The sequence below is a fragment of the Pinus tabuliformis genome, chromosome 9 (genome assembly GCF_031772625.1).
Source record: "Pinus tabuliformis cultivar Carrire ecotype Pingquan chromosome 9, CPIR1, whole genome shotgun sequence".
Classification (NCBI taxonomy): domain Eukaryota; kingdom Viridiplantae; phylum Streptophyta; class Pinopsida; order Pinales; family Pinaceae; genus Pinus; species Pinus tabuliformis.
In genome coordinates, this window is record NC_142307.1 from 1,397,537,569 (window position 1) to 1,397,681,747 (window position 144,179).

Sequence of the window (144,179 nt, forward strand, 5' to 3'; positions counted from 1 at the left end):
GCATCTTGAATGGGCGTTGCATGCAACCTCATCGCGATTTCCAGGGCTTCTGCCTGAGTTCCTATCTTCTGTTGCGACAGAGCAATCCTCAGGTGGGGCAGAAGCGAAGCTATAAACCATTCATGATGTTGATCATATGTGAGCTGCATGTTAGCTTCTTGAATCACACATTTCAACCTTTGATCTAATTCCCAAGGCGTCTCATTAACCCTCATCGTGATTTCCTTAAATCCAACTACTGACTGCGAGTCAGACTTAGGCTTACTAAACTCTTTGTTTAAAGTAGCCTTAGTCTCTACTAGTGTTGCTAGAGGATTATCATAACAATACTTAATATACCAAGTTAGCGCGCGATCCTGCAGAGCAGTAACCAATTGTGCCTTCTTTATATTGTCATCAGTAATTTGTTGTGCTGTCCACACAACATTCACAACAAACCAAAACTGCTCTATATCTTCACTCCCTATGCCCTTGAAAATCAACAACTTCATTGTGTTTGACATGTTGAATGGTGGTGGTGGTGGTGGAGGTGTGGGCGAAGGTGTATGCGGTGGAGGTGGAGGTGGAGTGGATGGATGATGTTTCCATGGAAAACCCTATGTTATCAGCTGAACAACACTCCGTAGTGAGGCCTGTACCACTCCCTCGTCATCGCTCGAAGGAGGTCCAATCAATGGGCTATATTCAGGACCTGATCTCTCTCGATCTCTAAATATTTTCCCACTTCATGTTGATCCAAACATCAAGGTAATGGAATAAGCCATTTTTCACATAACAACATTTTTAATGCAGGTATTCAAAGATCTTAGATACTTACCTCGCGGTCCTTTGAAAAATCGACACTCTGCTTCATTGTAGCTGATCGAGGTATCAACTGCGAATTCTGTAACGAATCCTCCAATAATTCGATCGAGCCAGTGATCAACAACCAGCGTGATCTTGTCTTCATAGACTTCTAATTGCCGTACCAGTTGTGGAGTCCACACTATTGGACTGACAATCTTCCACCTCCCTTGACCGTCTACCAACTTAGCTAACCACTCGTATAATTCGATTGTGAAGGTGCAGAAGAAAATTTCGTGTATCTTTGTATACAAATATCTATCCAACCATTGTTCCTTTGACAGGCCCAGATTCCTATTTTCCCGCGTTACGAATTCGTGAATTTTATGATCCAACCACTTTTCAATTTCTTTCTTGGTTGGATTCTAGTGATGCGACATCACACATCTCTTTCAAGTAGATCCCAGTCCCTGAAATGGAACCATTTGTTGTCTTAGGGGGTCCTGACCCAAGTTTAGAGTTAGTTGCACCAACCGAAAAATCCCTACACTACTGGCCCTTTTGGAAAAAACTCACGTAGCGCAGGCTGCAGTCTCACCGAAGCAGTATGGGGGGGTGCAAGAACCAAGTTTCTGCATCCAGAGACGAGTGTGATGTCTGTTAGCGCCTCAGATCTACCTTCACCTAGATCGATAATCCCTTAGGGCTCGATACTGCAGCTCCACTGAATCGGTCTTCAGACTTCGCACAGGTCTACGACCAGCCTTTGCAGACCCTTAACAGTTGATTTACCCACTTACGTGCATTAGAGGACAATCCTAAATTAGTGTTCACGTAGATCTAATTAAGTTATCTAGTAAACATAACAAAGTTCATCACAATCTTCACGAAAGTACTTAACATGCGTTGTGTACATCTATTAAGAGTTATTCAAGAGATTCGCGCATCAGTAGATTGATATTTCATAAGAACATTATTCATCCACAACATCATAAACAGAATTAAATAGAGATAAACATATATACACAATATTTCTTCGGTAGTCTTCTTTATTTATCTTTGATTCAGCTTTATAGACTCAAACTACCCTACGCACTCAGCTGCAGACTCTACCTAGGCCTCTGCGCACTTAGTTGTAGAGCCTTTCTCTCCTATCTGACCCACTTCTCTGTGCTATCCCTTCTAAGAATCCATTTGTCATTCACATATACATGCCTTAGACTCTCTAAGGCACACCTATTTATAGCCTCTTTCATACAATCCCATGGTCCGCAGACCATGGGTGGATCTCAAAATCGACTCAAATTTTACATAAACAAGGAGCTAAAACCCCTTTAACTCCTAATCATCTACGTGCTCCGCATCCACAAATCGCGGAGACTTTACATCATTTACAAAAAAAAAAAAAAAAAATCATCAAAACTTGGGTTATTTTAACCCCAAAACTGACCCAAGGGACCCCATCCCAACAATCTCCAAGATATTCATTTGTCAAGGGTCTTCTCTGTTTTTTAGACTTTTCCAAGGTCTTTATATATCTCCCATGGAGATATAATAGTCAATTCTCTTAGTCATAGGATGCTGATTGTCATCTCCATAGTTGCATCTTTCACGATCTCTTATTTTCTATTTCTTCACATATTACTTCCGAGGAACTCCCAATCATAGTTCCATCATTTTTGTCAACCACCTCATATTCCATATGAGGACATATTATGTTGATTTCATCTAGTTAATATGTGACCCATGCCTTTATACATCCTTTTAATGAAAGAGGTCATTTTCTCTTGATCATGCTCATGAGGTAGAGCATGCATCCTTACTATCTGCAACTATATAATGACATGGCTTGACCCATTGAACATATGCATACATACCTCTTTTCTTATTTGGTCATCTAGGCTTCCTTTAGAAACTTATTGTCCTTGATTGAGAGTGCTTCATTCATATTTGACTTGTTGCATTCCTTTGTTATCATACCATCATTCTTATAAACAATGAACCCCATCTAAGATGGTATTATTAGTGAGGTACTTGCTTCTCCCAAGGGATGAACCTTCTAATGAAGATTCCTATAAAGGATATTGAATATACTTGTCCTACAAATTCTCCTTTATAATGATGTATGATGAGATCTATACTAGATGACTTCCTTCTTCCATAAGTGCTACTTATGCTTCTAATGAGGTTACCAAGAGCTACTATTTCCTATGATGACTGCTACAAGTATGTAGACTTTTACTTCAGTTATGACATGAGCTCTTGTATGATTACTATGATGCCTTCTTAATATGCAACATATCATACTTCAACCATGGCAGATGTCTTTCATCTTCTATATCCATCTACATCATGAATAATGTCTAAGGGTCCATATAGTTCCCTTCTTCCATCATGTTTCTCAAAGGATCAACCCATCCATATTTATTTCTTGTACCTGCAATATAACTTAACAAGTACCCCAAGCAAAGAATATGATACCAAAACATGATGTCAAGTTATCCTTCTAGGGTTTCTATGCAACCAAGAGGTCATCCTAGGGTTTCTTAGGTACAAACCCTAAATCATATTATGTCACACTAGGGTTTCTCCCATGCCCTAACATCCTAACAAAACTTAGAAGTATAGTTATAGGGAATACGTACCTTAAGATTAGGGATTTTAAATACTAGGGTTTCTTATGAGCCATCTATAGTTCAAGATACAAACCCTAGAGCCATAACTTCAACCCTACAACATCTTATGATGGACCCTTAAAAATAAAAAAATATTATACATACCTTATGAGTACTTACCTGTGATGCCATGATTTCTTCACAAAGGTATCTTTGTTGTCCTTTTTTCTATATTTCTTACTTTCTTTTACTACTCTTTTAATGGGACCAGCTTCTCCACGAGCTCTTTTCTGTTATATTTGACAGCTTCAAGACTTCTTTGTTGCAGATCTTCACAGTAGGGAATATTCTTGTTGTATTTGTCTATTGTCTGGAGATGCTTATTTGCACTCTCTTTTAGAATGTATTTAAATGATTGTCAAGGCACTTCCACTGGAAGGTTAGCCTTTCTTGAATGATTGATCGTTCCACGAAGAACAAGTATATGTGAATTGTTGATGTTTGCACTCTTACTGCCATAGATGTTTGACTCACTCCAAGCCCTAGGGTTCGAGGAATAGAGGGCAAAGTGCCACAAGTAGATTTGTGGGCTTGGAACCCAAGCTTGGGGTTTTTCACCCATCGGGATTTGGACCAAAACCATGAGCACATTTCGACATGTGATGGATGACGATGATAGCTCTTAGTGAGACGAATCTAACGCAATGGGAATCATCCGATTCTGAGTTGTAGAAATGGAGATATGAATTTTTGAAGTTATGATTGGGTTTTGCACATGTGTGTCTAGGTCAACTTGAAGTTAATAAGCCAAGTGACAATTGTTCAAGTCCCATTGTGATGTTTTGGAGGAGCCCTTGAATGTGTAAAAATGCAAGCTGTTGTGGAGGCATTTGATCATCCATTTATGCATCACACACAAGAGAAAAGGAGCTTGGTGGAGGAGAGAAGGAGCCTTGGACTTGGCTGCAACTAGGAGGATGAAACAACAAGACAGAGGGACTGTTTTAGGGCTGGTTCAAGGGTCCAAATTCTGGAGAGGAGGCTGAGGTTTCTTGCTGGAAGGCTGAGACCTTGAGGAGTTGAACGCAGGCATGTTTGAGGTGTGTCTTGGGTGGAGAATCCTTGGGAGAGGTAGCAAAGGTTATTGTGGGTAGGCCGCAGGCCCTACCAATTGTTTAAAGGGTAGCGTTGGGGTATTTAGGGGTTGTCTATGCCCATAACAACAGTCAAGGAAGTTAGCACCTCTCCAGGGGTAGGCCGTAGTCAAGAAGGGTTGTTTGGGTGACTATTTGGGGGTTGTTACAATAGTCCAAGATGCCCTAACCAATCACAACAATAGTGGAGCATACTTGTAACAACATATTGACATGTGTTGGATCCTAGTTTAGGGTCAGATTTGGATTAGTCTACATTGCAGTTTGTTGGGAGCCATTTATTAGAGTTGCCTTTGGTATGAAGGAACTCCAACTATGAGCAGATCCCTTTATGGAGTGATGTAGGTGTCCTAGTGTGGATAGAGTTATTGCAGCCTGTGGAAGCTAAGGAGGTAGGGTTGATGTGGCATGTTAGAAGCCCTAAGCAATGGGAAGTTTCATAGTGAAGTTTGGAGCCTAGATTTGTGCAATAACTCCTCTATTGTAGAGCAAAGGGCGGATGTGGAGAAGTTTGTGGGCAGTCATGTGTAAGGGTCTCCTAAGTGTGAGGATGTCGTAACTAGGTTAAGATGCTACAACATGGACATTGTCACTTGTGGTATGTTGGAGGGTAGCGTGAGAGTGGACGAAGTGTGGACATGATTGGGCACTTATGGTCTGCTAGAGGACAACATGGTAGTGTCCAAGTTGGAGCCCGATGTGCAACACCTTGATGGAAAAAGGTAGTTGCTAGAGTGGCAGTTATTGAGCTAAAGGGTTTGATCAACCAGGAGTAGTTTTTGGAGCTCGAGACTTGTGTATGGAGAAGGGCTTATATAGTAGATGTTGGGTAATCTTCCTAGCCTGTGTTCATTGTGGGAGATGGACATCTTGCAGCGATAGGTGGCAGACCTCCTGTGCCCTATGTTGGTCTTCATCGATGTAACACAGGAAGACCATAGTGGGTTGAAGTCCTTGAGTAGATGAGGAGCAAAAATGGGCAATTGAGAGTTGTTCACACGTGGAGCTGTGAACAAATCGACAAGAGTCTCGATGTGTTGATGAACGAACGATCAACTAGCGAGCAGATTGGATAACCTAGATTCAATGGCCAGATGGACTTGGAGCATTGATAGAGGCAGGAGTTGCAGATCGGGAGCCGAAGGACCAGGCAAGTACATGGTATGACCGAGGGGAGCTGAGAGAGTCGACTTCATCAGCCAGATGGTCAGAGTATCTTTTTGAGGGAAGATTGGTTGTCGATGGACCGACACGAAGCCCCGGTTTGTATCTTGTACTAGTGGATGTATGAGGGCCATTATCCCTGGTACAGGAGCCCTACACTGTTGTATTATATGTTGTTTAATATACCGAAGTTGGGTTTAACATTGTATAAATTTGTCCATATTTTGCGCATGTGTGATTTACGGTTGTTTATATTCCGTTTTGCAAAGTAGTATTGTTGAGATTCTTGGTTTGGTAGCGTCAGAGATTTTAAGATTCTATCCTAGACCCAAGGTCGTGGAAAATCAACATCGTATCATAACGTATCTGAGCTGCTTTGAGGGACAATGAATCAGAGTGTGCACAATGAAGGAACTCAGAGGGAGTTGTGGGTGTCTAGATCATGGAGCAGAGGGTTCAACTGAAGACATGGAGATGTGGTCTTGACTGGCTTGGTAGTGAGATTCGCTGGGAGTTATGGTGGATTGGTGGTGAGCCTGATGAACAACAATTTGTCGTAGGGAATATTGCTAATCATGGACTTCCGTTAATTTGTCATGGATGGTTGGGACAACTCGAAGATTGCTTTGGCATGGATGAGATCAGGTTGATCGAGATGGATTCATGTGGTGGACTACAAGTTATAAGGCTAGAGTCTTCATCGGATCGCGATGTTGCATATCCAAGATTGGAGGGATTTGCATGAGTGGTATTTGATCTAGGAGGATGAGTGCTTGCAAGACTGATCCAGTGGAGATCATGTAGGCTCAGAGGGAGCATCCCTATGGAGGTTCGAGATCTTCAGGTTTATATGTGATGAGGTAGAGGTACTACTAAGATTACTAAATTCATTTTATAAGGTATGCTGTAGTGATGAATTCCAGATGGACTATTGTCGCTGGATGATGATGGTTACTTCCAAGTCTTGGAAGTACCTTCCTCGCTAAGAGGGATTGTTGATTTTTGTGTAGCTTGGGAAGTACTCCAAGCCCCAAGGTTTGGGGATTGGAGGGCAAAGTGCCACAAGTAGGCTTGTGGGCTTGGAACCCAAGCTTGGGGTTTTGCACCCATCGAGATTTAGGCCAAAACCATGAGCACATTTCAACATGTGATGGATGAGGATGATAACTCTGGGTGAGACGAATCTAATGCAATGAGAATAATCTGATTCCGAGCTATAGAAATGAAGATATGAATTTTTGAAGTTATGAAAGGGTTTTGCATGTGTGTGTCTAGGTTGGCTTGAAGTTAATAGGCCAAGAGATAGTTGTTCAAGCCCCATTGTGACGTTTTGGAGGAGCCCTTGTATGTGTATAAATACAAGGTGTTGTGGAGGCATTTGATCATCCATTTGTGCATCACACACAAGAGAAAAGGAGCTTGGGTGGAGGAGAGAAGGAGCCTTGGACTTGGCCACAACTAGGAGGACGAAACAACAAGGCAAAGGGACTATTTTAGGGCTGGTTCAGGGGTTCGAATGCTGGAGAGGAGGTCGAGACCTTGAGGAGCTGAAAACAATCCTGTTTGAGGTGTGTTTTGGGTGCAAAATCCTTGGGAGAGGCAGCGAAGGTTGTTATAGGTAGGCCAAAGGCCTACCAGCTATTTCAAGAGCAACATTGGGGTATTTAGGGGTTGTTTATGCCCATAACAACAATCAAGGAAGTTAGCACCTCTCCAAGGGTAGGCCGCAATCAAGAAGGGTTGTCTGAGTGACTGTTTGGGGGCTGTTACAACAGTGCAAGATGCCCTAACCAATCACAGTCACAATAACAATGGAGTAGACTTGTAACAACATATTGATGTGTGTTGGATACTAGTTTAGGGTCAGATTTGGATTAGTCTACATTGCTGTTTGTTGGGAGCCATTTGTTGGAGTTGCCTTGGGCATGAAGGAACTCCAACTAGGAGTAGATCCCGCTATGGAGTGATGTAGGTGTCCTAGTGTGGACAAAGTTGTTGCAACCTGTGGAAGACAAGGAGGTAGGGCTGATGTGGCATGTTAGAAGCCTAGATTTGTGCAATAGCTCCTCTATTGTAGAGCAAAGGGTGGATGTGCAGAAGTCTGTGGGCAACCGTGTGTAAGGGTCTCCTAGGTGTGAGGATGCCCTAACTTGGTGCAAATACTGCAACGTGGACTTGGTCACTCATGGTCTGTTAGAGGGCAGCCTGAGAGTGGACCAATTGTGGACGTGATTGGGCACTTATGGTTTGCTGGAGGACAACGTGACAGTGTGCAACACCTTGATGGACAAAGATAATTGCTAGAGTGGTAGTTGTTGAGATCAAGGGTCTGATCAACCAAGAGTAGTTGTGGAGCCCGAGACTTGTGTGTGAAGAAGGGCTTCTATAGTAGATGTTGGGCAATCCTCCTAGCCCATGTTCATTATGGGAGATGGACATTTGGCAGTGATAGGTGGCATCACTCCATGCCCTATGTTGGTCTTCATTGGTGCAACACAAGCAGACCATAGTGGGCTGAAGTCCTTGAGTCGTTGAGGAGCGACAATGGACAATTGAGAGTTATTCACAAATGGAGCTGAGAATAACTTGGCAAGAGTCTCAATGTGTTAATGAGTTGATGGACAAACGATCAACTAGTGAGAAAATTGGATAGTCGAGATTTAGTGGCCAGATGGACTTGGAGCATTGATAGAGGTAGAAGCTGCAGATTGGGAGCAGAAGGACTGGTAGGTACAAGGTACGACCGAGGGGAGCTGAGAGAGCCGACTTCATCAACCAGATGGTCAAAGTATCTTGTTGAGGGCAGATTGGTTGTATATGGACCGACACGAAGCCCCAGTTTGTATCTTGTACTATTGGATGTATGAGGGCCATTGTCCCTGGTACGGGAGCCCTAGATTGTTGTATTATATGTTGTTTAATATAACGAAGTTGGGTTGAAAATTGTAAAAAGTTGTCCATATTCTGTGCATGTGTGATTAATGTTGTTTATATTCCGCTATGCAAAGTAGTATCGTTGAGATTCTTGGTTTGGTAGCGTCAGAGATTTTAAGATTCTATCCTAGACCCCAGGTCGTGGAAAATCAACAAAAGGACCCCATCACTTATCTACCTTATGTGAAGCTCTTGATTAGCTAGATAAAGAGATGAAAGCAGAAGAGTATAAGATGGAATAAACTCCTTTTTAATCTAGTGAAAGGAATTTTATAGGTTGGGTTATGGCTCTTCAAAATCCTATTTAATATGCTTCAAATGCTAGAATGTTTGGCCTTTTGTATTCTCTAACTTTTAGCGGTTTGTCATCTTTCACCAAATCGAATTTCTTAAAGTGGCTCAAATTGCAACAAACTTAGTGAAGGATAGTTACCATCATAGATTTCTTAGTAAATATGTCATTCACTTGCACTAGTGTGAGCTACTATTTGTTGTTACTACCAAATGAGATTGTTATTCAAATTCCAAGAAAATCATCTTTTAAAAACTTTTGGAGTATACAATTTATGTCTCAATCATTGATGTTTATGGTTGTATCTATGCATGTTATAATTGTTTCAAATCTACACATTCCATGGGACAAATTAGACATTTTTCGGTGTTGCTTTCTCCATAGTGAATAAAATGTATCACAATATACCTTAAATGAGAAAAAAAGTGTAAAAGAAAAATAAATCGAAAATGAACTATTTTGGTAGCAACTTCACTTGTAATTTAAGTGGTATCTTCATTAAACACCATTAAATTTCATTCAACTTTTGTAAACTGGAGCTCTTGAACTAGTAAATGAGAAAAGAATCCATTATCATTATTTCTTAATTATTTAGTGACATCATCATCACTATTACATAAAGCAAGATCCTTAAATCTTTCAAAGCTAATCAATAAATTTATAACACCTAACACATCTTCTTCTTATTGTCTTTTAAATAATTGTGTAGATATAATCTATTACTTTCTCTTTAGTTTTTTACTCTTATTACTAAAGTAGTTATATTATTATCAAAATTATCAAAGATTTAAACTTCAATCTTAATAACCATATGCACATTTTTAACTTTATGATATTCTTTTCAATTAAAAGCTTTTCTTATATTTAGAATAAGTAAACATATTAACACAATTCTTAGAAACATAATAACAAACCGATCTTTGTATTACACCCCTTATAAACATAATAAAAAAAAGTGGATTATGGAGTAAATATAAAAAAATGTTTTATTTATTTATCATAGCTCTGGTTTATTTACATTTTTATTTATTTACCATACCTCTTTTATAAACATGGTATTTGGCCCATGATATTTGGTCCATGGTATTAAAATTGTATTTGGCCCATAGGCTTCACCTAAATAAAACCTCTTTTTTGAGTCTTCTTAAATATAAAGAGGTTTATGGAGTAAATATAAAAAGAGGTTTTATTTATTTATCATACTTCTACTTCATTTATATTTTTATTTATTTACCATACCTCCAATTTATTTAAATTTTTATTTATTTACCATACCTATTTTTTTGAGTATTCATAAACCTCTTTATATTTTAATTTTATATTGTATTTATACATAATAATAATTAAATTTATTTTTAAATAAAGTGGACATCAGATCAAAAATGTTAAATATTAAACATTACATGTTAAAAGTTTACATTTACGTTTATATTTATGCTTACATATTTACATAAAATCTACCCTATTTTGTGTTATAGTTTACATGAGATCTACCCATACATTTACTTTTACATTTACATTTACATGTTTACATAAAATCTACTATATATTATGTTGTAGTTTACATGAGATCTACCCATACTCAACTGTAAAACGCCAACAAAATAATAACAAACCTTTGTGTAAGGAGTACTACCACCAACATCATTTCCCCTTCTTCTCATATCATCCATATGAACCTTCTGTCCAACATCTCCCATGATATATCTACTATATACAGGCCTACCTCTTTTAGATTTTACATTACCTATACCGATCCATCACATCCTGAACAAAACCAAATCCCCGAGAGGCACACTCAATACAAGCCGTAACGTTAGAAGGGGGTGTCATAAATAGTTAATATCTTAACAAACTACTTAAAAATTAAATTAAAATAAAATAATGAGCACGTAAATAAAATGGAATTGGAATTCTATTCACTCCCGCCTTGTTTAACCCTCAGTCTCATTAATTTCCACTCGCTGATTTTCGTTTTATTTTACCTTAAGCCCCACGAAACAAACAGAAGCTTTACTTGCATGAGCTCTGCCACACCCCGTAGAAATTCTGGCTATCTCATCACATCAAACTTTTAAGATATAAATCTGGGGATGAATGGACGTCTGCCGGTCTGAATCGCAGTTGAAGCGGTCCTGCTACAGAGGTCACGGTTTCGAGGCGCATGCACACCACATTCAGCTCTCGGCTCCAACAGCAATGGATCAGCTCTTAGAAACCCTGCTACAGAACTCTGACTCCCAGGTTTTAGCTGAGTCCTTGGAGCGCCTCCTGGATAAACAGGCCAGCGACAGAGATAAGAATATATTTTTGGAGAAATCGCTGGATTTCGGGTGTCATCTTCAAGAAGCGGCTAACAAATTGACGAGACAACGTGCTACACATCACAACTATATTGTTTGGCCGCTTACGTATGACCTCACGGTCAAGGTACAGGGCTTAGGGTTTCATCTTAGGCAACTGGCTATTTTCCATTACAGAACTTTTTAAATTTAAACTATATATAATAAGACGGATTAAAATACCAATTTATTTCTGCCAAATCTTTCATGGTATTGATTGTGCTTAAATTAGATATGGAAGAGAGCCAATTTGCACATACCTATTTTGTTTATTAGATTTATATGATACACGTTCAAAACGAATTAATTATCCCCATTCCTAGGTTAGTAAAAGGAGAGCGTTTGCCACTTTAATGAAAACATAGAAAGCATAGATGTTCCCGTATTTTTACTTTGTACTATCAAAATAAGTCACTCTGTGGAATTCTGTACGAAAGTTAATCTTACGAGCTGTAGGAATTTGCCTTGAGATGGGCAATTATCACAAGTCTTAGTGACGGGAAGTTGCCTCGAGAATGTAGTTTCAGAGAAACTTCTACTGATTTTAAGAGCAGTGGGAAGTGACTCCTGTGGCGCTTTAGATCGAATCATGTTTCTTTTTTCCTTTATAAATTTCTGTCTTGATTTTCATTTTGAGTTTCTGCAAGTTGAGTTTTGAAGATCGACACGGTGCCCTAGTTATCTCACTAAAAAATTGCAAAAACACTGTTTGTGTTTTTGCCTAACTTGCAACAGTCATAGTTACATTATATAGTATATAATATTACTAACTATAATAAAAATTAAAATAGTATTGGTAATTTAGTTTTAAATTCACAGCTAGACACCAACCAAATTGATATATGAGACACCCTTTAGTGTTGATTATGTAGATTGTAGGATAAAATTTGGACGCAAAGTAACGTCATAATGGCTGAATCATTGGCGCTGAACTTACCTTTCTATCTCAGAGTGGATTGTTTAAGAGAGTATTCTCTCATGCGAGAGCAATAACTGCGAGAATCACAAGAAGCATAGAGGGGTAAAGTCATAAATATGGGTTTATTGATTTCAGGATCGAGGAAGAAGCTGAAAACTGCTGTCAAATGTTTCCAAAGTACATATTTGGAAACATGTAAATTGTGCTATGACGTGCATTGCATCAGCCCTTAACCCTACTTGACAAATATTCTAGGAGAGCACTTTTGATTGTGGATCCGAAAGCTTACCAAAGAAGAATAGGTTTCTACTAGCGGATTTTCAAGGTATGTTGGAAGCCCGTGTGGAACATGCCCAAGGCTTAACGCAAGATGACCTTCTCCTTTGAGTCTCAATAATGGATTCTAAAGACAAGTTCACTTAGTGTCAAACTTTCTGATATACTTTTGTCCAATGTAAAACATCACGCCTGTTTATTTTGCAAGGTGCTATTTAACAGATTTATGCCACCACTATATTCTTCCTGCCAGGTTACATATCACCCTAGTTTCATTTCTAGTAGCTAAAACCCTTTTGTATTCTTATTCTCTCAGATTTTATGGACAAATTTATGGAAATAAGCTTTGCTGGTATGCTCTTGAAAAGGCTGCACGTTCCTGAAAACATGGAGAAAGAATAGTAAAAATCTATAGAAAACATTACAAGCAGTACAAATATTTATAAAATCCTAACAGTAACAAAGGAAGAGGTACAGAGCTTGATTCTACCTCAAGAATGATCTAGGAGCAGAGAAATTGATTAAGACGCTGTGAAATTTTAAAACCCCTGTTTTATAGTGCTGAAACAGTTTGTCTAGATGGCTTTCTGCTGCATGAACTGTGATTGTGAAGTCCTTGTTGCTGCTGGAACTGTGATTTTGAAGCCCTTATTGTTGCTGTTGTGCCAAAACCTGTCTTGTTTGCATTGAAAACCATTGGTGTGGATGCCCTAGATGTCCCAATTCATCTTTGTTTTAGGGATGAAGGAGAGATGAAGAGGAAGAATCTCTGGTGAAAATGAGCCAAAAATGGATCTTTTTTGGACACTCATAACATGCTCAATGAGTTTTTCAGCGGGTCAATGAGCTAAACTCATTGAGCCACCAAAGACTAACCCACGAATGACCTATCACTGCTTGTTAGGCCCTGGTTTGACATGCAACTAGGTGCTAAACACGAGTCTATTGAGTTTGACATATAGGAGTGTCAAAGTAGCATGGGAATGGTGCTGAGTCGGGTTTTACGAAAGAGTCTAGGTCAGCCTTGATGCATGTGGTAGCTATGATGCACATACTCATAGGTTGAACTTGAAAAACGACTTTGACTCATCAATGCATTGAAATTATTTGATAAGGGGGTCATGGCAAGTTTGACTTGCAAATTTGGATCAAATCGACGAGTCTACTAATTATGACTCATGAACATGCATGCAGAGATATACACACACATGGTTTTCATTATCCCCTTCCTAAAGTTGAGAAAGTCATATATGTTTCTGAATTCAATATGACATTACACTGATTTATTCTTTCATTTTTAACTCTGAGATTTATTATGCAGGGCCTATATAACTAGACACCTTGCCATATTTCGAACCAATCATGCCAATCTTGGATTTTGTATAGGAGAGAGTTGTAAAGATGGTGGGCCTTAATGGTAAGTGGTTGAGGAGCATCTAGTTTTTTTCTTTTCTATTTTTTTTTTGGTACTTGGAGGAATCCAGCAGCCCGCCTGACACTAACTACTAGTAAACCTTTGGGGGTTTACACCTTGTCCTCCTTGATGTAAACCAGGCTCACTATAGGGGGGATTTAAACTTGGGTCTGCCTTGTTTCAACGATTTCACAAACTTCGAATTAACCAATTGAGCTGCCCCCTTGGGATTTCCTTTCTAATTTTGTGTCGGTCAGACTTGTGTTATAAAAGTAACTTTGTAGTTAGGATCCTAAAACTTCGTGCTCATTAGTTGCAAAATTTTCTCAAAGACATGCATGGCTAAAATTTAATTTTGATGAATTATAGGATAGGTAAGATAATTTATAAATGTCATATGAATGACAACAATATGTTTGTCAATGGGAACAATGAAGTATATCTAGTGTAGATACATAGCAAGAGTGTGAAAGAAGCTTCTATAGTGATGTTATTGAAAGTAGATAAAGATCTTAGTATCTAGCTAAAAGAGAAGTGCAAGGTACATGAAAAATGGCTAGAAACCCCAAACAATGCACAATACATAAAAGAGAAAGTCAAGGTATGTTGGAACTAGATACTGAAGTTGAGGGGACAAAGAATCAAGCTTCTCAATAGAGTCATCAATCATTGTGAAAGGGGTCAATTTATGGTTGGATGATGTCGTCTAGAGAGTGTCCAGGGTCAAGGATGCTCAGTTGCAAGCTCCTGGGAGGCGTACTAGAATGAGCGGGTCCATTTTTCTTAGCATCCAAGCTATGGGGAATAAACTCTAGATGGAGGACTCATTGCTCGACATAGCATGGAGAGTCTCTTGGAGTTGATTTGTTTGTTGGATTAGTGGTGTTTATCATGGGGTTCAGAGCTACATCTTTCAAGGGTTTCGATTAGGTCGATCGACTCATCAAGGAGGGGGGAGAGGAAACTTGAGGTCTCACTATTACGAATATAATTCATAACAAGTAAAATAAATAAAATTAATGTAAATATTAAATAATCAAATATTTGTTATGTTAAATAGTCATTAAGTTAAGTGAAAAGGCATGTCTAAAAGACATGCCCAGTCACGAAAGGACACTGCTTAGGTATATATATGCGGGTCCTCATTGTAACATTCATCACTTATACATTTTTATATATAATAAATTATTATTACAAAATACCTCTTGTGTATTTTTACATTCAAGTCTACAAGCTATCAGTTTTTATGTTTCAGTGGTATTAGAGCCATGGCGCAAAATAAAATCATGTGGGTCTTTGAATGTTGTTCGCCACACAATGTGCCATTACATTCACATCCTGAATGCGTTGAGCAATTTAGTAAAATTCAAGAAGCATTTCAGCGTTTAGAAAAATCATATGCAGAAGTTAAAGCATGTCGAAAGGAAATCGATAATAAGGAAGATGATGATTCCGATGAAGCTGATATAGATCAAGATAATGATTCCGATGAAGCTGGTCTTGATATGGGTGAGAATAATATAGATCAAGATAATGATCCAAATGAAGATGATGTGGATGAGGACTATCTTGAAAAACAAGAAGATGAACACTATCATAACAATGAGGAAGATGTTAAAGAAGACATTGATGATGATGAAGAAGAAAAAAATCATGTTAGGGTGCAGAGAGATATTTTGGAGGGTCTCATGGCTCAAGGCTCAAAGAATACAACGCATTTAAAGGAAGTGCTGGAGGAAGTGTCACCTCCGACCATCCTTGAAGCTTCAGGTGAGAGTGGCAAGGGCTACGAACTAATATGACAAATGAGACAACAACAATTGTTGCAGGAAATTCCGTGACTGTTTCAACTTCATCTTCAATCACGAGAGCACAGTCTATTGTTTGCAAAGATACTAATTCAGGAGCACAAGAATCACATGGCAAGAATGAACCCCAAGCAATGGGTAAAGCCATCAAAGTGTGTGATGATGCTGCAGAAAATGACCTGGCAGTATCATCCTTGTCTGTAGTTCCTCCTTTAGATGCAATAGAATCACATGGTAGGTCCAGACCTCAAACAATTGATAATACCATATTTGTGCTTAATGCTGCTACAGGAAATCTTGTAAAGTTGGCAACCTCCTCTACACAGGAAGTGAAGTCCAGTGCTAGTGAAGATTGCACCTTAGAGGTACTGGAACCACATAGTGGATATGTACCTCAAAACATTAGTAAGACAACATCAATATTTTAAACTACTGCAGAGAAACCTGTATCATTGTCATCTCTCTCGATCAAGAGAGCACAAGCTATTTTGAAAGAAGATTCTTATTTGGAAGACTTGGAATTGAATGGAGGGCCTAAGTCTCAAATTGTTAATGATGCTACTGCAGATGCTGAGGCACATTTCTTGCATCTATTAAGACCACCCAGAGCAGTGATGGTGTATCTCCATTAGATTTTGTCAATGCTCTCATGCGAGAATACAATGATGAGTCACATCGAAATATATCCTTAGAGAGAGATGATAATCAGACCCAAATTTCTTGGGGAACTTTGGGACTTTAAGCATCTACTATTTTTCGTGATGTTGCAGGGATTTCCACTATGCTTGGAGGAACAGATAGCGAAATAAAGCAGAGAAAGATTTCCATTTCAAGAAAACAAGGGAAGCCTACGTAGAGTACTTGCCCTGTAGTGATGGCAGATTTTGGTAGTAAGAATGCTTCAGAAACAGACAAGAATATAGCAACAATGTTCAACATTTTGAGAAAGCATAAGCATTCTGGGTTGGAGGCTTTGGTTCTAAATAGTCGGTTGTTTTCCCAGACAGTGGAAAATATCTTTCCACTGTCATTTTTGGTGAAAGATGGCCGTGTTGAGTTAAATTTGGATAACAATAAGAACCATATTGTTGTTCCCAGAAATGCTCTCACAGCTAGCGGAATGGCTTCTGGAGAAGGTTCTTACAGTTAATTCATTTTCCGATTTGATTACAACGACTCCATTAGAGAATTCGTGCAACAGGATGACATGATGGACTGGCAACAAAATAATGTGGAACCTGAAGTTATGTATGGTCGCTTCTTTAAAAGGGATACTTCCCATTACTCAGTCAACGAAAAACTTATGTATAGATGTGCTGTCATTATAGAGGATTTTTGGGCTGGTGAAGTTTTACCTCTCCCAAGGCATTTGAGTACGCACTTTATTATATTGCTGGCAAAGACTGGCCGGAAGCTCCGTCCACTCCAAGAATACTGTTGTCTGTGTCAATGGAATCAAAATGACAATTGGGTGCTTACTGCATCAAAGGACCAATTGTTCACGAGAATCAAAGGAGGGAAACTGTTTAAATTGGCAACTAGGGCCAAACTCCATGTGGGTCATCTTATTTATGGCAGCTGATATTTTTCTTGGATCCCTCTCATCGAGAGGTGTAGGATTGATCTAAAGATCATCCGATTCCGACAAGTATTAATGGAGTTATGAATTTATTTGTGTTATAAGACAATTTGTCAAGGTCGGCTAGCAACCAAATAAACCCCACATGTGCTCAACGTTTTAGTATAAAAGGAGATGACTGGAGAGTCATTTCTCACACACACTTCTATCTTGATTTCTCTCCACTTGTCTTGGGTTTTAGTGGAAGAGAAATCTGGGAATGGAAGCCCTAGACGTTGGAGGAAAGAAGATTAAGGGAGCTGCCCTAGAGGAGATGCCTTAGCCCTAGACGCTGTCAAAGAAGAAGTCTAAAACGTTGTCAAGGAAGCATGCCCTAGCCGCAGTCTTGGAGGAATCTTATCAAAGCTAAGAGAGGCCCTAACACTGTCCAAAAGGCAGCCCTAAACGCAGTCTAAGGGCAGCCCTAAACGCAGTCCAAAAGGTAGCCCTAAACGCAGTCTAATGGCAGCCCTAAACGCAGTCCAAAAGGCAACCCTAAACGCAGTCTAAGGGCAGCCCTAAACGCAATCCAAAAGGCAGCGCAGTCTAATGGCAGCCCTAAACGCAGTCCAAAAGGCAACCCTAAACGCAGTCTAAGGGCAACCCTAAATGTTGTCTAAAGGCAACCCTAAACACAGTCTAAAGGGAGCCCTAATGATAACCTACGGTGCCCTAGATGCAGACCTAATATGACTGAAAAGGTGGGCTGTAGGTGACCCTCAAAACAGGGGCAGCATGAGAGTTTGAGGACTCAAACATGCCCAGGACAACAATGCTAATAAATGGGACAGTTGGGCTACATGGTGCTGTTAAGACACATGGGACAGCAGCAAGGGATGGCAAGGCAAAGGGGACATCAACAAGGGGACAACAACAAGGTATAGTATCACTGTTAGGGACAACAACTACAACATATATCTAGGCAGCAGTGGCAAGGGACAACTGCATAATAAATGGGACAGCAAGATATGCTAAGATAAATGGGACAACTAGGCATGATGCTTGGTGCAACAAACAGTGGGACAACAAGCACTCATAGGAGCAGCAATGGACGGCTAGCATGGTACAACAAGGTTGCAAATGGGACATCAGCCAAGTATGGTGCTGCAAACTCATTAGACAACAACAAGGTACAATGTGCTAGTAAATGGGACAGCAAAGGGATGCTAAAGCAAAGTGGGACAACAACTGTGACATGACAACAACAAGCATAGACAACAGCAAGGTACAGTGTGCTAGTAAATGGGACAACAAAGGGATGCTAAAGCAAAGTGGGACAGCGGCTGTGACATGACAGTAGCAAGCATGGCAAGCGCGGACAACATGGATAACAGTGGCAAGCATGGTGATGCAAGCACATGAGACATGCTGTATGACAACATGGTTCAACAATGGCACATGGGACAACAGTGCAACATAAGGGGCAGTCGTCATGAGGTCTAGCATTGTGATGATGGGTGCAGCACAGTGAGGTGCAACATGATGACGAGATGCAACACAATGATAGGTGAAGGAGTCACCTTGGAGAATTAGTTGAAGCAGCATGTCTTCAATTGATCTCATGTATCATCTTCTTAGAGATGATCTATGCTCTTATCTAGATAAGTCAAAGTGTTGTCTTCTGTTGTAAATGTACTGTCTCTCTCTCTCTCTCTCTCTCCTGAACTATTGAAGAACATATAAGAAAAAATGATCAAGGGTTTCCCCACATTGGGGTTTGTCCCTGGCTAGCACCACATCTTGTGTCCTCTTGTCTTGGCTTGTCTTCTGCGATTTATGTTTATGTTCTCTCATGTATCATCTTCTTAGAGATGATCTATGCTCTTATCTAGATAAGTCAAAGTGTTGTATTCTGTTGTAAATGTACTATCTCTCTCTCTCTCCTGAACTATTGAAGAACATGTAAGAAAAAATGATCAAGGGTTTCCCCACATTGGGGTTTGTCCCTGGCTAGCGCCACATCTTGTGTCCTCTTGTCTTGGCTTGTCTTCTGCGATTTATGTTTATGTTCTATTTGCAGTTTACTTTAATGCTGATGTGATTGCTAATCTGGAAAAGATATTGAGCTAACTGTGAAAGTTGAAATAAATTGCTTTAAGCATAGAACATACCTAAAATTAACATGATATTAGAGCTGAGGTGAAGACAAAGCCCAAGCAAGAGTGAAAGAGCAATCACCGAAGATAGTTGGGAAAGAACAAAAGGATTAGTGGATTCCTCATCCCTCTTCAAATTCACCGAGGGTGAAGTCAAAGCAGAGAATATTATTAGAATGGCGCAGCGGAAGTTTTTGATGGCCTACCTAAAGATCACTTAAATGGAAAGTCTGGATCTAAGGGTGGAAGGAAAGGCAGATGCCTTGGTTGCAATAAGTTCGACCATTATGCGGAGGAGTGTTCGAATGGCAGGGACATATCACTTGATGATGATAACAATCATTCCAGGGACATCTTCAATGATGAGAGGAATGGCAGGTAATGCAGGTCGTCAAGGTAACGATTGACTCTTCAAAGAAAGTAAGGAACCCCAGGTAAGAAGAATCAAATGGTGTTTCTGATAAGATAAAGAAGCGTTATCTTGTATTGGCCGTCTCCTTCAGATTCTTTGGGAATCTGGATTATTGATTGTAGTGCTCCAAAGCACTTCAACGGATAGAAGGGTGCTCTCTCTAATTTGGTAGAGATGGAAACATTCATGGGATTATACTTGGAGCCGATGCCACCTATCTCGGAAAGGGTGTAGGAAATGTTACCCCTCAATTAAATGAGGGTAACTCGATTCATCTACATAATCTCTTTTATGTACTTGATCGCAAGAAGAACCTGGTGTCCATTTCGGTAATGGAAGTCAAAGGTTACAGGGTGGCATTCATTGATGTAAAGGTACGTGTTTGAAAATGAAATTTTCAAAGATGCTTTTACTCATGGGTTCAGGGTTGGCAATTTGTATCAAGTTGCAGGATGGTCCATTGGGGACCATGTCAATTGACATATCTCATCTATAGCACCAGAGGTCTACTTATTATAGGACCCTACACGATGTGAGTCAGATGGTGACTAGGATGCCTGAATTCAAGAAGAGCATGAAGGTACATGTCTGAGATGTACTGAAGGAAAATCTTACAAGGGGACCATTCCCCTCATGTAGCAGGTCCACAGGTTTGGAACAACCCGAGGGGTTTGAGATTCATGATCAGGAATCTCATGTATGCAGGTGGAAGAAAGCCCTTTATGGCTTGAAGCAAAACACCCCGGGCATAGTATGAGAGGATTGATAGCTGTCAGATGAAGCTGAGATTCACTAGGAGTGAAGCCGATCCAAACCATTGCTTGAAGGTTGTGGATGATAGACCTCTCATACGGCACATTCTGAGGACGACCTATTTCTAACAGGTGCAGACCCTCTCATTTGCAGAAGTAAGAGGGAGTTGGATTCCGGATGTGGAAAGGTAAACTGCAAGCCTGCGACTACCTCGAGGATCTTAACTTTCAGAAGTTATATGGTAGTGATGTCGGACCAGATTTGGGAAATGCCTCTGAGTTTCATAAATTCATTTGTGTTGATGTTCTTGGTGAACTTCTGTCCAGACATATGTTTTGCAGTTAGTATGATGAACTCATATATGGTTGAGCCTCACTGGATTGGTGTCAAGAATCTTCTTAGATATCTTCAGGGCACAATCTCTCATGAATTGAGATACATTGTTGGAAATGTGAAGCTGCTTGATTATTTGAATGCTGACTAGGTAGGCAGTGTGGAGGATCGCAAGAGCACTTCTGAGTGCTAGTTCTCTTTGGGTTCTTCTTCGATATCCAGGATAAGAAGGAAGCAGAAGACAGTTGCTTTGAGCACTGTTGAAACCGAATATATAGCTACGAGTATGATCTCGTGTGAAGCTGCTTAGTTGTGGAAGCTCTTTAGCGAGTTGTTTGTACACATGGTGGATACCACTGTGATCCTCTGTATCAACCAGGGGGGGATTCAATTGTTGAGGAATCCCGTATTCTATGATTGCTCCAGCAGATAGACATCAGATACTACCTTATCAAGGATATGGTACGTCGATGAGCGAGGAGGCTCCATCACATTGAGACTGATGTACAGGTCATAGACATTTTGTCAAAGCCCCGGGGAAAGGTCAAATTTGTGACTTTCCTGAACGACTTGGTGTCGTTGAGAGACCCTCTTATGAGGGTCCTGCATGTTGCATGAATTGAGCTCTTGGGAGCTCCAGGGGGCTTGGGGTACTTATTGGAGCAATACACAACCATAGGGCGACTCACCCTCCCCTAACGGTGCACTGTGTACAGGGTGAATGGCTCAGCCTTCCCTTGTGATACCCCAAGGCGACTTAGGGACATGATGAATGGTTCTCCTGTCGAGGCATCCTACCCATGCAGTCTGGGACTCATGGGAAGTACCTCTCATCTGGCCAATGAGTAGGGAAATGGGGTTAGGGACCATAATAGTACTATCGATGGACACATCATTGTATGCTAGGATGACCTCCATTGATTTGGGATCAATAAAATTGACTTTGGGTTAGTAGAGAATGGTATGAGACATTCTCGATCAATTCTTCGTCTTCATGGTTCAGCAGAGCAGAGCACAATAGAGCATAATAGAGCAGAGCTTAGTAGAACAGAGCAGAACTCAGCAGAGCAGAGCAATGTAGGGCACTGATGGGAGAGATAGTACAGTCGGACATATGGATAAGCGAATGGAGTTCTCCCTAGTTGAGAGGGAGTGTTAAAATTGGCAACTAGGGCCAAACTCCATGTGGGTCATCTTATTTATGGCAACTGATATTTTTCTTGGATCCCCCTCCCATTGAGAGGTGTAGGATTGATCTAAAGATCATCTGATTCTGACAAGTATTCATGGAGTTATGAATTTATTTGTGTTATAAGACAATTTGTCAAGGTCGGCCAACAACCAAATAAACCCCACATGTGCCCAATGTTTTAGTACAAAAGGAGATGACTGGAGAGTCATTTCTCACACACACTTCTATCTTGATTTCTCACCACTTGTTTTGGGTTTTAGTGGAAGCGGAATCTAGGAGTGGAAGCCTTAGACGTTGGAGGAAAGAAGACTAAGGGAGCTGCCCTAGCCCTAGACGCTGTCAAAGAAGAAGTCTAAAACACTGTCAAGGAAGCATGCCCTAGCCGTAGTCTTGGAAGAATCTTATCAAAGCTAAGAGAGGCCCTAACGTTGTCCAAAAGGTAGCCCTAAACGCAGTCTAAGGGCGGCCCTAAACACTGTCCAAAAGGCAACCCTAAACGTAGTCTAATGGTAGTCCTAAACGCTGTCCAAAAGACAGCTTTAAACGCAATCTAGGCAGCAGTGGCAAGGGACAACTGCATAATAAATGGGACAACAAGATATGCTAAGAGAAATGGGACAACTAGGCATGATGCTTGGTGCAACAAGCAGTGGGACAACTAGGCATGATGCTTGGTGCAACAAACAGTGGGACAACAAGCACTCATAGGAGCAGCGATGGACGGCTAGCATTGGTACTACAAGGTTGCAAATGGGACAACAACCAAGTATGGTGCTGCAAACTCATTAGACAACAGCAAGGTACATTGTGCTAGTAAATGGGACAACAAAGGGATGCTAAAGCAAAGTGGGACAACAACTGTGACATGACAACAACAATCATAGACAACAGCAAGGTACAGTGTGCTAGTAAATGGGACATCAAAGGGATGCTAAAGCAAAGTGGGACAGCAGCTGTGACATGACAGCAGCAAGCATGGCAAGCGCGGACATCATGAATAGAAATGGCAAGCATGGTGATGCAAGCACATGAGACATGCTGTATGCCAACATGGTTCAACAATGGCGCATGGGACAACTGTGCAGCATAAGGTGCAACAGTCATGAGGTCTAACATTGTGATGATGGGTGTAGCACGATGAGGTGTAGCATGATGACGAGATGCAGCACAATGATAGGTGAAGGAGTCACCTTGGAGAATCAGTTGAAGCAACATGTCTTCAACTAATCTCATGTATCATCTTCTTAAAGATGATCTATGCTCTTATCTAGATATGTCAAAGTGTTGACTTCTGTTGTAAATGTACTATCTCTCTCTCTTTGATAACCATTGAAGAACATATAAGAAGAATTGATCAAAGGTTTCCCCAAATTGGGGTTTGTCCCTGGCTAGCGCAACATCTTGTGTCCTCTTGTCTTGGCTTGTCTTCTGCAATTTATGTTTATGTTCTATTTGCAGTTTACTTTAATGCTGATGTGATTGCTAATCTGGAAAAGATATTGAGCTAACTGTGAAAATTGAAATAAATTGCTCTAAGCATAGAACATACCTAAAATTAACAGAAACGATTGCATAGACAACCCTGCTCTGCCCAAGAACCATGGACCAGAGTCATAAATCAACTTCCTGTCTTCAACTTTATGAAAGATTGCCATAAAGAAACCTCTAGCCAGAGGGTATATATTCAAATCATCATAGATTAAAGGTTTCCAAAGCTCAGTGATACAAGAGTGAACATCAACTAGCTTCGGCCACAGGCTGTTGAACTTGTAGATTAGACCAACTTAGAGAAAAATTTCGCCTCTTGCAAAGCTTCAGACTCCAGAGGAATCTCATTCGAAGGGGGTTCATGGACTGATAGCCTAGAGGAGGGACCAAAGTCGTTTTTCACTATATCACGAAAAGAGAGGGGCCACAACCTAAGAAATTCCCTTCGAGGCATATCTAGAACCATTGACCAACTTCAAGGGCATCGCTAAAGGAGCATGGGGCGGAATCAGCGTGGAAGCATCACACATCAAAACTCGATGACCATAAACAAGGGACAAATTCGAACCAACCGCCAATAGGGGGGAATGAGAAGATCTGATGGTAGAAGACACGTTCTTGAGACCATCCGCCATGGCGAAAGGAAGGCCAACCATAGAGGATGAACCAAGAAAACTTAAGCAATCCACAACCACAGACAACAGGAAGTTCGAAGAGAGAACTCGATCAACAATAGTTGAAGAGGAGGGGGCCGAAGGAGCCATGAGAGAGGGAACCTCCATTAGAAAAGTTGTGAAGCAGGAGGAGAGATGATAGGTTAGGGCCGAACCCTAGTCGTTGAAACGAAACCACCGTGCATAGGAGCCATTTTTCATATCCCATCGCACATTATTAATAGACCTTTTCAAGAGTAATAATTAGGAAAATATAGAGCACAAGTTTAATCATCCCATTACACATTATTAATAGACCTTTTTAAATATTAAAATCTGAGCGACAATTTCTCTCGTTGCACAATTTATTAGATATTGCTTTCAACTTTATTATATTGTCCACACATGTATTTTCCAATTATATTGTCAATTTTTCCTTTTTACTTGAACAAAATTGGATTAAAGTATATTACTACAAGCTGATCCAATGTAATGAATTGGATGGTTCATAAACACATATTTCGCACACAAAGTGAAGAATGAAGGCACACAAAGCACATAAAGGAAGTACATATTTGATATTGAATTATTTGGTGATCAATACAATTACAATGGTGTATAACTATAAATACACACAAAGGTGATAAGTTGTGCCCTCTAGCAAACAGATGACTCATCATAATTAGGGTATTCAGAGCATGGGTTTTGGCAGCACTCCTGCTCTAGAACTATGCTCCCAAGTGATTCCAATACAGGGGTATGGGATTAGCATTTAATCAAGAGCACTGAGCCCTCTATGTACCCTGTTGTTGGTGGCGGTGTTGTTGTTGAACTCAATTGCCATGACATTAGTAAAAATGTACCCTTTACTCAAGCCAAAACCATTGATTAGGCATGTTAAGCTTTCCACCTTATTTTAACACATGGTTCACCAATTTCATCAAACTTGAAGGTTGTTGACTTGAGAAGCAACTAGTTGGATGTACTTGTATCCACTAGTATCACCAAGCCCTAGTGTTGATGCCCTTGTTGGATTGAGGCAAAGGCGATAGGAGGAAATAGATGATGCTACTGATAATGAGGATCTCAATACAGGGGATGATTTTGGAGGCCATTTAGAACCTTAATGCTAATGTATTTTGTTTCAAATATTTAAGGCACCTATCAAATGTTGTGCTCTCTTTTGCTTAGTTTTCCGTTATCTCTCTAAAGGACATGTTCTTGGATTCACTCTCTCTATAAGGTTGCACTTCTCTTGGCTGTTTTTTTTTTCAAATGTTGCGCTGCCCTAATGCTTGTTTGTTTTTCTGTTTATTGCTGAATTTTGGTTTTGTGATGCTTTTGTTCAATTCTGTGAGTATTTCTTGTGAATCTCAATGAGAAGTAGGGATTAAGTGTTGTGTTCAGGACCACTTTTACTTGTCTAGGTGAAAGAGATATGCAGTTTAGACTGGCTGAAATTGACATTCCCAGGACAAGGTTCCTTTTGGCCTTGCTGCATAGTCTGTTATACATTAGTGCCCTTTTGTTTCAATTTGGAAATAGCCTATGATGGGAATACACATCCTTTTTTGCCAGACAGTGCTTTGGAGATCACATGACAGATGTGAATATATTCTCTTTCTTGTTGGCTCTTCTTTTATGCCATAGACTGTTTTGGAGATCATTTGACACACATGTAAATAAGTATTTTTATTCTTGACTTGTATTTTCCTTTGTTTGATACCTCTTCAAAATGTCTTGTTTGTCTCCGATATTTGTCCAGATGGTTTCTGTTAAATATACTCGAAATATATAGCTAGCTTTATCTCTTTATCTGCGTTCATTTATTTATTAGAAACACAATTGTTACTCTTGAAAATTTCATATTTGGATAAACTTAGATGAGAGATAAAACTACATATTTATTTTTGTGTGAGGGCTATTCATTACGAGGTTGACAATTGGGTATGTTATTGGTTATATCATTGCCATTTCACATTTTCCTTTGTTTATGGTCAAATGTTGCAGAATTGTGTTGGTTGTTTTTAGTTTCAGTTGGATTTGTGACTATAAATACTTAGAAGAAGACTTATCAAATTAATCATTATTTCCAATATGGAATTGTTCTTTCATTTTAGTTTCTTGCCCTGTGTGCTTGATTATAAAAGGGATTCAGTTAACATTGTCTATGTATTTTGTGAATGAAGGTTTTCTCGTTATTAGGGACACAGAGCCTTTGTTATGCTGCTGCTACTTGTACAATGTTTTACAAGCTTTCTGTCGACCCTGCATGCTATGCGGATGTAGATTTGACAACAAGAGGTGTCAGTAATATGACTGTTTTAAAGATGGTACAGCGTGCTGGTCAGTGCTTTAGGTTAGTTTCTCCTGCTGAAGCTAGTTGGTGACATTAATTAGTTGTTAAAGTTTGATTTTGATAGATTGGGTCTTTTTTTGATATTATTGCATCTGTTGTTAATGACACAATAATTTCTCAATTTTTAGGTTTTTCCTGGTAAGTTCTTAAATATTAGTTATATTCAGTTATTAGTCACATGTTTTTTCTTGTTCGTAAGTCTTGGTGGTGTTTATAAGGAAATAAATTTGTAACACTTGCATTTTCTTATAATGCATATTTTGAGTCTTTATGTTTTCAGTTGTATCTCGGAAAATGCTTAGGCCTATAAAACACCTAACTGGATTGATTTGTAGCATCATTACTTCCTAGAGGATCAGAGATCTCATTCAATTGGATCATTAGCATGATAGAAGTGCGTGTTTCATTTTGAATTTTAAAGCACATTGAAGAAACTTCTTGATTTTAATTCACAATTATTTTTATGGTACATCTAAAGGAGGTTACAATCTTGATAAAAATAAAATCTTCAAATTTTATCACTCGTGCAATATTATGAAAGTCCAAAGCTTTAGAAGAAGCAAGTATTTTGTCTATTTATGTTTGGAAAACTTCACTGTTCTTGCTGTCTAATGGTCAGTTGTTTTAGGAACCTGAAATGTGGTAGAATAGGAAAAGACAAAATAGTGTGCCAAACACAAGTTGGGAGATTTCTGTTAAAAGGAAACATGGAAGAAATATTTCTCGTAAGTAATATGAAAAATATACATAAACAGAATAAGACATGCACATTATTATTTATATATGTTAACATGTTGACAAGGGGAAAATGTCCTAGCAACAGTTGGGTATTCTCTAGTATGAGGTCCCAACTAGACCTCACACTGTTTGGGATGAGAGACCCTTTCGGATTCTGGCCCGGTAACCATTCTCGGTTTTGGAAATGCTGCGAGATGTCGACAATCATCACAGCAGGGGTATGTGGATCCTAACCTAAAGCTATCTAATGCACTGAGATGGAAAAAAGTGTATGGTAGCTAGCAGTGAAAGATAGAAGAGATCAGGACAAGGAAACAGTTAACTGTAATCTAGGACAACAATAGTTGTTCAAATTTCTAGGACAAATGAAGAATAAACAGCATTTAAATCTAACAAGTGCTCATAAATGAAAGTACAAAAACTGAAATAGCAAACATGTGAGAAATACCATCTAACTTGCAGAATAGTCCATAACGTAGCAGCACATATCCCACAAATCACACACATACATGAACTGTTAATGAAGAGTCAAAAACATGGATGAGATGCATGTGATCATACAGTTCCAGCAATGGCTTTTTAGGCTTCTGAATATTACATTTACAACTGTAAACATAGAAGTACCCAGCCTCCTAGCTCTGGTCTCCATTGAAATCAATCAAAGACCCAAAACTCCTTTAAAACTGATGGTTTTACAATTTTATAGGTGGAGTTTAGTAACTGCCATATGTGACTATTGAGCTTCTAAGTAGGTCAGTTACAACTCTTCAACTTACCCTAATTTACAAACTATATAAAGGAAAATAATTTTATAACTCTGAGGAACAGGCTGACAGTTGTTATGATCCAAATGGATCTCCATTGAGAACCTCATGCTGTCTTCAAGACATGCCATATAGACTCATAGGATGATGGAATCACATGACCCTGTCAAGTGGCAATATTCCCTTGCTGCCATGATCTTCAGCTGTGTCCTGGGAAAGCATAATTCTGTCCTTCTCCAGTGAAAACAAGAATGGGTTCATGGTAATGTGCATCTCACAATGTTCCATTGGCTAATCCATATCCTTCTCCAATTTCTCCTGTACCTCCAAAGTGTGGCTGAAAGTATGGGAGGCATGGGCATCTTACTATGCTACCTTTGGAGGCTTCCATTACTGCTAATCTACAACATGCAATGCTCCTTACAGCTAGGTGCTTTGCCCTCTAACAGGTACACTAATGAAGACATTGAAGGGTAGCTCACTCACATCCAACAACTTTTCCAATTCTACGCTCCTTCACTGGGATTGACCCTCTCCTGATCTTCAATTGATCAAGGTTGCTCATTTTGTTGATGTGTGCCACTGTTCCAATTGATTTGCAATGTACAATATTTCTTGTAGCTGAGAGCTTTCCTCATTGGTTTTCCTCCAAAAATGATAGTCTTCAGATTGAAATTCCTTGCTAAATCACTGAAAACAACATATACTTATTATAGATATTGGCCTAACATCTAAGGTGCACAGGATTGGGGATTTAGTTTTCAAGGTTTCGTTATGTCTATGTACAAGTATCAGGTTTTCAGTGGTCAGGAGGCCAAGATATTGATAAATTTAACGCTAGGAATTTCCTCACCATCATAGTTACATTTCCAAAATTCTGACCAAGATGGTTGTGCATTTCCCCATGGAGGACCCTCTCTATGCTTCTGGGAAGAAAATCAGGGTTTTGGGGAAGGAAAGCACTTGTTTTGATGCCCAATATTGAAGACAAATGATTGTTTAAAACTCAATCCAAAAAGATAGAGAATTGGTAATGAGGTGTTCCTGAAACATGGAACTCAAGGGTCCTGGTGACAGAAACCTTGGGCAGTCAAGAGAGGACAACATTGGGAAGTTTTGGAACCATAATAGAAGGGTTTTAATGAACTTTAGGGTACTTTAACAATTAGTGCTTTTACCTTGGTTTTCTCCTTCAATTCAGGCCAATTCTGCTCAAGAAAGGCTTAGGAGAAAGCCCCTAAAGTGATGGAAAGAGTTGAGGGAAACATCTTGGCTCAATACTGGAGCTTGAGAAAACTCGGTGTCACTAGCTTAAAGATTTGTGTAGTAATAGGTGGTTTGGGAGGCCATAAACTGAGCTGAAAAAATGAATTTTGGGCCCCAGAACATGAAACCTTAGGGGTTCTAATGAGGGGACAGCCTGGGAAACTCAAGGGAAAAGTATCTTGACTCTTGAGGCTATTGAGGATATAATAAGGGAGTTTCCATGAGTCTTCAACCACTTAATCAACCTTGCCTTGTACCTTGAAATTCACCTCCAAATCGGGTCATTTTTACACTATGACAACCTGGGAAAAGACATTATAGTTGAGGGAAAATTTTGAGAAACTCATCTTAACTCAAGCTGGAAGCTAAAGGGAGTTGTGTAGTGCTGGAATGATGCTTAACACAGCACTATGTCGCTGGCAGTGGTTTGTGCTGCACTACAGTGAAGGAGGAGGCCATACAATTGAGTTTTTGAGTGAATTTTGACCCTATAACTCTGTGAGGCCTAGTTAGCCCTGTATTTCCGTGCAGATGGTCGAGGGAGCGCTATATCACATCATTAAGGCTCAAGGGGGAACTATGGTGCTGATATGAAGCTTAGTGATGTGATTTGGAGGCTTAGGCAGGCAAAACTTGAGGGAAAATACACCAAATTTTGGGCAAAAATGACCCTCTAGCATAGAGAAGATGGACAATGCGGTGCTATGGAGATGGTGGAAAGGTGAAGGGGTCCCTGTAGCACATTCTTATGTATCATTGTTGCATTATAACACTGGCTTGATGATCATTTATGCGTTATAAAGGCTCAAGAAGAGGCCAAAATTTGAGAAAAAAACACCAAATTTTGACTAAGTACGGACATGGGAGACCTTGTAGCATTGGGATGACGAGAAAGAGAGTGCTATAGGGCTGAGGAGAAGGTCAAGAAGACTCTATATTGCAATCTCAAGGCTCAATGTTGTGCTACAGGACTGAACAAAGGGAAAATTTTGAGGAAAAGTGACAAAAATATGACAAAAGGTGACAAAATGAAGCCGTAGTGCTGCACTAATGATTAGTAGAGCACTATAGCACTGGGTAAAGGCTTAGTGCTGCGCTGTAGGAAGGATAAAAACTAAAAAAATTGCAATAGGGCTCAAGTTAAGGCCTTCCCCAAGAATTACCTTATTTCACTAGGAGAATGAGGGTGACTTTGTGTTGATGGATTGTCTGATAAACCCTAGTTGATCTCATAAGTTTTCCTCCATTTTGTCAAGTTATTATAGGCTTGACATCGCTCCCATACCCTAGGTAGGCTTGGTAGGATGAGCTTTGCACTTGGTGAAAAGGTGGGGCCCCTCAATCCCCTCCAAGCACATGACACTGAGAGTAATTGTGTGGGGTTGTTGTTGGAGCCACAACAAAACATTAGTTAAGTTATATAAATTATATTTGTAGATTGGAATTTATCATTTCATATTATGATTCATCTTAAAAACTTGGTGGAAATCTCATAAATTGGGGGAATGGAAAAGGATGGGGAATGTGTACATCATTCTTGAAAACACATCAACAAAATATTGTTGGATGTGTGCAACATTGGCAACATTGGTGAAATAATAGAGAAACCACAAAAGTCCTTCAAAAATACAAAATATTTTTTTGGTTTTATAAACCGACAACAATGTCAAGTAAGCACATAAATATTTAAAACATCAATATATATGATGTAGTGGATGCCCATTGCCAAATGCTAAATCAAAGTTCAAACATCAACTCTTAACACTGAACCTTGATCGTTGTCCATTCAAGAAAAATAATACGAATTATCTAAAAATTATATCACATCATCACGAGTCATCTAGAATGATTAATCTAGAAGCTAGCTACAAATCCCTATACCCCTTTTATGGATAACAAAATGGCTCATTCTCTCATAGAAGAAACCTTATGGCTGGAGACATATGACCATTGGTGGGTGTTTCACTTTGAGTGTGTGCAGAAAGAGGTGTTGAGGTTGGCTATCAACGTCCTTACTCTGTGTCCTCCTCCACCTTGCCCCTGCTCCTCATGTAACCATTTAGGTTTGTTGAGAATTATAGCTTGGATCAGAACTTTCGCACAGGTTCAGTGTGAATGCGTGATAAGTAGTTTGAGATTTTTTTGTAAAAGTGATTTTCAAATAGTAATACTAATTCTAGAAAAGTAAATCTATTTTGGAATTCACTTTAGTTAAAAGTGAAAGTTTTATTTGCAGTCAAGTCTAAAAAGTGTATCTCATGCATGCGTTAGACTAGGAATAATTTTAAAATTAGATTCTCTGGAAAAAGTATAAAGACATGGCAAGGTAGAGGCTTCGAAACACATGCGCTATTGAGTAGGTCGAGTGACAAAGATGGAGAGAGAGCATCGACAACTAGGAAAGAGACATTTTCGGGCAGTGCATAGTCTAGTACTATTAATGTGAGTAGCATCAGAAGGTCTTCTACAATTGCTTGGTGTCTTAGCATGTGGAAGACATTATTTGCCTCTTCTAGTGATTTATGTCTTCTTTCCTAAGTTTAACTTAGGAAAAGTACAATAATTAAAGTCAATTAATTATTGTGGACTATTGGGTTATTTTCTAAGGATAAATAATTTAATTATTTAAGTGACTTAGAAATAATCTCAACCATTGATCTTCAAGATGTTTCTAGAAGGAAGATTCAAGATGTTTCTAGAGGGGAGATTGGGGTTAGAGATTTGGACTCAATGAAGATTATAAATGGAGGCTAGTGATGGAGGTGAAGACACAACAAAGAGCACAAGTGTGTGAGCGAGTCATCATGAGAGAGATAGAGAGTGCTTTTCTTTGAAGTGTGAGTGACTAGTGCATAGAGAAGTGCGAGTGAGTTTGAGCAAATCTAGGAGGGCAGAGTTCAAGGGGATTGCAAGGTTGAGTTGTCGGAAGGAGATTGAGTTTGTCTGGAGGAGGTTGATTTGTTGGGGTTTTTCTAGTGCGCATTAGTGGCAGGGTGCAAATTGAGTTGCTGGAGGGTGCTGATTTGATTGCTGGAGGCTGATTTCTTTAGAGCGATTTCATCTGGAGGCAGATTTCCTTGAGGCCTATTTACCTGGGCTGAATTCATTCTGAGGGAGCTGAGTTGTAGGTTCCAGATTGTATTTCTCCTTGTATCTCTGTGGATCAGAAAACCAATATTTTCCAGATAATTAAATGATGAAGAATTGTTAGTGGGTTAATTAATTTTTGTAATGTGTGATTGATGTCTCTGGTTTATTTTCGTTGCATATTTTTAATTCTAGAAGTTAAATATATCAATGATTTTGTTTTTCTTTGATTTAGTTATTTTTTTCCCCTAGGAAAAAATCGTAATTTTATTCATAATTGAAAAAATTACATTTTGTAGATGCTTTGATTTAGTTATTATTTGGGTAAATAAATAATAAAGTCGGGATAAATCAAATTGTTGTGAGAAAATAAATCTCGCTGGTATTAGAAATTTAACATGGTATCAAAGCTATCTAGAAGATTCTGAAAGAGAGATCTGAGATCACGAGGGTTTGCATCAACAAAATTATTTCTAACAATTTTGCAACTGGGTTTTGTGCTGTGGTTGATTTGCGAAGATGACATCATTAAACAATTTGAGATATGAAGTCAGGTTGTATAGGGTATCAAATTTCAGCCCTTGGAAGGAGCGAAATACTTGGATTTTGAAGATGAATGATCACTAGGATTTAGTAAGCAGAGATGTGCAGGTTCCTTCAAATTCACTACAAGCAACAGAACATAGAACCAAGGATATGAAAGCAAGCTGCATAATTTTGGATGGTGTGAGGGATCATATAATTCCTCACATATTAGGGAAGGATATCAGTAGACAATGCTATGATTGGTCTTTATCAGAGTACAAACGAGAACAAAAAAATGGTGTTGTGGGAAAAATTAAATAGCATAAAAATGTGCATATTTGAGATCGTGATTTCCTATCTCATGAGGGTCCTATAGGTTCATGATGAGCTTGTAGCTTTGTGGGAAATTGTGCATGATTTAGAGCTGGTCAAAATTGCTTTGAAGGGGTGTGTGAAGTAGTGGTCTAATTTTGTGGACATGATTCTTTCTCGTAAACAACTTCCTAATTGGAGTTGGCTATGGGACGATTTCACGTAGAAGGAGATTTGTGAAAATTCATTGATTGGAGGATAGTGAGGAGAAGGATGAAGTTGCTCTTGCTTCACAAGTGAAAAGGGGCAAGGTGAAGGCCAAGCAAAACTGGATTGGATAAGCATCTTCACAGAGCAAGAAGGAAAAGGACATGAGCAAAGTGAAATGCTTTGGAAGTCATAAGTTCGGGCATTTATCCAGTTAGTGTCCTAACAAAAAGAAGGGCAATGGTAATAACGCTACGTCAACTACTGCATAGATGGAGGAGATGGCAAATAAGTTTGATAAAAATATCGCCCTTGTTAGGTCCCTATAATACTAGTGTAGCCTCTATATTATTATTGTTGTTCCCCATAGAAGCCCACTATTTTTATTGTTGTGCCTTTACATGATTATTGTTCCATAGGCCCTAATTATAGTTTTACCCTTTAGACTCATTTATATATCAAAGAGGTCTTGTCATTTGAATCATCCAAGAATTGTTCCTTTACGTAATGTAAAAGGAAGTTCCCCCTTTGAAGTGGATTATTATCAAGTTGTTGATCTATCTTTTTTTTTTTTTGGTTCTTTTTATTATGTTTTTGTGTTATCTTGATTTGGATACAAAACGTCTGGTATTAGAGCTCTTGATCCTAGGGTTTTGTTGCTTCAAATTGGTCAGAGTGGCATTCTCGCTATAACTTTTTTTTTTGTGAAGTTTCCAAGTGCAATTATTTTCGCTCTTAGAAAAAATAGAAATCACAGAGAGTTTAACATAGCAGAACACTGCACTTTTATTAATTCAGGCCTAAGTCTGCTTACACTTGCTCACTGCAAATACATCACAATGTATCCCATTATATAACTATGGGATCACTAGACTCGATGGACATAACAACATGGAAGATACACACTCTGACTCAACTACAACTCAGTTACATTGGAAAATAGTTACTTCTAGAACAACACCTCGTAACTCACATAGATCTAGATCATTTCCTGACAACTAAGAAGACAACTCAACAAACCTATCACATTTCCAGACTCTTCCATTTCTACATTATTCTAACATCCCCCCTTAATGGAGAAATGGATTTGCTATAACATAACAATGCCTGCTGGTCTAAGTCTCAGCTAGGCTTATAACTATGACTCAAATATTTCACCTTGACTTTTTTTGCTTCAACATATTGATGAAATTTCTTCTTAGACTTGCTTCTCCAAACTGTGACGCTTTCAACCTATTTAGTCTTCTTCCTACTCCAGATCATGAAGTTTAGATATTGCTTCTTATTGTAACTAGGATGATGCCAGTCCATTTCAACTCTTTTTTCAACAAGTACATTTTCATCATCAATAGTTTCCTGTTTACTTGACTGTTGCCTCATCAGTTCATAATAATATCTGATTTCCTCTAGGCTCCAATGCATCAAAATACCATGAACCTCTTCAAATATATCCACCACTGTTTCCATTTCTATGTCATCTAAATTATTTATTGATTCACAATTTTTTTCATTTTCAAGAGCCTTCACGATTAAGCATGTAACGCCAGTTGCTTCTTTTAGACCTTCATCAATTTGTTCAAAAGAATTTTGAAGCCATTCTTCAATAAGCTTTATCTGGGCATCGTAATCAATTTTGGCATCTTCAACCTTTCTTGTTCCCTTACTTGCTACTATGGATTTGTCTTCATGTTCTTCTGTCTCTGCTATTGTGATAAGATTGTCATTATGATTTTCTGTTGCTTCTACCATGATGGGTAGAGCATTAACCTCTTGGTCATCTGAAGCAAACAATAGTTTATCAATCAAATTCTTTTCAAATATAACCTGCAATTCATTTTCATAAAACAAATATCCATCATCAAATTTTGCAAATTTCTCTTTCTTCAATTCATTAGTTGTTGTTGAGTCCTCCATAACTTTTTCCTTAACAATCTTTGCACCAAGTTGTAGATTTGCTACTAAAGAAGTGCATTCCATTTCGCGCTGATTCAAATCTATATTTAGCATTTCATATTCCACCTCAGCCCCATGATACTTTCTCCTAAACTGTTTAAATTCTCTTCGGAATTGTTTTATTTTACTTTTCCTACCCATAATTTCCTTCTCCTTTCAATAATGCACCAGATGAATAGGTGGAACAATCATAAAACTGGACTAACCTGGTAAAAGTCAGCTCTCTATAATAACGAAAGCACAAGGCCTTCCACATCCAACAACTACGCCTCACAAGAAGCACCTCAATCACAATTGAGCAATAAGCAACCACATCAAGTCACATGACTTCACTTTGCAGTCGGCAGAAAACACCACCAGGAAAGTGCTTACAACGGACAAGCTCGTTATTACACAACCTCACAGCAGATACTACATGCTCCTATGGTCGACCTCTCTGTGACTTTTCACATGCAACAAGCACAAGTCACAACTTCAACTTACTTCGTTGCATTCAATAAGTGCTCAAAAGTATGAGCCAACTGCGTTACCTCCTATACAAGTTACCAACTTAATGGAGGTCAATCTCTGAGACTCCTTAATGCACCAAAAACACACCACACCATGCTTCCACTAAGGTCGTGAGTTTGAGCCTCTTCCACAGTTGTACATGCAGTCTCAGTAATGCCTCACAGACAAGCAACATAGAAAGAATCGAGCTCTCCTTGGCACGATGGATGGTAGATCTCCTTCACAACAACTCGACGCTGACTCCTTTAGCTGCAATTCACCTTCACTTGCCATAGATTGACTCCAACACTTGCGTTGATAGATCGGAATTCTCCAACTCTTATGATAGATCGACAGACGGGTTACCTCGGCAAATGGGCCCTCCACATGACGCCAACAGGTCTCCACTGGTATCACAAATTAACAACTTCCCGAACCTGAAATTACTTAAACAAATGAATTTTGCAGTTTCAAAGAAGCCTGCGAAACTCGCGGCTCCTGCTCCTAAAGCCAAAAAATAATAGCCACCACCTTTATCGTCCAAACCTGCAGCTCACAAAGAGGCGTGCACCAACAGAACCCGGTAGAAATCATTGCCGGTTTAACTAGCAAAACAAATTCTCTAATTTAAAGAACTTCCAAACACTGTTGATAAATAACCATAGATCCATGTGAGATTTAATTTCGAAAAAAATTTCAATGGTTAAACTTATAACTTGAAGACCTCTCAAACCTGCATGACCTTTGATATTAAAAGTATTCAACCCCTTATTCTCAATGATTGGAAATTGTGGAACGACATTCCACTTGATACAACCACTACAATTCTCAATTGATGGAGGTGTCTTCAGAATTGATGGGTTTACACCGATGACAAGGGTCGATGCAAGCACGAATTCCTACCAAACACCTTCACTAAATTCTTGCCAAGGGAAAACATGTAGATGGCTTAACACTGCTATAATGTCACCACGAAACCTTAGAAACTTCCTCAATTACAATTACATGTGCGTCCGTTCCAACCCACGGACAATCAACCTCTTTAAATTCTTGTATCAGGCGGAAGAGATCCCTTGCAGCGACCTTCAATTCCTTTGGTGTCCTTTGCTTCTTACTTTTTCTGATCCACGTCAAAACGATGAACGCCACCATCAATTTGATCCATGCAATAGGAAAGACAAAGATCTAGGGGGCGATAACTGGTTGCTTACCCAAATCTCTAAAGGTATTGACAAGGCGACTACGAGCAACAACTTTCTCATTGACTTTGATACCTCTACAAGACTTGCACTTCCCTGCCAGCAAATGTGCACATTTATGTAGCAAAACCGAAGATTTTATTAATTAATGCTCACATCCAGATCTGCAACAGCTACACCCAAATATGCAAGAGTCACGGGCAGGTCTAAGCACTACAATAGTCACACACAAAATTCTTTTGCAGATCTGAGTGATCTCTGTCACAGATGTCACAATGATTTGATGAGGTTCCACTCCCGGCCCCCAAACACAAACTTCCCTCAAAAATCCTCTGTACCGAGTAAAAGGATCTCAGATCCAGATCCATGCACCCAACTTGGATCACTCGCTCAACCCACAACAATGATAACAACCAAATCTTTCAGTTCTTGGCCACACATAAACAAAAAAATCCACTTGCAGATACAAACAATAATTCAACCTTCCAGCCAAGAAGCACAAACAGATCTTAGCCCTTATGGCTCTGATACCAAAATAGAAGTCACAGAGAGTTTAACACAGCGGAACACTCCACTTTTATTAATTCAGGCCTAAGCTGGCTTACACTTGCTCGTTGCAAATACATCACAATGTATCCCATTATATAACCATTGGATCACTAGAGTCGATGGACATAACAACATGGAAGAAACACACTCTGACTCAGCTACAACTCAGTTACATTGGAAAACAATTACTTCTAGAACAATGCCTCGTAAATCACATAGATCCATTTCCCGACAACTAAGAAGATAACTCAATGAACGTATCACATGTCCAGACTCTTCCATTTCTACATTATTATAACAATAAAGAGCAAAAATGAATTGGAAGCGATCATGAATGATAAGATGGATGGTTAAAAGCAAAATAAAAGGGGACATGGAAGGTTTGAAGGATGGTTTAAAAGCAAAAATAGAAAGGGATATGGAAGGTTTGAAGGTTTGACAAAGTTACTACAAGAAATGCTTCCTAGTTGTGATAAGGTATTCCATGAAATTCATGATGAGAATAAAAGGAATGTGAATCATGATTTTAGAGGCTCCAACATTAGGTTGAAGACCAACCACATTCCAAAGATCGATATGAGGAAGTTTGACGACAAGGATTCAGTGACATGGATACTACAGATGGAGCAATTCTTTGATCTACATGATGTGCAACACACACAAAAGGTATGCGTAACATCTTTATATTTAGGACCCAATCAATTTGTGTAGTATTGATGGCTTTGTTTTCATAAATCACTTATCACTTGGACAATTTTTACAGAGGAATTGATAACACAACATGAGGACACAAAGAGCAATACCTTCTTTAGCCAATTGATAAATTTGAAACAAAGGGGTTCAATTGCTGAGCACATTGAGAACTTCCAAAGATTGAATATCAAGGTAACTGATATTCTAGTGGAGCATCTGATTGATGTCTTCATAGGGGCTTTAAGGGATAACATCCAATTTGAGGTTCACCTTTGGGAATCTAAGTCATTGGAGAATGCGTTTAGGGTGGTGAGAAATGTTGAAAGCAGAACTGGCAACAAGGAGGTCTACCACTCACAACTATAAAGATGTAAGTGTTGCCGCTCATAGCCTCCCACAACCTATAAGGTTGACACCACAACAACTGGAAGAAAAAAAAAACAAAAGGGCTTTGTTACAGTTGTAAAAAAAAATATAGTAAAGGTCATAAGTGCGCTGAGAAGAAATTATTTTACATAGATTGTGAAGAGGAGGAAGAAAAGGAACAAGAAACATCAAAAGAAGAAGATCTTAACTAGGATCCAGCTCTAGAGGTTGAAGAAATCCATCTGACCATATCTTGCGATGCATTGGCTGGAATCACCACTCCTCAAACTCTCAACATAGAAGGATATATCAAGAAGAAAAAGGTAATAGTGTTGATTGATTCGGGTAGTACCGATAATTTTATTCATTGTAAGATAACCAAGGATTTCAATTGCTTTCTATATTGAGCACGTGGCAGATGAAGGAACTTTAAATTGCTCATGGAAGTGCCATAATATCAATCTAACCAAGGATTTGAATTGCTTTCTATATTGAGCACTAGAGTTTCAAGTAATGGTGGCAGATGGAGGAACTATAAATTGCTCAGGGAAGTGCCATAATATCAATCTAACCATGGGGGAATATGTATTGAATAGTGCAATGATTGCCATTCCAATAGGTGGTGCTGATGTTGTACTAGGAGTCCAATGGTTACAATCTTTGGGGATGATAACTTTTAATTTTCAAGAACTTTTCTTACATTTTTTCTAGGAAGGAAAGAAAATCGAATTAAGTGTTATTGCAGGGAGTCTTGGTAAGATAATTAGCTCTAATGGCATGACAAAGCTTTTGAAGAAGGAACAACGAGGTGCAATTGCACAATTATGCTCACTAGATGTTCAAACATCTAAGTCATCCATTTCTCCAAATCTCCAAAGAGTCCTTGACAATCATTTCAAGGTAGTCGAGACTCTCAAAGGTGTCCTACCTATTCGCGATCATGGTCATGCCATTCACTTAATTCTAGGAAGTGTTCTTCCAAACATCAATCCTTACAAATATTCATATGCCCAAAAGAGTGAAATTGAACGCATGGTTGCAAAAATGCTAGAGGCTGGTATAATTCAACCTAGCCAAAGTTCTTTCTCTTCTCTAGTAGTTTTGGTGCACAAGAAGGATGCATCGTGGCATATGTGTCTTGATTATAGAGAGATCAACAAGCTCACTATTGAAGATGAATTTCCCATTTCTGTCATTGATCAATTGTTGTATGGATTATATGAGCAATTTACTTCACCAAGCTTGATCTTCGTTCAAAATATCATCAAATTAGAATGAAGGCTGAAGACATTCTGAAAACATGATTCAAAACTCTTGAAGGTCATTATGAATTTTTGGTTATGCCTTTTGGCCTTACTAATGCCCCTTTTCCACATTTCAAGGTTTGATGAATTCCACTTTCAAACCCTTCCTTAGAAAATCTGTGTTATTATATTTTGATGATATACCAATCTACAACAAGTCTTGGAAAGATCATGTTCAACATGTTGACGGGGTGTTGGAACTATTGGAGGAGAAACAATAGTATGCAAAACCCTCCAAATGTTTCTTTGGGGTGTAGGAGGTGGAATATTTGGGTCATATTTTATCTCATGAGGGTGTTCAGGTAGACCCTAACAAACTTAAAGCCATCAAGGAATGGAAAATCCCCACAACCTTAAGGCATCTTCGAGGATTTCTTGAGTTGATAGGGCATTATTGCACATTTGTTAAGAAGTGTGGGAAGATAACAACACCTTTTAACAACATTACTAAAGAAATATGCATTTTTTGGACTTCGAAAGCAACTATGGCCTTTGAACATCTTAAAGAGGCAATTTGCCGAGCTCCAGTCTTAGCTACACCTGACTTCACAAAAACCTTTATTGTGGAATGTGATGCTTTAGGAAATCACATTGGTGTTGTTTTAATGCAAGAAGGAAGAACCATTGCCTTTGAAATTCATGCAATCAAGGGAAATAATTTACACACACCTATTTATGAGAAGGAAATGTTGGCAATACTACATGCCCTAAAGAAATGACGCCCTTACCTAATGGGAAGACACTTCAAGGTAAAAAGAAATCATGATAGTCTTAAATACTTCTTGGAACAAAGATTATCTTCAGAAGAGCAGCCAAAATGGTTCACAAAGATGTTGGGTTATGACTTTGAAATCACTTACAAAAAAGGAAATCAAAATGTTGTTGCAGATGCACTCTCAAGAAATGACGAGTATGTGGTGGCATTGCTCTGTGCCATTTCTATTATCCAACTTGATTAGATAACTGAAGCAAGGGATGAATGGAAGAATGACGAAGAGGTGTGGACACTCATTCAAAAGTTGCAACAAGATCCTAGTGAATTTGATACATTTATTTGGAAAAATGATTCACTTTGGTACAAAGATTGCTTATATCTATGTAGGAACTCCCAACTCAAACAAAAGGTACTTTTGGAATTGCACACTTGTCCTATAGGGGAGGGCACTTAGGATTTTTAAAAACTTGCCACAGGGTGTACCCAAGTATGAAGGAAAGAGTGTCATCACGGTGATAGTTGATAAAATTACCAAGTATGCACACTTTTGTGCACTATCTCATCCTTTCAAAGCCAATACAGTCGCTACTGCATTCATGGGGACAATGCAAAAGCTACGTGGAAACCCAAAGATTATTGTAAGTGACAAAGATCCCATTTTCACTAGAAAATTTTGGACATAATTATTTTCTTGTCTCGATACTCACTTGGCTCATAACCTATCTTATCATCCTCAATTTGATGGGAAAATTGAGTTAAAGAATAAATGTTTGGAAAATTATCTTCGTTGTTTTGTATCTAATAAACAAACAAAATGGGTCAAGTGGTTACCCCTAGCAAAATGGTGGTATAACACTTCCATACTGCAACAAAAATGACCACATTTATGGCACTTTATGGATATTGTCCACTATCCATCATATCATCTCTAAGAGACAAATTTAAGATTCAAGCAGTGGAAGATCACATCGAGCATCAATAACACGTTCTCCAACTCTTAAAGGATAACCCGACTTTGGCGCAAAATCAAATGAAACAACAAGCAAATCAACATCACAGTGAAAGAAATTTTGACATGGGCAATTGGGTATTTTTATGGCTACAACCATACAAACAAATGCCCCTCAAGTAAGATAAGAAGGATAATAAATTATCACCCAAGTACTATGGCCCTTATAAGGTGTTGCAAAAGATTGGTAATATGGCATACAAATTGGAGCTGTTTGCATCTTCGCAAGTACACTCAGTTTTCCATGTTTCATGCTTAAAGAAGGTTATAGGTGACAAGCTCCCAGTTCAAACTATATTGCCAGAAATTGATGAGGAAGGAAAGATCATATTGGATTCTGAAGCAATCACTGAAACAAGAATTCCACAGCTACGAAATCGATCAATTTCACAGTATCTCATTAAGTGGAAGAGCTTGTTTATTTTTTGGGTAGTTGCGAGAGGTATTCCCTAGCTACACAAGTTAAAAGAAAGAAAAAATAAATTTTAAATTAAAAGAAAGAAAATTAAATTTAATTTGCAAAGAGATGTGTCTCTTTGGGCACCCTAATATCACTAAAAAAGACACTTGAATTTCTCATTTACTCATTCACTCATCACTCACAACTTTCTCTCTCTCACACATGGGAATTAATTTGAGGAAGAGGCCGAAGTTTCTAAGGAGTCAAATTTCTAAGACAGTCAATGTTTGACCAGTTGAATTTTCTGAGTGTAATTACTTAATGATGTTCTGGAGTGTGTTAAAGTAATATCATATATCATTGGAAGTAATTATCAATTGCAGAAAATTGTGCTTGTCTAATTAGCACTAGAAAATCAACATGGTATTAGAGCATAAATTATGGTGGGCAGTGTAAATTTTTGGGGTTGTTACAATCTTTATGTACAACATATTTACTTTTACTCCTACCTAAATTTATGCAAAGAATTGCATAAATTATGGTGGGCAGTAATTCCTGGTAAATATGTTTAATTACTGAAATATAAAGAATGTACTGCATATTTATTTTTTACTTCTACCTAAATTTATGCAAAGAATCACATAAATTATGGAGGAATAATTTAACAAAGTCAAACACTATGTGGGTGGATTATAGCCTAATTCCAATGGAGTAAAATACAAATTTTAATATGAGGAGAGATTTAACCTCATAGCACCAATGAGTAAATGGTTAGAGAATATGTGTGGGGTGAATAGCGACATAGATCCACTAGTGTTCATAAGAAATTAACCTAGGAGATTTAAAGGGCATCTTAGAGGATTCTCCCAAGATCGAGCATAAACTCAGCAAGAGTGATTTGTGTTCGAGAGGGAGAAATTGTACAAACATCTAGAACCGTGCCAGATGACTGAAAGAGCTTCTAGTTCAAAAGGGAGTAGTAATGAGGCTCCAATGCATTTCTACGAACGAGCAGGGTGTTGACATTTTCATAAAACCTGTCCCAGATGAAGCTTGTATACTTCAGGGACAAACTTGGAGTGGTTGAGAATGTCTCCCTCGTTGAGAGGGAGTGTTGATGTTGTAGCATCAGGGCATACATTCTCCCTAGGTCAAGGTATTGTCTGGGTGCCATTTAATGTGGCTAGGGAGAATGGCCTAGATAACATCATGGCCTAGAGTGCTCCCCTGGTCAGAAGGTTTTGACCATATTGCCAAGGGTTACTTGGCTAGTGGGTAGAGTGAGTGCCTCAAAGCATTGGGCAAGCATTTTTACCATTTAAGTTCCATGTGATGACATGGGGGAATGGTAAATGGGCCCAGGGTTTCACCATTGGTAAGGGAAAATTGACCTGGTTCTAAGTGATGACTTGGTTAGTAGGTGACCCAGGACATAGTTTTTGTTTTCATCTTGGTCAGGGGGTACCTAACTAACCATATCGCCAAAGGGTATTTGACTAGTGGGTGACTAGATCCTTTGCAATATGCTTTTATGTATGATGCTTTCCACATGGTTCTAGAATGGAACATGAAGTGGATGGATACATTAACATAGCAGGCTCATTCAATCTTTTCTTGGGATGGAGAAATTTTTCAGCTAAGTGGACATCTTGAGGAAATCAAGGTGAATACCTCCCTAGCTAAGAGGAAGTGTTGATTTTTTGGGTAGCTGCGAGAGGTATTCCCTAGTTACACAAGTTAAAAATAAGAAAAAATAAATTTGAAATTAAAAGAAAGAAAATTAAATTTAATTTGCAAAGAGATGTGCCTTTTTGGGCACTCTAATATAACTATAAAAAGACACTTGAACTTATCATTCACCCATTCATTCATCACTCACATTTCTCTCTCTCTTTCACACGTGACAAGTAATCTAAGGAAGAGGCTGAAGTTTCTAAGGAGTCAAATTTCTAAGACAATCATTGTTTGACCAGTTGATTTTTTTGAGTGTAATTACTTAATGATGTTCTTGAGTGTGTTAAAGTAATATCATATATCATTGGAAGTAATTATCACTTGCAGAAAATTGTGCTTGTTTAATGAGCACAAGAAAATCAACATAACTTACCTGTTGAAGATTCCACATGGGAAGATGAATATTTTATACAAAAGCATCCATAACTACTCAAGCGTTGAGGACAACACTTTTTTGAAGGAGAGGGGCATGTTAGGTCTCTATAATACTAGTGTAGCCCCGATATTGTTATTGTTGTGCCTCATAGAAGCCCACTATTGTTATTGTTGTGCCCTTACTTTCCTCAACACCTTTTTGAAGGAGAGGGGCATGTTGGGTCTATATAATACTAGTGTAGCCCCTATATTGTTATTGTTGTGCCACATAGAATCCCAGTGTCCCACTATTGTTATTGTTGTGCCGTTACTTTCCTCAACACTTTTTTGAAGGGGAGGGGCATGTTAGGTCTCTATAATACTAGTGTAGCCCCACTATTGTTATTGTTGTGCCCTTACTTTATTATTGTTATGTAGGCCCTAATTATAGTTTTACCCTTTAGACTCCTATATATACCAAGGAGGTCTTATCATTTGTATCATCAAACAATTGTTCATTTATGTAATGTAAAAGGAGTTTGCCCCCTAGAAGTGGCTTATTATCAAGTCGTTGATCTATCTTTTTTTATGTCCATGAGAGTGACAACCAGAGCGAGATTTGACATAGGAGGATGGGGCACCTACACTACAAAGCTCTTCCGATGGTGTAGAGGATGGTTATTGGTTTTCCAAAGATCCGGGTGGAGTGGTATGGAGTGTGTAAAAGGTTTGTGCTTGGCAAGCAGGCCAAAAATGCTTATCCTCATAGTGAGACCAAGTCAAAGGGCGTGCTAGACTTGGTGCATTTTGATATTTGTGGTCTTATGTTTGTGACGTTGATCACAAGTTCTTTATATTTTGCAACGTTCATAAATGATTATTCCAGGAAGACTTGGATCTACTTCCTAAAGACCAAGGATGAGGTCTTCGATCGGTTTTAGGAGTTCAATGCTCTTGTGGAGAACCAGACAGGAAGGAAGATCAAGGTGCCCAGATCAAATAATGGGGGCGAGTACACCTCCAACGAGTTCTTGGACTTTTGCAGGAAGGCAGGAATCGAGAATGAGCTCATAGTCCCTTACAACCCTCAACAGAATAGGGTTGCTGAGAGGAAAATAGGACCTTCGTGGAGGCAACGAGGGCAATGATCTATGATCAGGAGTTGACTATGTACTTGTGGGTGGAGGCCTGCACTACAATTGTGTAAGTGTAGAACAGGAGTCCTCTCAAGGTGTTGGAGGATGTGACTACTGACGAGCTATTTACAAGAGTGAGATTGGATGTGAGTCATTTGCACATATTCGGTAGTCTAGTTTATGTCCATGTGCCTACAGAGAAGAGGACTAAGCTGGAGCCCTTATCTGAGAGGGGCATGTTTGTTGGCTACAGTGAGGTCTTGAAGGCCTATCGAGTCTACATTCCAGAACAAAGAAAGGTGATCTTGAGTTGGGATGTCAGATTTGATGAGGACAAGATCCTCAAGAAATCTCATGAGTGAGAGCCAATAGTGGTAGAGGAGAAAGAGCAAGAGGCTCCTAAGGCTGAGCAGGGACCATCAACACCAACAGGGACACAACCAACAGATTCAGAGGATGGGCTAGATATTCCTTCGAGTTCTAACAGAGGAGGCCGAAATGGGTCGAACAAACATTGAGGGCTGCTGAGGAGCATGTGCAAGCTCCTAGTAGCACTTTCAGGCAGAGAAAACCACAAAACAAATATTCCAGTTATTTGGCACTATCGAGCAACATTTGCGAGTCAGAGCCATCACTTTTGAGGAGGCTATAGGCGAGCAGGGTTGGAGGGATGCGATGATAGAGGAGTATAGCTCCATCATGAGCAAATGATGTTTGGGATATAGTGTCGATATTGGAGGGGAAGTCTGTGGTCACTTCTCGATGGATCTACAAGATCAAACATGCAGATGGCAGTTTCGAGAAGTATAAAGTGAGGTTCGTGGCAAGAGGGTTTTCTCAAAAGTAGGGAGTGGATTACGAGGAGACATTCACACTTGTCGCCAGATATGCATCTATTAGAGCAGTTATGTCCATTGCTTTAGAGATGGACCGAAGGATACATTAGATGGATGTGAAGACTGCTTTCCACAGCAAAGTAATTGAGGAGGAGGTGTATATTGAGTAGCCTTAGGGTTTTGAGGTGCATGGGAGAGATTTCCATGTATGCAGGCTGAAGAAGGCCCTTTATAGGCTAAAGTAGGCTTTGCGGGTGTGGTATGCCAGGATCGATGGATATCTTCTTGGTTTGGGCTTCACCAAGAGTGAGGCAGATCCTAACTTGTACTATGTACTCGTTGAGGGTGAACCACTCATCTTGGTATTATATGTGGATGATCTCTTCTTGACAGGATTAGAGAAGCTCATAGGGATGTGCAAGGAGGATCTTGCTTCGGAATTCAATATGAATCACGTCGGCTTGATGCATTACATTTTGGGTTGGAGGTGTGGCAACAACCAATAGAGATTTTCCTTGGGCATGGTATGTATGTTGTGGAGATCTTGAGGACATTCAGGATGGAGGATTGTAGGCCTGTGTCTACACGTATGATCACTAACTTGAAGAAGCTGAGTGCTTCTGAAGGTGAACTAGTGGATCCCACACTATATAGGCAGTTGATAGGTTCCTTGATGTATTTGGTCATCACCAGGCTGAATATATGTTTTGCTGTGAACACACTCAGCCGATTCATGGTCGAGTTGAGACAAGTTCATTAGGTGGCAATAAAGCTTGAGTTGAGATACCTATGTGGGACAATAGGCTTTGGATTGAGGTATGTTTGAGCTAGAGGAGTGGAGTTGTAGGGGTACACAAATCTTGATTAGGCAGGGAGTGTGGTGGACAGAAAGTCCACATTTGGATGTTGTTTCAGCGTGGGATCATCCATGATCTCATGGTTTAGCAGGAAGCAACAATAAATGTCACTCAGTTCAACACAGGCAAAGTACATAGAAACGAGTATGTCAAGTTGTGAGGCAGTGTGGCTTCGCAAGATGCTTGCAGGATTATTTGATCTGCAGATGGGGCTAGCGATGATACACTGTGAAAATCAAAGTTGCATTAAGTTCTTTGAGAATCTTGTGCTTCATGATTGGTCCAAGCATATCGAGATCAGATATCAATTCATTAGAGCTAGGGTCTAGAGAGGTGCTGTTAGATTGTAGTACATTTCTACAGAGGAGTAGGTGGCAAACGTTCTCACAAGCCTCTCGTGAAGGGAAAGTTTGTGAAGTACTGGGATAAGCTGGGGGTGGTAGAGAACCCCTTACTTGTTGGGGGGAGTGTTGATGTGAGTACCATCGGAAGGTCTTCTGCAATTGCTTAGTGTCGTAGCATGTGGAAGACATCATTTGCCTCTTCTAGTGATTTATGTCTTCTTTCCTAAGTTTAACTTAGGAAAATAACAATAATTAAAGTCAATTAATTATTGTGGACTATTGGGTTATTTTCTAAGGGTAAATAATTTAATTGTTTAAGTGGCTTAGAAATAATCCCATTCGTTGAAATTCAAGATGTTTTTAGAAGGAAGATTCAAGATGTTTCTAGAGGGGAGATTGGGGTTAGAGATTTGGACTCAATGGAGATTATAAATGGAGGCAAGTGATGGAGGTGGAGACACAATGAAGAGCACAAGCGTGTGAGTGAGTCATCACAAGAGAGAGCGATTTTCTCTAAAGTGCGAGTGGCTCAGTGACCAGTGCGCAGAGGAGGAGTAGTGTGAGCAGTTTTGAGCTAATCCAGGAGGGCAGAGTTGGAGGACATTGCAGGGCCGAGTTACCGGAAGGAGATCACGTTAGTTTGGAGGAGGCCAAGTTGCCAAAAGGAGATCAAGTTTGTCTGGAGGAGGCTGAGTTGCTAGAGTGTTGAGGTTTTTCCAATGCACATTAGTGGTTGCAAATTTGATTGCTGGAGGTCGATTTATTCAGAGTGATTTCATTTGGAGGCAGATTTCCTTGAGGTTGATTTACCTGGGTTGAATTCATTTTGAGGGAGTCGAGTTGCAGGTTCCAAATTGTATTTCTCCTTTTACATCTATGGGTCAAAAACCCAGATTTTCCAGATAATTAAATGACAGAGAATTGTTTGTGGGTTAATTAATTTTTGCAATGTGTGATTGATCTCTCTGGTTTATTTCCGCTGCATATTTTTAATTCTAGATACCAATGATTTTATTTTTTGGTGATTCAATTATTATTTGGGTAAATAAATAATAAACTTGGGATAAATTAAATTGCCATGAGAAATAAATCTGGCTGGTATTAGAAATTTAAAAAGTACAATGTACGAAGCAATTCCATGCAATTGTACAGATGGATTTGTAGTCATATATACATACCATACATGCATCTATACATCGCATAGACAATCTGTACTATTCAACAATGGTTCTACTCAAGGTTGGGGTGTTTTTTGATATCTGTGCGGTGCTGTTTTTTGGGTTAGTGTGTGATGGTTTGCTTGTAAGTCTTTCAAAGGAATGAAAAGATGGTTTGAAGGAGTACTTGTGCATGCGTGGAATTAATTTTTATGCTTTTGCTATTTAATTTCTAGCTATTGTGTGGTTGATGCTATGGTTTGTAATTAAATTAAGTAATTTACTTATTTCATTGAGATACAAGGACATTAGTCACTGAGGGCTTGAAATTTTCACAAGGTTCCTTTTTCATAACAAGTCTCTTGGTCTACACCCTCCACCATATATATATATATATATATAGACACATACATACATGCACACATCGATATAACTCCAAATCACTAGACACCAAATATGCAAAGTTTGCTCGTGTATATGGTTTTTGAGGGTGATTATAGCAAAATGGCACGAAGTGTTTTGGAACAAATTCATTAACATTAAGGCTCTAAATGGTCTTTGAAGTTCAAAAAACATCATGCTACGACAAATAACTACACCATCAAAATCATCCCCTATATTGGAATGCTCATCATTAGTAGCAACATTTGTTTCCTCCTTTGGTTTCTGCCTTCATCCTCTAGGGACATTAGTACTAGGGCTTGGTGTGAGCAGTGGATACAAGTCCATCTACTGAAGTGTTTCTCAAGTCAATAACCTCTAGTTTTGATGAAATTGGCTGACCATGTGTTAAAATGAGGCACAAATCTTAACATGCCAAATCAGTGGTTTTGGCTTGAGTAGGAAGTACATAGAGGGTTTGGTGCCATTGACTAAAGACCAATCCCATACACTTGTGTTGGAATCACTTGGGAATGCAGTTATGTAGCGGGATCATGCCCCAAAACCCATGCTCTTGATACACTATTATGATAAGTCACCCTATTACCAAAAGGTACCACTAATCATATTTTTTGTGAATTTATACACACTTCATTGTAATGTATCAATCTTCAATCAATTCAATATCAAATATCTATGTCATAGATATCTTTGTATGCCTTGTAGGCCTTCCTTCTACACTACGTGTGAAATATGGATTAATATACCATCCAGTGCATAAGATTGGTTCAACTTGTAATAATATAATTTTAATATCATTTGGTTCATGTAAAATAGAGAAATTGAGAATGTGCTTGGAAATTAAATTTATGGATGATATAATAGTGTTTAAAGCAACATCCAATCATGAGAGTAGGGGTTTGTGGGGGAGCGCCCTCGCCCCCCCTCCCGAATTCGCTCTCGAATTTTGTTTTTTCTTTATCCTTGCCTTTATTTGCAATTTTTTTTCTTTTCTTTTCGCAAAGATGTTCCAAACACATTTTTTCCAAAGAAACAAGAGTTTTTGAGTAGGACAACCTAATATTCAAGCCTATGGCCCTAATATTGATATGCAATTCATGGTAATGCTCAATTTTTAAAATAAATGTGAGAAAGTGAGAGTGGTTCTGACCTTATTGGATTTCATATGGAGAAAGTAGAATTTTAGATCTCACTCAAAATCCAATAGACTTATTAGTTTCTCAGGATTGGGGGGATTACAATGTTTCCATTGGATTTTGTCATGTACTAGCGTATGTAACACATTTAATCAAGAGCACCAAGCCCTCTATGTACCTTGATATTAGTGACATTGGTTGTCAAACTCCTCTTTCATGACCCTACTAAAAAGGTACCCATCACTCAAACAAAATCTTGACTTGACATACTACATTTTTTCTATCTTATGTTAATGCTTAGAGGGTGATAATAATGACAAAGATTCCAAGATAGGTAATGATTTTGATGATATGCAGGTATTTGTTGTAGCATGATTTTTTTGGATGCTAGAGGCCATATAGAGCCTATTTGTTGATGTATTTTCAGTTTAGAGATGGATTGCACTCGATGCTATTTTGGTTATGTGCACCCTTACATGCTATATAAATGAGAACTTGTAATTTGTGGACCTGTGGTTGATGAATATTATAACTACTAGATGAATGATGTTATATGGTTTAATCCATGTTTTTATGTTTATTTTATCACTAATTCATCATTCTACATGCTTTTGTTGACATATATGCATCAAAATATATGCAAATATATATTATATAAAATTCACTCTCAAAATTGCTCCCGACCTGGGAGCTTTTGAAAATGTCGCTCCCCATTCCCTCTTTCGCTCCCGTTTTAGCTCCCGCTCCCAAGCAACCATGCATGAGAGATTGTTGCTTAGATTTTTCATATTTAGGAAAGTTTATTACTAATGTTTAATGGGATGATAAAATTGGCTTTCTATATTTTCCAATTATTACTCTTGTATCAGCTAATGATGTCAATGTTTTCTCATAGACAATTATTGTAAATTTTACTGCATTATTCTAATATCCTTTGACACCAAATTTTAAGCACAATGACAGTCTTAGCAAACCCCAATATCACAACGATGATTTTCTTAAACCAAGTTTATGATTTTTATGAAGTTGTAAACAGATAATGAAATATTTACATGTCTAAATTTTAGGATCCTATCTTAACATCCTTCATAAACATGCATCTCTATATGGTTGTTGGAAATACTGAGAGGGGGGTGAATTGTTTTTTTTTTTTTACAGAAACGGATAGAGTGATATATTAATTTCTGGCCAAAATGCCTCAAAATTGATTACAAAATGCTAACCAAAGTCCAGAAAACTCCTTGGCCAGGACCGATGTGTCTTTTTCTTTGCTACGCCAGAGATTTTTACAAGCTATTTTTCGGGCAACCGCCTCTATCTTTCCCACTTTAAAAATGCAGACAAACTGCTCCAATAAAAGACAGTAAAACATATTCACCAGACAGTTAAGGAATGGGATCCCAACCTTCTTCTCCATCTCTGAGGATGACTCCGAGAGGGAGGAGAACAACTTTATTAGCTTCAGCGTCAGCATCTTTGTTGTTGTCTCTCTTGACATGATAGAAATTCAAGCTCTGAAAGGAATTTGACAGGGTTCTTATTCTGTTGATCAATCTGGACAATCTTAGATCTGAAGGGGAAGAGCTGTCTACAATGATTTTTATGATAGACTGAGAGTCGCCCATCACAATTGCATCGTTGATACCGAGAGATTTAAGTTGCTTCAGACCTTGGAGAAGGGCCAGGGCTTCAGCTTGGATGCTGGTATTGAAGCCCACTCCCCAGGCATATCTAAGAACAGTTCTGCCATCAGCTTTTTTAACAACTCCACCAGCTCCGGAACTGCCCGGATTGCCTTTAGCTGCCCCATCAAAGAAGAGAATGTTATGCACCTGCTTTGTGCAAAGAGCCAAGAAATCTGAAGCATTAAGTCTAATTTGCCATTCTTTGAGAGGAACGGGAGGCCTGGCAATTTCAATGAATCGGAGGTCCAGGATATCGCTCCAAGCAGCATCATGGTCTCTCAGGCCTGCCCCGTCCAGCTGATCTCCGACACATTCCTTTAACTGGCTTTTGATTTTAACCCAGACAATCTTGTGGTCTCTCTTCTTATCTCTGAAAATCCTCTGATTTCTTTCCAACCAGGTGTGCCAACAAATTAGTTTAGGAAGAATGCACCAGGCAGCTTTGATATGTACATTCTGTGGAGAGCCTCCAGGATACGAACTCAACCAGTTCGAAAACAGATCGGGAATGCTATTGGGGAGGATGAAATCCAAACTCCATGGGCCTAAGGCCTCATTCCAAAGATCTGCCACGAATTTACATTTGAGCATCAGGTGTGCAGCAGTTTCTGCGTTTTCTCCACACAACGAGCAACGAGAGGGGCCTAGATAGCCTCTTTTCTGTAATCTATCATCAGTCAAGATTCTCTGATGACATAGGAGCCAGCAGAAGTAGTCGATTTTAGGAAGCGAAGACTGGGACCAAATCCCTTTCCATGGTTTCGGATCTGGAGGAACGTGGGGATGTGATAAGATCTGCCTGTAACCCTGAGAGACTGAATAACGCCCAGGGGTCGGACCCCAGCCACGGGTATCCAATTTCCTGCTGTTCAAAGGAGCCTTGCCATTTAAGAAGTCTAAGAAGATTGCAAACTCGTTGGACAGAATCTGGGGCACCTCAATGTTAATCCAGCTATGCCAGTCTCCATTCTCCCAATTAGAAATATCCCACAGAGTAATGTAACCTGCTCTGTACATCCAGTCTTTCAACAAAGTCAGGGAACGATCATCAGCCAGAGGATCGCAGCCCATTATACGATCCTCCCATATTCTAATTTGCTTGCCATTACCAGGGATCCAATGAGCATGTTGGCTAATTAAGAAGGAAGATTTTGCACAGAGCTTTTGAATTAGCGAGCCAGAGTTTGCTATGGGATGGTCCAGACACCTTTTTCTCTGCCCACGAAAGAATTTTTTCCACAAGGCGAGCTGAGCCCACCCCGGATTTGGGGCAATTATCCTCCAGATCAGCTTTGCTCCCAATGCAATGTTCTGCGTGCAAATATTCTTAAAATTCAATCCGCCTTCCAATCTGGGCATGGAGATTTTAGCCCAGCTTATTAAAGGGATTTTCTTTTCGTTTGCTTTCCCGCCTTTCCAAAAGAATTTTCTTATATGATCCTCCATTTTCTTCATAATTCCAACTGGAGCCAGCATCACAGCAAACTGATAGATGGGGAGGCTGTTTAGGACTGCTTTTATAAGCACTGACTTGCCTGCCAGATTAAGCCAGTTAAATCCCCAGGAGTGGATCTTAGATTCAAACTTTTCCAACAGGGGCAACCAGTCTCTGCTGACAGCACGTTTTTGGAAAATAGGGAGACCCAAATACTTGAAGGAAGACCATGACGAGGAGGCCGTGAAACCAAAGCAACAGGAGATGGCTTGCAGCGTGATGGCAGGGGTATTCCAGCAGTAGATATGGCATTTACCTTTATTGAGGCTGCTTCCTGAGTCTTCACAATAGTCATCAACCACATCTTTAAATCTTTTAGCTGAGGACACAGAGGCAGCACCCAGCAAGAGGGAATCATCCGCGAATAACGCATGATTTATATTATTAACTCCTCTCGCAATGTTCAGGCCCATTAATTCTTGATCCTGTTGCTTTTTGTTCAAAAGGAAGCTGAGGACAGAAGCTTGAAGGACAAAGAGCAGAGGGGATAGAGGACACCCTTGCCTCAATCCACGAGAAGCTTTGAAGAAATCAGTGGCCCTCCCATTCACCAGAGGGGCTATCCATGGCTCGCTGATACAAGCCTTAATCCAGTTGATAAATTTGGATCCAAACCCAAATTTGCGCAGGACATCCATCAGAAAACTATGTCTCACTCTGTCAAAGGCGTTTTCAAGATCTAACTTGACAACCATTCCTTTCTCTTTGCGAACCAAACTAGAGTGAATCGCCTCTTGGACCAGGATAAAGTTATCCACAATCTGTCTTCCCTGAATAAAACCTCCCTGGTTCGCAGGAATGATGTCTGGGAGAATGATTTTTAATCTGTTGGCAATAACTTTCGTAATCAGCTTATAGCCTATATTACAAAGGGAGATAGGACGAAACCTGCTGAAGGTGTTGGCGCCTTTCTCCTTGGGAATGAGGGCCAGGAAGGCCGAATTAGTGCTTCCCCCAATTTTCTGACACTCTTGAGATTTCCGAATCATTCTGCATAAGTCTTTCTCCACAATCTGCCAACAGGACTGCAGGAATCTGGCAGTAAAACCGTCAGGACCCGGGGCCTTATCCGGTTCCATAGCGAAGAGGGTGTTTTTTATTTCATTGTTAGAGATCTCAGCTTCCAGGAATTGATTCTTTCTGGCGGTAATCAGGGAGGGCACCTCATTCACAAGGATAGAAACATGTCCCAAGGCCTCTTCTTCACTATAGAGGTTTTTGAAATGAGTGAAGGCAACGTTCTTTATGCTTCGGATTTCTCTATGCGTGGTGGTCTCTACTTTAATTTCTGAGATGGAGTTGAGGCATTTTCGGGCCTGAGCTTGCTTATGGAAGAAGGAAGAGTTTCTATCTCCCGCCTTGAGCCAGAGACTGCGGGATTTCAGTCTCCAATACTCTTCCTCTGCCAAGCTAGCCTTAAGGAGCATGTGCTGAAGGTTAGCCTCCTTCTCAAGAATTTCTTTTGTGATCTCAAACTGAATCATTTTCCTTTCCACAGCAGGATTTGGTAAGGTTTTTACCCAAGTTTTTAGAGCAGCTTTAACTCTCCTAAGTTTCTCCTCCCAAACAAAGAAGGCAGAGCCTTTGACTGGGAGCTTCCAGCTTTCTTTTATCAGAGGCAAGAATGACTGTTCCTTGACCCAATGAGAGCTGAATTTAAATGGAATGGGACCTTGGTCCAAATGTGCCAGCAGGTCAAGTTTAATGGGGCGATGATCGGAAACACTACAAGGGAGAATATGCATTCTAGACTCTAGACCAAGAAGAAGAAAAGAACTTTGAACAAGGAATCTGTCTAACCTTGCAGCGATATGTCCCGGGCCGATTCTTTTGTTTGTCCAAGTGTACTTCCCGGACGTAGGCTTAATATCTATCATGTCCCAGTCTTGAAGCAAATCCTCAACCCATTCCCGCGCCGGGTCCCTAACAGTGCTTCCTCCACATTTTTCTGACAATGATAAGGTGAGATTTAGATCCCCTGCTATTATTATATTAGCCAAATCTTCAGAATCTGCCAGACTTCTAATGGAGTCCCAGCAGTGCTTTTTCTCTCCTGCGCTGACAGGAGCATACACGTTAAAGAGGGAGAGAGTCATATCTGTTTCTACGTGCTGTATCTTTGAGAACAACCAATGGGTGTTTTTGACTTCTTTGATCTTTATGAATTTGTTAGCATTCCAAATAGTGCCCAGTCCACCTGAAGCACCTCGAGCTGAGACTGCTTGTCCTTCGCTTTTCTTCCACAATTTCTTACCGATCTGGAGGAAGGCATAGTCCTCCATTTTAGTCTCCTGGATAAGGAGTAGATCGGGAGATTCTGATCTTATCAAACTTCTTATGGCTTCTTCTTTTATTCTGCTCCCCATACCCCTACAATTCCAGGAGACGATCTTCATCACTTGCTTTTTGGATGGTGAGCTCCCCTAGAGCTCTGGGACTGATTTCTGTTCTTCTTCGGAGTATTTGCCAAGAGTTTCTCGAGGGTTGGTTGACTTCCCTGAAGTTTGTCTTTGTAAGTCTCTTGCTCTCTTTTTTCCCGAGCAGATTTTCGGCCTCTCAATGATCTTCTGGCCGAGGTTTGCGAAGCCCCTATTTCGCCTTCTTCTTCTGATTCCTCCGAACCTTGCACTTCCTCTGTCTCTTCAATGAGGATCTCTTTTGATCTGTCTTCATTACTTTCCACATGCTTTGATCCCGAGGGGGACTCCTTGTGGGTCGATCCTTCCTTCTGCATCTCTGGTTCTTGGGTGCCTTCTATTGCTGAGCTTAACTGAGCAAATTTGTTTCCTTGCTCTTCCATGATAGGGGTTTGGTTTCTAGGGGCTGCCTGAGGGCCATTGCCATTTGTATTACCAGTTCGAATGGCTTTATGGGCATTTTTGGATCTTTTAACCTGAGTCCAACCTTCATCCTTGCCTTTCTCCACTTCACTATTCTTTGGACAGCTTCGAGCAAAATGGCCATAGACATGGCATTTCCTGCACTTGAACGGAAGCTGCTCATAATCCAGCTTTTGAACATGAGTCCAACTTCCAACCCTGATCTTTACTGCCTCGGGCAAACCAACCTCCAGGTCAACTTCAACGCAGATTCTAGCACAGTCGTATTGGTCTTTGTTGTTTGCTCGGTCGATGAATTTGCCCAAGGTGTTACCGATATGCTTTAGGGACTCCCAATTCCAACAATGCACTGGCAGATTGGGCAGCCTAACCCACACAGGAACGGCTGTGGGAACGTCAACTGCTGGGTCAAAATCGGGCGTCCACTTGTTGAGATACAACCCCTGAGGACCCATGAAATAGGGACCGTTCCGGAATATCAGATCCTTATCATCCTTGTCAGAGAATTCAAACATAAAGAATCCCTTCCCTAGAAAATACGAGGTGACACCATTTTTAATCAGCGGAGCCCAGTTTCTAGCAACCCAGCTCTCCGTGGTTTTGGGGGAGGGCCAGAGGCCAGTGAACTATCCAACCAAAGCTCTCTCAGCCAGAGAAAGGGCGACCTGGATCGGACCCTCAGGGGGGAGCGAAATCTCAGGGATGTCATCCAATCGTTTCACGAACTTCGCAGCCTCCGAAACTTTCTTCTTCGGCAGGGATTCCAGGAGTTTGAGAAAAGCTTCAGCATCAGAGGGGGGAGGCGGAGGGGGCGGCTCCATTATTGCAGCGACCACAGATCCCAACGATCAAGACCGATCCCCTCAAGCCATCGCAGAAGAGAACGAGCAGTGAGGAATAAAGAGCCCCAACAAATCCAAGACCAGAAGCAGAGGCTCAAAGCGCCGCGCAGAGAGGCCAGTGCGCCGCACAGGGGCCAAGCGCCGCGCACAACCAAAACGAACACTGGGGGGCCGACTCAACGCGTCGCGCCAACCCAATGCGCCGCGACACCCAATCAAATCGCCGCGCAGGAGTAGGACCGGAACAGGAAACACTGCCCACAGGAGGTCAGCGGAGCCCACCGAAGCAGCCAGAGGGCCGAGCCAATGGCATCAGGCGCAGAGGAGTTGCAGAGCGGCGGCTAGGTTTTTTTGGGGGGGTGAATTGTTATTTCATTACTTTTGACAAAATTTCACTTAGTTAATCTTGAAACTGAATTCAAATAACACAATCAATCATCCACAATGTATGAACACATAGATTAAAGTGCAAATCAAAATTTAAAGAAGAAATACTTGAAAATAATCTTTAATATATTACAATCTCTTTGTGAGGACGCCAATCCTCTGTAAATACCAACTTACAAAAATTTCAAGCTCCAATTTGTGAAGAAGATGAGGACACCAATCCTCAGTAAGTACCAAGTTACAGTTATTACAGGCTACAACTTGAACTTAGCCTTTAATACACTAGAACTTTGACTTCAAATCAGACCTAAACATGGCCTTCAAGAAATCGAGAATTTTCCTTTAAACTAGGCTTGAACTAGATCTTCAAATAACATAACTTAGCCTTGAAACTTGGCCTTCAAACAACAAAACTCATCCCTAGAAACTTAGCCTTCAAATAGTACTCAGCCCTGAAACTCGACCTTCACAGGGACAAAACTCAACCCTCAAATCAGAATTTAGAACTACAACTCGACCTTAAGACATGCCTGAAACTTGGCCTTTATAGGGACAAAATTCAGCCGTGAAGACAGTCCTGAAGCTCAACCTTCTCACTAGAACTCATCCTACTCAGCCTCCGAAGGTCAACACTCAAAAACAAACCTCAAACAAACCAGAAACCCTTCCTAGTAATAATGCCAAAGATCCTTCAAAAGATGTGCCAAAACCCTTACACAGAAAGCTGCTTCAACTCAACTTCACTACACTTCTTGGTTCATGAGGCATGAACTTCAGACTTGCTCCTTTTGCTCTCCTAAACACATAATTGAATGCTTGAGTTAAGTGGTTAGAAATGCTCCTTCTCACGCCTATTTATAGTGCATTTGGACTTTGGGTTAGGGCTGACTTGTCCACTGGTTGGGTCGACTAATGCAACTTGCAGAATGTATAGTGAATATTCAAAAAGTCATTTCTCCTCAACCATATGAGGAGTTAGAAGTTGTGCCATATCATTGGATTCTTGGAAATATTGAGAGGGGGGTGAATCAGTATTTCATAAATTTCAACAATTTAAGTATCAAAATGATTAACCAATAACATCACATCAAATGAACACAATATATATATATATATATATATATATATATACAATATTTTTATATTACAAAGGAAGCTACAACTTTTGGTTTACCAACTACAACTGGAAGGGCTACAACCCCAAGATTTACTAGCTCCCATTGGAAGGAGGCGACAACCTCCTGAAGGAAGCTACAAATTCCTTCCCTAGCACCACCCTGCCACCCTATAGAATAAAAGATAAAACAAATCTTCTTGGGCTCATGTACTAGGGATAATGGCCCAATTACAACAATATCCAAATACTGCAATAGTAAGCCTCAACTTTAGATCTGCCCCTTGTCATGTCAAAGTGTAATCTGTAGACAATTCAACAATACATTGCGTACTTTAGATCATCAAAACCACAAATGCTCTTACATCAACCAACTTCAAGATTCCTACTTCAGAAACAAAAGTTTGCTACAAATCACATATCAAGGTCCGCTTCAAATTAAGAATTAGAGTTTGCTTCAAGATCTTCAAGTATTACTTCATGATCTGATCCAAAGTCTACTTCAAAAATGTATCTTCAATTTTGCTCTACAGTGTCTCCAAGTTTGCTTCAAAAAGGTGTCTTCAAGTCTACTTCAAAAAGGTGTCTTCAAGTCTGCTTCAAAAAGGTGTCTTCAAGTCTGCTTCAAAAGGTCGCCAAGATCTATCCAAAATGCCTTCAAGTCTACTCCAAAAATCATCAAGAGTGCTTCAAAAAGGGCTGCTTCAAACTGCTTCAAAAACACTTCAAAGAATGCCTTCAAGACAATTCAAAGAGATTTGCAAGATTGCTTAAAAAATCACTTTATATCTGCTTCAAAGATTCATCAAAGTTTGCTCTTGAATATTCTTCAAGGGCAACTCTAGAATATCTCCAAGGGATGGCCGAAATCTGCTCCTTAAGTCCACTGTTATGAGAAACGGCTGGCTCGAAACTGACTCGGCCGAGTTGGTCTGAGTCATGCCCCCATTGGGTCGACTCGGCCTTCGAACTGGTTTCGCTAGCTGGGTTATTACCGTGCCGGCCGAGTTGTCTAACGACTCGGCCGACTTAGTAATAACTCGGTCGGCTCGGTAATAACCCAGCCAGATTGGCCGACTTAGTGAGAGCGGCCCGTAAACATTAGAACACGTTTTTTTTTTTGGACTTAGGTTTTTGGGCACCCCAAACCCATTTCTAATTTGCATTTAGGTTCTTTGGGGTCCATTCCCTCCTCATAAACCCTATAAAACCCACCCAACCCCTCTCATTTCCTCACAACCATCTCATTGCATTTGAGTGAGAGTTTGTGAGGAGTTGTGGAGTTTGTTTTTGGAGCAGCAGTGAGGAGCCTTGGGCAAGCATTGTAGCAGGAGTGAGGAACTTCTTGGGCAGCCATTTGGAGCAGCATTGAGGAGTTGGTTTGTTGGAGCAACCTTGAGGAGGCATTTTGTGCCTAGAGGTATTTTTTTCACTTGTAAAAATCTGTTTTTGCTTATTAATTTTTATGTGCAAATCTGGAAATTGAAAAGAGTGTTTTTTGTGAAAGAAATGAACATTGAAGCGATGCTATTTTTTTGTTTTCATTTTCAGATGTTTTGCTTTCATTTCCAAGTCAAAGAATGGCACCTAGAGTGAAAGATGCTTCTTGGGCATATGTTGAAATGGTTGATAGTCAAATGCATTGCAAATTTTGCCATAGAAAAATTAAGGTCCTGGGGGCATTAATACGCTGAAAGAACACTTGGCGAGGATTAGAGGCCAAATTACATATTACTCCATGTGAATCAAATGAAATTGGGGAGATTAGGGAGGAATTGTTAGCCAACTTTGAGAAGTTTAAAGAAGAAAAGGCTAGGCAAAAAGAGTTAGAGGATGAAATTGGGAGGAAGAGGAGTATACGAAAAATGCTGGCTACCAACCCCCATTTTGATTTTGAGGGTTCTTCCTCTATCCCTTGTATTGATGCATCCAACCCCTTTCGATATGTTCCTCCCTCTCTAGAGTCTATTCAAGAAAAGGGTAAGGGTAAAATGAAAAAGAAGGGTGATATGAATATCAAAAGTTATTTCACTGTCACACCCTCCTCTCCATCAGATGTACATGGTCCTCAAGCTAGTAGAAATTTGCGGCCCACTTTAGATGACCATTAGAAGAAAGAATTGAGGGAGACTGCTTGTGATTACATATGTAGATGGTGGTATGATGCTGATATCCCCTTCAATGCTTCCCGTTCACCATATTATGAGCCTATGTTTGATGCCATACATGCTGCTGGAAAGGCTTCAAAGGCCCTACTATGCATGAGATAAGGGGGTATCGTTTGCAGAAAGAAATTGCCTCCATTAATGAGTATTTGAAAGATTTCAAGGACTCATGGGCAAGAACAGGATGTACCATCATGTCAGATGGATGGACTGATCAAAAGAACTGTACCATCATAAACTTTCTTATCTTCTGCCCACAGGGAACCATGTTTCTAAAATTAGTGGATGCATCTGAGAAGGTAAAATATGGACAATTGTTGTTTTAGCTATTGGATGAGGTTGTTGAGGAGATGGGGGTGGCTAGTGTTGTTCAAGTCATCACAGATAATGCCTCTAACTATGTTCTTGCTAGTAAACTGTTAGAGGAAAAACACAAAACCATCTTTTGGACTCCATGTGCTGCATATTGCATAGACCTCATGCTTGAGGATATTGGCAAATTAGATTGGGTCAAAAACACTGTAGATCATGCCAAAAGCGTAACAAAATTTATCTACAATCATTCACGGATTTTGAGCCTTATGAGGAGACACATAGGGGGCAGGGATATTGTTAGGCCTGCCATCACTAGATTTGCTACTATTTTTTTGACATTACAATCTATGATTTCACAACATAGAAACTTGCAAAATATATTTTCCAGTGAAGAATGGAATCAAAGCCAGTGGTCTCACAAACAGGTAGGCAAAGAATTGAAAAAGAAAGTTAATGAAGAAATATTTTAGAGAAAGGCAACAGAGATTGTGAAGCTTGCTGAGCCACTGGTTAAGGTGTTGCGGTTGATGGATGGGGAAAGATTGGCTATGGGCTTTATTTATGAGGCTATGGATCAAGCAAAGGAGCAAATAAAGAGGGCATACAAGGATAAAGTGGCTAAGTATGGGCCCATTTGGGAAATCATTGATGAAAGATGGAACAATCAACTCCATCGCCCTATACATGCAATTGGGTATTTTTCGAATCCATGGTATCATTATAAAGCTAAGGCGACAGGAGCTTTGAAGGGGGAGGTTAGAGATGGATTGATTGACTGCGTTGATCGCATGATGCCATTGGAGTGTGATCGGTTGGAGATACACTGACAGGTCACAACCTTCAGCAATGCCTCAAGTATCTTTGGGAAGAACCTAACAAAGATTGCAAGGGAAGCAGATGAGCCAGGTAAACAAAAATTTCAATTTTCAAATTCTTAATACTTATTTTGTTAAATCATTTATAATTTGAAAGTTGGATATAATTTGTAATTTTGTTGAAACTTGAGCTAACTCATTACACTCCTATGTTTTTTGTAGCACAATTGTGGGAGGCTTTTGGTAGCCATTGTCTTGAATTGCAGAAGTTTGCAATTCGTATTTTGAGTCAAACTTGTAGTGCTACTGGGTGTGAGCGCAATTGGTCTGTCTTTGATAGGATTCACTTGAAGAAGAGAAACTGTTTGGATAAAAAATGGTTAAATGATCTAGTCTATGTCCAATACAACCTCCGCCTCAGACGCAACTAATTGCTGAACAAAAGACCTGATTCAGATCCCATTGTGTTGGAAGACATTGATCCAACATCAGATTGGGTAGTGGAGAGTCATCCAGCAGAGTTTCATTCTGATGAGGATATTGATTATGATTATGAGACGATAGCATCACTCGAACATAATGTTCAGTTGAATGCAGATCCTGATCCACTTGTACCAACGTCAAGGCCAACAAGTCCTCCAGTTGCAGGCGCTTCCTCTGCTCAGCCACGATAGAAGCGCATATCTCGTCTATCTCAACTTGCAACTGCTGCATAGCTTGCTAGTGCTACCACTTCTACAGTTGCAGTTGGAGATGATGATGAGGAGGGCCATGGGCTGGATTGTTTGACTCTGATCCAGAGGTTGAGGCAGATGATCTTGGCTCCTCTAGCAATAGCCAATAGTACTGGTCACAATTTACTTTTGTTGTAGAGGCCATTTTTAGCCTCCTTGGTTATGTGTTTTTGTTTTGATCTCTATATCATCGTCATGTATGTATTGGACAGTGAACTGGGTGCCATTTTGATATAATGGATATATTTATGAGCCTACTTTGATCATATGTTGTCTTCTATCTATATAATAATGCTGTGTGTTTGGAAACATGAATGAAAATCTTTAAAATTATGTTTTTTTATAAAATAAATAAATATTTAATGTATTTTTTACAACAACCGAGTCATTGAAATTGAGCCGGCTGAGTCGATACTGAGTCGGAGTCGGAGTCGGAGTCGACCCTCGGCCGAGTCGGACTCGGAGTTTTAAAACATTGCTTAAGTCTGTTCACAAGAGCTCGAAATGCAGGCCCTGCAATAGTCAACAGAAGGCCGAGTTCAATTCTTAAACTCAGGGTCAAGACCATCCATGACGGGGGGTCGAAATGTTAAATTTCTATGAAACTCTGGAACTACTTAGATGAATAATTGAAAATTGAAACTAGTTTACTTTCACCAAGATACAAAGTTTCTTAATAATTCATATGTAGCATAATAAAAACACAAAGTTAAAAACACATGCACAAATTGGCACACTTTTCTCAGGAACCCAATAGGGAAAACCTTCTTGTTTGATGTGGCTATTTTATTGATTGTCCTTTGAAACAAATTTTATGAAGGAACAAAATGAAATATAGATTCAAACCAAAACACAGAGATACAACGAAACAAAACTTCCATTAATAAATAACAACTGCTGAGAACTGTTTACATACATAAGAGAAACAAACTAGCTCGGGCGATGGTGGCTTATCTTTGAGAAGAGATGTGACGACTACATGCCTTATGAATTGTGTTACAATGAGGCTCGAAGGTCTTTTTATTATTGAGAAACAATGGAAAACCCTAAACTTCCAAAAACCTAACCCTAGGAGATAAAGCGCCAATAGTTTGTGGGCCTGATGGGATTAGTAGGAATGCCAACTTCCTAGGGTCGTAACTTGGGCATATGATCTCCGTTTGGTGCGCACGATACCTCATTAGAAAGATGTATACGAAGCCAACAAATTTTATCATCAACCCCCTGCTATTGGCTACAGGGTTAGCGCTTTTTCCAAAAAAATGTCGTTTAGGGCCTCAAAATGGCTCCAAAAGTTCAAGACCCGAAAAATTGCGAAAAGTAAGAAGATGTGGTAGAATTAAGGAAACTGAAAGGAAATAATGTTGGAGGTCCAAGTGGAATAGGTTGGTGGCCACCATTATCCACTTGAATCAATCCTCCCCCCTTAGGAAGCAATGGTCCCCATTGTGTTGAATGCCTCCATGAGATGGGGAAACTTCCACTGAACTTGGTCCTCGGTGTGCCACTTGCCTTGGTGCAGGAGTTGGGCAGCTTTGACAACTCGATAAAGTTGGATCTGTTGAAAATAGTAGCATTGGAAGTCATTCTCTAGTGAGAGGCCTTAAATGGCCACCCTGAGGCTAGCTAGAGAAGATTTGGAGAATCAGCAAATCCTGTGAGTCACTGCAAAAGTCAAGGTGAAGGTAGAAGCCTTGTGAGCTTTGACAAGAGCCAGGATGAAGGAGTTGCTAGTGGATGCTTGGTGAGCCATTTGCAAAATCCAGGGCAATGTCTTGTGAGCTGTTTGAGCAACAGTCAAGACTCAGTCTAGCAAGAGTCAAGACGAATGAAGAAGTCCCGTGAGCTAGTACTGACATGTGTGATGGACTCCTTGGCTTGTTGTGATGTGACTACCTAGGACCTGGCCCCTCCTAGGCTTGCTCCAACAAGTGTCCAAGTTGTAGTACTAAATGATCACATGGAAAAGACCTTCTTCTTATTGTTATCTTGAACATGAGTACTTAAATGTAATTGCAGGTGAATGGACCACGCTGGTTGAGAGAGTTATAAAATGTCTATGTAAAAGCCTTGAGTCATGTAAAAGTGTTTGTCATGTAAACTTCTAGTCCTAGTAACTAGTTGAGATGTTATAATGTAATGTTATGATGTAAAGGCTAAAAGCCTAAGTTTGCCTAAATTTATAAAGGCATTATTATAGAGGTAGGCGAGTTGGTAATCACAATGCGGTGAAGTTTGTTAGAAAGGCGGGCTCCGTGCTGAAGGTCACGAGTTCAAATCCCCATGTCACGGAGAATAGAGCTTTTATGTACCAAATGGTTCAATCTTCTAATACACAGCTCCTGTCAGATGGAACGTCTACCAATTGTGAATGAGCGGATCGGGCTTGCTTGGAATGGTGAACAGGACCTGACTGGAAGTGCCGAAAGAACCACTACAAGAGGGGAGCCGACTTTCACACCCATGCTATGACCCCAGACTTACCCTGGAGCTGTATAGAGGGGTGGGCGCAGCTCCCAGTGGTTATAGAGGTAGCGGTCAGAATCGACCCCGTGTAACGCGAGTCGCGAGGCTGCCCTTGTTGTCGATTCCACTGTAATAAAAAAAGAAAAGAAAAAAAAGAAAAAAAGAAAAGAAAAAGATGTCAATGTAAAATTAGAAGGGGGGGCGCACTTGTGTCTATGGAGAACAACTTAAGTTGTTAACCCCTCTCATGGAGTCTTCTAGAAGGATCATGAAGCTTATCCAATGTCAATCCAAGATTAGATCTGGGTGCTCCATTCTAGCCAAGAGAAATGATAAAAGGACCAAGAGAAAGCAATTCGCTACACAAGTTCTTTTTTGTAGTTTTTCATCAGCACACAGGTTTTCTGGGGCGAATTACAAAAGTGAGCATAACTTGAGCTACAAAGGTCCAATCAAGGTGATTCCAGTTGGATCTGGAAGCTAAGACAAGGGCGTTCCTAGATCCATAGAATGCTCAGTCAGATTCAGGCTTTAAGGCAGGCATCTACACTGCTAAAGTGACATGACCTGATTCTGTCAAATTTCTGCAGAATTTCTGAAACAGGACGTGTGGAAAAGGGTTTGATTTACAGGGTTTCTGCTCCAAATCTTGGTGAGTGCTAAGTGGATCTTGGATCTACTCTCCAAGGCACTCCTATCCCTCTTGAGTGCTCATGGTTTCAAGTTCTCAACTGTTAGAAGTATTCAAAGTTCAACAACCATTTCGCCCAAATCTGGTCTATTTTTCTGTAGTGTGCCCAAGTAATCATTAGATCTACTTCATACAACCTCAAATCTAGTCTGGGTTGCTTCAGATTTGACATCTTTGGGTCAAGGCGAGTTGATCTAAGTCATTTGTACCTGCATGCAAGAAGTTTCAAGTCATTAAGGCTTCATTTGTTTCCAGTCGTCCTCTCTCCTAGCGAACTGTACTGAACCGTGCTCAAGAAGGGTTTTATACCTGCAAATTTGTTCAAGAGCAATTAAGTAAGAAGGACTTTATTGGGGTTTTCTCCCTTATTGGGTTTCCCCAGGGTAAATCTTGTGTACTGGTGTGTTTGAGTACTTTTACAATTTATTTCAGTTACTTATGCATGTTGATATTCAGATCTAAAGGTTGAAAAAGAATTTAAAGTACTCGCATTCATATATGCATTAAAAAATAAAAAAATAAAAAAATAAATAACATGGTATTAGAGCAGGTTGTGTAGAGCTCTGACTTGTAGCATTCAGACTCCACATAAATCAAAGGCTTATTTTTGTAGATCTACACAAGGTTTATTTGCAGGCTGAGTTATGGCTTCCTCCTCCACTGTTGTTCAGAAGGAAGACTGATTGGAAGGGTCCTCCAACTTCCATGTTTGGAAGATGAGGATCACTAACATCCTTCAAGAGCAAGAATTGCTCCACTTTATCGATTCTGAACCAGAGCGCCCTACCTCCATTGCTGGGGGTGCTGCTTTTGGTAGAAACCAGGCAAAAACAAGGAGAATTATATTTGATTCTGTGAAGGATAATGTCTTGGGGGTAATGACAGTTGCAATGACTCCAAAACAATGCATGGATTCACTTTCCAGTCTGTATGAGAAGTTTGCAACAAGTCAGAAGAGATACTTGAAACATAAACTAAAGTTCCTAAAGCTAGAAAAGGGAGAGATTGTTGCAGATTTCTACTCAAAGATAAAGCATATACGAGATTAGCTTATAGTAGCTGGAGTCAAGTGGAAGATGATGATTTGGTGCAGGACATTTATGATGGCCTTCCTCCTTGGGGAACTTTCCTTTCAAGCGTAAGTGGAAGAGCTGAACAACCTACTTTTGAGAGACTTTGGCATGATTGTGTCGAAGAAGAAAGCAAAGTAATGATCAGAGAAGGAACCTCCAAGGAAGAGGTTCATGCACTTGCCACCAGAACAAGGAAAAGAGGAAGGAGACCATCCTTCCAAAGGACTTCCACTCCCAAGAATGATCAAAAGGAGAAAGGTAAAGCGCCCTATAAAGGTAAACACTTTGATATTTCAAAGATTAAATGTTATAATTGCAACAAATTGGGACACATGGCTAAAGGCCGCAAGTTCAGGAAGAGAGGTAATTATAACAAAGGCAAGCAATATGCTTCTACTGCTGAAGAAGATAATCCAAGAAGAAGAACTAGGAGTTCTTTCCATGAACAAGAAAGTGAAGTCAGGAATGAATTCTTGGGAATTTCAGCTCTCTTTGGTTTGGTGTCTTCCAAGCGAGACACATGGTTGATTGCTAGTGGCGCCTCCATCCACATGATAAGTTACAAAGAGATCATTACAAACTACAAGAAGAAATCATTTGGTGTTCAGGTGGAATTAGGAGATGACTCCAATCATGAGATTACTGGAGTTGGGTCCATATCTTTACAGCTAGATTCAAGATCTATTTTTCATCTTAATGATGATCTACATGTATCAGACATGAAGAAGAACCTTATTTCAATAATCTACCTTGGAAAAGGAAGACGTCAAATTTGCCTTTTTAGATGAGCAAGCATATCTATGGCCAAAAGAAAAAGGCATCCAAGAAGTTGAAGCAATTGGAATTTGCGAAGGTGGACTTTACAAGCTCACTGGCTATCTCATTCAAGCTCTTATTCAAAATACTGTCAACAACAACGAGCTTTGACATAGGAGGCTCGACCATCTCTTCCACAAGGCACTTCCAAATCTACAACACATGGTAAGACGCTTGCCCCATATTTCACTTTCAGAAAATGAAGTTTGCAAAGGATGTTTGCTTGGGAAAAATACAAAGAAATCATTTAATAGTAGTGATAGAAGATCTAAAGATATCCTAGAGCTAATTCATTTAGATATATGTGGTCCTATGACTTGTCCTTCTTTGAGTGGCTATTTGTACTATGTATCTTTTATTGATGACTTCCTTAGAAAATGCTAGGTGTATTTCATGAAAAACAAGAATGAGACCTTTTAGAAATTCAAAGAATTTAAAGCCCTAGTGGAAAATCAAATTGATAAGAAGATTAAAACTCTTAGGTATGATAATGGGGGGGGAGTATGAATACCATCCTTTTGTGGATTCTGTAAGAACATGACATAAGAAAACAATTAACTGCCCCTTATAATTCTCAGCAAAATGTAGTAGCTGAGAGGAAAAATAGAACCTTTGTTGAACCCTCCAAAGCAATGATGTTTGACCAAGACCTTCCGATCTCTCTTTGAGCTGAAGCTACTAGGACAACTGTCTACATTCAAAATCGTAGCCCCCATTCCATTCTCAAGGATAAAACACCTGAAGAAACCTTCATTGGAATCAAGCCTGATGTAAGCCACTTTAGAGTCTTTGGTTGCTCAGTTTACATTCATGCTCCCAAGGACTAGAGGTCCAAACTAGAACCCTTAGGGATAAAAGGCATATTTGTGGGATATAGTGAGTCACCCAAAGCCTGCTGAGTTTATATATCTGGTCAAAGAAAAATTGAGGTGAGTCAGGATGTCACCTTCCATGAACAAGCAACCTTTAGAAAATCAAAAGAACTTCAACTTGAAACCAAAAGTGAGCCTACCTCTCCATCTGCTGAAAGTTCAGGTTCAAGGAGATGGAGAGAAACCAAGATGATCCCATGGATCATGACTTGTCTCTTGAGCCTGTTGAAGTCCTAGAAAAATCACCTGAAGAAGCTCCAGTTAAAAGAAAACCATCTTGGGCTAGGGAAATTCTACAAGAAGCAGAGAAGATAGCTGCTCCCAAAGGCACATTCAGGGAAAGCAAAAAATGCCACAAGTATGGTGGTTATATAGCCCTTGTTAGCAACTTAAGTGAATCTGAACCTTCTACTTTTGATGAAGCAAATAAATTACAAGTCTGGAAAGATGCAATGATCGAAGAATATAAATCTATAATGAAGAATAATGTATGGGATATTGTTCCAAGGCCTACTGATAAATCAGTGGTTTCATGTAAGTGGATATACAAGATTAAACATGCTGCAAATGGTAGCATTGAAAAGTTTAAGGCAAGGTTTGTTGCTCGTGGTTTCACCCAAAAGGAAGGCACTAATTATGACGAGACATTTGCACCAGTGGCAAGGTGTACTTCTATTTGTATAGTCATTTCTTTAGCCTCTATATTTGGTTGGAAGTTACATCAAGTAGATGTCAAAAGTTAAAACTGCTTTTCTAGATGTAAATGTGGAGCAAGAAGTTTATATTGAACAACCAAAAGGATTTATTTTGCATGACAGAGACTCACATGTATGTAGGTTAAGGAAGGCTTTGTACAACTTTAAACAAGCTCCTCGGGTATGGTATGAAACCATGGACAATTTTCTTAAAGATTTGGGCTTTCAAAGCAGTGATGCTGATTCTAACTTGTATCTCAGGATGATCAAGAATCAACCTCTATTTGTAATGCTATATGTTGATGATCTCTTTTTGACAGGAGAAGACCATTAATTGAGTGGTGTAAAAAGGAATTCACAGAAAGATTTCAAATGAAGGATCTTGGCCTTATGCATTACTTCTTGGTCGGATGTGCCATTTTTGTAGCAACTCCTGGATTTGTGACTTGATTTCATTATTTTCCAAAAGAAAGTGGTGGTACATCAGCCCATTGGGTATAGGTGCTCCGGGAGTTAGATTGATCGAATGCTTGCCCTGACAGTGCAAAGGTACCCTTGTGGGTGAGGAGATGTCCTTGTATTCTTCCATGACCTTATCCACCTGCTTCTGCTGTGTGGAGGAACCCTTCCCGTGGGCCATGGATGTGGCCATGATCTTCCCTTTACTTTGAGAACGAATTAGAAAGAAAACAAATTTTCCGGTTTGGGAGATGATCTTATTGCATTGCTTAGCAGAGATCAAAGAATTGGCGGTAGGCAGGGCTACCTCCGGTATCCTGTATAGCTTATTGCCCAAAGTAATAATAACAGTGCAAGGCCTGGACTCATACACAACATGACGCTTCGACAAGTATGGTTGGCCTTATAATATATCACAAGCTTCAAGAGGAGCAACATCACACAATACCTCGTCTGTGAAGGGCTTGATGCTGTAGGGAAGGCGACATTGCTGGCTGACACGAAGATCTCATCCTTGATGAAGCCACCCGATGGTGTATGGCTGTGGGTGTGGTGTGGTCAGCAGGCCCAACCGCTTAATGATCTCTGCTAAGATTAGGTTCTTTTGGCTCCCATTGTCAACGATGAACTACAGTGGAGAACTCTTCACCCACATCTGTGAGTGGAAGAGACTGCCCCCCTCCTTTGGATCTTCGGGCTCAATCTTTTGGACCTTGGCGGTGGCAACGGTGGCACTTTGTTCTACCGCTACGTCAATAATCTGCTTTCCCTTGTCGGTCCCTTTGTCGGGTTTTGGCTTAGAGTCGGAACATGCATATGACTCTGAAACTTTTAGCTTGGCCACTAGTGATTTCTTAACACGACACTCATTTGTGTTGTGAGTGGGGCTTTTGTGGAGATCACACCACTTTTCAGTGTCCTTCATCTTCGTGGTGGTATTCTTTGCTTGTGGGTTGTCCTGGGTCACTCCACCTTGGCTCTGTCCTTTGTTTCGGGGTTTGGATCTGCCTTTTCCCTACTTCAAATTCGCAGATCCAAAGTCTTCTTTTGTTTAAATTTTTGCTTGATGCTCACAACATATCGGTATGCTGTGCCAAGCAAGGAGATGTCCAGGAACTCCATTTTTTCTTGGATGTATTTGTGCAAACAACCACGGTACTTTGAGTATCAGATGCCGCTTTGAATCCTTGATACCCAACTTCATGCGTAGGGTATGAAAATGTTTGTGAATTTGGCACATCTTGGTCCCTTCACTGCCATAGTGTGGTCCACTTTATGTACTTATCTTCATAGTTCCGATAGGGTAATATTGTTCCTTGACGACATCTCAGAAAGAATTGCAAGAGGGTGCAGTTGAAAATAGTGAGGGTTCCTCCTCATCCTTTTGCTCACAGCAAGTTTCCCACCAATCCTTGACATGGGGGTTAGCTTTGAGGAGTGCAAAAGTAATCTTTTCCCTATCGGAAAAATTATGGACCAAAAAATATCCTTCCATCGGATTTAACCATCTATCTAGGGCATATGCATATATTTGGCCTTCAAATATAGGAATGTCATAGTTAACTTGTACCTTAAAGAGGGTAGCGCCTTCGAAGTGATTGCTGGATGAAGATGCTTTACCCACTGATACTTGCCAAGGATCTGTGAGAAATTGTCCATCATCTCGTTCCTTTGTCGCTTGAAGGCTTCTTCAAGCAATATTTTGAAAGGATCTCCTACTCCCTCGTCTTTCTTTTTATCTGCCATAAGAGGCCGTCGGTGTCGGCAAGGCTGGTCTTACAAGGGTTTAACTAGTTCAAGTCCCAACCCTTATACCTCGACCTCGTTGGGGACATGCATAGAAAAACATAGAAAGTGTAGAACGCTATGATACCACTAATCCAAATCTATGAAGGAACGAAATAAAATACAAATTCAAACCAAAACACAGTGATACAACGAAACAAAACTTCCGTTAATAAGTAGCAATTGCTAATATTTGTTTAAACTTTACATACATAAGAGAAACAAATTAGCTTAGGCGATGGTAGCTTATCTCTGAGAAGAGATGTGACAACTACATGCCTTCTGAGCTGTGTTACAATGAGGCTCAAAGGATTTTTTATTATTGAGAAACAATGGAAAACCCTAAACATCCAAAAACCTAACCCTAGGAGATGAAGTGCCAAAAGTTTGTAGGCCCTGCTGGGATTAGTTGGAACGCCAACTTTGCGGGGTCATAACTCGGGCATATGATCTCTGTTTGGCGCACACGATACCTCGTTAGAAAGATCTATTCGAGGATAACAAATTTTCTTGGCAAGCCCTTGTCTTCGGCTATGGGCTTAGCGCGTTTTCCAAAAAACGCCATTTGGGGCTTCAAAACGACTCCAAAAGTTCAGGACCCAAAAAATTGCCAAAAATAAAAAGATGTGCTAGAATTAAGGAACCTGAAAGGAAATAGTCTTGGGGTCCAAGTGGAATAGGTAGGTGGCCACCAATATCCACCTAGATCATCCTTGGAGCAATTGAATCTATTACAAAGTACTCTTTAAGATAACGTTCTGCTCCTCACACAACTCAGCTAATACAATTGACCTTGGCCTTTCCTTGATCACAACTTGATCTTAGTTCCTGCACACAATTGATCCTCTATCGCCTACTTGACTTGCTTTGCAAACCCTGCTGTCTTGCTTCAATTCTGCTCCTCTTTGGCCTCCTTATCCCTTGCGCTGATCTCCTATTTCCTACCGCACTTCCAAGCCCTATTTCTTAGCGCACTTGAGCTCCTATTTTTTAGGATCCCAACTTCTTTATGTGCACAACCAATCAACCCCCGAATTCTAACGCACTTGTGCCCTTTTTCTTTAGGACACAATTCGTGTGCTCTACAATCAAGGCTTTCTCACACTAACTCGTGAGCTTTGTTTCATCACAATCCTTTGTGCACATAACAATTGAATTTACTTGTGCCTTTGTCCTCCCTATGTATTTGATCCATGCTAAATTAGGTTGGTTCAAATTTAGAACTCAAGCTCTGATAGCGAGTTAATTGAGAGTTTTACTTGCTCTCCCAATCGTCATTGGAGTTGTTAACTCGTGCTCACTCCAATCAACGCTGGAGATCTAACTCGATCTTCCTTTAATCAAGACTGAAGACCCAACTCGTTCGAGTTGTTAACTCGTGCTCTCTCCAATCAACACTGGAGATCTAACTCGCTCTTCCTTTAATCAAGACTAAAGACCCAACTCGTTCTAACTGAACTTGATCTGCCAAACAATCTTGTAGTCAAACTGATGAAGACTTCCACTTAACTGAAGCTACAACTCTAAGCATCCTAACTTGATGATCTCGAGGACAACTCGAGATCTTCATTGGCAAGGCACAAGCCAGAAGACCTTGCTCGCTAAATTTTCAATACGAAATTACAGGCCTGAGAGGGGCCAAATTACCACAGATAGAAGTATCCTATCTTAGGCCGAATCACAGACTCCTTAGGCCAAATCACAGGTCGAATTTTTGGCTGTCAAGAGGACGAATTTTGAAGTTAAAATAGGCTTGATTTCAAGCCACAAAAAAGAGGTCGACTTTAAATAAAGATAACTTCAATTTTTTTTCCAGAATCTGATAAAAAACCCACCAATAACCTTTCCCAGAATTAGAGATAAAAACCAAGACCAAATTCCCTTCAAATCTCCTTAAGGTTCATAAGACATGAACCTCCTTTTTTCCTTCCTTAGGCTGAGTTCTTCCTCAGATCTTCTTGACCGAGCTGGTGGTTGAATGAGAGAGAAGATCCTTCTTATTTATACAAATCAAGCCGACTTGAACAAGAAGGTTGAGGCACAATGATTTTTTGTTTGTTTGTTTGTCCTTGTTACCCCGTTCTAAATGTCTTTGTTCAAGGCTGATTGGGATATATGAATTTAGAACAAATTGAATTTCAATTTGACCTTCTTCTAGAGCAGAAATAAAATATTAAATCTATGAATATATTGGGGCAAGGGTTGTTACTAAAACCATCCATTTGGGGCATCAAACTTCACTTGATTTGTGCATGCAAATCATCAAAATGAATGCTGGTCTATTCACCCTTTGACATCAATGACAATTTTTCCAACACATATATCGTTGTAAAGATCTTGGAATAAGCTTTCCAACCATATATCCTATGCTCCCATTTGAGCTAGGTAATTGGAGTAAAAATGCCTTCAAAGATAGGGTATCCAAATGGGGCTTGCTTGTACTTTGGTTGGGTCATCTTGACAAAATATTTCATATCTCCTCATTCCTATGGAATTAGAGGGAGTGCCATATACTGTTGGAAAGTTCTCGGAATATGTTATTTGACTATGTAATTTCCTCTTTCATTTGGACAACCTTTGACATCAATAACAACCATTTTCAACAATCTCTCCCTTTGTTATTGATGACAATACTTTGATATTTGCTTCTTCCAACAACTACTCCCTTTGTCTGCATTCTCTTCATACTTCTTGTCAACTGCTCCCCTTGTCTCTACATTCTCTCCATCTTTGACATCAATAGCAAAGGGTGCCCCTCCAAGTTTGTACATCCTTTATTGAGATAAAGGAGAGATCACTCCCAACTTTTGCCTATGATATTCAAAAGTTTCTCTGGCCAAAGGTTTGGTAAGATACCAATAATCTGTTCTTTGGTGCCAATATATTCCATGACATTTCGCTCAGCGACTTGTTCTTTGAGGAAATGATACTTGATTGGAATATGCTTTGTTTTTGAGTGCACGACATGATTTTTTGAGATATTGACTACATTAGTGTTGTTATAGAAAATAACAATGGGCTGATCATATTCCACTTTGATGTCCTGTAATGTTTGTTTCATTGAGAGAACTTGAGTACAACCATCTGACATCGCTATGTATTCTACTTCAGCTGTAAAAAGAGAAATTGGTGATTGCTTGCCACTTGACCAAGATACAAGGCAATCTCCTAAGAAAAATGCACTCCCGCTGGTGCTTTTTCTATCATCAATCTTAACTGCCCAATCAACATCTGTTTATGTTGTTAATGTGAAATCTGTCCTCTTGGGATACCAAAGCCCAAAATTGAATGTGCCCTTTAACTATCGAAATATCCTTTTTACTGCTTGCATATGTGATTTTTTTGGTGCTGATTGAAATGTTTTAACCATTCCAACTGCTTTCATAGTGTTTGGTCTCAAAGCTATCAGGTATAGTAGACTACCAATCATAGATCTGGAAAGTGTTGAATTTTCTTCAGGAGATTCATCATCCTTGCTTAACTGGCATCTGATAATCATAGGGTACTATCTAGTGCACATTATTTCATTCCAAAATGCTTGAGCATCTCCTTGCGGTATTTGGTTTGGGCAATGAATATTCCTTTGTCAGTTTGAACTTTGAGAAACTTGTAGTCCAAGGAAGAAGGATAACTCTCTAATCATTGACATTTCTCGGGCAAATTCTGTTGAAGAATGTAACTAGTGTCGGTCTTCATAATTGTACGTGAGTCATGATGTAATATATTTGTCAAAAGAAATTTATTATAATTATTAATTTGACTTATTAAAGCATGGGTTTCATGCTTGGGTCAATAGTCATAGGTCAAGCCTCCATTGTAGGCTTCTAGGATTTTTCTATTGAGTCAAAGTCAAAATTTGATGTAATAAACCCTTCTTGGGAACATGATAGAAAAGAATATTTAAGTGTCACCTCTCCTCCATCAAGTCGGCCTTTGTCACCCTGCAAGTCGGCCTTAAATCAATCTTCTACTCATGTCGGCTCATTTATAGGCAACAACAACTATAAATAACCATGTGTACTCAGTCCAGTTTAAGGAATAGTCACAAAAGTTCGGAAATCCCAGAAGTTCGGAAATCACAGAAGAATAACAAGTTTTTACAGGACCGAAATATTATTACAGACTGAAGTATGAAGCAAAGGAACCAAACTCCAATACAAAAAGTCGAAGTTTGAATCTTTATTGTTGCAGGAAGCTGAAGTCTTCATAATTACAGGAAGCCGAAGTCTCTGTGATTGCAAGATGTCAAGAAGGATAAAAATTTGAGGATTTGTTCTGGAAGAAGAATACATCAAAGGCTGACTTGATGGATGGAGAGAAGTTTAAGTTAAGGTCTTGGTTGTCTCATTGTCATATGAATCTACTGAAGGAAGAGTTCTTGACTGGGTTTTCCCCTACCTAGGGGTTTTTCCCTGGCTGTGTGCCTACATCTTGTGTCCCCATTTTGTTCATTGCTTCGCATTTATCTTGATGAAAGAAAAATATAAATAAGAACTAACAAGTACATAAGAATTTTCACAAGTAAATGTCAAAGATCTGAGAGAAATATAATGCCCTAGATTTCTCAACATGGTATCAGAGCTAGGACTTTGATCTAAGGGCAGAAAAGGGGATCATTCTTGACTTCATTTCCTCCTTTTTCTTCTTTTGGATCAATAAATTTCTTTTTATCTCCAGTCATGTGTCTAGAGCATCAGAAGAACTCTCAGTTAGCTCTCAATCAGAACTCGACTTCTAAAATAGAATTGGGCCTCATTACAGATTCTCCAACCATTGGCTTTGATTGTTTCGAGCATACATAACTAGTTTGCATTTTCTTGTTGGTGGTTCTTCCTGTTTTCTCTTCCAAAACCCTTCTCTTGATCTTGTAGGATAGTCTCGTGCCACATGTCCAAAATTGTTGCATCTATAACACTCTATACTATACTTGGATAATGGTGCAAATGAATTATGATTTTTGCTATCATCAATATCTCTGATTCTGATGTCTACGAGATTATTTTTAGAGGTTTGATGAGAACCTATTTCATAATCATTTTTCACATAATCTTTACAATCTCTTGCTTGATGACCAAAATTTTTGCATGAAAAACAGTGACCCAGAAAAATAGTTTGATACTTGGCTAAGTATGGTTGCCTTGATGGAATAGTTCTTCTGAAGTTGATCTGCTTTGGAGACGATCCAAATCTTTGATGGTCCTTGTTCCTTATCATATTGTTGCCTGCATTGTGAATGGACCCCTTGAGAGCATCAACATAACTTTTTGGTGTAGCAGTGTTTCCAGACTCCTCTCATCTCTTGTCCTTGCTCTTATTGAGATTGGAGCTTTCAGGTTTTTCTTCAACTTCCTTACCTGGTGACTTGGTGTTTGCATCTATGAGGTCTTACCCATATAACCAAGACCAATCTTGTCGTATGGTAATCTTTCACTACTGACAATAACAACTAGGGTTTGAGAGCTTTTCATGTTTTTTGTTGAGCTTATCTAGCTCTTTCCTTAATGAGACAATTTTTGCTAAGAGCTTTTCACAATTTCTTCCTTTTCTTTTAACTAATTGTTGATCACTTCTTCCACTCTTTTTGCTTCATCTTTCAGTCTTGATGAAGACGATTTGCTTGGATATTCTTGTGTTCTTCTTCTTGAGGTTATCAATTTCTTCTAATGCACTGATAAGTTCTGCTTTGAGATGCATTAATAAGTTTTGCTTCGAGATCAACTATGGCTTCGACACTTTCTCATTCTGCTTTTTCTTTTTGATCCTCTGATTTGTCTATGTTGGATTCCTCATTTGTGGTTAAAACAGTATCTCTTCTATCATCATCAAAACAATATTCTTATTCTTCTTTAGAAAAATCATTATCCTTTTTGGAAAATAGATTTTCCTTTTTCGAAAATTTTCCTTTGAAGACACTTCTTTTGGGTTCTTCTTCATCATCGATATCTTCCCTTTAAGGACACTTAGCGACAAAATGTCCTATGTTATCACAGTTAAAACAAATGAGAGGCAACTTACCTTTGAATTTGGATTTTCTCTTTAGTTTTTTGACTAGTTGAGCCATTTTTGTATTAGATTCATCATTGGAACAGTCTCCAAATTTGCATTTTCTTGACTTTGTAGATGTTTTAAATGCTAGTTCCTTATGTGATGAGTTTCCCGTCTTCATTTTGTATGCAATGAGAATTTTGTGAAGCTTGTACATTTTCAGATTCTCCAAATCTCTTAATTTTTTTATGACAAAGACCTTGGCATCAAAACGCAAAGGAAGAGACCTCAATTTTTTTTTAACAGCTGTTGTTTCATTAACTTCTTCATCAAATCCTTTGAGAGAATTAACCACTTCATCTACTTGAAGAAATAAGCAACAACATCTTCATCATTCATTTTCAGGCTTTCCAATGTTCTCCAGAATGTTTGAAGCTTTGCCTTCTTTACTTTGTCATCTCCTTCATAGTTGCTTACAAGCTTGTCCCACATCTCTTTAGTTGATTCACACTGCATAAATTTAACAAATTCTGAATTTGACAAACCACTTAAAATGGAGTTCATAGCTTTTGCATTGGAGACATAAGCCTTTCTCCCATCTTGATCAGTTGGAGGAGAGGATGGGACCTTATATCCATTTGTAACAGACTGCCAAACTTCAACACCAAGAGACATCAAGTGCGTTCTCATTCTTATCTTCCAAAAGGCAAAATTTGTTCCATCAAAGAAAGGAATTTTGATTGATGCTTCTCGACTAGCCATGCCCCCTTGTAAGATCTTCTTCCAATAATATGCATGCATAAGTGTAATACCAATTATTCGAAATACTGAGGGGGGGGGGAGTGAATCAATATTTTGTTACTTTTGACAATTTTTAACTTAGTTAATCTTGAAACTGAATTCGCATCACATAATCAATCATCTACAAGGTATGAACACATAGATTAAAATGTAAATCAAAATTTGAAGAAGAAATACTTGAAAACAATCTTTAATTTATTACAATCTCTTGTGAGGACACCACTCCTTTGTAAGTACCATGTTACAAAAATTATAGGCTCCAAATTGTTAAGAAGATGAGGACACCAATCCTCAGTAAGCACCAACTTTCAATAAGGACTTATCCAAGGTGTGGCACAAATGAACCTTTGTCTAGCTGATTCAAAAACCATTGGCCAACCCTAAACTAACGAAAGTCTTCATATTAACCTCTTATGTCTGTTGGCCATCAACCACTGGAGTTAGCAAACTTTCTCTTGGTTTGGTAAAACCTTTTCATAGTCGATCCAACAAACATTGGTTGGTCTTGTCAATTAACAAACCCGACAGACAGACTCTTTCACATCAACTAAAATCTGTCTACTGCCATTGGCCAATTGTGGAAGTAATGTGGGCCGTAAAGCGTCGATGAGCGATGAGGCAGTCCCATCAACTAATGGACCCTACAAATGGGTCATTTCATAGTTGTAGTTTTGTTTACTGCTATCGACTTGTTCCCTGCCACTAGCTCTGTTCCCTGCCATCGAGTTAAAAAGAGAAGATGCCAGTGGTCATTGGGAATTCGATAGCCATAATGTCTTTGGCTTTAGTCACAACGGTGGTCCTGTGATTCCTCCCACTTAGCACCAAGGAGCTAACAAACATTGGGGACAAGTGAGGCTGATTGACATTAGGTTTTGGAGGCATTGGACAATGGAGAGTGCTAGCTTGTTATAAATTTGAAGGACTATCTTGTACTAGCTTGTAAAAGACTATTGGTATGTACTTATTGTTAATTTTCCATGAAACTTTGCAACTACTTAGATGAATAACAAAAAATTGAAAACTAGTTTACTTTCACCAAGATACAAAGTTTCGTAGCAATTTATAAGCAACAAAACAAACACCAGGGATTAAAAAAACACACACAAATTACACACTTGTTTTCTTAGGAAATCCAACAGGGAAACCCTGCTTTCTTGATGTGGTATTATATTGATTGTTCTTGAGCAATTGGATCTATTACAAAGCAATCTATCTCTTGAGTTTGCTTCTTCTCACAATTCTCAGCTTAATACAATTGATCTCAGCGTGCCTTGATCACTACTTGATCTCGGTCCTCTAGCTCGCAATTGTTCCTCTGCTGAATACTTGACTTGCCCTTGTAATTCCTTATCATGACTCCTCTTTCCTTGCATAATTGGCAGCCCTATTTCCTTGCGTATATCCCCTATTTCCTAGCGCAAGTATGGTTCCTATTTCTTAGCTCAAGTCCTATTTCCTTGTGCGCTTCCTGCCTCCTATTTCTTAGGACCCCAACTTCTCAATACTGCGCACAATGAACCTCCTAAATTCTAGCGCACTTACGATCTCCTATTTCTTAGGACACAAGTTTTGCGCTCTGCACAATCAAAAATCCTCTGACAAACTCGTGAACTGTCTTGTCTTACAAACCTTGTGCCCCAAACTTATGAATTTCTGTGTCTTCATCCTCATCTTTATAGACCCAATTCGAATATGCAATGAGGCCCAATTCTATTTTAGAAGTCGAGTTCTGATTGAGAGCTAACTGAGAGTTCTTCTCATGCTTACTACAATCAACACTAGACTTCTTAACTCGTTCTTTCTCCAGTCAACACTGGAGACTAAGTCGTTCTCTCTCCAATCAACATTGGAAACTAACTTGGTCTTCCTTCAATCAAGATTGAAGGCTAACTCACTCTAATTGAACATATATTTGCCACCTCATTTTGTAGTCAAACTGAAGAAGACTCCACTTAATTGAATCTCCAACTCTATGTGTGCTAACTTGATGAATATTCTAGTAACTGGAGATAACTCGTCCTAACTGAAGTCTAACTCATGAGCTCGCACTCATACTGGGAGGACAATTTGAGGTCTTCACAGGCAAAGGCACAAGCCAAAAGACCTTTACTCGCTACATTTTTAACACTCCCTTTTACCAAGGAAGGTACTTTTGGAAGAACCTCGTCCACCTGGATCTGTCTTCAACACCACCACATTATCCATTGCTACAACTGCTCCCTTTGAACTAGAAGAATTCCCTACTTCCTGTTGTGGAATATGATTAGAAGACTTGTTCCTTCCAACCATGCTCCTATGATCTGATTCTATCACCTTAGTCATAAGTGCCATGTACCTTGTGTATCTCTGTGGCTGCTTACTTTGCTTGCATGTGGTACTAGGAGATCCAACTCTCTCCTGATCCCCCCTAAACTACGGGTCTGCACACTTGGCTCGAACTCTCCCTGTATTGGGAGTCACTGACTGAGTGGCTGCCTCCACTCGCCCTGGTATCTTCTTCTCATCATCCTGTTGGTTGGCCCACTTGCCAACTAGCTGAGACTCAACTTGTGATACTAGCTGAGGCTCCTTCTTGGGAGCTTTAACCCGGTCTCGCTCTAAGGACTCCCTCACAGCTTTGCTCTGCACACTTCTTGCCTTGCTGCGGAAGGCTATGCCTGTATCAACCTGTAGCAGTGCATATTCTCCATCCTCACACCTATCTGCTTCTTACATCCAAAAGCTAAGTGCTTGAGGTAAACCTTACCTCTACTGAGGATGACATCATAACCCTTGTCCTCAAAGGTAGCTATTGAAACAAGATTCTTCTTCAGGTCTAAAACATAGAGGACATCTCTGAGATGGAGAGAGCTACTTGACTCCCTCTCAAAACTGACAATACCAACTCCCCTAGTTGCATACTTGTCATCATCTCCTAGCTCAATCTGAAACTACATGTCCTTCTCCTTCAAGTGGCTAAAATACTCCTTGTTCTCGATCATGTGGAAGGATGCTCCTGAATCAATATACCATACCCTGTTCTCTGTTGATCTTGCCATGCAAGCTATTAATGAGAAATCTTTATCGATCTAAGAAGAAAACGCATCTACCTCAACTGATGTAGCCACATGATCTTTATTGTACTCCGTCCGATTAGGACACTTAATGGCATAGTGTTTGAACTCATGGCAATGGAAGCACTTGATCTTGCACAAATCCTTCTTCTTGCCCTTCTGATTGGACTCAACCTCTCCTTGGCCCTTCTTACCCTTGACTTTGCTACCTTTGCCTGCCAGGGCAAAGTTCTCCTTGTCCTTTGTCAGAGCTGATCTCCCATCTTTTGTCCCTCTTCGGATCTCTTCGTGAACACAGTCACTACATAGTCTTTCCTAACTGGGAATATTCTCTCTGCCACTTAACTGCATCCTAAAAATTCTCCCAAGACTTATGAAGTCCTAGAAGTGCAAGACTCACAAGGCAATGTCTGCTACAGTCACGCGCACTTCATCTAGCTCATCTCGAACTTGAGTGAACTTAGAAAGATACATGATGATGGGCTTTCTTATGCTCATTCGGATACTTCTTAGCTTCTCCTTGGGAGCAAGCTTCTTGACATCAATGGAACCCTGATACAGATCTAAGATGGCTTTAAACATCTCATATGTTGTCTTCTCATGGTGATGAGCGATGATATGGTCTCTGATCCCATAAGAATGATCCTCCTCGCCTTGGTGTCATTCTTGTTATGTTGGATCAATAGTTGGGCATATTGAGGTGGCACTATTGCCTGCTTCACAAACTCGAGCACCCTATTATCTTCCAATACCACTAGTATCTGCTCCTTCCATGAGCAGAAGTTCGAGACTCCCTCTAAACTGTGATCTGACCTTTAGTCCTTGGAACGCCATACTGCTATCCAAAGAACTACTCTACTCTTCAAAACTCTAGTGCGATCTAACCTTAACCCTTGGGATGCCATATTGCTATCCAAAGACCTGCTCTGCTCTTCAAAACTCGAGCACTAGCCTTCCTGATTGATTTGCGCTCTTCACTAACCGATCAACTTGGTGTTGGTCTTTATGCTGATCTCTACTTTGATACCATGTTAAATTTCCATGAAACACTGCAACTACTTAGATGAATAATGGAAAACTAGTTTACTTTCACCAAGATATAGAGTTTCTTAACAATTCATAAGTGGTGGAATAAACACCAAAGATAAAAAACACAACACACAAATTTACACACTTGTTTTGTTAGGAAACCCAACAGGGAAAACCTGCTTCCTTGATGTGGTATTTTGTTGTTTGTTCTTGAGCAATTGGATCTATTACAAAGCAATTTGTCTCTTGAGCGTATTGCTTCTTCTCACAAATCTCAGCTTAATACAATTGATCTCGCCTTGCTTTGATCGCTGCTTGATCTTTGTTGAGAAATCTAGGGCATCGCGATTTAAGTGATTTCTCTTCTATTGATAACCTCTTGTGAATGCTTTTTACTTCTTAGATTATGATCCTCTTTTACCTATGTTAGTATAGTGTTTTTCTTCATCAAACAACTACCAATGCATAAACCATAAAGAGACAAGATGTTGAGAAATCTAGGGCATTAGTATTAAATGATTTCTCTTTCATTAATGATTGCTTGTGAATGCTTTTTACTTCCTTAGGTTAGGATCTTCTCCATGTTAGATTATTAGTGTTTTTCTTCATCAAACAGTAACCAATGCATTAACATAAATACACAAGAGACACAACATGTAAGCTATACGCCAGGGCCAAAACCTCTAACTCTTTGAGAGGAAAACCTGCACAAATTCTTCTTCTAGAAATTCCAATTGACGAATACCAAGACCAATCCCTTGACCTAGTAGCTTCTCCAAGACTAAGACACATGTCCTCTTCACTGTCAGTGTTCTTCTTCGATTCTCTTCCACTTCGATCTTGTTTGCATTTAGATCTTCCATCATGTGATAGTAACGAGACCTTGTCACATACTAGTGATCATTTTCCTGAGATAGCACTGAGTCCTCTTTGCTATAATACTGTAGTATTTATCAATCTGTGATCTCCTTATTGTAGCACCGAGACTCTCCTTCAGAATTACTATTCTTGAGATTAGTCCTTAGACTAATCCGAACTGATCTCTACATCCGAACTCCTGTAGCCTTTTACTGATTTTGATACCCGAAATCTTCAGAGATATAGACACGAACTTCCCTCTGCTGTTACCTATTTGAAAACCACAGAGATATGCCTTGCTGTCTTTACTTGTTCGAATTCTGAACAGTGATTTGACATCCGAACTTCTCCATAGCAATAGATCACCGAAACAAGGAATCCGAACTTTCTATGTTGACTTTGTTCACCGAAATCTCAGAGTTATGCGAAGTTTGTTCACTGTGTTTATGCGAGGAGCCTAGCCTCCTATATATAGTGATTCGACCATATATTAAGCCGACTTTAGCATCCAAATAGGTGTGACATTTGGGTGAGCCGACATAAGTTATTTTCTTCATATTGCAGGCCGACATCAAGTCAAGAGGATTGTGCTTGTCTTTTGGAGAGCTTTCTAGACACTAGATTGACTCCTATACATTTTACATATGCTCAAGAAGAGCTCTTCATACATGACATTAATTATTTGACCTTAATGACAAATCCTAAGACTCTCAATGGGAGCCACCTAAAATAAAACCATTTGCTCATGAAACCCATGAAGCAAGGCTTACAAAAATAATTTAATTTCCTTTATTAGATCAATTACAAAAGTCACAATTACATGTCATTATGAAGACCGAACTTAGTTACAGTTTCAACACTCCCTCTTAACTACGGAGGTATTCATAATGGTACTTGGTCATCCTCAATATGAAGATTTTTTCATAAGAAGAATTCGGATTTGTAACTCATTTGTATAGCATCATGTCAACCAGCATTGTCATATAGCAAGGCCTTGACTAACAACTTTATCTCTCCACAAGATCAGAGCACAATGTTGGCGAGACCAATGATTTATTGACATACTCATCATTGTCTCTCTAGGAACATACCCCACCCGGGTTTACTCAGAATATGCTCCATAAGGACTATTCTTTTCTTGGACTCCCCAATCCCACAAAGAATATCGGTCCTCCATGACTACTCTTACTGTTAGATGCCCTATCTCATCCTCAAAGAGCATCACATGCCAAATGATTACACAATCCTCCATTCTGTCTTCCTAGGTGAAGAACAGAACGACATGTCTATCTCTCCATTTCAAATCAGGAGGACATATTCCATTAAAGGATTAAAGGAATGTACTCATTCCTATCATAAAGGAATGTACCTAAACTCCCTGCTTAGGAATTTTCCAAGTTTCTTCCAAGTAAGAAACTTCTTTTCAGGCTCCCTCTTAACCAGGGACCTATCGTAGCTCCTCATGTGGAGATCCTGAAACAAACCGACTGCTTGAAGAGCTCCTTCCTTTGATGTCATGAATTTCTTCTTTGTCAAGGAGTCTTCATCTTTGGGAACTTCTACATAGGGCACATATCATCCATCACTTTTATACATGAGTTAGTCATGTTCTTAACTCATCAGAAAGTGATCCATTAGATTTTTTATCTGGCTTTGCTTCATGTCATTCTACTTTCATGTCATATTTTTTGGAAGGACATTACATTCTTCTATATGGTCTGCTTGGAAGTCATTCATAGATCTTCCCTTTGACAGCCCTACATAAGCCCAACCAGATGTTAGTTCAAAATTAATCAATGAACACTTCAAATCAAAATCACCTTTGTGATGCTCGTTCACCATGACATCTTCTTGTAAGTATCAACATCCTGCATGCAGATTGACACATCTCCCATAGATATTCAGTGTCAAGGGTCTCTATCTTTTTCTGACTTCCATTAGAGTCTTCACATCTTTTTGGGAGATATTCTAGTCACATCTTCTTGGACTTTGGATGTTGAATGCCTTCTACCATCGTTGCATATTATCATGATCTCTTCCTGTCTCTTCACACACTTCATTCTCAGGAGCTTCCAATCAGAGTTCCTCAATCGTAGTCAACCACCTCATACTTCATATGAGGACATATTATGTTGATTTCATCTAGTGTGACTCATGCCTTTCGACATTATTTCATAGGAGGAGATTCCTTTCTTTTGATCATGCTTCAAAATAGAAGTAGTGATCCTTGTTACTTGCAACCATACGACATGACTTTATAATATTAAATACAAGCATACATACCTTATTTACCTTTAGGTCATCTAGGTTTCTTTCAACAGCTTCCTTGATTGAAAAGATCTTCAACCCCTTGATCTGCTTCATCTCTCATGTCATCATACCATCATCCCATGAACTCCACAAATTGGAGTTTCTGATTGAACACTTGATTTCTCTCTAGATTAGTGAATCCTCCAATGAGGATTCCATCTCGTATATCCTTATTCAGCAGATGTTTCCCTTTTAAATAGATGTATGATGAGACTTGTCCTGGATGACTTCTTCCTTTGATTTTTCAATGAGGTCACCAAGAGCTATATCCTTCAAAGTTGACTATCAGACATCCTTCATGTTTCCTATGGTGATGTCATGAGCTCTTGTTTCTAATGCTTCCATGATGCCATGATGCATCTTATTATTTATTATAGCCATATCCTATAAGGTTTAGGAGCTATGACAAGAACTTTTGTGAGGAAGACTATCTCAGTCGAGATCTCTTACTTCCTCTTTTCTTGGACTTCCTTTCTTCAGCTTCCTCCACTTCTTCGGTGATATGGGCTTCTTTTCTTTCTTTTGATATTGTCCCTTTAGGACAATCTATTCTGTAAAGTCCATAGTCTTTACTTCCATAGCATTGAATCTCGGCTATGCTCTTCTTTCTTTCTCGAGGACCAGAATTTTCCAAACTTTCTTTCCTTCTAGCAAATGTTGGAGTCCTTAAACAATTTTGTCCCCAACTTGTCTTCTTCTGTCTTGCATAGAAACCACAAGTTGTCGAATGAGGTAACTTTCTTATCCCCATGGACATTTGTTACCTTGATCATTAGTTAGTTCATTTTAGATCAATGGTGATTATCTTCTTATCATCTCTCCCAGATCTCGTAGATGAGATCTTATGAAGATATCCCTTCATCCTTTGATACCTTTAAATTTTGTGTAGATCAGATCTAAGTCTTGTGACCTTCTTTACTGCATCTTCAAAGAATATTCTTACGAGTTTATCATATACATCTCTTTGATGTCTTCAATATTGCTATATGAGGGGACCTTTCATAAGAATCCCTTTCCATAAATTCAGTGGATAACTTTTTCATTGATGTGTTCAATGAATTCACTTTCTTCGAGGACTATGTCTATCCTCCTTTTTCATGCAACGAATTTCGATGTCCCAACCAGCATATAGATCTCCTTGCAAACACGAAGTCATTTTACAAAAATTATTTAAAGAATGAAAGATACTTACTTGACAAGTGAAGATGAAATCTTCACCTTGATCACTTTGATGATGGTTGAAGAAGATGTATTAGTGCTCCCTCTTGGATGATCTTCCAAATGAAAAAGCCTTTCTTCAATAGAAAAGGTTGCTCCTTTTGATGAGGATGATTTGCTGCTTCCTCGAATGATCTTCTTTAAGGACAAGGAGAGGATCCTTGCTTGCTTTATAACCTTGAAGATGATGACAATGCCTTCTAGCCTTCAAGATACTTCGACTTCTTTGGTAGTGAATGAGTGCAAATCAGATTTGCTTCTAGGGTTTTGACTTTCTTCAAGATGATGTGATCTTCGTCTTTAAAGTTCTTCGAGCTACCTTGCTTTGTATATAACTTGATGATGACTAGAGGATCCAAAAACTTTTGCTGTTGTAGATAGCTTCTTCAATCTAGGGTTTTATTCTTCAATGTAGATCTCGATCTTTTGCTTTGATAACCTTCGACTTGCTCATATGCCTTTCTTGAAACTCGATCCTTGAATGTCTCTTTGATTTGATGCCGTTCCTTTGACTTTAGCACCTTAGCTCTGATACCATGTTGAGAAATCTAGGGCATTAGTATTAGGTGATTTCTCTTTCATTAATGACTGCTTGTGAATGCTTTTTATTGTTTAGGTTAGGATCTTCTTCATGTTAGATTATTAGTGTTTTTCTTCATCAAACAACCAATGCATGAACATAAATACACAAGAGACACAACATGTAGGCTATACGCCAGGGCCAAAACCTCTCACTCTTTGAGAGGAAAACGCACACAAATTCTTCTTCTAGAAATTCCAATTGACGAATACCAAGACCAAGACCCTTGACCTAGTAGCTTCTCCCTGACCAAGACATGTCCTTTTCACTGTCAGTCTTCTTCTTCGATTCTATTCCACTTCGATCTTCTTTGCATCTAGATCTTCCACATCCTTGAGTTAGGGCTTGGAAACTTGGCCCAGAGGTTAATGCAACTGAAAGAAAGTTAAAACATATAAAGCCACAATGAAAGAAATTGTGAAATGAAAAATATGGTTGGGACAATATTTAGTGCACGGGTAAAAGCCTAGCGTGAGCTCTACCCCCCTTATTAGCTATCACTCCTTTCCTCAAAGCATTCAATGCTTCATCTCAAATAAAGGAATTCTTGAATGTCCGAACCCCATGAATGAGAAATTGATATATCTTAAAGGGATATTGGAAAAACATAAAGTAGATTTGGGAACCTAAGTTATGCACCAAATAAAGGAAAATCGTTAAAGGAAAGGGCATGTTGGAGGGGTGGAAAAAACAAGCGGAGGTAAAGGGTAACTCATACCACCATGATTGTTTCCACTTTACATCATTACACTTGGGATGTTGGACCCCCATTAGCTAGTCTTATGGCTATGGCACCTTCCTTGAAGTTTCTCCCACTCCATGAACATCATTATCACACACCTATGGATGGGTTGACTTGGACATGTCACTCCCCTTGGGGCTTGGCATGGAAAATTTTAGGTGCTAATATTCACAGATGGGCTAATTTTCCATGATTTTGTGAAAAACAATATTCACTAATTTCAATTTTTTGTAAAAATGGTTTGCCCAAATTTTACAATGTAAAATTATTTTACCTTCAAAATCGCCAACATTATATAGAGAGTATATATAAAGTCATTATAAATTTGAACAATTTTACAAGTACATCATTAAACATTTTATAGTTTACATATTAGTGACCATTGAGATTCACCAGTGTTTTTAACTTCAACATAATTTTCCATCCTTCAAATTTTCCCTAGCTTGGAAACACCTAATAGGGTTGTTGACCTAATCATCCTTAACATAAGTGAGGTAACTGATCTAGTTATACATTTGAAGGTGAGTTTTGTGTGAAGTATTTCTATTCCCCCAACATTATATATGATTTTATGTGCCTAATGAAGTTGATATCACTTGACCTTGAGAGGTTTTATTTAGGTGTTGTCACATATGCAACATGGTCTAATTATGCTCCAAGTAGCCTCCAACACATTCCAATGGGTTCTTTGCCCCCTTTTTGAGAGAAGACCTGACATGTGGTCCCAACATTAGCCCTTTGGAGATGAGAATTGGGCCTTGAGCAACCTCCGCTTGATACTACACCCCTTCTTGAGATCCTAAAACGTTAAGCCTAAAAGCGTGGACGTTGGACTACTTGATGATTGGCCTAGATGGACCCAAGGTGCCCCTAGGCTTGCCTTGACCCTATTTGATTTTTGATACCTTGTTTTTGAGCCCAAATGAGGATGGTTATCACTAAGATGACTTAGGAGGGCTAGCATATCCTTCTTGGATGCCAATGTTTTCCCTTATAGGTGCCATGTCACCCCCACATGCTTTAAAGGGGTGATGTAGAGCCTCTCTTGGATGAGATCATGGTGGAGGAGCAACCATTTGGAGATGTACACATGCACTTTGGGACTTTCTTGGAGTGAGGAGCATTCTTGGATGCTTGTCTCAGTCCCTTGATGCCTTATTGCCTATTTTGGAGGATGATGTCATGGTGGAGAATACTTTTGTCCCACAAGTGAATTATTTTTGGCATTTTGTTAGGTTTTAAAACTATTTCAAGGTCGACTTGTGACCCTTGACCTAGTTGAACACTTAAGTAAATTTTTTTAGGGGTTTTGCTTGTAGGACTAGTGAAATAAGGCTTGCCTCATATAAATAGAGGGGAGCCTTATTCACTTATTATCATCAATAATCATCACATTCGTCTCTTCTTGGAAGTGGAAACTAGCTCTATGTCTCTTTTCTTCTTGGTTGCAATGTGATTCTATGGTGCTAATTGCTCTCGAAGAAGGATTTTTTGCTTGAGGTTGGTTTCTTGGGATTGATTGAAGAGATTCTTGTGGAAACTTTGTAGATTTATAGCTTATCTTCTATATTTTGCATGTTACTAAATTAGGGTTTCCAAATGTGCCATGGTTAAAATTTCTATATTTATCTAGAAATATTGATTCTCTATGCCATGTGAAATTATTTTCCATGAACCCTTCAAGAGATCTTTGCATTGTGCATCTACTCTCCCTATTAAGGACACTGCTAGGGTTTGTAAGAAGAGGCTTTAGTCCTCTCACCCTCTTCATCAAGGTTATCCCCATTGAATTTTCCCTAGGTAACTCCATTTCCCATTTAGATCAAGGCACTAGTCTAGGTGGTGGTGATCAATCTCTCTACTTTAACTATTTTCTCTCTCCTCTCTTAAATTCTAGATATCTAGGGTTAGGGTTTCTTTGAAATATTGCTAAAATGGTAATTTTGTTTGTGTTATTTCCCTCTTTGTAGGAATTGCATTAAATAATTGTCAAAAAACAAAATCTAGCATTTCTTGCATTGTAAAACCCTATTTCTATGGTTGACATCATCATTATATTGTTGTTTTATGGATGTTTCAGCCATAAAAATTCAATTTCAAATCCCAAACCCTGCATATCTAATTGGCACTAAAAATTTATCAAACCCTAACTTATAACAACCCTCTAATTTACTTAAGTGGTCTAGGGACAAAGTGCTTGTATTTTGGTAAAGATTATCTTAGCCCTCTAGGATCTACTAGCACCTTGTCCCAATTGTTAGGCCTCGTCCATCACCTTGAACCTTTCTTATTTAATATCTTTTAGGTGATCTATATAGGGAAGCCTCCCTTGTGTTTTGAATACCACTAAATAGTTGGAGAAAGGTTGTTGAGATGATAATGGTGGCCGATCTCTTGTTGCTGTGAGGTTTGGATATACCTAGTGAGGCTTTGCTCTGGGCTTGCTAGATTTTGCGGTAACAAGATCCAACAACAATCGCTGGGGAGAAGTTGGTACTAACATTTTGGTGCCATAATTGAAACTTAGCAACCAAAGAAGGAAGCTTTGTGACCCACTTGTCAGTTTTACACCTCGCCCTTTGGATGACCTCTTAGAGATCTCAAGGGCATACTTAAAAGACAAAGAGGATTCCTAGGATCTTGAAACTTTGAGTCCAAGACCTTTTAAGGGCATCAAGCTGTGCAAGCGTTTGACTCTATCTATATGACTAGGTTTTGGTCCATTGAATAATAGATTTTGAGGCAAAATAAAAAAGGTCCTAGGACTCCATAATAACTTGCTAGGATTGGTGATCCTTAGTGAATGTTAGGAAAGAACTGTTTGCAAAATGACCATTACAAGCTATCCCCTCTCAAGTTCATGAAGGGGAATTTCATAAATATGTCTAAGGTACACCATTGAGGTAGCCGAGAGCTTTTGCTGCTATAATATGCAGCACAACTAGGGGACAAACTTGTCGAATAAATCTAAATAGTACAATGCTTTTAGATTTGTAGTGGTTGGTAGGGAGATAGGCCAAAGTGATGGCTAACAGTTATCCACACAGTTGAGGAAACCAGGCCCAAATTCAAGGGCTTTTGCCATGGCTAAGATAAAGGATCACTCAACTCTGTCATAGGCTTTCTTAAAATCAACCTTGACAAACGAAGCATCCAGACCAGCAGAATGAGCCCATTCCATTCCCTCCCTCCAGTTGAAATTCTAACTTAAATCCTTCCAGCAAACTATTCTACCCAATTGGCATGATCCTGTCATTATTAGTGACTGTTTGTCTGATCTATTACATTCAACATATAAGATAATGAAGAGGGAATAAAGATTGGTTGTTGAGCAAACCCATGTGTTGTTTTTTATTACATTTTTGGTCATGTGCTCCCTATCATTACGAATATGGATTCTACAGTTGAGAAAAATATCTCAAGTATTACTATCCCAATATGGGCTAGCTGATACTCTCAGTGTTCCACGGGGACGCGTCCCCCAGGGTCGGGTGCGCGCACCCCTCGCACCCCACGCACCCGGGACGGGGAGTCTCTTGGGGGTGCATTTCCCCACGCACCCTTTTTGGGTAGTCTTGGGGAGACGCAAGGGGGTGCGTTTCCCCAGTGTGGGAGTCTAGACTCCCCAAGACTCCCCAAAAAGGGTGCTTCTGGGCGTCCCCCTTCAGTGTGGGAGTCTAGACTCCCCAAAAAGGGTGCCCCTGGGCGTCCCCCTTTAAATTTGTCTAATAAGACTTAAAAATTCAAAATTCAAAATCAAAAATTCAAAAATCAAAACCATTAATTTTTTTTTAAAACTAAAATTAAAACTAAATAACTAAAACTTAAAAGTCTAAAGAAAAAATTAAAATTAAAACTAAATAACTAAAACTTAAAAGCCTAAACCTTAAAGTTAAAAGCTCATTTCATTTCAACCCAAAGTCATTTCCATTTCACTCTTAACTATTTTTGAGTTTGAACTTTGAAACTTTGAGTTATATAGATTTAGTGTTCAAACTTTGAAAATATACTAGTATGTTTTGCTTTCAATTTAGATTCTAGAATGATGAATGATGAATTTAGTTTTTAACTTTTTAAATCAATGTAGATTGTAGAATGATGAACCATTGACAGATGAATGATATCAATCAATGTATTTGAATATTTTATTATTGATTTTTATTTTTGCTTTTCGAATCTCATGGTATGTATGAATAATAATTAATTCAATAATGAGACTTGTCACTTGAGTATGTCATATGAATGATGTATGTATCAAAATGAATGATGAGGATGGATCAATGATTCAAATTTCAATTGTCTATTTAATATTTTTATGCTTTCATTATTGAACAGTGAACAATGAATATGAACTTGAATTATATATATATATATATATATATATATATATATATATATACCTCGACGACTCCCCGCACCCCCGAAATTTCCCTAAAATTTGAGGGTACTCCCACACGTCCCCCCTGTGCGTCTCCCCGCACCAGAGTCTTGGTGGAACATTGGATACTCTAGATAGTTTCTCCTCTCAATTGAACATTTAATTTCTCAATCTCTTATAGGACAATCATCAAATGCAAGTAGAGGGTTAAGAGGTGCAATTCTTGGGTCTGGTCATTATTGGTGTTAAAACTTAAAATTTTCCATTTGGGGTCATCTCTTCAGCATATCCAATACATTATTCACAAGCTCCGCTCCATATGTACCAATTATGCCATTTTTGGAGATGTTGTATATTGTGTGTCTAGGACCTTTCTGTATTGATAATTTGATGGACATCCTTTCATATACTTGTTAGTAATGCTATTGAATAAACATGCTAAAAAGACTAATGATTATTTGGCTAAAACATGGAAAACTATAGTTTTTCTTTGATTCTTCGTTTTGTGGTATAAAATGTTGTCTAAAGTACTTTGACTTTCTGGGCGATCCATATTTATGATAGATTACTTTTGTTTAGTGTTATAATAATAATAATAATAATAATAATAATAATAATTATATTAATAATTAAAAAGTATAATTAATAATTATGAAAGGACATGCCTCAAAGGACATGACTGATCATGAAAGGGCATCCCACCTAGCATATATACAGGGCCCTCATTTGTCACTATATCTCATCATTTTGTTCTGAAACAATTATATATATCATTATATGTTGATTATTTATCCTTATGGATAATTTCATATTTCAGATATTCTGAATATTTTGTGTGAGCGAACTTTGTTAGTTTCATTTGGTATCAGAGCCGAGTTCTCTGATCTTGGTCTTTGGCCATGTTCTTATCAGAGGCGAGTTTTATGATCCTGACTTTTGGTGACGCTCTTATCAGAGCCGAGTTTCTGTTCTTGGCCATTGGCCACATTAATTTTGGATTTTTTTCGATTGAGAGGTCTTTGACCACAATCAGGTCTGTGGCCATTAAAAATTCAACATTTTTAATGAAAATTATTTAGCTACAATACAATCAAAAGAAAAATTATATTCCACTGCAAATAAGGAAAAAAAATAGAAATTAAAAATAGTGCACAAGAGGCAAACCATAAAGCTTGCTGCTGCACAAATTGCTGCTGTCGCCCTACAAGAATTCTGCAATAGAAGTCCACATTTGTCATACATATTTGGGTTAATTACTGAATCAGTATTCGCAAATGTCGTTTGTACAAGCTCCTATTCATGTCCTTACAGCCGTATGATCGGTCCATTGAAGAAATAAAAAACCGTTGAGTGCCTGTACAACACTGATTTGATACGTCCACACAGCTGTACAATCCTGCGTATGACCATGCTGCCACAACAAAATTAACAAAAAAATATCTGTACAGTCTGTGTGCTTTCTATACCGTTTGGACAAATCCAAATCGAACAACCATAAATTAATATCTGTACACATTTTGTACCTTTGAATTGTTGTCATCCAGGGCAGAGTATTCAAGGCAAAGATTCTGTCGTGATAGCCGAGAGTTGGTCAAACTATGCATTGCTGCCTTCCACAATCATACATCAATTCAATTCAATTCAATTGCACCATCGATGATAAGGAAAAGACGTGATGGTAGCTAGAAGGCACAACAAGTCCATTAGAGAGAAGAATTTATACGCCTTAAATTTAAATTAAGGTTATACACAACATTTTGTTATTAGTAAGACAAGAAGTAAACACAAGGCCATATTAATAAAGTTTAAGGATTATTAAGGGAATATATATATATATATATATATGTTGCATGAGTTTCTGGAACGTGGGAACTTGGGTACGGGTGTCGGGGCCGGCTAGAGGTTTCCCCAAAATTTACAGGAAACGGCTTAATAAAAAAATTAAAAATATATTTTTAATTATATAATTTATATAATAATCAAAATTAATATTAAATCAAAATATTCAAATATTAAAATCAATTTAAATATATAATCTCTCTTTATTATAAATATATTCTCTGGATGTCCCTCTCCTTGAGTCTCTCCCTTTTATATATATAAAATATTAAAATGTCAAGTTCATTATGAGTTCTCTGACACATGACTAGTCTTCGAAACAATCTGCCTTAAAAATACAAAGGAACAATTTTACCTATGTTTCTCTAGTTATTCTTAAGAGAAAATAAAGCAACTCTAATGGTTAAGCATTGACTGCCACATACAATATGCACACAATCTTGTGTGATATATATACATAAACAACAAAATAAATACCCATCGGCAATGACATCCTAGATATCGCCCTTACATTGAGGTGCCGCACGCTTCGTTAATTCTTCAAGAGATTGCTCCCGTTTCTCAATTAAGGATATTGGTGTTAAGGATGTCTTTGGCCTTTCTTCCTAGGGAGGTTTCAACAAAGGCTCATGTTTTGTGGGTAGTTCAACATATTTGTCAGGTTTTGTATTCCCCAACAAAGGCTCATGTTTTGTGGGCAGTTTAGCATATTTGTCAGGTTTTGTATTCCCCAACCCCAGGGATTGCATGAACTCCAAAAAAATCAATCTTCAAAGCTTCCAGAACTTTCCCAAGCTCCCATTGCAGCTCCCACTGAAAAGGGAACGTTCCCATACAGTTCCAAAGTTTCCAGGAGTGCGGGAACCAATGGAACGAGTTTCCCACCTCTAGGGAGCGGTTCCCGTGTAACATATATATATATATATATATATATATAGTGCAAAAGGATATTCAAAAGAAGTTAAAAAGGTGATTTAATTTAGGATTTATCATAAAAAGGTAGCTCAATGCATTATAATAATACTAAAAGAGAAGGAAAAAAATTATTAGAAGAAAAGTTAAGTATTAAAGTATATTAAAATAAAAAACTTATATAAATTATTATAATATAAAAGAGATATATTTGTTAGAAAATCGGGAAGGCAAAAAGATTTTTTCTTTTTGATAATTACTTGTGATTTCTTTGAATTATAATCTTTCTTATGTTCTTCTTTTATCTCCGTTCATCAAGCAATTATCAAAACCAAAACACGAAGATCAAGGACACCAGATGTAGGCGCACAGCCAGGGAAAAACCCCTATATAAAGGAAAACCCAGTCAAGAACTCTTCCTTCCGTAATTCAAGATGAGATAGACCAAGACCCTAGACCAACATACCTTCCTCTTCCACCAAGTCAGCTCTTCCTTCTAATAGATGATTTCTTCCAAAGTTACCAAGTGCCAGCTTCTCAAATGCAACTTCAACCTAGAATTTCGACCCCTAGCTTCAGAACTTTGACCCAACTTTAGGACAACAGTGTCGATCTAGCAATTTTAGTATCTTCAGCCTAGCAACTTCACAACTTCGACCTTGATGCAACTTCGCAGCTTTGATGCAACTTCACAACTTCAACCTTGATGTAGCTTCATAGCTTCGACATTGATGCAACTTCACAACTTCGACCTTGATGCATCTTCACAACTTCGATGCAGTTTCCCAGCTTCGGTGCAGCTTCCGAATTTCGTTGCACATGAGAGAGAGAGAATGACCCAAAAACTTCGATTCCAACTTCCTTCTTGAACTTTGCACTTTTTTTTCTCCCAACCACTGCAATTTGAACTCTTGTGTAATTTTCTTCCAAATGAGTCGTGTTGCTCCAATATATAGTGAGTTTGTGAGGTCGAATTCCCTTCTTGAGGCCGACTTGGTGGAGGAGGCCTAATTGAGTTCCACGGGGATGCGTCCCCCAGGGTCGGGTGCGCGCACCCCTCGCACCCCACGCACCCGGGACGGGGAGTCTCTTGGGGGTGCGTTTCCCCACGCACCCTTTTTGGGGAGTCTTGGGGAGACGCAAGGGGGTGCGTTTCCCCAGTGTGGGAGTCTAGACTCCCCAAGACTCCCCAAAAAGGGTGCTTCTGGGCGTCCCCCTTTAGTATGGGAGTCTAGACTCCCCAAAAAGGGTGCGCCTGGGCGTCCCCCTTTAAATTTGTCTAATAAGACTTAAAAATTCAAAATTCAAAACTCAAAACCATTAAATTTTATTTTTTTTAAACTAAATAACTAAAACTTAAAAGTCTAAAAAAATTTAAAATTAAAACTAAATAACTAAAACTTAAAAGTCTAAAAAAAATTAAAATTAAAACTAAATAACTAAAACTTAAAAGCCTAAACCTTAAAGTTAAAAGCTCATTTCATTTCAACCCAAAGTCATTTCCATTTCATTCTTAACTATTTTTGAGTTTGAACTTTGAAACTTTGAGTTATATAGATTTAGTGTTCAAACTTTGAAAATATACTAGTATGTTTTGCTTTCAATTTAGATTCTAGAATGATGGATGATGAATTTAGTTTTTAAATCAATGTAAATTGTAGAATGATGAACCATTTAATGATGAATGATATCGATCAATGTATTTGAATATTTTATTATTGATTTTTATTTTTGTTTTTCGAATCTCATGGTATGTATGAATAATAATTAATTCAATAATGAGACTTGTCACTTGAGTATGTCATATGAATGATGTATGTATCAAAATGAATGATGAGGAAGGATCAATGATTCAAATTTCAATTGTCTATTTAATATTTTTATGCTTTCATTATTGACCAGTGAACAATGAATATGAACTTGAATTATATATATATACACCTCGACGACTCCCCGCACCCCCGAAATTTCCCTAAAATTTGAGGGTACTCCCACACGTCCCCCCTGTGCGTCTCCCCGCACCCGCGTCTCCCCGCACCGGAGTCTTGGTGGAACATTGCCTATTTTACAATAAAATAAATTTCTTTCTTGACAAATAAATGCCAAGAAGGGTATTTTACATTGTGACATTGTTATGAAACCAGCTCACAAAAAGATAGAAAAGAGAGATCAACGCCTTAGAATTTAGCCTCTTCGAGGGGGCAACTTCCTTTACATTACACAAATGAACAATTCTTGGATGATACAAATGAAAAGACCTCCTTTCTATATATAGGAGTCTAAGGGGTCATAACATAATCAAAGCCGATATAACAATAATAATGTAAGGGCACAATAATAACAATAGTGGGCTTCTATGGGGCACAATAGTAACAATATGGGCACTACATGGGTACATAAATATAATATAATAATTGGGTTGTACTAATAACAATAAGGGGTTACACTAGTAGTATAGGGGCCTAACATGCCCCTCTCCTTCAAAAAGCGTTGTCCTCAACGCTTGAGTAGTTCTTGATGCTTCTGTATAAAATTCTTGTCCTCCCATGTGGAATCTTCAGCAGGTAAGTTCTTCCACTTGATGAGATACTCTGAAATTGATCGATTTCGTAGCTGTCGGGTTCTTGTTTTTGTGACTGCTCCAGGTTCCAATATGATTTTTCCTTCCTCTTCAATTTCTGGCAATATTGTTTGAATTGGGATCTTTTGAAACTTTTGAATAAGTGGCCATACTTCTTTGTCCTTCTTCCATTCATCCCTTGCTTCATTTATCCAATTTGGTTGGATAATAGAAATAGCACAAAACAATGCTTCCACATCCTCATCCTTGAAGAGTCTTCCCATTCGGTAAGGTCGCCATTTTTTAAGTGCATGTAGTATTGCCAACATTTCCTTCTCATAAATAGCTTGCTTGAGATGTAGCAGTAAAAATACCCAATCACCTACATCAAAACATTTTTCACTACAATGTTGATCTGCCTGTTGTTTCGTTTGATTTTGCGCCGAAGTGGCGTTATCCTTTAAAAGTTGGAGAACTTGTTGTTGATGCTCGATGTGATCTTTCACTGCTTGAACCTTTTTCTTCTTGATATGTCCTTCTATCTCTAGAGTTTGAGGAGTGGTAATTTCTTCCAATCCTTTACAAGATATGGTCGGATTCATTTCTTGATGCTCATTGTGATCTTTCACTTCTTGAACATTTTTCTTCTTGATATGTCCTTCTATCTTGATAGTTTGAGGAGTGGTAATTTCGACCAATGAATTACAAGATATGGTTGGATTCATTTCTTCTTTCTCGATGTGATCTTTCACTTCTTGCACCTTTTCTTCTTGATATGTCCTTCTATCTTGAGAGTTTGAGGAGTGGTGATTCTTGCCAATGCTTTACAAGATATGGTCTGATTCATTTCTTCTTTCTCTGGGGTGGGGTCTTGGCGTATATCTTCTTCTTTTGATGTTTCTTGATCCTTTTCTTCCTCCTCTTCATATTCTATGTAAAATAATTTCTTCTCAGCACACTTATGACCTTTAGTGCATTTTCTATCACAATTGTAACAAATCCCTTTTTCTCTTTTTTCTTCCAATTGTTGTGGTGTAACCCTTGTAGGTTGTGGAAGGTTAGGAGAAACAACACTTCCATCTTTATAGTTGTGAGGGGTACGCTTCCTGGTTTCCATAATTTTGCTTTCCACTATGTCACAAAACCATTTTACTCTTTCCAATTGTTGTGGTGTTGCTCTAAAGAAGGTGTTGCTCTTTGTATCCTCATAATGTGCTAGCATTTCCTCCGTGAAAATTGACCACGTAACAAGTTGTTTATGATAACAAAGCCCTTCATACCATAAAAATTGATCCGGTTCTAAATATGAAGATGCAATACATACCTTTTGTAACAGTGGTACACCATGTAGATCAAAATATTGCTCCATCTGAAGTATCCAATTTACCAGATCCTTGCCATCAAACTTCCTCATCTTGCTTTTTCTTGATTTTAGGAGCTCTATCTTGAAACGACTGTAACTCTGTACTTTTGGATCTTTAAGTTCTGAAATTGCGACCTGTAGTAGCCCTCTGTGTCCTCTTTCCAATGCCACCAGTGTGATCCCTCCAAGAAAGAGTTATGCACAATCTCCCAAGATGACCTGATTATATACCTTTCCAGAAGAGCGAACTTTTATGAAGTGCCACGTGTCACTGTTTCGACCTTTGGCACTGAAAAATATATACAAGAAACTACAGTCCGTCCTCTTTCTGTACTTTCTTACAAAATTTCAATCCGATGCTCAGAGAGAAAGTTATGACAATTTTCCCCAGGGCACCTGTTTGGAATTTAATTCAGGAGTCTTCAAAAAGATCAACTTCCTCAGATCATAAATCCGCAAATATAGCGCGAAAAGCTCTAAAATTCGGACCCAAGGTTTAGCGCGATGTCTTCGCAAATGGGTTTTTCTTTTAGCTTCTGAAACGTCGCAGAAAAAAAGTTATAGCGAAAATGCCATGATGACCTATTTGGAGCAGCGAAACCCTAGAATCCAAAGCTCTGATACCAAATGTTATGAAACCAACGCACAAAAAGATAGAAAAGAGAGATCAACGCCTTAGAATTCAGCCTCTTCAAGGGGGCAACCTCCTTTACATTATACAAATGAACAATTCTTGGATGATACAAATGAAAAGACCTCCTTTTTATATATAGGAGTCTAAGGGGTCATAACATAATCAGAGTCGACATAACAATAATAATGTAAGGGCACAACAATAACAATAGTGGGCTTCTATGGGGCACAATAGTAACAATATGGGCACTACATGGGTACATAAATATAATAAGTGGGTTGTACTAATAACAATAAGGGGTTACACTAGTAGTATAGGGGCCTAACAGACATGGACAAGGACATTTGACATAAACCCTAGAAGTCTTCAATGGAAACTTTGACCTAAAAACAATTGACCCAAGCATGAAACCCATGCTTTAATAAGTCAATTTATTTAATAATAATTTTTTTTTTTCTTTCTTTTGATAAATACATTACAATTATGAAGACCAATACTAGTTACATTCTTCAACAATATTAACCCTCGATAAAGTAAAAAAAAGGAAGAGAGTATTATCAGTAAGTGGAAAAAGGAAAAAAGTTCAAGACCAAGAATGGGATATAATTAAAAAAGGAAGGAACATTTTCCTATAAAGGTTTTCCAAATTGTAGATTACAGATTATTTACATTAAAAAGGAGTATCTAAGAAGTATAAATTAATATCATTATCAATGAGAGCGACAAGGAAAATCACATCAATTTTAATTGGGCAAATCAATTATCAATTCCAGAACTAAATATAGGTGAAAGGGAAGATATTTTTTGCAAGAAACATTATGAACTCAAGGACTTACAAGTGATAATTGATAATTATGAATGTATATCTCAATTCAGTGTTGTAATTATGTTTGAAAAAAAGATTGATGTAATTCTCAGTTTACCGTGGTTTGAAAAACAAGGTACCTTCATATTAAACATAGAGTTCTTTTATTCATTTATCTCGATAACAAGAATGTGACACTTCATGACACTGCAGTGAAGTCAGATGCGATTATATTTTCATCCAAAGACCTAAAGGATTTATCAAAGATAATTAGTCAAAAAAGTTAAAAGTCAATATCAAAGATGCAAAACAAATTAATGAAGTTATTGTAGATAAGAATTAAGAAATTTCTTGCTTAAAAATTCATAGTCAGAAATTACTTGCAGAAGTCATGAAGTCCAAGGCTACAAAGCAAAATGAGAAAAACAAAATGAAGGTCTTGAGAAGAAACTCAATGAAAGCCTATCAAAACAATATGAAGAAAATAATCGCTTAAGGAGTCTTAATTAAAAGTTGCTAGAGTCCAAGGCTATAAAGCAAAAATGAGGAAAAGAAAATGAAGGTCTTGAGAAGAAACTCAATGAAAGCCTATCAAAACAATATGACGAAAATAATCGCTTAAGGAGTCTTAATTAAAAGTTGCTAGAAGAAATTAAAACATTAAAAATGAGAAACACGAGTACAAAAATATTAAAAATAAAATTGATAAATCAGAAGCTGAAGAACTTCCACATCTATGGCATCATAATCAAAATTTATTTACGCAGGTTAAAAAACTTAAAATTGTTAAGAAATCATTGAAGAACAAATTAGAAGAACTTATCACAAAAGAAGCATCCAATTCTTCAGAAGTAACAGTCTACATTGAAGAAAAGGGAACAAATTTTGATCCAAATAACATCACAATTCAGAAGGATCCCAATTCAATTGAAGTGAATACATGCTTTGATTTTGTAGTTCAAACAATAGAAATTCGAAGATAAGATTCAACGATCAACCAAGCAACATTAGCGTGTGAAGGAAACTATATACCTGAAGTAAATCAGGAAATCATCACAAACATGATAAGGGAAAATTAGGTCACAAGAACTTCTTATCAACATCTAAATCATAAGAGTAGACATCTCAAACAATCAACATATCCATATCACTCAGGACAGGGACAACTAACTTATGTTCTGAAGAATATTGATGTCAGCACAATTAAGTCTTATGATAACAACTCACCTTGGATATCAAGTGCGTGCAAAGTTTCACAAAATATCGAACTGGGATGGTTAGATCATTTGTTGGTTCAACAATTTTGTTCAACACTTAGAGGATCATATCGTCTTGTATCATTGAAGATGACAAATTTCAAGAATTGGGAAATTTGCGAAGACATAACCAAAAAAGGAAGAAAGATATAGTCTTCTCATCTATGTGCTTTGAGGACAAATCATCGGAAGACAATGTTATGAACATAATAATAATAATAATAAGTTAAAGTCTAATTACTAATTATGAAAAGACATTCATCAAAGGATGGGACTGTTCATGAAAGGGCTTCTCACCTAGTGTATATACAAGGCCCTTATTTGTAACCATATCATATCATTTTTTACTCAGACATTTGTATATATATATATTGTTTATTCATCCTTAATGGTAATTTCATATTTCAGATATTCTGAATATTTTGCGTGTGAATGAACTTCAATTTAAAATTTGGGAAGAAATTGACATTTTGTGTCAATTATGCTGAAGGGAAAATCAAGTTTCTATCAATGTTTTAAACTGTGGAAAATAAGTCTTGAAGAAATTTTGGCTGGAAAAAACCAGGAATTTAGGAAGAGTTCTCAAAGGCTATTTTGCTACACAAACATTGTCCAAAAAAAATGTTTGAAATAATAAGCTTCCACTGGTAAAAGAAGAAATGCTTTTAAATGCTTTGGATAATTCTAACTTGGATCTTGGGAAATTTATTCTATCGCTAGTACAATCATGCTTTCCTGTATTTTTCTGTAATATAAAATTTGTTTGGACAATGAGCAATCACTTTTGTTGTAAGCACAATCATGCTTTACTTTGAAGTCTATTCATGAAAATCTTGTCATATGTTGTACTTGATAACGATGATGCAGTCTGTATCAGTGTTCTTAATGTCATGAGAATCGTTTTGGAATTTGTGTGGAAAGCATGGCGTTTTTAGTTCTTGTTTCTATGGATTCATAACGGAATGTATTTATTGTGTTTGTTCAATCAATTAATACTAACCTTATTCGCCTAGTTGAGATTACTCGTTGAATAAGCAATATACTGTGGTACTATGAGAAAAACTACATAGAATTGGTTGTTTAAACTATATTATTTTATGACATGTTCAGCTTGGCTTGTAAACTATTTTCTTATAACACAATGATTGCAACTATAACAAAGTTTCACATTTGACTTCATTTCTCATTTCTCACGAACTGGTTTTTGTCCATGTATTTTGTTCTGCGAAGGAATGGAATTTTAACACTATTTTGTACACAATTCCACAATTTGACCCTGGCATTTGCATGATTGCAGGTCTCTAAGGCTTGGAATTTTGCCACAACGAAGCAAAAAGTCAACTGGTTCTCTTACATTTTTTGATTATAATGTTGACATTACTCCAAAGTCTGCTGATTCGTTGGATAAATCTTGGCAGTATAGACATTCCAACCATGACAAAAAACTATTCTGTCTAACAAGGTCTTGCCTTGACACACTCAGTTTAGAAAATGGTGCTTCTGGGTAAGTCACGGGCATGTCAGTTTCAAGTTTATTTTAAAATCTAGCCATCTTTTTGATGCATGCAGATAATAATGTGTATGCTGTGACTGATATGAGACAGGTCTCTTCTGAAGACTCTCCATCTTTACAACATTGATGAAATGGATAACAAGGCTTTGTGCAAGGCATTATCATTTTGTCCATCTCTAGCTGATCTGGAGGTTGTGGGACTGTAAGTATACTAGTAAGATTATATGTTTTGTTCTGTCAGTTGCTCCACATGAGACTAATTTAAGTCTGCACTTCAGAGTTGTTCCATCGTATTTAATCGTATTCTTTTTTCAGTTTACTAAATATGTTTTCTTTCATATGATGAGGTGAACCACCTCATAATCTGATGATGAGTGTTTGTAAACAGCCATGTTCAACTTAGATCACTCTTAAACTGTTTAAGTTCTCACTGCCATCATTTGGAACGATTATGCTGTCAATCATCCAAGACGGGTTAGCAATTTTTCAAGTCATCCTTCTTTAAAAAAGACTTTACTTGTTAAGAATAGGTCAGATAATATATTACTGAACCTAGATGCAGTTGACAGTTGGCTTCTTACTCAGATTTTCAGATTTTCAAAATTTCTTTTATACTTTTTCTTCCTTGTATAGCGACAACAATTTACTTAGTCTTCCTTTTCCAACTGCAATGTATATTACTTTTCTGTAGTCCTTTGCTGAGCATGTGATGTTCTTACACCTTGTTGCATGTTATTTCAGGCAGGACGGAGGCTTTAAAAAGTCGCACCTGTGTACAGTTAGTGAAGGGCTGCCCAAATTTATCTTCACTGGCCCTAAGGGGTTTTAAGTTGAATGATCAGAAAGTTAATGTACTTCTGAAGGTGACTATAACTCCGATGTTGGATTAGTGAATGAAGTTAACGCTAATGTTCACAAGGTCTATTTTATATGAGCCGCTGTTAACCCTTTAGAACTCGACTGTTTGCGGTTCATATTGGCTGTTCTCTTTGTAGGGATTTCGTTATTTAAAGCTTGTCGATTTTTCCACGTCTCCAGTTACTGGAACATTTCTCAGGTTCGTGATCCCAGTAAGGTTATTCAGATGATTGTGCCACTTAAGTGCCCATTGGGATAATTGAATCCATTTTTCTTTAACTGATGTAATCTAAAAATCATCTGGTTTAATTGCTGCTTCAGAGCAATGTAGTTTAAATGTTCAGAGCGGATGTTTGTATAATACACTTTCTAAATTCTTCAACTACAAAGGTTCTTAGCTTATTTATTTACAGGACTCTCACTGACGGTGGAAATGAACCACCATTGGAAATACTTATCTTGCGAGATAGTGCACGATTGAAAGAAGTAAGCAGTTATAGTGCTTATTCTGAAAACTTCTCCTTCTTCACGGTTTCTTCTTGAAGAGAAGTCAGTTCTGAGACATGTTTTGTTGCAATTTATACTGTTTCATTTTTTACAGGTTGAAGTTGAGAAATTTTTGTTTGCTTTAAGCGCTGGAGAGTGCAAGTGCCTTCGGTATCTTGTAAGCAGATTTCTGTGAAATTTGTTATTCAAATTTTATGGACTTTCTATTTGGAGGTTGCTCGGGATGGTTCTTTCGCATTTCCAAGTTTGACCTTCTGAATCTTTTGTCATTTATCTTCCATCCAGTATGGTCTTTAATTTTTTGTTCTGAATTTCAGGATATATCAAATAAGGATGGTTTAGCTGCAGCAAACTGGTTTGAAAGATATCGCAATCCTTGGTAAACCTTGTAATTTTGTTTAGGCAGTAAGTAATTTTGATTGAAAACTAGGTTTATTTTGGTTTGAAAGTTTAGTCTTTCATTGTTCGGTTATTTATTTCTTCTGCAGTGGAGAGGGTATTGCACGACTGCAGTCAGAAAGGCCACAGCTTCATTTGGTCGCTGAATTTCTCACAGAGAGGAGGTCTGTTAACTGCTGCTTTTTTTCAGTCATTCGTTTTATTAATCTTGCTATGATTAATGGTTTTGTATTCCTTCTGCAGTGAGAGTGAGTCTATGATATCAAGCTTTGACGACAGTGATGATAGCGGAGCATTACGGATAAGTCTTCAGTCATCTGATATTTCAACATCTGAGTTTTCCTCTGACAGTAGTTACAGTAGCAATACTAGCAGTGATGACGACGAGATCGGAAGCAATGCCTGGAATCCAGCATATCAGGAATTTATATTATGAGATATCAAGATCTTCATTACAATGATTATTATAGAAATCAACAGTTCTTGATCAGTCAGAGTCGATTTTAGGCGAAGAACTGGAACAACTTGAACAAATGTGCGCAGTAAAAGTGATAATTAGGGCTATATTTTAACTTTGGAGGATCAAAATTGTTTGAAGTATAATATATAACCGCAGCAGAGGTCTCAATTTCAATGTAGTATTCGAAGGAGGAAAGGCTACAACCAGGGGAAAATTGCAATTGAAATCATCCTCCTTTTATTTGAGGAAAGGACATATTTGTCCATCATGTAGGTATTTTGTTGACATTATTTTGTTTGTCAAGGTCGAGAATGACATTTGTTTTGTCATTATTAACATAAGAAAAGATTTATTATACTGCTACCGCTGTTAAATACCATTTGATTTTCTTCATCGACTATATGAAACGTTGTTCTTGCTTAATTCATGGTTGAATAAACTGCATGCGACTTGGTGTGTTGTTTCTCGTGGTTCAGTTTTGTGTAGTAGCAAGACTTTCAGAAATCTTTGTAGGTTCTTAACACGTACATATTTATATGGTCCGTGTTATCGTGGCCTGGATATGTTTTGAGACGAGTGTTACAATTGCTTTTGTGCCATTACTGTTAAAAGATAATGCTGATTACTGCGTGATTTATTTGGCAAAAAATGGCATAAGTGAACTTTTGGGAGTCTAAACCTTACAGTATATGGTACATCTGGCATGCCATGTAACCCATTCTTATTATGCGTGCAGGAATGATTTCCATTGTCTTATTAAAGAAAGTAATTGTCTTCCCTGGTATTTTCTGGAAAATGGATTTCACATGAGAGCATAAAATCGCATTGGTGCAATAAGTATCAGATGACCTAAAAAGACTTTCTAGCAAAACTGATCTTCCTGTCGTTTGGTTTTGCACACCGGTGGCCTATCACTTAGTGGCAAGAATTCAGCATGATTTTTCTTTGGTATTCGTCTATAATGAAAATGCATTATAATGCTTCCTTTTAGATAAATTTATTAGTATCTGTATTCTTGATTGATATTTTACTATTATGCTTTGGAATGAAAGCTTCCTTTGACTGTTATATGGACATGGTATAAAAGGCTTTAAAACCAAAAAACTACTTGCTTAAAAAAAGCTACTTCCTCAAAAAAAAAAACTCTTATTAATAAAAAGTGAAACAATAAAAACTCTTATTAATAAAAAGTGAAACAATAAAAATAAATATTATGAGTTAAGCTTAATCCAAAATATCCACAACCATATCAACATTAAGGCTACGGGCTTAAAAAAAGACTCAAAGGTGAACTCTTATTAATAAAAAGTGAAGCAATAAAAATAAATATTATGAGTTACACTTGATCTAAAATACCCACAACCATATCAACATTAAGGCTATTGGGTTAAAAAAAAGAAGACTCCAAGGTTATTAATAAGAAGTGAAGCAATAAAAATAAATATTATGAATTATGTTTAAGCCAAAATACCCACAACCATATTAATATTAGTTTAAAAATTCTGCCAACAGTAGGCTCCCAAATCTTCAACAAAAGGTTTTGGGGACTCAGTGTTCTAGAGATGCCCAAGGGGCCACTAGTCGTTATGAGTTAGCACTAGGGTCAACTTCTATGCTTGTGCCTTGATAAAATTAAAAATTATGAGTTAGACTTAAGCCAAAACATCCACAATCATATTAACGCTAGCTAAAAAGTTTTGACAACAATGAGAAACAAAACAATAAAACTTGAGTGTAAATATATTAATAAGTAGGTATGTTCATATCAAGAGGGGATTGGCCATGATTATTTCAACATGGCTCTAACTAGTGTTTGGGTGATTGACATCAACTGAGCACATGGGCTCCCAACCATCAACAAGAGGTTTTGGGTGCCTAGCTTTCTAGAGATGCCCAAGGGTCCACTACTCATTATGAATTAGCACTAGGGTCAACTTCTATGCTTGTGCCTCTTGTGCATATGTTTTTCAACTTAGTGGTAGGACCTATTGTCACTCCTATGTGACTTGGTTGAAGTGGGTTATGAAGGGGCCATGTGGCTCTTTGTTCATGGTATATGGGGCCTCACCCCACAATTCCATCAGTTGCTAGAGGTAGCTCGTATCCATCCTCAATATTTGCATCTGCAATGTGCTCTACAAGCATAGCCTAGGACAAATTAGTTTTATCATATTAGGAACACTATCTGAGGGAACTATTGAATTAAAAGCAATAGCATATCTTCTAAACCCAATAAAGAATTTTGATTCTAATAAGCTTCCAGGCAAATTCGAATATGGTCCATGGTAGTAACTCACATCACAATGCAATTTTCCATGATAAGGTTGGGGGTGGATACTAATGTGATAAAGACTTGGTCTAAGGTCACATGGACTTGGCTAATGGAAAAACTGGAGGAGATTACTAAGAGTTTATCCTCACCCACAATTGAGTCTCCAATTTGGTGCATACATTTGAATTTAGAGGCAAGTTTCAATAATACCCAACCCACCAAACTCTAGCAAGGTACAACTTTGCGCACCAAGGCCTTGGAGTTTTGAAAGATGGGAGATGAATTTTCTCCAAATGCTATAAACTATGGAATTTTGTTGGAGGGTCGAAAGAAGGAAGGCAATGTTGGGAAAGCTAAGAAGATTTTTGGCGAGATGATTGTGTGGCTTGGGTGGGATCTTCTCCATATATCTATTTTATAATGCCTTCTTGGGCACCCTCTGCAAGTTAGACATTGGATGAGGCTTTGAAGCTTTCACATTGGCATGAGGAACAAAAGGTGCTTTCTAGATGAGGGCTTTTACAACATTATGGTTCATGCTCCTAGTGAGAAACCTAATCTTCATTATTGTGGCAAGAATGGACATAAGGCAAAGACACATTGAATCCCATGGGAGAAGATCAAAAACAAGCAAAAACATAAGGAAGGAAATGGTAAAGCTCTTGAACCTGCTTAAGCAGTGATTGCTCATTGGAATACAAACATAAATGAAGATTTATTCAAAACCTCATTTGTCCCTTGGAGAGATACTTGGCTACTTGACACTAGTGCAAATTGCCACATGATTTTTCGAAGAGAGTTTTTTGAGGTATTGAATGATAATGTTGATGGTGTAATAAGCTTCACTAGTGGATCAAGTCTCAAACCTACATGAATTGGCACCATTACACTCAAATTACCTGGATTCTCGGATTTTCATATACATAATGTTTTCTATCTTCCTGAGTTGCAGAGGAACTTAACTATTTCTTGTGCACATTCCATTCATATGTTTGATGAAAAAAATGAAATAAGGTCTTTTGACAACATGTTCGTCGTATGATAAGATGGGAAGATGAAAAGTTCTTAAAGCTAAAAAGGACATTTGCACAAGCATAGAATCTTGCATACCATACACCATGATTAAGGGACATTGTCTTCTAGTTTCTTGTGGCATGCTAGATTTGGTCACATCAATTATGACAATCTTTGTATGTTGAAGGAAAATGGTGTCTCTAGTTTTCTCAGCATTCCAAGTAACTTGAAGCACTGTGAGGCTTGTATCCTTGGAAAACACAAGAAGTATCCATTTCATTATTCCAATTCTAGAGCACATTGAAAGCTAGAGTTGATACACCAACTTGTGTGGTCCCATGTTAATTCCATTTGCCTTTGGTAACATATATGACCTTTATTAATGACCACATCAAGATGTGTTGGGTTTATTTGTTGAGAGAGAATCTCAAGCATTGGAAACATTAAAAAAAATCATCTATGGATTGAAATGAAACTCAATCTTGTATTGGCACTCTGTGTACTGATAATGACGGGGAGCATACTTTTAATTAGTTTTAAATCTATCTATGCCAACATGGGATCAAGCATCAAACCACTATTCTATACAATCCTTAGTAGATTGGTGTAGCGTAAAGAATGAGCATGACACTTGAATATGTTATGTCCAACACTGATTTTCAAGATTGTGGATTTGATATTTGGGATGATGCAATGCTATGTGCATTGTATGTGAAAAGCAAAATTTGATCTCATGCTCTTGGAGACAAGACTCCTAAGGAGATACGGTATGGCAATTTTCCCTTGATGAGGCTCTCAGGATCTTTAGTTGCCCCTGTTATGCCTTAAGGAGCAAAGAAAAAAACTAGGTTCATGGAGTCGAAAGTGCGTCTTCTTGGGGTATTTAGATACCACCAAGGCAAATCATCTTTATGATGAGGAAAATAAAAAGTTAATTCTTTTCAAAGATGTTTTTTCTTGAATCCACCATGAATGGAAAAATTGTTCAGTGACAACATGATCATTTGGATAGATTCACCCATGTAAAATTATATCATGAGTTTGATAATGAGATTCCACATCTTAATGGGGGGATCAATATCTTGGATGTATCTTTGGAATCTCCTTTTGAAGTGTCATCTACCTCTCATATAGAAGATTCAACCACACCTCATTAAAACAAGAGGTTCAATTATAAGATGTGATTGGGAGGATTGAAAGGCTAAACCTTGTTGAGAATCCAATACCATCTCAATCAATTGAGCAACTTGGACCATCTTACAAATGTCCAAAGTTGCTCATAAAGATACTTGAAAGTGGTCACCTTGATGAGGTTGGAAAGACAAGAACTAAAAGTTCAACCAAACAATATAGAAATGATATAGATAATTTAGATTTAGGTGATGTGAATGATATGAATGTTTTAAATGGGTGTGAATTGAATTTATCTACTAGCATTGAACCAACTTCCTTTGAAGAAAGTTTCTTTTCATGATGAGTGGAAAGAAGAAGCCATACAGGAGTATGATGCTATCATCAATAATGGGATGTGGAAGTTGGTGGATACTGTTAGCACCAAGTTTGTACTTTCCTAATGGTTCACAGGTTATGATTTTTAGTCAATTGTGCAAGGGGTGTAAGGACATATAATTTTTTGTGTGTATGTAAATTGCTATATAAGCCTAGGGACATCTCAAGACAAGTAATTTCACCTAACCCTAAGCTTTCCCTAAGTATTTTGCAACTAAATTGAACTATCGCAAGCCTACAGCGGGCGCTACAAAATATTTTCGTAGCATTGCGCTACGAATAGTTTTCGTAGCGCTCACAGAAAAAATTTAAACTTAGGTTTTCAAGCTGCTAGCCCTATCATTTCAAATGCCTAAGTGTTTTTTCACAAAGTTATATCCCTTTTTATCCTTGATGTGACATTTAGCAGCATTTTGAAGCCCAATAAAGAAGTCTAAAATCAAACCCTAAAATGCCCAGTTTGCCCTAAACAGTAATTTCCAGCAAACCCAGAAAATCATTTGCAGTGCGCAGGAAGGTTGTGGAAGGGTTTACAACGTCTGACCAGGGGGATTCAAGGTTGTGGAAGGATTTGCAACATCAAAGCATTTGTAATATGGGAAGATTAGACCATGTGAAACATTTTGACCCTTATGGAATGCGTTTTGAGGTTTATCCAGAAATGTTTTCACTGTTATGAAATGCAGGCTAGGAGTCATTCTTCCATCGCTTCAATGGACATAACTTGAGTTGGTGTCATGACTTTATATATTATTTTGATGGCAACACAAATCCTATAAGAACCCTACAGTTTCCAATCACTGAGGAATCCATTGCAGAGGCCACAGGTTTGCCTACTGAGGCGAAAGATGGTTTAAAAAGTAGAGACTACATAATGTGTACCTAAATTTCTTCTTGAAGGACTGTCAAGACCAAGACTGGAACGTAGGAGTCCCCCAGAACAGGAATGTTGAATGGTCTAATGCTCTCAGGACTGTGTAACTCTTCTTCACCTATGAAGGCAGGTACTCTAAAGTTTATTTGTATCACATGAGGTTTTTGTGTCATTTAGCAGGTTTCAGTAAAATGAATTTGTCCTATTTTCTTCATCAAAGTCTGCTGAAAATGTCTACCAAAGCTAGAACCAGACCTAAGTTGTTACCTCATGACATATGTCATCATGGCCTGATAAAGATATTATATACTCATGAGTTGAACAAGCAGGTGGAACAACTGAGACAAAGAAATATGAGAAACCTTGCACCCAGAAGGCAAAGGAGAGGTCAAACTATTTTTTTTGTCAAAACCCTAGCTCAGGAAATAGAGGGAGAGCCTAGTCATATCCCTGTTGAAGAACATATTGAAAACCATGTAAAATAACCAGAGGTTAGGGTCTATGAGAGGAGAACAAGAAGACAACATAAGAAAATTCTAGAAGAAGAGGAGGCAAAACATAAAACAACAAAAAGTGAAAAAGGGAAACAAAGCATGGAAACAAGGGATGAAGAAATAGAAGCAGAGCCTAGGGTTTACTGTAGAAAACCCCATATTCATCCTACAAATAAAATAAGACTGAGTTTAAAGGCAAAGATCAACCCTAAGCTAAAGGAGGCGGTGATTGTTGATGAAGATGAAGAAATTGTGAAGGTTTCAAAGAGAAAAAAGAAGGCCACCAAACATAGGAAAACAAAGTATGCCGAAAAGGGGAAAAAACCCTAAAAGCTAACAAAACCATACAAAATGGTACCATAAGGATGACAAGGAGCCAATACTTGTTAAACCTCCTTGCTCAGGCTACAAAAGCTATGGAAGAGTGATCAATTTACCTCATTGGCAAAGAAATATACAAAACCCTAATTTTGTTGAAAAAACCCTAAATTTACCTTAACATTTTGACATGCTCCATTTTAATCTTTTTGAAAGTTAGTTTATTTTCGATATGTTATGGTAATATGTCATAAAGGTTTTGTAGCTAAGGGAGGGAAAAAATATGAGTTAACACAAGAGAAAAGAGCCTTAAAAGAAGTAAACTGTTACATAGGACAATTGCATAGTTTCAACAGATTTCACAGGCTCATGTATCAGTTTTGCTACCAAGGTGGAATACGAGTCACAGTTCCAAATATGAAGCCTACAAGGGTGTGAACAGTTTCAGTCATACACTTCATCCATGACTCATCCTTTTCCCAGAAGACTAGCAGAGGATGATGCATACAACAATTTTTAAATGCTTTGAACAATGCTTAAATAGCAAATAGAGATCCGAATAACTGGAAAGATAGGAAATTAATTATGTTTTGTAAATTAAACTTCCAGATATTGTAAATATTTTACAGTTATGTTACCATACTTTGTGGATCTAAAACTTTATGTATTTTTCCTATATAATACATTAGAAGGAGGAAAAGAGGTTGGGTTTTCAAGTTTTGGAGAAGAAACTATTGCTATGTTTTGTAATCTTTTCCGAGTGTTAATTATATCAAGTGAAAAAGTAAATAGTGCTTTCATACCAAATATTCATGACGCTGATGTTTTGAAGTTTGTCTCCTTTCTCATGTGTATGTGATTCCCTTCTCAGTAGTTCATTTATGTGTAAATATTCTAAATATTTAAACTGAAAGTAAATGTTGTGGAACTCATCCTTTGCTAGTTGCTCCATTTCATAAAGTTAAATACTCACAATTTTCCTCTAAATTAAAAAATGAAATTCATCCATTGTTAGATGCTTCAAATGTGATAGACTGTTAATCCTTTTTTCCACTTTCATACTGCAATGTTAATATTCATAGATAGCCATCATTTACCTTGCCTTTGTTTCTTGGATCATTTTATCAGTGACTAATAATATTTATAAACACTCAAATTTGACTCCATTTCCCAATAGTTGATATTTATTCAACCTTACCCAACCTCCATATTCAAGATCCAAAAACCCTACCGAAGATCTAGCCATTGTTTTAAGACACAACCCATTGCTAATTTAAGTGATTAGGTTATCAAAGAGAGCCCTCTTTGGATTGAAGGGGCTAGTCTTCAATCTAAAAGATTGGTCTTGAAAAGGTTACCTTACGAAGTTCTCTGTTACAACCATGAAAAGTTTTTGAGTGCTAACAACTACTACAATTGGAAGAAAAATTATTGGTTGCAGGTGGATTTGTGAGAATAAGTACAAATTAAATGGCTCACATGATAAGCACAAGGTGAGGTTTGTGATGAACTTATTTTCATATAAAGAAGACATAGAGGAGACAATTTCCCACACAACAAAATGGGTTACTATCTGTGCATTGTTGGATTTGATAGCATGGAATAGGTGGATGATTCACCACATGTCTACATGTCTCAACTAGAAGGATTTGTTGTGAAAGGTCAAAACCAGAAGGTATGCAAGCTCATCAATTCTTTGTATGGCCTAAAGCAAACACCTCATGCATGGTATGAAATATTTACTAAGAATCTTTTGAAGATCGATTTAAAACCTTTTAATCTTGATGATGCAACTTTGTTTGTCAAGAAAATTGGAAAAATTGTTCTATATTTTGCGGCGTGTTAGATGATCTTTTGATAATAGGGAACAATGAAGCATATATTACATCCATAAGAAATAATTGAAGGGTTTTGAGATGACAAACATGGGACATATTCACTACTACTTGGTTATTGAAGTAACTCATATTCCAAAGCATGCACTCATCTCCCAAAAGTGCATTGCAAAATTATTGTAATTTTTTAGCATGGTTGATTGTAATTCTCTCTACTTTGATGGAGCAAGATTTGAAGCTCACATCAGAAAAAAGGAACGAATTTCATGATGCAACTAAATATATTGTGAGGAGTCTCATCTACCTTATCACTACCAAACCATACATTTCATTGGTAGTTGAGATTCTTTCTAGGGTCATGCAAATACCTTGTGAAGGACATTGGTGTGTTGCAAAGAGAGTTTTAAAGTACTCGAAGGAAACTCAATACTATGGGCTCAAATACTCCAATATGGTTGGATTCTAACTATTTGGCATTCACTTTTAGACTTTAATGGGGATAACGAGAATGGAGTGCCTGCTTTAGTATACCTCATGAGTCTTGTATCAACAACTGTTTCTTGGAGATCTACAAACAATTTATTCCGGTAGATTTTGATGGAAATCATGAGGCTTATGATTTAGTGTGGTTTTCTTTATTTGATAGTTGTTTGTGAAAGTTGCTGGCTTTCTTTTAATCTTTATTAAGTTTTTTTCATCAAACAATTACCAAAACTTAAACATGAAGATCACAAAAAACAAAAGAACACAAGATATAGGCTCCAAGCCAAGGAAAAACCCCTTCAAGGGGAAAACCCATAAAATTCTCTTCTTAAAAAATCAGATCAAATGAGATATCCAATACCATTCAACCATTTAGAATCCAAGTCAAACCATCATTCTGTTATGAGAATCCATCATCAATAAGAGACCAACAACAGATGCAACATCATATCTTCAACAAGAGATACAACAAAGCAAAAATTTCACAAATTAGAATTCAATAAATCTCCTTCTTCAATTTCAGATTTTGGCCTTCCTCTTTCTTTGCGAAATTTCAGATCAAATTCTCCAAATTGTGTGTCCAAAATGAGCTCCAACTCACCCTCTATTTATACTATCCGGAGGGGTGCGAATAGACATGTCCTTTGGGGTAGAGCCTACATGACAGGTAGGGCCGACTTGACTTCTAGAGGGAATTTTACCAAAAATACACATTTAAAAATTCTTTTTCCTTTTTCTTTACAATAGGTCCAAATAGGACTTTGACTCTTTGACTCATCAAATCCTAGAAGCATGAAGAACATGCTTAACTAATAAAATAATAATTTCTTGAGCATGAAACCCATGCTTGAAAATCAATTTTTCTTTTTCCTCTTTTTTCTTTTACATAAAATTAATTTTGACACAATTATGAAGACTGAACTTAGTTACATTATCCAACAATCCCTCTTAACTAGGGAGGTATTCATAATTGTACACTTGGTACAACGATACTCTCAAACTGAAATATTCTTATAAGAAGAGTCAGATTGATAAGCCATCTTTAAGCATCAATATTTTAACCAACATTATCAACATGCCAAGGCCTTGACTAACATGCTCTATCTCTCCATTAGATGAGAGCACAATGTTGGGATGCTTTACGTGAGACACCACATTACCTCTCAAGGCACATACCCCATCCCAATGTTCACTAGGTATGTCCTTCTAGGACTTTTCTTATCTTTGATTCCCAATCCTCAAAGAATATCAGTCCTCTTCGACCACTATTATCTTGGATACCCTATCAAATCCTTAAAGAATGTCGGTCCAAGAGACTACTTCCTGTCTTGGATTTTCAATCCTCAAGGAGCACCAGTATCAAATTCTTATCCAATCCTCTGAACCCCATTCTCCCTCCATGGCCTTCATTATACATATGCCTATTAATCCTGGCCTAGTGCATGACACGTAAAGAAGAGAATATAATGGCCATCATCACTCCCTCTGAACCAGGGAGAAGATCATCCTTCCCTCTCAATCAGGTAATAGTTACAAACTCCCTCTCAACTAGCTAGACATCATAAAAATTCTTAACAACTAGTTTTTCTTCGGTGGAGATATAGCTATAGCTGTGGGGCTTCTTAACACCAAGCCTAGGCTTCCTCCTTTCAATAATTTTTTGAAGCCAAATTAATTCGCATTCTTACTTCATGACAATGATTTTTGGCTCCTTGTAATACCATATCATAACAAACTCCGATCTTTCTGGATCTTGTCAATCATCAACCAACTTTATCATCAACTAGTTCAATTGTTCTTCTTCCAAGGAGCCAAACGTCCTCACAACTACCAGCACGTGTCTTATACAGAGTTCTGCCTTTTATTTTTCAAAGAGATATTAGCTTTCGAATATCAATTCTATTCTTATGGTTGTCCAAGCCAACAAAAGTACTATCCTCACAATCCATGTGTTCCATGATTAAATCATGCAACTCTACATACATCATTATCAAGCAAACTCTCTATCCAACTTCATCACATGTTTTTACAATAGGGAGCCAAGTCATATACCTAGAAAATAATCAATATCATATTTTCCAAATTATAATATCCTCTGAAGTCAACATTCACCATTTTTCTACGAGCTTTAACTTAAATTTTCAAACATCAATGTGCTCCTGGAATGAACTCATCAACCAAAAGCTTTGATATCATCAGGGTTCTTATAGCTCCCTCTTTCCATCATGCTCATCATTATAAAGGAGTCGTCATCAAGCACAAGTCTTGCCTTTTCAATCCTTCTCATCTTGCTTTCATAATTTTGACAACCTTTATTATGTGCCTACAATTTTTTTTTACCATTAGGTACAACCAAGCAAGACATACAAAGACAAGAGCATAATCTCAATCTGGTTAATCTAGGGTTTCTATGATTTCTCAAAAGTGTATTTCTAGGGATTTAGATATAGACCCTAGAAACTTCTTGACCTTGTTATCACCCCAAGAAACTCTCCTAGGTTGTATATCAGAGATGCTCGGAAACATTACAAACTCAACAAAAATGTTGGAAAATGGTGGACGAATGGAAGGAATGATGCATATTCAAGCCAGATAACCACTTATACTATGTTTAACCCTAGACATGGGTGAACACCCCCAGACTACAAGGCTTTAGACCACCAATTACTCACAGTTTAAGGAATAGGTGAACATGGAGAATATTGACCACACCAGCAGATGCACAGGACCCTGTGATGGCCGGCTGCAACTAGTAAAGAGGTCTGAAAATCTATTTCCTAATACAAAGACAGGATGATAGCTCTCTGGCATTAAAACAATATAAACCTGTATACACATTCAATAATACCTACTAGATTCTAACACAGAAGTGGGATGACAGCCCCTCTAATGCTAAACATCAAGAGCACATGAAAAATGCATAACAGGCACAACCTGGAACAAAGAAGAAGTGGAAAGTGAGAAATTAACAACAAAAGAAGCTTTCATTAGCTGAAAATGATGACCAGACACTGCAGGTATCACAGTAGTTACAGTCTCCAGAAGTTGAACTTTACATCAGAATCACGTCCATCAACCCTCCTTACATCTTGTTTCTGGGTATATATGGAGTTTGTTTACAAAATTGCTCTGCTGTTCTATGCGTGGAGGGGTCATAATGGACTACCAACCACATTTACTATCAGATATGGGTCTCTGATACAATATGTTGCTTTGATGAGTGAATTTGACCTTCTCTGGTGCTTTATTGTCCTTCTCAAACAGGTGGAATGCCATATGCAAAGTTCCATAATTGGTAAATGTGTTTATCTGTTCAAGGTTGTCCTTCTCGTCCTTTGGGTGTACCATACATTGAATGCAGTAGGTGAAGCTTAACTGCGCAAAGTACTGGTGGATGATCGCCTTCATCCCTTGAAAGCATGGTACAGGCCAAACACAAGAAAACTACATGGAAAATGAACAAAGGGCTGGGAATGAATGCTAGCTGTAGATGGACGACAGAGATCTATCGGCGGGAGACTTTGGGAAGATGCGGGGTGGAGTGAATATGAACCGTCGGATCTCGCAAATAGACAGCGGGGATCAACTTGTAGGGGATGTCAGGAGATACGTGAATGGAGAAACGTGGACCGTCGGATCATGGTCGGGCAGATCCGACGGCTATCGGGAGGTCAAACAACGTGGGAGATAATGCGCGGGGATCGTACAGGACGGCGGTAAGCGGTTTCCCCGCACCGCTTATCGAAGGCAGGCGATATTCGTACTTAGGCGAGAGATCGCAATGGGAGGGCGCCACGTGGCGGATGTGACAAGGTACAAACTGCTTTCCCCGCGGATTATTGCGTGCGCAACTTGCGGGATCGGGATCAGCGTACATCGTCAGATCACATGGCAAGAACGATTGGACGGCGGGGTCTAACGCATGTTTGGTTCAATTGATGTGACAGGTAAAAACTGTGTGGAAACGCGCGGTTGTATGGGTTAAAACCTTAGTACCGTGGGGTTTAACTAAAAGGGGCTTATGCTAGGACTTGGAGAAAAGTGGAAATGACAAGGGCTATGAGAGTATAAACAGGGTGAAGGAGAATAAGAATGACGGCTGGTGCAAAACTTCTATGAGCATGAACAACCCGATCAGGCATGCATTTTTCCTCGAATTGTTAGATTATAGCAGAGCTAACACTGGATCCTTCTGGGGATGAGATCCTCCCTGTGAGGTCTCAAGAACCTACAAATTAGCCAAAATTCCGAGTGTTCCATTGGGCATGGAGTCTGACTGAACCTAAACTAAGACTGATAAAATGAAATATTTACAATAAGGCCAAAAGACCTTAAACAACATAAACTTTCAAAAACCGCCCATTAACTAGGCCATCAAAAAGTACTTATCCTCCCATACTTTTCAGTATGAAGGTGTTGTTCCCTTGAATCCGTGAAATGATGAAAGGGCCTGTCCATAAAGCATCAAAACTTCCCATGGTTTCCTTTCTTTTCCTTCAATGCATCCCATTTCAAAACCAAGTCTCCAACCTGAAAATTATCTGATTTTGTCCCTTTGTCAAAGGCTTCCTTGATCTTTTTCTGATGTGCTGCAGCCTTTTCAACCAGTTGTTCTCTAATCTGATGTACTTCTGCTAAATCAGTGATCCTTTTTGCCATGTTTTCTTCCTCATTCTGTTCTGTTTGAAGGAATTTTGCCACAGGGAGAGTTAGCTGAATTGGGAATACAACTTCTGTGCCATATACCAAATTGAAAGGAGAATTGCCTGTGGATTTATTAATGGTTACTCTGTCAGCCCACAGTGCATATTTGAGCTTAGCATCCCAATTCCTTTTATTGTCCTCCAGCAGCTTCTTAATTATCCTTATCAGGCTTTTATGTGAAGATTCTTCTAGACCATTCCCTTGAGGATAATATGAGGTGGAATGAACCAGTTTAATACCCATTGAATCACACATATCCACTAATTCTTTTGCTCCGAAGGCTGCTGCATTATCTGTGACTAATTTATGTGGACAACCAACCTGGTAAAGATATTTTCAATTAAAAACTTGATGACTACATTATGATCAGCCCTTCTGGTAGGGACTGCTTCAATCCACTTAGTGAAATAATTAGTAGCTACTAATATCCATTTGTGCTGGTCACTGGAATGTGGATTGATTTCTCCAATGAAATCCAAGCCCCACTGCTGAAAAGGTCCTTTTGCCTGTATTGGTTTTAAGGGCAGGGACTTCAACTGCTGTTTTCCTTCAAATCTTTGGCACCTGTCACAAGATTTAACAAATAAAAATACATCAGAAAATAAAGAGGGCCAGTAATATCCAACTCTAAGAATTTTATGGGCTGTAGTCTTCCAATAATGGTGCCCTCCACACATGCTGGAATGAAACTGCTGCATGACTTCTATTGACTGTTCTTTGTCCAGACACCTCAAAAGCACTCCAGATGGAACTCCTTACTGTAATCTGGGCTGCTTAACACGAGAGCTTCCATAATGGCCTTTTTAATAGACTCAAATGATTTTCTTGTTGCATCAGTCCATATAACCTCTGGCCCCTTCTTCAACATGGAGGTAATATGCTTCACTAATTCTGCAAAATTTGGTATAAACCTCCTTACAAAATTAATTTTGCCCAAAAAGGATTGGATATCTTTCTTTGAGCTCGGAACAGACAAAGTCTGTATTGCTCTTACTCTTTCTGGGTCAATTCGGACACCTACAACAGAAACAACATGTCCTAACAACTTTCCTTCTTTTAAAGCAAATTGTGATTTTTTAGGATTGACTGAAATCCCAAACCTTCTGCACTTCAGAAACGCTTTTTCCAAATGCTGCAAATGGTTTTGATGGCTGCTGGAGTATACCATTATTTCATCAAGATAGATAAGGAAAAATTTATCCTTCTCTCCTACAAATGCTATATCCATAGCTCTCTGAAAGTTTGCTCCAACATTCATTAATCCAAAAGGCATCTTAGCATACATAAAAGTGCCCCAAGGAGTGGTAAATGCAGTCTTCTCTTGGACATCTGGGTGCACAACAATCTGATTAAAGCCTGAAAATCCGTCCAGGAAAGACATTACTTTGGCTCCTGAGACCTTCTGCAATAAATGCTCCATCTTCGGTATGGGATAATTATCTTTCTTTGAGCACTTGTTCAAGTTTCAGAAATCAACACACAGTCTGATTTCTCCATTTTTCTTCCTCACCACTACTAGATTAGCTACCCATTTGGAATATCTAAGAGGAACTATAATCTTAGCAGCCAACGATTTTTTAATTTCTTTTTCAATTAGAGGAAGAAGCATAGGATTTATTGGTCTCAGCTTCTGTTTGAAAGGAATGGTGTCTTTCTCTAGAGGAATTTTATTTTGGATTATCTTCTTATCATATGTTTTCAGATCACTATATTCCCAGGCAAACACATCAGAAAATTGCTTCATTAATTTGTAGTATTCATAACTTTGGTCAGCAGACAAATGGGTGGACAAATTTACATATTTTGGCTGACCTGGACTCCCTATATCATACTTACAGGCTGCAGATTGGTCTTCTTTTTGGGCAACCTTGTAAGGCACATCATTTTGGTCGAGCAGTCTTTCAAGAGGAATTAGACCCTTAGGAATATGATTGCTGGGAAGTTGGACACTGCTTTCTTTGCCAATTTTATTTCTAAGCTGAACTTGGGGTTTTTCTTCCAAGGCTTCATTATCTTGGTCAATTTGCATTTCATAAAACTCATCAATGACTTGTAGAAACCTATTTATCTCATCATCATCATCAAAAACTTTCCAATGCTAGACATTATCAGGCAAGGATGGTTTGTATTTCATTTGGAATTCATACACCAGTCTGGGAGGCATGGGAGGGACAAACACGCTAGCGGACACAACAAGGGAATCAACAAGCTGATTTTTGGCTCTAGGAATATATGAAATACAGAAATTTTCAAAGGAATCTTTGAGTCTCCATACCTCATCTCTGTACGCTTTTAGCCTTGGGTGCTTTGCTTGAAATGTTTTATTTACTTGCTGAATAATCAGATCAGCATCTTCAAACACCTTTATGCTCCTAATTCCTCTGTCTTTTGCTGCGTTAAGGCCCAATAGCAGAGCCTCATATTCTGCTATATTGTTTGTGACTTGAAAAGCTAGCTTAAAAGACAGCTATGTGCTTTCTTTCTCTGGAGATACTAGCACCACCCCTGCTTCTACAGTCTCCTTGGAACATGCTCCATCAAAAAAATTCTCCCAAACTTGACATCCTTGCTCTTCTTCGGCCTGATTTGTTGGTTTCCTGAGCTGCATTGAGGCCTTTAGAGATTCTTCTATTTGGAGGATACATGCTCCAAAATCAGTTTCCACAGCATATATGGGATGATTAGTAGGATTTTTCTCATCACTGATGATGTGTGCCAACTGTGCTTCTCTGTACAATCTCCTGCTTTCTCCTCCAAAAACTGGGACTGTAGCATAAGATAGATAATTCTGTAGTGTCCCACCTAGTCTTTTAATCCATCCTCTAGACAACAACATGCCAAACTTAGGAGGGACATCTGCTACCACAATATCCATCATCATACTCTTCATGGGCAGTTGAGTTAAGGTAATGGCCAGATCTTTAATCAATCCTAGGCATTTCACTTTCCTTGAATCAAAAGAGAATAAATCATGATATGGTCTAGTGATATCAAGGCCCAACTCTTCCATGACAACTTTAGGCATCAAATTGTGGCTGGCCCCTGTGTCTAGCAGGCAATTGTGGAGGATTTTGTCATGAATGGTCAAGGAGACATAAAAAGATGGAGAATTATTATCAGCAGGTTCAATCATAGGGCTAAGCACAACAGCAGGCTTATCATCTTGCAAATTGACAGAGTCAGTGGAGGTTTGTGTGGTTTCCAGCTCAAGAGCTTCAAGGATAGGTTTTCTAAATACTTCACTCTTCACCAACTCTATCAGGGGCACAGATATTTTCAATTTCTGAACTTCTGACTCAAAGCTGAAAGAGGATGGTAACTTATCAGAACCTCTTACCTCTTGAACTGGAGCTTTGAGGATGACTGGGTTAGCTGCTGGGCTTCTCTGTTTGATATTCTGTAACTCTATTTGGATAACAGCTCTTTGGGCAGGATCGTCTTTGACATTTTTTGCATTCGACCTCAGGTTATATCTTCGCTGCTCCTCAGTTTGTAGGACAACTTCTCTATCCCATTCTTGACTGTCTTGTTCCTGCAGCAATGATTCTTCATAAGCAACCAAAGTCAAGAATGCAGCGCTGCCTTTATCTTCCATGCAGTGAATTTCATCCTCATCTTCAAATTGTTCCTCCTCCATGACTACATTTTGGAAAGGAGCTTTAACTTTCTGTTCTTCTTTTGATTCTTCACCCCTCTGAATGATTTGCAACTGTTCATTTGCCCTTCTAAAAGGATTGGGATTTCTTGGAGCAAATGTGTTTTTCTGCCTTGTCTTTCCCGGATTCTGCTCAACCTTTAGCTTAGAAATTTCAGTAGCCAATGACTTTATCATTTTAGTCATTTTGTCTAATTTAGGCTCTGAAGATGATGCAAAGGAAGTAGAAGCCTGACCTCTCTATCTCCTTCAGTCAGCTTGAATTTTAAGCTTTTCTGCGGCCATGATATTACATTCCACCTCTAGTGCTGCATCCTGCATGTCTGCCAGAGTAGCACATCTCCTTTCTCTCAACAATAGGCATAAATCCGAGTCAAAAGCATTGGCGTAAGTGAGTTTGGCAGAGGTGGGGGTAGGCTTTACCTCAGCTGGTATCTTACTATACATATGATTGAATCTTTTATTAAAATCAGGCAATGATTCCCCATTTTCCCTCTTTAGGTTACCAAACTCTGTATGGTAATACAACAAATCCTTTTTATCTCCCCAGTGCTTCAAAAATGCTTCATCTAAGGCTTCAATATCAGCAATAGATCTAGAAGCTAGTTCTCTGAACCACTTTCTGGCCTCTCCATCAAGGCTCTGAACAAAAACTCTCATCCACACATCGTTTTCACTTATATCTAAGTTATCAGTATAACTATAAAAAGCTTCAAGGTGTTCTTCTGCTGTCACTCCCTCTGTACCAGTAAACTTAGGAGTATATTTATGATATTCCCCCATAGGCATGGGATTCAAAGGAACAGGCAAGACCAAAGGTCCATATCTAGCAGCAACAACTCTTTCTATCTTCGTGGGTGCTTGCTGACCTGCCATGATTGGGATATGTGGAAGGATACTAGCAGATTAAGTAGTTTGAAACAATGAAATAGATGACAGAGACAAAGGGATGTTTTGGATTGTATGGGAAGCTTTCTTTGGACTGAGATTCAAAGGGGAACTAGATGGACAAGGGGCTGTATTAATCTCTAAATGAATTTCCTTATTAACAATGCTGGGCTCTAAATCTTCAAACTATATATCCTCAGCTATAACTTTATCTTTCAGAGATGCATGAGATTTCTTAGGCTTACCTAATCCTGATGCCCCTTTCTGTGATGCTTTCTTCGATTTGACAGTGCTATCAGGGTCAGGCACTGGTTCAGCTGGTGATTTCTGAGGATTTATTTGAGTATGTCTCACAAACTGAGCTAGAACTTCAATGTGGAGCCGCCAGATAGATGATTACAACTAGAAATTGTATCCAAACCTTGTCTATCATCAAAGCTTAGAACTGTGTCGTTCTCCCAGGGAAGCTGAGCTTCAATCTCTTCTCCCCGGCAACAACGCCAATTTATGTTATCACCCTAAGAAACTCTCCTAGGTTGTATATTAGAGATGCTCTGGAACATTACAAACTCAACAAAAATGTTGGAAAATGGTGGATGACTAGAAGGAATGATGCATATTCAAGTCAGATAACCACTTCTACTATGTTTAACCCCAGACATGGGTGAACACCCCCAGACTACAAGGCTTTAGACCACCAATTACTCAGAGTTTAAGGAATATGTTAAACACACATGGACAGCAAAGACAACATGAAAGATAAAACATGCAATACATTTTTTATTAACATGAGATATACATTTATAGTACATTATGTGACTCTTGGGTTTCAGATCCCAAGGTCTCTTGGACTGCTTAGTCTATTCGGCTTCCACACTAACCCATTTAGGATTAGGTGTCCAACATTCCCCCCCTTAATCCGAAGGGTTATGTATGAGTCCAAGAAGAGAGCTGTAATACAAAATGTGCAAAAAATGCATGGCAGCACTAGGCTGAATGTGCTCTATGAAATGTTGGTATAAAGGGCGGTGGTTTAAGGATGACCACCAACACTGGAACGCTTAGTGCAGTTCCCGGAACTCTTCCAAAACTGGCAAGAAACTGAAGTTTTCTGCTAGAGGAAGTGATCCTATTGTTTTAAAGAGGGAAACCTTCAACCATAAAAGGGAGGTGTCACCCCACATAAAAGGTAAAACTTCAACCTGAAAAGGGAAGTCTCAACCTGTGATGGTTTAAGGATGACCAACAACTCTGGAATGCTTAATGCAATTCCTGGAACTCTTCCAAAGCTGGCTAGAAGCTGGTGTCTTCTGCTAGAGGAAGTGTTCTCAATTTTGTTCCTGGAACTCTTCCAAGGCTGGCAAGAAGCTGAAGTCTTCTGCTAGAGGAAGTGTCCCAGATTGCCAATTGAAGGCATGTTCAGGCATCTTTGTCTCTGTCTACCACTCTGAAACTGGTGTGGCAGGTTGTGGCTCAGGCTCGCTTGATGTGACTTTGAAGCTTGTAGATGACCATCATTTCCCCCCCTGTCAGATACAAGGTGAGAAGATGGAGAAAACTCAACTGCAAGACTGTTCAATATTCTGGAACAAGTTCTGACATGTGTTTGGAATATCTTCTTGGCTGTTGATGCCCATTGCCAAGAAGCGATCCATCCAAGATGAATCTTTGTTCTTGCAGGACGTTTGTTTTTGAAGCATCTGTGTGAATAATGGCTGGTTTTATGACAATGCTTACATGGATGAAGATCAAAACAGTGATCTTTCAGATGGCCAACTCGGTCACAATGTTGGCATTTTATGATCTGTTGTTGTTGTTGTTGCTGCTGCTGTGGAAGAGGGGCAGAGTCTGGAACAACTGGAGCTGAACTGTCATGAGGAGCAGCTGAACTGTCATGAATGAATCTAGCACTCTGAAACTGAATGGGCTTGGCATAATATGGAATATGAAAGGACAAGTCCTTGTCATATCCAAGACCAGTTTTGTGCTTGTTGTGGACAAGCTGTTCCCAAGGTCTGATGATGGGCTTGGGAAGTGTAGACTGAGTTTCTGCATCTGCATATACAACTGCTGCTTTATTTGAATGAACTGTAACATTATTAACATGCTGCTGATGGGTGGTTGTCTCAATGTTCTGAACAAAAACAGGTTCAGAATGGTGTCTATTTTGATGTAACTCTTCTTGCTGTAGCTGTGATTCAAGCTGCAAAAAATCGATCTTTTCCTGTGCATTTTGTAGACATGTCTGAATTTTTGAGAGAGATCCTTTGCTGATTTGTAATGTGTCATCAACAGTAGATAATATCAGAGTTTTAAGGAACTGTAATACTTCACTGGTTCTGGCCATTTTTTTCTTCAATGTCTGATATACACCTTAAAAAACTGATCACAACTACTACTCAATGCAGAAAAGTAATATCTACTTACAGTACACAACAATATCCTTTATAAATGTCAGCAAATGATCAGTGTGCAATATAAAAGATTACAATCAACTCACCAAAATCTTTATGTAGCAGTGGAATCAAGGAATCAATGCACTATAATGAGTTTTAAATACAATTCCACAACTGGGGCAGCAACAACTGCAAACTTGCTTGGATCCTTCAAATACTCCTTCACTCTTCAACGTATATCAACACTTCAGTATCAGCTAATGAGAAGAATATACAACCACACAAATAGTCTCTAAATGGCATCCAAATTGTGACAAACTCATTCTGGTATGGTAGAAATTGACCCATAATACCAACAGACCAACCAGCAGCAATATATTAAGTAACTAGATAACTGTGTTTGAGCTCCTCCAAGTACAAACACTTTATAATTCGGCTCAAATCAAGAAGATGAACTCAGCGAGGCGAGTTGTAGTTTTGAATCGGAAACGGGAGTTCAGAGAAGCCTTTAGAGATGGAGATTCAGTTACCATTGCATTGTCATTTGGTTTCTTGTGTGTAAATTATGTAGAGGAAGAAGCCAGATAATCAATTCGGTGCAGAGGTTATATAGTGGCACCCATAAATAAACTTTTTCTTTTTAATCTGAATACACAGTCAACAAATAGAAGTACAGAGGTCGTTTGCTTCCTAATAGTGGCCAAATAAACAAGGTGAATAAAATATTGGAACCTGGTTGCTTAGCTTAATTTGCAGCCCCTATATCTCTTCAAACTCGGCTTCTTTACACTAGCAATCTGCCCAGAATTTATCTTTGATGTAACACACAACCCCAAGAAAGCAAACTCGGTCCAGAAGTAGTTGTCAAGTGGTGTACGACTCCCTTGCTGTCACTTTTAGAACTCGTGGCTAGCTCAGAACTGGACATTCAGTCATTGGAATTAAATCTGGCCACGTTCAACTGATGCACTCGGTCTTATGCATTCTCAGCAAACTCAGTACTTCGAATTCAAGGACTCAGGTGTGAACTTGTCTTCAGGTGGCAGAAAATCAACTCGGGTAAGAGATAACTCAGGCAGCAGCAAAAAGCTCGTGATTCTGGAATGAGGTTATCTCCGGGTCATCATGCACTTTACTTCCCATGTATACAATGTAAACCTGAGATTTAGAGGAACTGGCAGAAAGCTGGAGAAAGTATGGCTGCTCTCATTTTCTCCATTCTGGCCTGCTTCAGAAAGCATCAATGCATGCTATTTCAATCTAGAAAAGAGAAAATAAGAATGTCCAACTCACAAACACCAGACTGGCACAGTACAGCTTGCGGAAAAGCTAAGAATCACAAAGACTTGAACACATTATTGATATTGGATGTAGCCATTAATAGCTTAAGAAGTATAAATAACAGTAATCAGTTGCTATAAATTCGCATTTTCTGTTTAAACAAAGTAAGTGGGCAGTCCCAAAGCGCCCCATCCGGGGCAGCACAAAGCTATGGTGAACGTACTACTGTCACAGGGGGAAGGCAACCCTTTGTCGGGCCAGGCCACCTGAAACGCTGAACGTGCTAGCCCAATGCCTTTTTTAATCTTTTCGCAGGCGTACACACCCTATCTCTGAAACTACCCGGTCCTGATATTCTCCCCCCGCATTTATTAAAAAAGATATAACAATAATATTATCCTCCATAAACAAATGCCTAATTGCTTCACATGTGAATAGTGTGAAACCAAATTGAAATAATCAGTAGTCCTCCAAACAAAATTATATGCAAGTGATTTGTGATGATTGTTGTGTCCAGTGGAGAGGAATCTGAGGCCGCCATGGCCGTGAAGGTGGAGGGAATTGTCTGAGCTTTTAAAAGCAGCCAAATTGTGGTCATCAATTTACTTTACACGAGACTTAACTGCATAAACGTGATTCCATAGATTTTATGTTGTCGACAACCTGGCTCTGATACCATGTTAAACACACATGGACAACAAAGACAACATGAAAGATAAAACATGCAATACATTTTTATTAACATGAGATATACATTTATAGTACATTATGTGACTCTTGGGTTTCAGATCCCAAGGTCTCTTGGACTGCTTAGTCTATTCGGCTTCCACACTAACCCATTTAGGATTAGGTGTCCAACAGAATATGTGAACATGGAGAATACTGACCACACTAGTAGATGCACAAGACCCTGTGATGGTCGGCTGCAACCAATAAAGAGGTCTGCAAATCTATTTCCTAATGCACAGACAGGATGACAGCTCTCTGGCATTAAAACAACAGAAACCTGCATACACATTCAATAATACTTACTAGATTCTAACACAGAGGTGGGATGACAACCCCTCTAATGCTAAACATCAAGATCACATGAAAAATGCATAACAGGCATAGCCTGGAACAAAGAAGAAGTGGAAAGTGAGAAATTAATAGCAAAAGAAGCTTGCATTAGCTGAAAATGAAGACCAGACACTGTAGGTATCACAGTAGTTACAGTTTCCAGAAGTTTAACTTTACATCAGAATCACATCCATCAACCCTCATTACATCTTATTTCTGGGTATATATGGATTTTGTTTACAAAATTGCTCTGCTGTTCTATGCGTGGAGGGGTCATAATGGACCACCAACCACATTTACTATCAGATATGGGTCTCTGATACAATCTGTTGCTTTGATGAGTGAATTTGATCTTCTCTGGTGCTTTATTGTCCTTCTCAAACAGGTGGAATGCCGTATGCAAAGTTCCATAACTGGTAAATGTGTTTATCTGTTCAAGGTTGTCCTTCTCGTCCTTCAGGTGTACCATACGTTGAATGCAGTAGGTGAAGCTTAACTGCGCAGAGTACTGGTGGATGATCGCCTTCGTCCCTTGGAAGCATGGTACAGGCCAAACACAAGAAAACTGCATGGAAAATGAACAAAGGGCTGGGAATGAATGCTAGCCGTGGATGGACGACGGAGATCTATCGGCGGGAGACATTGGGAAGACGTGGGGCAGAGTGAATATGAACCGTCGGATCTCGCAAATAGATGATGGGGATCAACTTGCAGGGGATGTCGGGAGATACGTGAATGGAGAAACGTGGACCGTCGGATCATGGTCAGGAAGATCCGACGACTATCGGGAGGTCAAACAACACAGGAGATAATGCGCGGGGATCGTATAGGATGGCGGTAAGCGGTTTCCCCGCACTGCTTATCGGAGGCGGGTGGTATTCGTACTTAGCCGAGCGATCACAATGGGAGGGCGCCACGTGGCAGATGTGACAAGGTACAAACCGCTTTCCCCGCGGATTATTGTGTGCACAACTTGCGGGATCGGGATCAGCGAACACCGTCGGATCACATGGCAAGAACGATCGGACGGCGGGGTCTAACACATGTTTTGTTCAACTGATGTGACAGGTAAAAACTGTGTGGAAGCGCGCAGTTGTATGGGTTAAAACCTTAGCGCCGGGGGGTTTAACTAAAAGGGGCTTATGCTAGGACTTGGAGAAAAGCAGAAATGACGAGGGCTATGAGAGTATAAACAGGGTGAAGGAGAATAAGAATGACGGCTGGTGCAAATCTTCTATGAGCATGAACAACCCAATCAGGCCTGCATTTTTCCTCGAATTGTTAGATTATAGCAGAGCTAACAGACCTAGCCCTTATTAGGGTTTTTACTTTAGTGGAAACATCAACCCTAGGGTTTGACTTTCAAGCCCTAGGTTTTATCTAATTCAACCCTTGCTAGGTTTTTAACTCATACCCTATATTATCTTTTCAAGACTAAAGACCATTTAGCCCTACAAACCCTATATGACATTTCCCAAGAGCTAGGATTTCTAAAGAGGGAACAATTAGTTAGAGTTTCCTTTACTAGGGTATTGCAATTCAAATCTCGCTAGGGTATACAAACCCTAGATACAAAAAATATGTAAAAATTTACAAAGCCTAGATTCTTTTCAGTTATCAAGGTATACCATGCATAACTTCTACAAGTATGTGACATAACCTAAATACTTTTCATTTCTAGATCTTATTCAACTAAATACTTTGACCATTTTTCATCATACCTGGTCTTCACATCAACATGACATAGTACCTTCCATTCTTAAGAACTAGGTCCTTTTTCCTTTCATAGAGGAAACAATCAATTAGGGTTTCTATCTCTAGAGTTTCTCCTTTTATTCCACACTTTACTAGGGTTTACAAACCCTAGATGCACATGTCACTTAAAAATTGTAAAGTTCTACAACCACACACAAGAGTTAGTCGTAAAACCTTAGATTTCAAAGTCTTCAAGATTTTCTATGCAAATTCTATGCACATCCTAGAACCTTGATATATTCACGACATAAAACCCTAGAAAATTTATCATCATTAAGACTTGTTATCAAAACAATGCAAACTAGTATACTGCAAAACTTGAATGCCTTTAATCCAAGTCCTAGTCTTTACTTGTTACTGTTTCTAATATCATGAAATGCATACAAAATTTTGTACATACCTCTTTGATATTCCATACCTTTTAATGTGAAAGGATCCAATCCTTCTTTACATGGCAACACTTCTTCAACAAATGTTTATCTTCATCACGGGTGCCCCAACTTCTCCCACATTGAGCTGTAATTAATCCTAGGAATGAAACCTTAGGTGTATATGCTTTTGTATGATTGAAACCCTAGCTTGGTCGAGTTGTTATATATCTAATATTAAAGTTTTAATAATTGTATCTAGGGTCTACAATAAAACCCTAATAGAGGTTGATATGAGTTTTTAGGGCGTAATAATGTAACCCTAGATGTAAAATACTTTCGTTGTGATTGAAATCCTAACTTGATTTAGGTTTTTGTATCTAGGGTTTGTGACAAAAACCCTAGAAAAGTTTGTTATAAAAGTCTAGGGCTTGAAAGTGAAACCCTAGTTGATTAGGTTTTAGATATCTAAAGTTATTCTCACATGTGATAGGAAGAGGGCATAATTATAGTCTCTTTCTTTTTATTTGTATTCAATCTTTCTTATAGTGTAAGGCCTTTATCTTAGCTTCTTCACACCTCTTATCTCTCATAGAAAGTGCAGATCGAGGTAGTTAAGTGAATATCCTTGCAATAACTTGTCGAGTGCATGGGCATTTATAATAGTTTGAGCCTCCTCTTTTAGGCCGACATGAAGGATTGGAGGCCAACTTGATGGTGGAGGAGTAGATGACCGAAATATATCAAAAACATTTTTATTCATGCTTTTGATTTGATGATTGCTTGATGAGAAGAAGATTGCGAAAAACATAAAGAAATCTAATAAGAATAAAATAATTTCACAAGTAATTTTCAATATAAGAAAATTTTTCTGCCTTTCTGATTTTCTAACATATATAGGAAACAAGTCGACCACATTTGGAGAAGAAGATAAGCAAGTTTGATCTGCAGTTGCTGGAGAAGAAAAATAAGAGTGAAATACCTAAGGAGAAGGAGAAAACCCTAGTGAAGAAGAATGAGACACTTTTCAAGCAAGAAGACGCTGAATTTCTCTCTTCTACCACATGTGCGAGTTTTTAGGTTGCTGTTGGAGGGTTGAAATTTCAAATATGCAATAGGACCGAAATTATAGAAGCTGGGGGCTGAAATTCTGTGTTGTAGCTGGTTGACAAGAAGAGACTACTGAAGTTTTCATAATAATATTGGAAGGATGACTTGGTGGAGTGAGGAAGGTCTTTTGGTCTAGTCAAATGTCTTGGTTTGTCTCAATTTTATTTGAATCTACTAGTGGAAGAGTTTGACTGGGTTTTCCCCTTCATAAGGGTTTTTAGCCCTAACTAGGTTTCAGTTGTACCCTAGAATCATATCAAATGAGATATCCAAGGCCCTTCAAGCCTCTAGAAGCCAAGACAAACCCTCCTTCTATTTTATAAATCCATCAATAACAAGAGACCAACAACATACACAACATCATATTTTCAGGAGGAGATACATCAAAACACACATTTCACAAATTAGAATTCAAGAAAGCTCCTTCAATTCCAGATTTCATCCTTCCTCCTTCTCTGTGAAATTTCAGATTAGATGCTCCAAATTGTGTGTCCAAAATGAGCTCCAATTCACCCTCTGTTTATACTATCCAGAGGGGTGTGAATAGGCATGTCCTTTGGAGAAGAGCCTACATGACAGGCAAAGACGACTTGAATTCTAGAGGGAATTTTACCCAAAAATACATATTTAAAAATTAGTTTTTCTTTTTCTTTACAATAGGTCCAAATACGACTTTGACTCTTTGAATCATCAAATCCTAGAAGCATAAGAACATGATTAACTAATAAAATAATAATTTATTAAGCATGAAACCCATGCTTGAAAATCAAATTTTCTTTTTCTTCTTTTTACTTTTCTTTAAAATTCATTTTGATACAATTATGAAGATCGGACTTAGTTACATTCTCCAAAATATTCCACTACAAAGGCATGATATGGTTGTTACAAGGAAAATAAAAAGTTATTTGCCTTAACAAACCACAAAATATATTCTAGAGATCCAAATTGTTCGAACAAACTACAAATATTCTTGTTTATACAGGTAGGATCATGGAGTTATAAAAATTATCAATCTACCAGAGAGTGGTATGAGAGTGAGGTTGGTATTTGTTTTATAACTCCATGAACCTATTTGCACATCTAGGAATCTTTACAGCTTGCTTCTACAGACAAGAATATTTGTAATGTGCTTGAATAGTAAAGAATATCTAGAATAGACTCTATACATTTTGAACCTTTGTTAGGGGGTTTGTAATCCATTTATTGATCTTCTATTCCATATTTTGTGCCACAATCTTCGAAATATTTTTGTGAAGACTATTAGAAGGAAAACATAAATCCCAAGTGCTTGAAAATATTGTATGTTGAATCTAGGACCAACTTAATCATGATAAGTTATTGGATTTATGCGTAACATTTGGTTTTATCCCATTGGATAATAGATCTAGAGAAACACAATGGATCTTATGCAATATTTAGTGTTAACACAAGAAGTTTGGGCTTGCATAATCACTAGAAAAGACTCTTAACCAAATGGCCATTAATTAGCATCCCAACATCAAGGTCAAGGAGGGGAATTTGTTTCATTAACTTGTGTTAAAATTTAGACAAAGAAGACAAACTAAGGCTTCAATAACTAGGGAATTTGAGGTTGGGACTAAACGATAGTGTTACCTAATCCATTGAAAGATCCCAAACCCTTCATATTTTCTTTTATTGATTGAAAGATTTGGTGAGGCATCCGCAAAGATGGTTTTGGCATTGTTGATAAAGGTGGGACCAAAGCTGAAGACTTTGAGCATCATCACTAAAAATGAAAGGTCATTGAACTTGGCCATAAGATTTCTTGAAGTCAATTTAAATAAATGGAGCATTGTAGTTGGTGGAGTGGGCCCATTACATGCCCTCCCAAAGTGTGATGTCATTGTAAAAAATATAACACCCACATATAAATATTCCCTCTATAGGATAAGGTGTTTGGAAGAAGATGCTTGATATGCAAGGTGAGTGGTTTAACTAAAACTTTATTGGATTCTTTTGAAGGAGTGATGGGTCTCTAGTTGTTGACCATATTTGAATCCCTTGCCCTAGGGATGGACTTGATGATGCCTTAGTTGATTTTTGCTGCCAAATATTGGTTTCTAGGAGGATTTTTGTAAACTTGGAGAAGGGTTGATGCAAAACAATTCTATTATTATTATTATTATTCAATTTTAAGGCCGCAACCAAGCCAAGAACAAAATTGGTGTATGAGACCCCCTTGTTTCTGGGACAAGGGATTCGCCTTTGCACAAAAAATTGACCGTTAAGTCTACGAAGGCATAAATACTCTACCCCCCTATGGTTTTGAATCCGTGAGCTAGATTTTGCATAAGATGATTTTTACCATTGGCTTAAGACAAAAGCTAATCAATAATAAGACTCCTCACAATATATTTTTATGTTGTGAGGAAGCTTATCATTGACTTGTGATAAATTGGCTTTTGCATAATATATTTTTACCACTCAACTACAAAGCTTGCAAATTAAAGAGGGATCAATGTAGAAATATCATTTTTTCCTTTGGAATGATTAGAAAATATAAAATTGTCACCTAGTCATACAACATAAATAACCTTACTTGGAAAAAATCGTGTAATTTTGACTTCTTGTAGTAGAATGCTTACTATGCTAATTGAAGTGAACCTTAGGAAGATGACATGTTTTTCACGAAGCTAACTTATGCCTTAGACATTCAATGAGGTCAATTTAATTACAAACTCAAGACATTATGAATTAAACACTTTTATTCTTGAAGTCATCGAGAGTACCAAAGGGGTTACAAATTATAGCACAGTGTTGCAAAATCAATGAATTCCCAAAAGTACTATTCCTTATCACTTCCATTGGCCATTGTTTCTTTACCCTGAGAATAAAGAAGTGATGAAGGACAATGAGCTCTAGGACCACCCCTCTTGCTATGTCATGCTAGTAGGAGGCTTGTTGGATATTGGAGCTTGTCCAGGTGAAATCAAACTATGATTGAGGCTTTGGTAGTCAAGGACTTTTAGGCTTGATTTGTTGGTTCCCTTAGAGATTTTATTCTTCAAACCACTTGAGTCCGACTTCTACCATTATTTGTCACTTCAAAGACATTAGGTGCTAGGGAAGTTTGTGTGCACTATGCTGTGGAGGGTCAACTTGGGCTATTAATTGAAAATCATGAATACAATTATTCATGGTTTTGACATTGAAAGCATGTTTTCGCTAAATTGATGTAACAAATCCATTGTGAACACTATTATTGACTTGGAATAACATGAATTTCTTAAGGTCCTTTAGCATGGTAACCTTAATGCAAATTTTGTGTTGATTTTAGGGTTGAAGAACCTTTTAGGGCCATGGAAAATAAAACTCCCCAAGGTGGCATAAACATTAGGGGAATTATAAGGTAAAAAATGGGCCTCAAAGCAAAAAATATTTTGAAAATATCAACTTTAAAAGAACCAATAGGATTTAGAATGATGGTTTCATCCTTAGGGATAAAAAGTTTTGGAGGGAAAAGAAGAAAACTAATTTTTTTAGTTGTATTTTTGGCTTATCTCCATATATGTTTACTCAAATGGAAAATATAGGGACTTGCTTGATGCAAAATTGAATTCCGCATCCAAGGAGTGCTCACTTTGAATACTTTTTAGTAGAACCACAAAGTATTATAAGAAAGTAAAGTACATATAGCCATACACCCTAACATTGACGAGGAGGAAGATAAAGTAAATAATTTTTACATTGTTGCACATGCTTTAGAGACATAGAAAAAGGAGTTGGTAGCTCATAACCAACAAATGGTATCGAAAACACAAATGGGAAATCCTCCAATGGAAAATATACCAAGGAAAATAAAGCTACCCTAAACAAGGAAAGGGAGGATGCAACAAAGAAAGAAGATTGAAAACACATAAAGTCAAGCAAGAGGAGGAAAAAAAGAAGCATGAAGAAAAAATCAAAAAACAAGAAGAGGATAGGAGAAACAGGAAGAGGGAACTAGAAGAAAGCAATAAGAAGAGAAAAGAAAACAAGAAGAAATAATAAATAAGATTGAAGAGGAAAGCCTCACAAAAGAGAGAGTGGATAAGAAAATGCAGGAAGAACTAAGACAAAAGGAGCAAGCTAAAAAAATAAGAATAAAAATCCATATTTCCACCCATGGATATTGAGCCTCCTACGCCACTCACCAGAGGACATCTACCACTTGGGGATATGGGCATCTTGGCTTACGAGGAAGATCGAGTGTTGGACCTTTCAAGTTTCAGATTTTATCATGAATTAAATAATATTTATATGGAAAGTGCAGATGCTTAGTCCAAGAGTCGACCAAACCGATCTTGGTAACCACAGAGACAGATATAGTAGCAGATACTATGAACAATCCCCTGTATATATCTTCCGTAGGATCTCCATTCTTTGCAGTAATAGAGGAGAACATTGAACATCTAATGAACAAGGTAAAAGAACTAGAAAAGAAGCTAGTTAATTCACATCAAGAAAATGAAAGGCTTCACACAAAAATCCATGTATTGAAAGCCTCAAGATCTCACGAGGAGTATTCCTTGATAGCTACATTAGAAGAGATAAGAGTGTTGCAAAATTTCATGAAATAATTGCATATAGAGATGATTATTCTTCAAAAAATAGCTTCCTCATTAATGGATGTCCAAAATGAGCTCAAGAGAAAAGGTGCATTGTTGAAAGAAACCTTGATTGTAGTAGATCCCATGTATGAATGATGCACAAAATATCTTGATGCACCAGCTGACCTATCCAGAAAGGATAGAATGGGCAAGGAATAAGACAAAGCATAAGTTAGGATTTCCATGCAATCTCAGGATAAATTGGGAAGATATGTGGCTAGAGAATTGAGTAACTATCAACAATGTCATAGTCCATTGGAATCCTTTATTAGTTCTCATGAGATAGCTTCCATTAAAGCACGACGAATAGTAAGACTAGATCATGAAATTTGGAAATAAATTCAGGAGATGGTAGATGCAAGAATGCAAGTTGTTGCTTAGAAGGACTTGAAACATACGAAAGAGGCCATTACAAAACATGTGATGGAACTCACAAAGCTACACACAATGCTCTTTGTAGTTTTAGACTGAGCACAAATAGATATGAGAACGATGATACCTAATGCTCTTGAATGTGAAATCATATTCAAAAGACTATTATTCAACAAATTCAGATCCATTGCAATAGATTACAAAGTGTTGAATGCTCACATAAGTCAAGAGCTGCAAGTTGAAGCCTCACTCTAAGCATTATGAGATTAGTGCCATGAAGGGAATTGTTTTTATTTTATTTTTTATTTTCATGTAATATGTAAATAAAATTAGAATTAGAATTAAAAGTCAAATAGAAATTAGAATATGGAAGGAAAATGAAAAGTCATGAGGGAAGTTGAAAGGTCATGGGAGGTGAAGAGTCACCCCACTTTGTATAAATATACCCTCATGGCTAGTTAGAAAGGAATTTTTGTTTGGGATTCATTGGAGCACCTTGGAAGAGGAAAAATTGTACATTCCTTTCGAAGATCTAATGACAGTTTAGTACTTCAACTATCAGATTTCATGGATGCTTTGTGTAATGGTGCATTGAATATTTCAACTTAATATTGAGAATATCTCTTGAGCCATGGAAAGCATTTCATTCACGTGTTATTGAACATCGTAAAACTATTATTGTTGTGATTTAATGGTATGTGATTATTATTAATGTGTTGAAATTTAATGAACAATGTTGTTAATTGGAGATTCACATCTTATTTGAGATTGTTTGTTGATTTATACTTTAACGAGTGCTTTTTATTGATAATGGATATCCTTCTTCATCCATGTATATTAATTGAAGTTTTCTAACAATATTTCATTGAGATTCATGTCCATTTATGCAGTTGATGTTATATTCTTAATATCTTTTTCTTAAAGTATTCATAAATATGTTCTAACTTGCATTCCATTGGAAATTTGATCCGGAATTCCTTTCTCTCGCTCACTCTATCCAAAACCAATTCTTGAATAAAGGTGGTGGAATTCGGGCCCACATACTAGATGCGAGACATCTATCCCAAATGGTGTAAGGTCTAGTTGAGATTTTATACTACAGATCCCCTTACCATTGGCAGTGTCATTCGCCCCCGTCAACACCACCTAAAGTGGGTGCTTCACCTATTAATAATGGTAAAAACTTAGTGGCACAAATACTATATTTATTAATACAAATAAATGTATATGCTTATCTTATTAACCCACTTACACCCATTAGATTTTTTTTTTTTCAATTGTTAGCGAGATCCTTCAATACCCAACTCTTATTTTTCAAGGTTGAGCAAAGCCCTTTGCAATTAGGATTGCTTTGTGCTTGTATAGTGTACCATTTACCTTGTACTTCATCTTGTAAACCCACTTACAACCATTAGGTTTATTTTATCATTAGGGATATCCTTCAATACCTAGCTTTGATTTTTCAAGATATCATATGCAAGTTCCATATATTTCTCTCATATAGGGCATCTTTATGACTTTGCGGTTTAAAGGAATGTGGAACACTAGCAAGTAAAGAATAATTACAAGAATAATCTTTTTTACCTTTGCTTTTTAACAACCTTGTTTCCTCTTTTAGTTAAAGAATCTCACCTAAGTGAACATCATCAAATGTTCGATAAAAATGATTGATACATTTTCCATCCGTGAATCAACATTGATCTCATTCTAATTTGCTTTGATTTAAATTAACAAGCTACAAATTTTGATCAAATTCAGCAACCACATGATTGCATGAGGTTTTCCCTACCTCATAGATGGTCAAGATATGCAAAAGAGTTGTTTTTATTTTCATAAAAATCACAACTCTTTACAATATATTTCAAACTTGATTTTTGATCTGAGGCACTAAGAAACAAAATAATATGTTCACCAAGTACAACATCCTATCTAAAAATGAAATTGTCAATTTCAAATATCAATAATTTTGTAGGATTTAGATGGTTAATATACCATGCAAACATTAATATCTTGCATTTTGAATCCATCTTATTGTGCTTCTCATTAGGATACAACTAAACCCAAAACTTGAGAGACTTCCTTAGACCTCCTTTCCAATCTCAATTTCATTTAAAGCCATAGTTGGAATAGAGTTTGTAGATCTATTTAAAAAAGATATGATAATATGAACAACCTTTTCTTGGAATTTACAACATATACATGGCCATCTCTATAATTATTCTCTTTGCATTTCCATTTTCTTGTGGAGTATAGGGTGTGGTATATTGTTTTTATATTTGTTCTTAACTTTGAATTATGCAAACAAAACTCACAACCATTATTTGTTTTAAAGAATCTAATGCTTCTCTTTTTTCTTTTCTTCCATAGCTTTAAACCTTTGGAAGTTAGAAATGGGATAGGAATTTTTCCTTAGGAAGTATGACCACATTTTCTCAAAAGGTCATCAACAAATAGAAAAAGGGACCTTGCACTAGAAAATGATATTGTCTTCATTGATTCACATATATTTGCATCGATTAATTTAAGAATTACTTTGGTTATACACACCTTTCCTTCATTAAAGGGATTTCTATGCCGCTTCCTTGCAAGACATGCACCACACATAATTTCTGGGTTTTTCAAAGTATATGGAAGACCATCCACCATATTATTATTAGTATCAAGAAAAAAAGGATAACACAAATAGATGGTCATGCTACTAATTCCAAAGTAAACATGGGTCATGACCATTGTTATGCATTAACCCATATTCTTGAATCATATAGCCCACGCTCTTCAACACCCATACCAACTAAGTTTTTGCTATGTTTATTAAAAATATGGCACACATTGCTAAAGTCACATCAAGACAAGCATTATTTCTCATAATTTCATTAATATAAAGATAAATCTTTCATTATTTTTATCCATTTCAGGGACAAAAATACATTAAGGAAGATAAATCTTTTACCTTGCATTTTTATCTACACATTTCCTTTTCCAGCAATTTTATAATTTTCCATGCTACCAATAATCACAAAATTGTAACCTATTTTATCTACTTAAAAATAAAGATTCTTTTTTGTTAGTGAAAAGGGAGAAGGGTGATAATAAATATACCATTCAAATTTTCCTACATGCACCTCCTTATTTCCAATCATAATCCTTATTTCCAATCATAATGACTTAACATTCATCCTCATTATGTTCATTTACCTTGGTTTGCTTCTTGTTGATTTTACTAGCTCCTAACTTGTGCTTTTCATTGCACAACTCCTTTAACAAAAAATGGATTTTAAGACCAATATTTCCACAACAAATGCATTTAAAAATCCTTTTGGTTTTCAAATTACTCAAACCATTTTCCTTGTCATTTGTATAATTTCTACCCTAGCATTTTCCTTTAAAATTCACTACTATGACTACCTCTAAAGTATCATGACCATTGCTATTTCAAAATTTCTTCCTCCACCTATCTTTTTATGTTAACTCATCATTTGAATTAGTAAGCAATGCCTCAACAAAATTTTCAAAAAGAAGAGGCCAAACTCTTTAAAATTATTATAGCAAGATCTTCCTAATCCACCTTTCTGTCAATAATGTTTCATCAATCAAATATATTTAATCTTCAATAAGTTATGAAACAAAGTCTTCTTTAAGAAAATTGTTCTACCTTTATCAGAGTTTCATGCAAATTCTAAGGTGAATGCATAGTTCTCGTGTATTAAGATTATGATTATTAAATTACTAAAGCGTAAAAGATATTGTCTTTTACTAGTGTAAAATAACAAAAAATTCAATTTAAATACAATGTGTAAAAGAAGTCACAATATAACGTGGCAAATTTTCGACTCTTTTCTATGTAATTTTTCAATTGATTTTTCTTGAAATCAAGTAATTTTTTTGGAAAATTGTAGTATTAAGTTGTTGAGCTTGCACAATACAATGCCCCATGAAATTCTAGGGAACTAAATCCATTTATGCATTCAAAAAATGCAACTTCAACGAAAAAATATTGCAATCTCACCAAGAATTGTGTCGCTAGATTTCGACGAAAAAAGCAAAAAGTCACCTCGTTAAAATATGCTATAAAAAAATAATGATGTCCTTTAAAACATAATTGTACTTAAAAAAAATGATGCTTATTAAGAAAATCATTGCTTCTCAGCAATTGTGCACATCCGATTCTTTGACAAAAGTATACATTCACTGTATGGTGAGTTATAAAATTGAGAAATTGTATAAAGATTATCATAATCCCTATGGTGGCTCTTCAAATTCGTATGGAAGCCAAGCTTGGAATTTAAAATTTACCTTGCACGTCACAATAAAATTTGATGACGACCATTTGTTTTTCATTCTTGTCGTTTTACATTTTGTGCAAATTCATGAGTGTCAAATTAAGAGACTTGTGAGTTGTGTTAATGAATGTCTTTCGGAGAATTTGTATTTTCAAGGTATGCATGCCTCTAATTGTCAGTGCTTTCCATGGGAAACCGTGTAGGAACACCTCTCGTCGTAAATGGGCTCTTTCTCTTGCGATTATTTATTTAAACTAGAAATGTTGGAAGTTGGTCATTGTTCTGGAATCTAAACACTTTCTATGGTGTTTTATAGGAGAAGGGTGAGTCACCATTGTCGCAATGGAGAGAGAAAACTGAGTTTTGTTTGAATCCATGGAAATATTATACATCTGCATTATACAATAATAATTGCAAATAAGATATTTATATTAGGTCAAGAGTCCAACCTTGTTATTCTAACTGCAATCCTAGTAGGAGCAAGAGGTGAAACCTTTGAGCTTATGAATTAGTGTCAATTCCTAGTTTGACCAACTAGCATACAAATCAGAGGTGATAGAAAGAAAAATCATAGAAGCCATCGAAGATAATGTGAAAACCTTAGGCCATGGATTTCCCTTATCATTATTAATTAGATTTTACAAGAAATGGGGAAATTTCTAGAATTATCTAGCACTGTGAGATTCAAGAGATATTTGGATTTAACTAACTCTAAAAATACTAGTTATCTAAAAATAGCTTGGATTGGCAACTAAGTGTCTAACTAGAAGTAACATGAAACTAACAACTCACTCTAGTTTATTGGGGATATTACTATACTTTAGCACTCCCCTTTAATCTCAATTGTTACGTTTACTGACTATGCCTACATGTTGTCTCTAAAAATAAAAAAAACATTCCTTCCTAATGGCTTGGTGAAGATATCTACTAGCTGATCTCTAGATCTAAAAAATTGAAGAGATATATCCCCATTATCGACAAGCTTGCGAATGAAGTAATATATCGTATCAATGTCTTTACTTTTGTGGTGAAACATATCATTTCTAGAAATTGCAATAGCTAAATTATTATCACAGAAAATAGGAGTTGGCTCCTTCTTCTTCATTTCAAGCTCAATATTATTTATCATTCTTCTTAAACAAACTACTTGACATGTTACTCCTAATGCTACCACATATTTTACTTTTGTTAATGAAATGGAGACAATTGGTTGCTTCTTAGATGCCCATGAAATGAGTCCTATACCTAGGTGAAATGAATAATATGAGGTACTATTTTTGTCATCAATACTTCCTGCAAAGTCTCTATCTATGTGACCAACAAGAGTGGCTATCCTTTGAATTAGTGTACAATATTCCATATTGTATTGTTCCTACAATATAAACTAAAATCCTTTTTCCTACTTTCCAATGAGTTTCTTTTAATGACTCCATGAACCTACATATAATATTGGCTGAATACATTATGTCAGACCTTGTTGCTGTGAGATACATTAGTCTACTTACTAACTACTTGTACAAAGTGGAATTAACTATTGAACTATTTTCATGTTTGCTTAGCTTGGTTCCTGGTACAATCGGTGTGTCTACTGGCTTGCATTCACTCATCCTAAATCTTATCAAAAACGTCCTTTACATACGCTCCTTGACAAATGAAGATTCCTTTATTAGATTATTCATCTTCTATTCCTAGAAAATATTTCATGTGACTAAGATTGGTCATCTCAAATTCTTTCTCCAAGGATGTTTAAAAATATTCAAGCTACAAATTTCCTATGCAAATCATATCGTCAACATACAATATTACATTGCAGATATGTTTTTGTATTGAGAGTTGGTTCATTCATGTTGCATTTCACTCCTTTTTTAAGAAGATGTGAATCCATTATGTTGTACCATGCTATGGGGGCTTGTTTCATACCATACAAAGCATTCTTTAACCTTCAAACTTTATGTTTTTGACCCTTGATTCAATACCCTAGAGGTTGATATACATAAGCTTATTCCTTCAAGATCCCATTTAAAAATGCTAATTCGACATCCATTGGGTAAATTTTCCAATGATTCTTTGTTATTATTGTTATTACTCTTCTGACAGTATCCATTCTTTCTACTTGGGAAAAGGTTTCTTCATAATCCACTCCAGGTTGTTGTGCAAAGCCTTTTGCTACCAATTTGGCTTTATGCTTTTCAATTCCCCCCTTTTCATTAAACTTGGTCTTATAGACCCATTTGACTCCAATGCTTGTTTTTCCTTTTGGTATATCTACAAGACTCCATGTATCATTCCTCTCTATGGATGCAATTTCTTCATTCATAGCTTCAACCCATTCTTTATTTTTCACTACTTCTTCAAAATGTGTTGGTTGGCAATACAATAAAGCAAGATGTACTTGTTAATTATCTATTTGTTCATAAATCTCTCTCAAACTTCTTGTTTTTTGCAAATTAGTGGATTCAAATTCACTACTTATTGGTGGATTGTGCACATTTTGTCCTTCTTGGTTTTCATCTTCAGTTGGAACTTGTACTTGTGGAAATCCTTGTCTTGGTTGTTCCAATTTTGTTGCTTCACTTGGTTCAAATGCATGTGGATAAATTTGATTCACATTTGTCCCCTTATCTTGATCATTCAATGCTTTATTTGCAAGGAATATAACATCTCTTGAAATAATTGTCTTCTTGGTGACATAATTGTATAATTTATAGGCCTTAGATTCTTCACTATAACAAAAAAATATGCATTTTTCACTTTTTTCCATCCAATTTCCTCCTCATTTATTCTAAAACATGTGCATAGGCTACAAAGCCAAATATTTTAAAGTGTGATACACTTATATTCACACCACTCCAAGCTTCCAAAAGAACTCTGCCTTTGACACTTTTAATTGGAGATCTATTCAAAATATAAATTGAACATGCTATTTCTTTTTCCCAATACTCATTTGGAAAATTCTTTGCCTTCAACATGATTCTTGCCATATTCATGATGTTCTGATTTTTCTTTTTTCTATTCCATGTTGTTGTGGGGTGTACCTTGCTATAAATTTCCTCTTGATACCTTAATCCCTACAATATATTGCAAACTTTTTGGAATCATATTCACCTCCTCCATATGATCTTAATACTTTTATTTGCTTGTCACTTGGCTTCTCTGTCATGGATTTGAATTGATTGAAATTTTCAAATGTATCAAATTTGTTTTTGATGAAAAAGGTCCAAGGAATTCTACTGAAATCATTAATGAAGGTTAGAAATTAAAAATTTCCTCCTATTGACTGGGTTTGCATTGGACCACAAAGGTCTACGTGTGCTAGTTCAAGTGGATTTTTGGCTCTATAGTTAGCAGCATTTGGAAAACTATTTCTTTGGTGTGGAAAACTATTTCTTTGGTGTTTGGTAAGTATGTAGACTTACAACAGTATACTTCTTTTGGAAAATATCAAAACTGTTA

The 144,179-nt window shown here is 38.2% G+C and overlaps 1 protein-coding gene across 1 annotated transcript; it reads left to right on the plus strand.

The window, feature by feature from the left end:
- Nucleotides 1-10,885: 10,885 nt before the first annotated feature.
- LOC149153766 (F-box protein At4g02760-like) lies at nt 10,886-105,872 on the plus strand. Its single transcript, XM_089439272.1, has 12 exons — nt 10,886-11,372; nt 26,436-26,605; nt 103,010-103,216; nt 103,317-103,427; nt 103,614-103,699; nt 103,967-104,088; nt 104,221-104,282; nt 104,497-104,569; nt 104,685-104,747; nt 104,908-104,969; nt 105,079-105,153; nt 105,233-105,872. The coding sequence occupies exons 1-12, from the start codon at nt 11,040-11,042 to the stop codon at nt 105,423-105,425; spliced, it is 1,557 nt and encodes a 518-aa protein (XP_089295398.1). The 5' UTR covers nt 10,886-11,039; the 3' UTR covers nt 105,426-105,872.
- Nucleotides 105,873-144,179: the final 38,307 nt, after the last annotated feature.

Coding starts and splice junctions, on each gene's coding strand:
- LOC149153766 (XM_089439272.1), top strand. CDS start 11,040: ATGGACGTCTGCCGGTCTGAATCGCAGTTGAAGCGGTCCTGCTACAGA. Junction 11,373..26,435: donor CGTATGACCTCACGGTCAAG/GTACAGGGCTTA, acceptor TTGTGAATGAAG/GTTTTCTCGTTATTAGGGAC. Junction 103,700..103,966: donor CTGTCAATCATCCAAGACGG/GTTAGCAATTTT, acceptor ATGTTATTTCAG/GCAGGACGGAGGCTTTAAAA.